The sequence below is a fragment of the Echinococcus granulosus genome (genome assembly GCF_000524195.1).
Source record: "Echinococcus granulosus chromosome Unknown EG_S00001, whole genome shotgun sequence".
In the NCBI taxonomy this organism is placed as follows: Eukaryota; Metazoa; Platyhelminthes; class Cestoda; order Cyclophyllidea; family Taeniidae; genus Echinococcus; species Echinococcus granulosus.
In genome coordinates, this window is record NW_020170381.1 from 440,424 (window position 1) to 552,675 (window position 112,252).

At 40.8% G+C, this 112,252-nt stretch overlaps 12 protein-coding genes across 12 annotated transcripts; 4 read left to right on the forward strand and 8 right to left on the reverse strand. All coding sequences in view use genetic code 11, as the record gives it.

Annotated features, from left to right (window-relative positions):
* Positions 1-1,969: 1,969 nt before the first annotated feature.
* On the reverse strand, positions 1,970-8,345 carry EGR_00048 (NCK-interacting protein with SH3 domain; the record flags this gene model as incomplete). Its single annotated transcript, XM_024489297.1, has 10 exons — positions 1,970-2,194; positions 4,395-4,867; positions 5,033-5,374; positions 6,062-6,142; positions 6,678-6,897; positions 7,398-7,574; positions 7,657-7,886; positions 7,919-8,022; positions 8,056-8,147; positions 8,178-8,345. 10 exons carry the CDS (start codon positions 8,343-8,345, stop codon positions 1,970-1,972), a joined length of 2,112 nt encoding a protein of 703 aa, XP_024355975.1.
* Positions 8,346-11,785: 3,440 nt separating this feature from the next.
* On the reverse strand, positions 11,786-12,786 carry EGR_00049 (Eukaryotic translation initiation factor 4E; the record flags this gene model as incomplete). The annotated part of the gene is made up of 3 exons (XM_024489298.1): positions 11,786-12,062; positions 12,180-12,428; positions 12,728-12,786. 3 exons carry the CDS (start codon positions 12,784-12,786, stop codon positions 11,786-11,788), a joined length of 585 nt encoding a protein of 194 aa, XP_024355976.1.
* Positions 12,787-14,330: 1,544 nt separating this feature from the next.
* EGR_00050 (Lipoma HMGIC fusion partner-like 2 protein) lies at positions 14,331-18,944 on the reverse strand (the record flags this gene model as incomplete). Its single annotated transcript, XM_024489299.1, has 4 exons — positions 14,331-14,456; positions 14,586-14,713; positions 18,318-18,813; positions 18,849-18,944. 4 exons carry the CDS (start codon positions 18,942-18,944, stop codon positions 14,331-14,333), a joined length of 846 nt encoding a protein of 281 aa, XP_024355977.1.
* Positions 18,945-25,965: 7,021 nt separating this feature from the next.
* Positions 25,966-31,000, reverse strand: EGR_00051 (Homeobox protein cut-like protein; the record flags this gene model as incomplete). The annotated part of the gene is made up of 6 exons (XM_024489300.1): positions 25,966-25,991; positions 26,379-26,516; positions 26,628-27,003; positions 28,885-29,252; positions 30,398-30,637; positions 30,916-31,000. 6 exons carry the CDS (start codon positions 30,998-31,000, stop codon positions 25,966-25,968), a joined length of 1,233 nt encoding a protein of 410 aa, XP_024355978.1.
* Positions 31,001-39,242: 8,242 nt separating this feature from the next.
* EGR_00052 (Cdc42) lies at positions 39,243-40,563 on the reverse strand (the record flags this gene model as incomplete). The annotated part of the gene is made up of 4 exons (XM_024489301.1): positions 39,243-39,329; positions 39,845-40,042; positions 40,234-40,416; positions 40,447-40,563. 4 exons carry the CDS (start codon positions 40,561-40,563, stop codon positions 39,243-39,245), a joined length of 585 nt encoding a protein of 194 aa, XP_024355979.1.
* An 872-nt stretch (positions 40,564-41,435) lies between these two features.
* Positions 41,436-43,664, forward strand: EGR_00053 (Ubiquitin-conjugating enzyme E2; the record flags this gene model as incomplete). Its single annotated transcript, XM_024489302.1, has 3 exons — positions 41,436-41,465; positions 42,028-42,111; positions 42,528-43,664. 3 exons carry the CDS (start codon positions 41,436-41,438, stop codon positions 43,662-43,664), a joined length of 1,251 nt encoding a protein of 416 aa, XP_024355980.1.
* Positions 43,665-44,848: 1,184 nt separating this feature from the next.
* EGR_00054 (Dynein intermediate chain 2, ciliary) lies at positions 44,849-59,909 on the reverse strand (the record flags this gene model as incomplete). The annotated part of the gene is made up of 30 exons (XM_024489303.1): positions 44,849-44,929; positions 45,130-45,181; positions 45,705-45,938; positions 46,315-46,543; positions 47,190-47,277; positions 48,110-48,447; positions 48,583-48,829; positions 48,863-48,946; positions 48,981-49,082; positions 49,114-49,227; positions 49,272-49,439; positions 49,474-49,554; positions 49,585-49,692; positions 50,185-50,271; positions 50,918-51,177; positions 51,865-52,047; positions 52,473-52,563; positions 52,635-52,857; positions 52,935-53,225; positions 53,561-53,787; positions 54,029-54,208; positions 54,260-54,399; positions 54,985-55,061; positions 55,409-55,561; positions 56,394-56,531; positions 56,622-56,730; positions 57,251-57,422; positions 58,013-58,387; positions 58,806-59,209; positions 59,846-59,909. 30 exons carry the CDS (start codon positions 59,907-59,909, stop codon positions 44,849-44,851), a joined length of 5,100 nt encoding a protein of 1,699 aa, XP_024355981.1.
* Positions 59,910-64,546: 4,637 nt separating this feature from the next.
* EGR_00055 (Calcium/calmodulin-dependent protein kinase type 1D) lies at positions 64,547-72,400 on the reverse strand (the record flags this gene model as incomplete). Its single annotated transcript, XM_024489304.1, has 10 exons — positions 64,547-64,642; positions 64,867-65,036; positions 65,276-65,388; positions 65,971-66,058; positions 67,338-67,464; positions 68,548-68,693; positions 68,799-68,968; positions 72,023-72,097; positions 72,134-72,310; positions 72,345-72,400. 10 exons carry the CDS (start codon positions 72,398-72,400, stop codon positions 64,547-64,549), a joined length of 1,218 nt encoding a protein of 405 aa, XP_024355982.1.
* A 1,248-nt stretch (positions 72,401-73,648) lies between these two features.
* EGR_00056 (RNA-binding protein) lies at positions 73,649-75,661 on the forward strand (the record flags this gene model as incomplete). The annotated part of the gene is made up of 3 exons (XM_024489305.1): positions 73,649-74,218; positions 74,485-74,652; positions 74,723-75,661. 3 exons carry the CDS (start codon positions 73,649-73,651, stop codon positions 75,659-75,661), a joined length of 1,677 nt encoding a protein of 558 aa, XP_024355983.1.
* A 540-nt stretch (positions 75,662-76,201) lies between these two features.
* On the reverse strand, positions 76,202-79,309 carry EGR_00057 (Pre-mRNA-processing factor A; the record flags this gene model as incomplete). The annotated part of the gene is made up of 6 exons (XM_024489306.1): positions 76,202-76,712; positions 76,905-77,011; positions 77,086-77,325; positions 77,609-77,786; positions 77,821-78,060; positions 78,249-79,309. The coding sequence occupies 6 exons, from the start codon at positions 79,307-79,309 to the stop codon at positions 76,202-76,204; spliced, it is 2,337 nt and encodes a 778-aa protein (XP_024355984.1).
* Positions 79,310-80,322: 1,013 nt separating this feature from the next.
* Positions 80,323-84,111, forward strand: EGR_00058 (hypothetical protein; the record flags this gene model as incomplete). The annotated part of the gene is made up of 8 exons (XM_024489307.1): positions 80,323-80,492; positions 80,826-80,936; positions 81,198-81,366; positions 81,494-81,554; positions 81,698-81,914; positions 82,773-82,977; positions 83,244-83,387; positions 84,061-84,111. The coding sequence occupies 8 exons, from the start codon at positions 80,323-80,325 to the stop codon at positions 84,109-84,111; spliced, it is 1,128 nt and encodes a 375-aa protein (XP_024355985.1).
* Positions 84,112-89,115: 5,004 nt separating this feature from the next.
* On the forward strand, positions 89,116-105,679 carry EGR_00059 (Homeobox protein ceh-10; the record flags this gene model as incomplete). Its single annotated transcript, XM_024489308.1, has 4 exons — positions 89,116-89,206; positions 97,727-98,352; positions 101,573-102,598; positions 105,554-105,679. The coding sequence occupies 4 exons, from the start codon at positions 89,116-89,118 to the stop codon at positions 105,677-105,679; spliced, it is 1,869 nt and encodes a 622-aa protein (XP_024355986.1).
* Between the last annotated feature and the right edge of the window lie 6,573 nt (positions 105,680-112,252).

Genomic DNA, 112,252 nt, shown 5'->3' on the forward strand with positions numbered 1-112,252 from the left:
ATCCAAATGCTGCGGAGATCCGTCTGGACCACATGATTTGAAAAGTCTGGAGAATGGGAGCTAAGCGTAAATTGTCCTGCTTATGCTACAATTGGACGTCTTTGGATCGCAGAAGCACGCGTTCACACACATCCAGGCAAAGTCACGCTTTCGATTGGTCCCATAAGCACAACATTCATTCCTCCCTATTAATAAAAGGATCGTTTTGATACAATACCAATTCCCATACCGAACGTATGCGACTACGGTCATGCTATGTCGTATTTTGACATCACCTTTCTAAGGTACTGCACTGGAATCCAGTCTAGGACATATCTTGTGAGCATCTTTGCTTGCGACTCTAGCATTGCGGTCGAACCTATACATAGTTCAATTTCAGTAATCTTCGGTAAAATTTTAATTTCCTTATTTCTTCGTCTTCTACAATTTGTCACGTATCACCCAAGCACTAAGCAACCATCCGATTTTATATGAAGGTGCACTCCCAGATTCAAAATTCTTAATTTAAATGGGCTTAGCGTTTCATCCACATCGCCCTAGTTAGGATAATTTCTAATCCTTTTAAAGCGTTAAAGTTTCTCTTGACACCTCGAAGAAACAATCCTTTTCGAAGGTGAATATTTATTGCAATTCGTAGTAGCAGAATATACCAAAGTCAACTTACGGATAAATAAATAACTTATGTGTCTGAGCAACGTTTACCAAACTTTTATTACTCTGGTTGGTATTGTACAGTTATCAGAGCATTAGAAATAATGCTTTTTAGTCTTATCGAATGGGATACCTTGTATGGTGCATCTGCTAGCATTTGCAGCGAAGAATCAGTACTCTTTGCCAATATTCAAAGAGGGAGTGTTTTGGAGGTTCAAATAAGTTAAAAACGAAACAAAAATGACGCTCACAGTTCACTGACGCGTTACCGATAATGGAGCTATGAATATAAACGAGGTGCGGTTATAAATTCCCAAGTACTTTAAAAATGTAATCTGCAAGGCGATGATGTGGTGAAATTGTATAAGACCGCTTCAATTCGTAGCTATTATTGGAGAAATTTGGCTTAAGCAACCCAAGGCTTACCATCATCATTAAAATGGTCGAATATCTACTCCAAAAGCACCAAACCTTTAACTGCGACTTTAGATTGCGATGATACCGGGGGTAGAAAACGACCAACATACATTACTAGATGCTCATGCTTGATCTTTTCTACTGTTTGATTCAACGAAACAATTTGAGTTACACAAGAATTCATTATTGGCTGAAGTAGTACGCAAGCAATTGGGATAGACAACGAGATTACCCATTGTCAAGCAAAACAAAAACATACAAGGATGATGTGCTATCACTTAAGTTCTTAAAGGTTTGGATACTACAGACGAATAAACCTTGATTCAAAAAACGTTGCACCCTGAGGCTTTTCTGCAGCACCGGCAAATCCCGGCAGGGATCGCACACACACTCTGCGACGAAAATCCAAACGTTGGTTGGCACTTGTGAAATAATGCATTTCGGTGTCGATTTCCCAATTCAATGAGGTGAGTGCAGATAAAGGACAACTTCACATTTGATAACACAAAGAAAAGATCAACAAGTTCAATGAAATCCATGATAACAGAATGAAAGATTCAGGGACTGTGTGACAGCATCAAACTTGATCCAGAATCCATCACCGTTTTCTTAACTGGTGACATGAGTATAACCACACGAGAATTCTGTTCACTGATAAACAGATGTACGGGGGCTTCAACAGACAAATTGGATTAACAGCCAACTTGAAAAACGCTTTTATAAATACACAGACAAGGCAACGACGCATTTATTGGTCGCAGAAAATCCTCGGGCAAATAACACAACAAAGTTGAAGAAGCAAACGTTAGGAAAAGAGAAGGTCTAAGTAAGGATAATAAACATTGCTGAGGAATGGAATGAGTAAGTTGATGACCAAACGAATGGAAGCTCAAGCAATGCATTAATGGGTCGTTGCACTGAGCAGAGTGAGCAAGTCATTAGTTAGACGCAGAGATCGTGAGGTGGTAAAATCACGCGAATTTAAAGCACTGGAAGTGTTGGCGCTGAACTCAACTCCATGGAGAGCCTCAAGAAGATCCTCCAGGCGGTAGGGACCGCCAGAGCGTGACATGTAATCGGTGTTGCGAATCACCTTGTCCATGCAAAACAAGAACTCAGCCAAATTCTAAAAACAAAAATGAAGTTTCGCATCGAGAAACACAAGAAAGTTTTCAAAGTTATTTATGAAAAATCCAACTCCTAAAATCACTAGCTTTCAAGTGGACCTAGCAATTTTAAGCAGAAAAATGCTGGTGTTAAATGATCCACTAGAAATTAAGATCTGTTCCAGTCAGAAACTACTTGAAAGCAGTAAAAATATCGGCATTTTTCGTTTGACTGTAGCCACATTTGAGCACAGCCATGGAGTGAACGTTAGATTTCAGAGCAGAAGATAGCTTATGAGCGGTGCCTAGAGTAGGGACTAATTAGCAACATAATAACTGAAATAAACTGCAACGTTCGCAGAGTACGAGACACAACCCCAGAATCAGTTGAACACCATGGTACCAGGGCCTTAGTGCGGCAAATATCAATTTTTCACCAGCACAATTAGTAAACTGACAGTAATACGACAAAATAAGGGTGATGAAAGCAATAAGGCATCGTGGTAATCACCACTTCCGCCCCGGTTTGCAAAAGATTCAGGGGTTTTGCAGTCATGTCGTTGCTTTGCTTGGAAGTTCTGTTGCTACAGTGCATCAGTAGTTATCTTCCACAGCAAGTGGCCGCACCATAGGTAATTTGACCAATATGTCTCCGGTGAAGATTTACTAGGATTGAGATGAGACAGCCAGAAGTTGTCAGGTCAGGAGCCGCCAGTATCCAGCAAAACCTCACGCAGAAATGTCAAAGGATCTGACGTCTATAGCAGTTTTTAGGTATTTAGGGAAAACAAGAGGTACGAAGAATTCAACGGTACCAATTAATGTTCACACGCATTGTTGAAAACAGTCAGAACCTGAAATTTCTTCTTCAGCACGTGTTTGAACTGTGGTAAAAGGACTGAAATCACCTTATTTTATCAGTATCGATTACGCCTAACGTTGCAAAGTTAACGGGTCAAACGACTGCTTCAAACGGCATCTCCTACGGTTGTTACATCAATTTGTTGTAATGGATCTGCTTTCTTGTTGTCTCCAGGTGCTGTATAACTTAATTACACCTTTGAGCTCCCAATTCTGTTGGCGTCCCAACCTTTTCAGAGCTGTCGTACAGAATCGTGGGTTCAACTGACACGAGACCCTTCACATTCTGATACTGTTTACGCAGAGATAAGACAAACTGAAAATTGGAACTCGGAATTAACAAGAGCTTTTGTTGCAGATCTGGTGCATTTACTTCAGTAATTACTGAGCCACAGAGTTGAGTGCAATTGGTTACCGAAGTTGAAATTAGTACCATGAAACTGAATTTGAAATATAAAGCTCATTTAGACGCCTCAAAGTTCACAAACTGCATGAGCCAGTAAAATTTTCTTTGGGTTTGCACACGGAAACGAAACTAGAGGGTCTGGGAATGATAATCAGCCCATAAGCATAATTTCCCATCACTGCGGAGAACTGAGCAGTCTGCCATTTCGCCTTCAGGTGCTTACTAGTTAGACACCAAATTTCAAAACGTTCAAGATAGTCTTCAATCTCTCTTGAGGAAGCATGAATGCTCCAAACTTTGAATTGATAGCAACTCACTTTGAAACCTCAAACTTTGCGAAGCCATTTGTGGTAGCGGGACCTTAGAGAGACCGAAACAGAACCGCATTCAGAACAATAATGCATGACGGTGATACGACAAACAATGGGCAATGAAGGAAATCAGGCACCGTGACAACCACCACACGAAAACACCGTAATTTGTGAAGGTCTAGGTGTTTTACAATGGCCTTAGTGTTATGCTTCTGGACCGGTGATTGTAGAAAGTACATATGAGGGTATACCAAGTGTGACCAGTGATACACATGATTAGGCGACCCGATTGAACCACAATGCGCACAATTCTTTGTCGCACTTTAGTTTACAATAAAACAGGGATGATCAAACTACTAATACCAAAACCACAACGATTTTTCAAGGTGCACCTTTAATCAAGAAGATTAATCTAGAGAATAAAACACTACAACATTAAAAAATACAATTTACATGTAAGTCCATGAATAATTGAATATAATGGAATTTTCCAGGAATTAAACATGAAGCTTGACTATCAATGACAAATAAAACAAAGAAGAGAACATCTGAGCTGACTTCGACTAACGCTTGCGACTGAATAGTTTGCAATTTAATGCGCTCAGACAGGAGCGACGAGAATAGCTGCGAGAAGCAACCCACCGGTGAGTTAGCCGGTAGATCGCAGATCTGCCGAATGATGACATCGATCACAACCTTGACATCGTTACGGTAGATGAGGTTAGCCGTATCACGGTTCGAAAAGATGTCAGCGACGAGTTTACGAGCTGCGTTGCGTGGAGTGTCGGGAGCCAGACGGAGTGTGGCATCTGTTAGGCCTGTACGATGATGCGAACTCTTTCCTGAACCACTTACATGCACACCACTCTCCCCTGCACTGTTAACATGCTCACCGCTCCCGCTAACCTCGCCAGCACCAGCTCCGTTTTCAGATGCGCTACTTTGAGTGGACGAAAGGCGACGAGATTTAGCAAACAGACCCATACCCGACTCATTGTTTGGATCCTCATAAAGCAAGAAACCACTGTAGAGTTGCGATGAGATGTCAAAGCCCTCATGAAGAGCACCGCGAAGCTTTCGTACGAATAAAACACCATCCAGGTTTAGAGGATCAACTAAAAACGGGAAATAATGACCTCATGAAAAAAGTTGAGCATTTGACTATAATCGACAACATTCACACTAAGCTAAAACCTTTAGGCAGAACAATAAGTACATTAATTAGATTCCCGTCGCATAATGCCAGACCGAGTTTACTTGGTATAGGCCTTAAAACCCACCATCACGGTTGAAAATATAGAGAAGGCGCTCTATTAGGTCCCTGGTAGCAGCATGATTGTTGAGCATCGTATTCATGATGGGTGTGAGAGGAGTTGAGTGAGAAGTGCAAAAGTGACGGTTGGCGGCGCACACGAATTGAACGAAAGTGTCAAGAAGAAGAATCGAGGACGTAGTTTTAGCAATGCCATCACCCTGGGTCTGTGGTAACTTTGTGTCAGAAACGTAGAGTCTTCGCATAGCGTCGGTGACGGGAGACTTATCATTGATGGAATTCTCCTCGTCCGTCACAGATCGAGATATTCTTCCGAAAACGCAGTCAAAGAAAGACTCGTTAAGTTCATCTAAAAATATAAATTGAATAGCTTAGAAGCTGTAGTGATAGATCCTTCCATCGAGCATATTACAATTTGTTCAACGAGAAGTTAAATAGCATTCCATTAAGTATGCAAAACTGGTTCACTTGATGAACGGAGTTAAATTGTCGATGGTAGTTACTATAACGCATGTACACACAAAGATGCATAGATGAAGAGATATTTTGTTGAAAATGTTATCTTCCAGCCAAATGATCACACAAATGCGGCCATGATTATTAAAGAAAATCTACACAGTTCATTGAGGTTAGTTTAGAGAAAAGATGAGTAGAAGCTGTTTCACGAAAAACGGAACGTTGAACCTGACATTGCGTAATATTCGGAAAAACTCGCGATTAGTTATGTAAAAAGCGTAATTTATCTGGGATTTACAGCCAAAACTCAAAATGACTTTTTGAAAAACGCGCAAAGAATGCTGCAAAATCAGAACCGTTTAATAAACCTAGCGCAACATATTTGAAAAAGGTATTCGATGTGGATTGATAGCTATTTGCGTTGATACCAGTTATCCAGGCACGATTAGGTGCATAAAATCACAAGTAAGGTTTAAGGAACTACCAGAAACACGGTTTAACAAAATACGACCACACACTAAATAAGGTTTTGAATCAAAATTAGCACCGAATGTTCAAACAAAGCATTTAAAAATCTTACTCTGAAGATTTACTGGGAGACGGTTGCTTTTGGTGAGCAGAACCGTTAGTACACGAAGATCGAGAATGAAATCTAAAAAGCCTAGAAATGGTAAGGTTTATGATAGCCCTTAAATCCACATATTAAGTTCCCCTGCACTCAAACTATGTTTATTTCAAATAGCTAGGGAATAGAGCGTATGAAAGAGGCTCAAAATAAATGTGCCTCTTCGTACGGCACTTTTCAACAGTAAATTTATATGAAAATACAAATATGCCATTGTGAGATCAAAAGTGATAACTAGCAAAATTCATAAAAGCCTTTGATCTAAACTTATGAAGTGCACAGTGATACCACTGGCATAAGATGTACGTAAGTCAGTCCAACGGACTACGATAGTAAGGTCATGTGAGCGGTAACTAAATAGTGGCAAAGGTGGTGTCACACTTGCTCGAAAATGCTCCAAGAGAATTAGGTATGTGGGACGCGTGGTTACGTTTAGAACTTCACTCTGAGCAAAACTATTAAAAAAACAACGAGAAATGGTGAGTATTATAGGGGAAAACTTCAGCAAGGGGTGAACGAAGAAGGGGAGTAAATGATGCTTTATGTTGGAGCTAATAAAAAATATACTTACCAACATCAGAAAACTTGATTTCGCGTATTATTTCCATCGGTAGACCCGAGTCAAGATAGACGGGCCAGACGGCAGGCTGTATGTGACAGGTCGCCACAGTAACCAAGAGGTAGAATCGTCGCACGAGAGCCCTCTTCTCCCTCTGATAAAGGTAGCTCAATGCCAAAGGAAGTCGGTCGTTGGACAGGCATGTGCATACCATATCTGGGTCCGCATTACACTAAATTCAAACAGAAGAAAAATATTCACGATTGCACGCGTTGAATCTGACTGATCAAAAGCTTTTTCAATAAGAAAAAACTACTTAAATTGGAAGACGAGTCAACTAGGAATCGCAATGTTGAAATGTAGAGGAGATGTGAAATGCTGCTAAAAGATCCTTTTATGGAAACAACATTAAAATCCTGTGATAACCAGAAATGTTATCTAAACTTCCTCCCGAGTCCAAACTTGAAAATAGAACTAATGAAGAGTAGAATACGAAAAAAAATAGGATGCAGCAAGCGTTCATAAGATGCTGAAATACTGTATACAAATGATGGTTAGTCTTCACTTTGACTATAGGTGCAAGGACGTGCAAGCGCAAACATTACAGATAGTAGACTAGTACCAAAACAAGTTAAAAAATTTCCCAATCAAGAATTTAGGAGTGATATATGTGTTTTGAAGGTCAGACAAATAGCAGAACCGTTGTAAACTACAAATAGCAACACAGCCTACAAGAAGTTCAACAAATGCGTCCAAGTCACTTATGACTGTCGTATCGTCTTCGACCAAAGGCCAACTGCATTCTTGCTGATCCTTTACCCGCCGCTCCAAATGAGCTATGTGTTCTTGCAGACCTTTCCAATCTTCAGTTCGAACGTAAATAGATCTTCTTACGGTTGGATTTGGATCCTATGTCGTTTTAAAGAGGACTCGTTTAACGGCATTTACGACATAAAAATCAAGAACAGCGGTGAGCAGAAGAATGCCTTACAAGCAATTCTGATACAAGTTCACTAGAAAGCGTGGTGAGCTGCGGGTCTGCATCTGACAGGACCTTCAGCATTTTCACGAATCCGTTAACGCATCGACCGAAGCTGGCAAGGGTGGAGTTTCTTAGCTTATCGAGCATTAAAAAGCTAACGCCAGGCGCCCGCACCGTAACATTCTTGGTTTCCTCCCTGCTAACGCTAATCTTCTTCGCCGTTGTACTAGAATGAGTGTCTGAAATATGCTATGCACAGTATATCACAAACCGATCGGTTTTATAGATTGCCGTGTTTTATTACGAACAGGCAAACTAGGTAAATTGACGTTTGAGCAGTCGGAGACAAGACTTCTTCTTAATTCCCTAAGGTAGCTAAAGTGACTAAGCGATAAACCATAACCTCACCTAAGAATCTTTTCTTTTTCATAAATTTCTTGGTTACTCATTGCAGCGACTGCAGACTCAACTATTTTACACATATCTTCAGGGCTTTTAAACTGAAAGGGTAAAGGAAAAATGATAAATACGTTTGATTCTTCAACATAATTAGTAGGAACCGCACCCAGCCTCCCATCCTCGTGAAATACGTATAGCCAGTGATCATTCTCCTTTCGAAGGCCAAGAAAGTAATCACCAGCCGAAAAGGAAATAGATTGGGGAAACCTCGCTGTAAACGGGAATCGAGACACAAACATTCAGTACAATAAATCCTAGAAATTGGTTGCTGCCAGGAGACAAGAGTAGTGCTCAATGCCAAGACTTTGCCAACGTGATTGGTCAGTTTTATGTCAGTTAAGTTTGCCTCAAAGATCCTCGCCTTGGTTAAGTTAATGTCATTAGTTCATTTCGCATATGTAAGCTAGACAAATGTCTTTCTAAAATAGACCTTTTTATACGCCGTAATTTTGTAAGATTGCTTTTATGGCGTTTTTTTTGAGAGCTCACTTTGGCTACAAAATGCATTACCTCGGTACTTACTACACAACTAGTTATATTTAAAGCATAACTACTTCTTTTTCAATTTTTAAACACTAACTTTACAACTTTTAATCAAAATTATAGTTAATTTTGGTATTCCTTTAGCCGTAATGTTGAAGGTCACAGGCATTTAAAAACGTCAGCCCACAGAGTGTCATTTTGGTGCTAACGTATGGATTTGTTCTATATGAGCATAGGCAGCTCCAAATAGTTTATATTTACCTATTTCCTACCATTTTGCAGGTCAATCACCGTCCTAATTCGCCAATTTCCTGAGACAAGAGCCTCAAGTACACTGTAATGCGATGGTTGTCTATCCCTCGGTATTGGCGAGGAACCACTTTCGAATTGGCCTTTTTTGTACCACGCCGGGTGAGCCGGCCTTTGGGCCATGCCAGTAGCCCAAACACCCTCTCTGCGATGAATACACATGTCCTAGTATTATGTCTTCTTTTGTCTTCAAGGAAGCCTCGGGGCGCTACAGTACTGTCACGAAGCGTGCCGTCGCAGCCGGATGTCAAAAGGTTTATAGTGTCTCGGGTCTTGGCTAAAGTCGTAATAAGCCAGGGTTGTGTAGAAGAACACATAACTGAGTTGCAAGGGAGCCAAGCTACTGTTAACATGACCCTCGGGGCCATCCTGCAAAACAGAAGTACAGCCTGCCAAGTCTCAGGCACTCGTGCAGTTAAGTACACAGTTAAACAAAGCACTGAACTGCTACAGTCAATGAAAACTGCCTATGGATAAAGGTGAGAGCTGATCTTGCGTTGCCACAAAGTGGTATTTGAAGTTGTAGATCCCCGGGCCTCCCCTTAAGTCATAATGAGACGCAAATAGGTGTAAAGGGGTGTGAACATGTCTAAACGGTTACATCACCGAGGTGGAAAGAAGCGCAGACGCTGAAGGTCACATACAGTTCAGTGTACTGTTTAAGTGTCTAATGAAAGTCGGGCGGACCTAGTTTATCCACATATTTTAGGTTATACTAATAATGTATATTTGATGTTTCAGAGACGAAAATGGCTACTATATCCAACATTACTAGCTATTCTTCTTGTGGCATCAAATGAACCAAATTGAGCGATTTTTAACTTTGAGGAACAATAGTCGGAGGTCCCCTAACAACAATTTGGAGATATAATCAAGTGAGTACTTAAATTTGGTGTCTTGAAAACTCAACAGTTTAAACAAATTAACACAACTGGTTTGGCGGAAACAAATAAATTATAGTTATCGAGATGGGAAATGTAGGCAGTAGCATATTCATTCGCGTAAGACTCCCGGAGGGATGCACACAATTTCGCTTAATACTTAATGGATGCATTAAACTCAGTTTGATCAGATCCACTGCTCTAGTTACGTTCGTGCTCATAAAGGAAGTCGGAACCCATGGTACGCATATTTCCGTTTGGTACATGGAATTCAATCACGGACCATCCATTAACGCACACGTGACTGAGTCCAGACGCAACCACCTATTTCATGTTAATCCGCCACTAAAGAACTTGGCACCTGACTTTTTATATAGTAGAAGCGTAAAAAGTCGACATTTGGTCAACTGTATGTTAAGCTACTCTGGATTTCTGGTCTCTGTAATTCAGACTACCGCCTGGCAGCACGACTTCCCGGGCATACTCACAGCCTCCCGGCACCTATGAGGTGTTAACAGATTTTATTACGTACTGAGATGGCTTATTATGCCATCAGAGAAGACTTGGGACGACACCCATAGTTCTGCAGAATAATAATAATAGTTACACCCGTTAACGGTGTGGAGGAAAATGAGTAATTTAACCACTACTAACAACTGCATACTGTTAGTAATTTTGCACTCGGTAAATTACTTCCAACGACGATAATTGCCTGACGGATTAGTTGAAGCAGATAAAAATCTTTATACCCCATTCCCCACCCTGTACAAGCCAGTAATTCGCATGCTATTCGGGCTTACGGGCTTACTGGAAAACACCCATAGAGCATAACCCCTCGCTTAGTAACCTAGGCTACGTGCTTTTCCTTGGCGTTGGAATGTGAGAATAAGCCCGAGACTACGGGCAACTTAGATCAGGATACGAACCACGCAAACTGTAAGGTTGCAAAACTCTGTCCTCGACTCGTGGGAAGTTAAGGTCTCCGTCACCCACTAACACGTGAGATAGCCGAGGACGCGACGTAGCAGGGACACCCGCTCGCGCTCCAGGACTCGCAGCTGCAGGCGCCTGTCCGGACGCCACCATCAAACTGCGCGACCCACCAGCTTCACAAATGTGATCGTATTCGCACACCAACGGTGCGAGGCAACCCACCAAAGGCAGAACCCAAGGGCCGCAAAATGCCGCTCAGAGGCAGACCCCCGATAGAGCGCTTACAATTTACCAACTGCGAAAACTGAGATCGCTTGCGCATTTTTATCCTCGCATATCCCCGCCCCTCACGTCATACCTAGCCACCGAAATGCACTAGAGGCCTGGGGACTGGACAACAAAAGAGACCCCAGCCCTTTCATTCGGAGTATACCGTATATGACTCAACTATCCAGTTGTTTTTCCAACTACGCTCACCCCCACAAAGGGTGGAGCCAACTGGATAACGATAACCACTACCAAAAAACGGCGACTACAAGGGGAACCAAACCTTGGTAACCAAGATAGTAGGAAACGCAAAGAGCTACATTGATTTGAAAATTATACTTAAACGATGAGAGTCACCACGATGATGAAGCACCAGTTGGTTAAACGTGGAAAACGTAAACCAACAAGTTAACTGTAAAAGAGTATAAGAAACATGCAACCTGAAGGACACCTACTAACGGCAGAAAACAAACCAATTATGGAAACTCAGACCGAACACCCCACCATAAAAGATTTTTTAGCTTCAATGCCGCGGAAGCATTGGCCTCGGTTTTGAGATTCTGAATGTAACAGGACGAAGACACGAAAAAAGAAATATGGATACCATTCATGAAAAACCTAAACTGATGGGGCAGTAATTCCAGGACTCGGAACTATAATTTCTCTTCAAAACACAGAAACACAACAGCCTGGCACGGCCACACTGGAAACTAAATAAACGAAAAGTAGCCAATGTTATAGAGCATCAGTAATAATAATCCACCCGTGCCCATATTCAATATACATTAAGCACAGGGACAGAGGAATTACAGAGAATATATGCCACCAGCAACGTCTTGACCTTTGGGGAGATTCTTCTGTTCTTCTACGGTCTGGTAAAAAAGGCGATCTGGATACTCAAGAACCTCCTTTATCCGACGACCGATCCGCATAATACTCTCCTTATTTTGCCAGTTCGATGTCCAGAGACTGAGCCTAACACCCCGAGTGCGTGGCTGAAAAACTGCACCACAAATCTCCTCGGATTCCTCCTCCGTCTCCCAAGCGTTGCCAACGATCAGCATCAGAAGTTCCTCCCAATACCTTAGCAAGTTTAAAGCCAAATCATAAAGTGGTGATAATATCGTCACTCCACGCAGCAACACACAAGGTAGACAAATACATTTCAGAACCGGAAAAAAAAACAAATAAAAAAGATACCGATTGACTTCGTTAAGGCTAGGCACATTAATTAGCCACCGACCGCCATTCTCATTTTTCGGGTCCTCCCACATGGGTTGGATGCCATCTTTGAAAACATATAAATCTGTGCCATTTGCAATATCCGACGGTGGCAGAGTATGCAGCATCATGCTCCAGAACCTCTCCACCGTATTGAAGGTGGTGACCTTCTGCATCCGCTGTTCCCATTCGAGGCCAAGAGAGTAATTGAAGACAAAGAAATTCCAACTAACGGAATGGAAGAGATTTCACGCGTTAAAGCTAACACTTGCGAAAAACTGAAGATAATCATTAAAAACGGACAAAATATTAGGCCCAAGTCAATATGTGTAAGTCAAAGAGTGGCTGAAACATACTTGTGAGTGTAAAAGACGAAGTGCTTTATTTGCAACATCAGAAAAAACTGGGCCAAACGACAAAGCATTGACTTAAATGCTCCCACACTTTAAAATAGTAAATTATCCTTTTGTAGTGCACACCAGAATATAAGATGGGTGAGTACAACTAATCAACATGTAAGCACTCACGAATACTGAAGATAATGACCGTCAGGCTCCCCCAACTCGCCCCTCTCCACTACAGCCATTTTAGTACTAGTAGTCGCAATGGCACGACAAAACGTGCGGAATTTTGGGCAGTGTAGTAAAACTAAGGTATATGTTTTAAATTGATGCAGAAATAGGAATTTTAACTAAAAAGCGTAAAAAACACAATCACTTTTGTAGACTTGTATAATGCAACCCCACCTGCGATAATGTGTAGTGTTCATTTGTCATTCTGTTGTGGCGCAGAACCGACGAGACATGCTCAAAACTAATGCAACAGCGCTTTTGCAAAACTACTCAGTCAGGCTGCATCTTGCATGCTTCTCTTCCCTACAAATTTTCACATGCAGACGTAGCTTGGAACATTCAAATAAAACATGCAGTACTGTAATACGACAGTGGTTTATCCCTCGGCACTGGTGAGGCGCCACTTTTGTACTTCGAATAATCCCCCTTTTATCTCGTTGGGTGGGCCGGCCTTTTGGGCCATGCCAATAGCCCAGACACCTACTCTGCGCTGAATACATATTCTGCCCGAGTATTATGTCTTCTTTCGTCTTCAGGGAGTCCCGGGACACTACAGTACTATACCCTCAAAACTGTTGGACAGCTTCTAATAAACACTAATTTACGCAATCGAGCCAGTAGTTTGCCATTAATTTCCCATTTATTTTAACTTTAGCAAGGCGCTTGCCTTCAATCACCAGTGATTAGGCTTTATTTGTGAGTAAAATTATACATTGTCAAATAAAACGCAGAGGATCAAACAGTAGCTACATTTGACAACTGGCAGGGCTACAGAGAAAGCCTCGCTAATTTGAGCATCTTTGTTTTAATGCTTATGGAATTGTATTAGGTGGCCCTAGCGACGAAACCCATAATTTTGTGGACCGATTGAACTAAAGGCGCAACGAATAGTAAGCGTAATGTTTTCACGATTTGAAAAATATCTAGTAGGGGAGGTGTAATATGTGCATTATCATAATTGCATAAATTCGCGAAAAGTATGCAAAATTCCATCGATATATATGCATGTGGTGGTTGGATGCCTTTTTTATATTTGCTTTCAATTGCGCGGCCGCTTCAGTCGCCGGAGGTTATAATACCACTCGGCGGCAAGTGCAACATCCCGAGTCTTCTCTGAAGGCGTAGGAAGTCATAGTGATATTTCAGAAAGCGTATTACTGACGCGCCGAAGAGCTGAGGCTGCTAGCATGGCCCGGAGGCCATTCGGCAGAGCAGAAGTACCGATACGGAATTATACAAGTAAAGTATTGCATCTTGACCTTCGGACTACAGTACTCCGGCATGTTACGACTTTATGGAAGAACGGGGGAGCTATACATACATGTAGTATGTGCTGTCCAAAACCTTAATTATCCAAAGCGTCCAACTTACTTTGTAATTAGCTTGTTCAAAATGCACAGTCCCTATATGGCAAGTTTCACCAGGGTGATAAGGCGACTCCCTTTGAAACCCCTGATTGATCTGGAAATGATATGGGGTAATTTTAGTGCGGAAGTGATAAATAAGAATGTCTGGCAGTGCAAACTACTTTGATTTATTCGAGGTGAAAATATTAGGATCACAGAGAGGAGGCAGTGTCTCGAAGCCTTGTTAAACAAATATGACGGGTTTGTCCGTAATCAACATCCGACGCATCGCTGAAGGCTGCATTATCGATCGGTCGGCGAACGTCGCTAGGAGGGCGCTAACAAATAGTAGGCAGACTCCAACGAAGTTAAAAATGGGACATTGCGCTAAAATGCACATAAATGCAGGATCAGATAATGATTATAAGACAACACCCTCTACCGTTTAATGGCTAAACCGAAAGTACTTCGAGGCACTCACTCCACTCACAGTTCCCTTTCTGGTAGGGCGCTGTCGAAGCTCCGCAGACCTCCTGCACGGGAATGGAGGCCCAGCCCGCGGGCCACGCAAACAGCCCGGCGAGGAGTAGAAGGTCTGAAGAAAAGGTCACAGTACCGTCAACATGCACTCCAGCTTACCCATCACCTACTTCTTCAAATGTGCATGCAAACATGCCTATGCAGGCGTCTTCCGAAACTACATTTCCCACCATAACCTTATGTGAATAAGATGTAGACGAAACAGCATTTCTTTAAATAGGACAGTGATAGTAACTTTTGTCAAGTAGAACAGTAGGCGAATTAATTCAATTCACGCATTTGTGTGAGGTCATTGGTTTTGGAAACAAGGCCATAGTAAATCAAATTCGTATTATTCTCTTATTTGTCTTAATCTTTTATATCACATAGAGTATAATTTTCACTCAACACCCATTTAATAGACTAATCTTCATTTACAATTCGTTTGTATTAGTTTTGTGTCTCGAGCATGTTTTAAAACTGCCTTTCTCTTATACTCAGTGAAGCAATTAGGTAGTATCGGAAGAACTAAAGTGGGACATCGGAAAGAGCAAGCTAGGACGGAATTGTAAGATTCAGTTTAACTTAAACACCTTATAGCAAACGGATTTCAGCACTACCTTGCCCCAACTTATAGCTAGTCCTGCATTGTGAAGATTGGAATTTCACAGAAACAAACTTTTAACACTTGCCAGTTGTTTATTTTTCCTTTTATGGGTTCTGGAAGAAGTCGGCATTTTGATGCTTACAAAATAATACTGAGTATAAACAGACTGAATGCGGAATAAAGACATTTGGTCAGGTAATAAAAGAATTCGGTGTGCCAATGAGTTGTACATCAGGTTAATACCTATCTATACTGCACAATGTAGCTGCTGCGGTTGCTTTGTGGAGCCTAATGTGACAAACTCCTATCAATCGACTAAAGGTAGATTTCTAGCATTGCTCTGTATTATCTACTTCAAATAATGAAATGTAAACAGCGGATCCCCACGGAAGTCGCAAATGATCCACCCAGAAAGATCATCATATTGAACAGTTTTTTTACAGAAAAGCTAACATTGAAGGCATTTGGCAAGCATTATATGTATGAGATTTGGCTAATTAAAAAAAAATCTTTGTGAGAAAGGTGCTAGATGAAACGGTGGATACGTCTATAGTCTTAAAATAAACTGCAACAGGCACGTTAAGGTCGGATTTAGCTTCAGATTCGGAGACCGCACCTGAGGAACTCGTTATATTTTGCATAAATCCTCCTTCGGTAGGTGGGTGGGTAGGGTTGTGTCTTCGAGGTCCGTGCGTAAGACGCGCGTGCCTGCATGCCACATGACGCTACACTTAGTTTTAGTCGCACTTGCGAGCATAAAAAGGCGTGTTCAGGGAGCGTTCCAACCGTTACGGTGGCAGCCGGCATTGAACTACACTAAGGTTTTACCTTCCCTATCTTGCCATTTCTAAAATGGACATGAAAGATCATGAATTAACACATGGAATTATGGGCGTTTGAAACATTATTTTGTCTACAAATTCTTGCATTAGGTGCGTTTAAATTTCAAAAAGGTATCATTTAACCGCGTTTCACAAGAGAAACTCAAACTAAGCAAGAGTCTCAAACATTAATTACTTGTGTTCATCCAATGTTCATTCACATCGAAAAAAGCTATTTAAATCTGAGCTCCAAGGTAGTCTTTTAACACTCAAAATCCACGAATTTCGAGTTAGCAATGAACAGGCAGAGGTCAGAGGCATTAATGACCAAAGTGTATTGATGTGCCGCTGGGCTCCATCCACGGATTTCAAAGGCAGATTTTTTTTTCGCGCTAAGTGTTTAAAAAAACACGGGGAAGTAAAAATTTGTTAAGATGTAACGCATTCCCCGATTTATATCAGCTTTGAGTTCAAACCCTAAATGCAGAGACTAAAGTTCTTCAATTCCTAAAGCGGCATTAAATAACTTAAAAGACAAAAAGAAGTTAGACGGGAGTATAAAAGAAATTATTTGTGTTTAAACACAGATAAATGCATGGTGATTTTCCTAGGGGAAATCAGAAGAAAAGCCAAAATATAGTAAATAGCCAAAAGCAAGGTCTTCATTTCATAAAATACCTAAAAATAAATATGGAGAAGTTGATCGAGTGCTATAGTTTATAGTGAATGAAACCCTTTCAAAGTCGCAAACTCACAAATTCAAATATGGATTTACAGGACCAACTTACTTGCTGTGTCTAGCATCATTTTAATAGGAGGACATAAACTGAAACTACTTAAGGAAAGGTTGACAGACAAGACAGGTTGATTTGGGAATTGCTACAGGGTTACTGCACACTGAACACATGGTCTTCCCACTGGAGTATCGAGTCTTGTGCGAAGCACAAGGGGTGGTGGGCAATTTGTCAAAACACCTTACGATAAAGGGGACGCGGTCACCACGGCCAACATGAGCTGCCATCATGAAATGGAATAAACAGCGCAAGGTCTGCAGTTCCACAACACCATTGGTTCAGGTTTCATCTAATGTTCCATGTGTCACAGCCTGATAAGCAAAATTTTGAGCCGAAATGAAAATATCGTTTTCCACTAATATGCTGAAGAGCCTGTCTGACCCCTTTGTTCCAGCTAATTTGGCGGAGTGAAAAAAATTAACTCCAGGGCCTTAGTTTTAAACCGTGCCCAAAAGCAGCTCAGGCAGAGGGGAGGTGTGTAAGCTGCACCGTATTTAATTTCGTACACGCCACACATTGGGAATTAAATGCACACGCTCCGACCGTCATCAGCTCATCAGGAGTAGTTTCTGTCGTCTTTCGAAGGAACTTTATGATAAGTGAATAATTAAGAGGTTTGTTTATATGTATTGATTATTCGGGCTTCTGTAACGCCTTTATTGAAACAGACACCGACGAATAAACCTCACCCTTTTCATCATGGTATTTTCGATTCTGTACTCTCCATGTCTAATTTGTTTTCATAAGACTGGAATCCCCTCTTGAGTTGAATTTGGAAGCAATGTATTGATAGTAACTACCATATCCAGCATTTTACGCAGTTTCCAAACAACCCTCTCCTAAGGCAGCAAATTCGTTTCAAAGTACTAGAATCGCTACTTTACATTTATCATGAAGTTAGCGAGAAATACCTTTTCATCACTCGGATGAAGGTGGCTCATCAACTGTTTATTTTAATTGTAAGTTTGCATGAGGTTGCTTTTCCCATTTCTCCAGCCTTTTAAATCATGAAGAGGACAACATAAACCTTAATGAATAGCTTCAATGCTGTTTAATAAGTGTATCCTATCAATAACTTTTCTGAAAGTGGTCATCATTTGGCTTCCGGTGAACGAGATTAATGAAAAATAACACAGCAAAAATGCACTTACAGCATTATATTGCAAACTGTAACGGACATAAGGAAAGGGATTAATGCTTGATATCAGCAAAAATTGCATAAATTGAGTGAAAAACTGCAAGTTGATCATTTTGCACGATTCTCAGACTTTATTGAGCACTAAAACAAGAGGAAATTCAACCAGTGTCCTAAAAGATCTTTATACAAAACAGTTTCCAAATTCCTCACAAGTGTACATATTTTAAACAATGGCAATTGTCGGAGGAAGAAGTTAAAAAGAAAATAAGTGTTCTCCGCATTACCAGACGATGCGGTAAGGTAAAGAAATTGTAACCCACCGGCAACGCATTGGAGGAGTCCAGTGACCTGGAAGACGCTGCGACCACAGAGCTCGCGTTTACAAAGGGAGAGACAGAGGAGGAAGTGGGCGAGCAGCAGTATGCCAGCGCCACTGAGGAGGAGCAGACTACCTGTCCATGCGGCGGCGTTCGAGACCGCAGGCTTCTGGCCGCCACCCCACAGCGAGAGGCGGCAGTAAACGCGCGCCCCGGAGTTCCACATCCACCGCAACGAGCGGGCGGGTCTGTGGCCTGGACAGGCGGTCTCACAACTGAACACTGGTCCAAGGGAAGGGGATGCGTAGTGCAGCGTCTCCAACGCCGCAGGGCTAGTTGGGTGCAAGATGGTCTGGCAGTTAGTTTCCCAGATGGAGCTGTCAATTTCCACGCGTTGCAGCCATCCGTTGCTGAAGAGACTGATAAGGATAAAGGCCAGGGAAGAGGTGGAGAATAGCATCCATACTAGTGAAACGACACTGACTACTATCCTCTTCATCTCAGCCGGAGAGGAATTGGCAGAATGGCACACACCTCGACGCTACTTAGCGATGCAGGCACATTGCCTCGCACGCGTTGCCGCGTGCGTCCATCCGATTGGTCAACTCGAGGTCCAATTTCTTTAGCCATTATGCTGCCCGTTTGAAACACAAACACAAGTTTTGATTTTTTTTAATATGAATTTTGCGCCATGATTATTTTTTACTGGCTTATGAATAATCCAACGTCTACCGATTCAGGTGTGTAGCAAAGTGCTTGAACACATGAAGAGACATTTACATTGCGACAGATTCCATCTCCTGTATGCTCATTGAGGAAAGCATAAAACTGCTGGATCTCTATTGGAAGTTCCAGAGGTAGGTAAAAAATACTGCTTAATGTTAGGAACCCTGCGAAACATACCTTTATTTACGACGTGAATGATTCGCGAGTTGGCCAAAGCCCCACTTCCGTTTAAGGGACATGGTAACTTAGAGTAAGTTAAGTGATAGATAGATGAATTAGATATGATCTCTTTGTTGTGCCATTGGGAAAACATTGGGTATCAGCAGCGCATAGAGTACAGCGAGAACAGTGTCAAGCCTGGCATAACGCAGACAACATATTACCAAATAAACAGTAACTAAAACATGGTAGTTTAAACTCATAAGCGGCTAATATTTTCTACAGTTTAAAAGGAAATAACTGTTTTAAAACAACAGATAAATGCTTTATATTGTATCTTCCCTCATTAGATACTCTCGACATTTTGTCAAAATGTGTTAATTAGGTCTCTCTGGGTTCGCTATGGTCGGTGATGCATCTTTATCTGACAATCATTTTTGCCAATCCTTATTTTTGCATTAAAGGAATATTGCTTTGTTCGAAAATGACTTTCAATATTAAGGATAACTGGGAAGTTTCCGGACACTACTTCGAGTGCTATCGCCTAGCTGGTACCCATGATTGATAAAAAATATGGCGCCAAGACTATCATACGTTCAATGGCATCAACACTTGAATGATAAACCTCTTACGATATTAAAAATCCGCAGGATTTGTACTACCCTCCTGTGGATTCTTTCATAGGTGTTAACTTTTAGGAAAATGATGGTGGTTTAAAGCTTACCGCAGATGATTGACGTCTGCACAAAAGTCACCACGACGAAAAATAAATTTGATCACCAATAGTCCCCCATTTCAAAGTCGCAAGTCGAGCACTAAATACGCATACCTACGCATCTCCCCCACTCCTAGTGGTCCAACTGCGACGCGGTGGCATGCTGGGAAGTTACCCACCCTAGTGCCGGATTTGCTTAACAACAAACACGTTAGCAGCAGTCTACCTCTAAGCAGAGTCCAATGACATAACTCTGACTGGCGATTCATCCAAGGGATCCAACCCAACTTCCTTCTTATGCATAATGAAGTCACGGCTATTAAGCTTCAGCAGGTGCCACTAATGCTAGATGTCCTCCTCCATGTTGTAGGCACCCAAAATGATTCCTCAGGGACGTGAGCTACGCCATCTTCATGGTAGACACTAGATCACAATGAAGGGGCTGAGCGTCTTACATGCATACCGTTTAATGAATGGGTAAAACATGTGGAAGTAATCATGCAACCTCTGAAGAGGAAGAAGCAATGCCATTCCAAAAAATCCAAAAAAAAAGTTTCAGCACAGGTGATTTTGGCAAGGACATATTGCGTACTCCTGTTAAAAGGTTAATAAGTGATTAATCTCGCTATTTTAGATACAATTTGACACAACATTTACTGTCACCCGTTGTCATGACGCCCGCTCGAAATACATCAAAATATACCAAATCCTATGACCAACTAATAAAATGGAAAGGAAGTTTTGTTTTGTGCAAAAAAAGTATGGCAAGAAGGCATAATAGGGAGTTTGGTCAGTCTAGTTATTTTTTATCCCAAAATGTACTCATATGATCGGAATCCAACATGCTACACTCAAGCAGTGAATCCAAATAAGCACCAGTCGAAAATGTAATCTTTGAAATTCAAGAAGACGGCCTTATGACTTGTGTTTAGTGACCAAAATTTTGTGAAAGATTTAATGTGCGCCACCTAATCGTATTAAAATTGGGAGGTGGGGGGGGGGGGTGGTAGATCTGAAAGCTTAGATTAACAATAGCAAATAAACACATTATTATACCGAGCCCAACGACGCAAGATATCGTGCGAGCCTACAAGCATAGCTACACATGTTCTCGAACGAAATTGTAAGAGCGTACCCTTGCATAAATCTCACAGAACTACAGCCTATAGAACGTTAACACGATGTTACGTAATTCCAACACTTTAACCTATCCATGATTGAGAAACGCGTTGTCGTCACACAATAAACAGGCGACAGAGGTCATTCATAATCCACGGCCTCTAAATCTCTATCAATAATGAATCAAAATTAGAACGATATGAACCCATTTAAAGAACGTCGGATAGCAAAAGGCAAGCCTCGTCATCCATCGTTGTTAATCTGTGATCACTGGAACGAAAAGGCGTATAACACAGAGTAAAACCATATAAATATACAGACATTATTGCTGTGAAGAGCTAGAAGCTGAAAAAACAACAATGAAACAGGATTAAATGCTCAGACACACACACACCCACGAGAATGTGTGAGTCTGCAAGAAGAGACAAATGCAACAAGTGGAAATGTGAACTAGGAGGTTGTAGATGAGGTCGGTGCGTGTAAGGGCATGGGATAGCTGGAATGTGGCTAAGGGGTGGAAGGGGGCGAAACTGCCGACTCGGAGGGAGATTCCATGGAAGAGGGCAAGATGCGAGTGGGCACTGTTTTCTTCCGGCGATTAAGTGACGCTGTCGAAATTGGAGACTGATTATTTTGAGGTGTTGGCGAGCTATCTTTACCAATGGTGTTTTGAAGGTGATCCTCCTTCATTATCGAAGAAGAAGTTGATATTTTTCCACCCAGCCTACGCGTTTCAAACCAGCCATTGACCTAGAAGGCAGAAAAAAGCATCATTGTCAGATGCATGACGGCATTTAAACAAAAAATGGGTTATTTTATGACAAAAAATCGAATGCCAACAAAATAAGTCATCAATATATTAGCCAAAATTATCCATTCATTAGTAAATTAGCTTCGGTGAGCGTAATGCACCTGAAAATTGGCAAGTATGCCAAGAATTCCGAAAAGCCCGTATGCCATGTTAAATATCGAAGTAAGGTGAGAGACAACGAACATAACAGCAGAAAAATGAGATTGAAAGCCCGACTTGAAGAATGCAGGAGCAGGGGATACTCAGCTCTACCACTAAACCAAATACCGTAATTAATGAATTAAAATTATGCTTTTCCTTTTGTTTGAGATCCCAGGACATGGTTATTAAACGTGGTTAATCTGGGAATCAGTGTACGACCCCCTCGATAGACAAAAAAGACGTGATTCGTAGTCTGCCGAAAGCTTTTGCCTATTCGCCACATAAAGGAGCGACCTGGAACAGGCAAAAAATGCGGTCAAAATTATGCTCGAAAGCCTGCCATTCATTAGACAGTGCTAAGCGTTTGAAGGAAAACCCCCTCCTCAGCCAGATTCTGCCACCCCCATCAATCACCGTCAGGCAAATTTCAAACCCATTCATTCGCGTGTTGCTTCCTCACGAAGCAGGCACGAAAACTACGGACAACCATTTTGAGTTTCCTTGAGTACCACTCTCCGGGTCATGAACAGATTCCTTAAATTGTTTGGCAAACAATAATTACTTTAATAGAGTATGGGCATAAAATGTTATCGGAATAATGCTTACATCTTCAAGAGAACAGCAAATTTGCTTCGCAAGTTCACTGATATCATTGGGATCGGGCTGAGGGCACTGGTCAAAAAAGTTGACGAGGACGTCTAACTGTTGATTAGTTAGTTGCTTTGATTCCGTGTCTACTACAGCGGAAGATCCACTTTCCGTACGTTGGCGCTTTGACTTCCGCTCCGCGACATTTTCACTGGCGTCTGACGGAAAAAGATAAATTATGCAGTGCTCCAGGTAATAATTGACAAAATTCTATAGAATTTCCTTAGCATATGGCACAATGGTTGTTTATCTAGTTTTCTGCATACCACAGCGTCACAGTGAATGCCACGAATTAGTTGTACCATTGCTGTACCGTCTTATGGGAGGGAATAAAAGATAAATTCCGCATTCAAAAGCAAATAACAAAATAAGCAACACGGTTCACTCATTTATTGCCACTCAGCAAACCAAAAAGAATTCATGTTAAGGTTGTGAAAGTTCTTTTAATGTGCAAAAGAAAAATAAGCCAAAGGGGCAAAACTCACCATCATTAAGTCCAGAAGCCAAACGTACTGAATCCACCCAGAGTTTGAGTCGCACATAGGACTCTCTGGGTTTGTTGCCGGAAATCTGATCCCACGGTCGGCATTTGCAAAGAAGATCAGAGACAGAGGCTTGACTTAGCCCCAAAATTGTGTTCCCCAGAGCACGTTGGGTCATTGAAGTGGTGTTAAGAAGCTGAAAGGCATTCAATACCACTTAGTGGATTCAAATTTCATCTTCCAACTACGTCAATTACATGTAAAAACAAATAATGCCATTTGAAATATTTCAGCAAAAAGCAAAATTACAAGATAAGAAAAAGTACAAGCTTGGCATCGGCCACTGTTTTCATAACATCAAAGCCCTCCTTAAGAAGACGTTGGGCTTCGGAAGATCGGATACTAATGGACGACCGACTGCAATTGTCTGATTTGCAGGAGAGGGAGGCGGCGGCCATGGGAGTGGCTGTTATGTTGACTCGGGGTGGTGTGGAGACGGAGTCCATAACGCTCGTCGATTTAAATGAATCTGCGGTGTCACCAGGAAGCGAATCTTGTTGAGATTTTGGCGAGACATCCTCAGATTTCTCATGTTTTACCGCCAGCGCACCCTCCTTCCCCGCCGATATGTCTTCACACCGTAAAACGAAATATTAGGATAAAGAAAGTTTGGATAGTGTTCCATTTACACAGCTTAGACACTAGTATCTAGATTATAACTAAGTGCATAAGGAATCGGGATTACTAGATCGCTCAGTTTAAGCGTAAACCACAATTCTTATGTCATAGTTACCGACGCACTCAGTCCATGGCTACCCAGTTAATCACAAAAAAGTGAAACAGAGCAAACACTGCTGGCAAAAAATAGTTGTTTATACAATATTCCATTAAGCATGAACTAGCAAAACGTTTGGGGAAGCCCTCTGTTGAAAACAGTCGCTTTTCTGTTGTTTTCATACTTCTCTGTCAATCTAAAACGCAAGTGTTCTAGCAGAGTTTGATGGTTTACTTAATTGATTACAACCGCACACTAATCACACTAGTTCGCATTCGTATCTAAAAATTAACAAAGACGAAGGTTTTAGGAGAGAAATAGATAAGGAGAGAGCCGTTCAAAAGGGAAAATGAACGCATATCACAGAACCAAAAAACCTATTTTTGTCGAAAGATATTGTATTTGTCGCTTGACGATTCCAACGTGACAGCCGCGTAACAGCAAAGTTCATAAGAATTACACCCGCTTATGTAATATTTTCTCCTACCGCATGGAATTTTAACACCGCGTAAACACTTTTAGGCTATTTATCGACAGATAAATCTGACGAGAGAATTCGATCGGCCTAGTTGATTAGCATGTTGAAGAAAGCAGTGTAGTTTACTCCTGTAAATGTTTGACTAGTGCTACTTTTCAAGAACATGAGTCATTCAGTAAACTAGTGCCTAATGGACGCTGATTCCCGTCATTTTGGTTGCTTTCAAGACTTACCGGAATTCCCATATGCCGCTAATAGTAAGGCCTTCGTCGCTAAGAGTAACTGTTTCGCTTAACATAAATATATTCCGATTGAGAAAATAGTCAAAAACGAAAAATTCCTCCAAAGAGATGTAAATTATGGAAGTACAATTCAAGCAGGTTGAGAAAACATGACAGCTTGCATAAACATGTGCCAAGTAATACGGATGGAGACGGAAGGTACAATCGCAGAGAATCACAGGGAAGCATAGACATAAACCTTTCCTAAAACATGTGACAAAGCCAAACTACACATAAATTTCGTCGGCAGATTTCAGTGAACACTCGAAGTCATCCTAGCTTCCACGTGTATTCGGTTTCAAACGGTGCAATCAAAGCGGCACCATGTCTGGTCCTCGCAACACCGTTGTGTGGCATAAGTCCTTTATAAACTCAAAAGGCAAACTATTTAAACTGAAATCGAGAATGCTCTGCTAAATATTCGCAAACAGATGAGCCTTTTTTTATAACGTTGCTGGCATTTCGTAATGCTTAAAACATCATGCGACTAAATAAAATCCGAAAAAAGGTGGGGGATCTCGAGCTACTGTGAGGATCAAACAGCGAATAGACTTGGTTATAATAAGGGATCGGTACGCTCAATAAATAAGTTTTGTAACCAAGGTCGATATTAATCTGGTAGCAATACTATCAGAAGGTATGAATTTCACAAGAGTTTTGACGTCATTGATACCCATGAATCATGCAAAAGAATTGTTATAGCAGAAGAGTGAGATAAAACTGGCTCGATTTTCAACACTTATGAGCAGTTATAGTAATATGAACAAAGCTGTGAAATACACACGTTTAGCATTCATAGCCAATCAGATGCAGCAAATGAAAAGTTGGAAGAGTATTCAACGCTATTTATGCAATTCAGGCCATGCAATGAAAAACGTCCCCAGAAAGTCGATGATGATGGAAACTCCAGCTCCACTTAATAAAAAATACGGATGTACATAGGCGGCTGTTCTGTCCATGCTAGGAACGCAGCTGATTTGAGTGCCTATTTCCCACGTACACCAACACCGACACCCACACCTTCACAACCGCTACATCTACGCCTGTTGCGTCGTCCAACCTACTGTTCAGATCTGTCTTGCTTACCCCAGATTGCCAAGCCCAACTCGTGTGCCTGTTTCTAACCAAAATCGGATAACTGAGGTATCACTTCTTTACAATTAAGTTGTTCTATAGTGTTTTGGGACGAATGAGTTTGAAATGCCTAGGGCTTAATTTGTGCAGTTATAACAGTGAAAATGTAAAAAACCTAAGCTAACATCTGCCACATGAAAAGCGTAAGAATTTTAGGACTGTATACCTGCCCAGAGTTATCGTCATGGTAGTTGGTAGCATAACTCTCCTAAAAATATAGGTTTTAGGACTGAATGCTTCTATTAAAGGAAAAAAATACGTCACGGTCTAACGGTGCTTTTCAGGTTTCACGTTTAGTTGAAAGCAAATGGCAGTATTGACTGACATTAAGCTAAACCGTGAATAGCGAAAGTAACAACCCCACTGATACTTTAAAAGCCCGTTACTGTTGACTACTGAGGGCGGTAAACAAATGACTTAATTGACATTTACAATACGGAGCCAAGAACTTCAAAATGGTTAAAAAAGCATAGCGCGCATATTTTAAGAATGATAGAAGTCAAATTTCTCAATTGTTATAGCTCCAAAGTTTAAAAAGCACGTTAGAGAAGCATAGTAAAAGGAAGGCAGTTGAACAATGAACAATCGAACTCACTGTACTCAAAGCCATTCAAAGAGCGTGGATTTTCCAAAAAAAGTTTCATACGAATGAACGGTTCCCGGCCCTTGTTGGTAAGCATTGACCAAGGTTTCGGCCTAGTTAGGAGATCTGACACACTTCCTTGCGAGAGACCTAAAAATCCACGGATGAAAATAATGGTATAATTGAATAAAATTTCAGTAAACAGTACATGTGAGCAGAGGTGAAAATTGTGGGGAGGCAACTTGCCAAGCACATTCTGACCGAAAGAGCGCTGACTGATGGCGCACTTGAGTAGCATGTCCTTGGTCTGGCGGGCAATCTCTGAGGTGTCGAGAAGCATGGGCCGGCGATACTTGGCCGGGATGGGCGGTAGCTGTGGGAGCGTTGAAGGGGAGGCGGAGGAAGCCGACGGCGTTCTCTCTCCCGTCACGGCTGACTTGCGGGGACTCTCACGGTTTCCCAACGTCGATACCACCATTCCCTCATCGACACCCGCTCCCAACGCCATTGGAAGTTTGCCCACTTCTCTTCCTCCTCCTCCTCCTCCTCCGTTTGTGGCGCTCAAGAGTGGTAGGATGGGCGGCAGCGCTGCAGCCTCATCTTGAACACCCAGCAGGCAACTGGACAAGTTGGGCTGCTTAAGTACGCAAACACCAATCGTCTAGTTTATAACCATACGCCTTGCGGCGAAACATATGTTCAGGAAGTGATCTATGCTATTAAATTAACTAAACAGGCGAAGCCGTAAGATGGACGTGATCATTCGCAGCGATAAGAAATTCATCGTTTTCTGGAACAAGAAGAATCCATCTCAGTTCGGATGTAGTACTTTTGTACATGCCAAAAAAAAATCACCAAATAGCTAGCCAGAAACTGCCTCATAAGCTTCTAGGGAGGAAGTAACAAAAAAAGAATATGAGAAGGAGCAGAAAGAACTTAAAAAAACACTTTACTATTTGACATTACATGCCCGGATAAATGTGCAACTGGAAAAAGACTGAGTTAGCAGCGTTCTTGGAAGTCAAGTTTACAGCTCCAGTATTTGCTCTAAGTGATCCGTTAATCAACTCAATTAACCATGGACCCCTGGTGCTCAATTTGATAGCTGTTATATTCTTAACTTTGTAGTGGTCTTCTCTGCGTCAGAAAACTGAAGCTGGGAATGTTCAAAGCATCGTTGAGTCAAATAACTACGAAATTGTATTGCTAGCAGCAAAATATGTGAATACAAATGAGGCGTAGATAAGAAAGTTGTGGAAAGCCTGATAGACAAATTACAGTCTCATCTGGAACTGTTTACTCACGGTATTTGTGGTATTTAATAAGGCAAGGGGAAACAGACAACTTACCTGTTCAGTGCGTTTAGCTAGGAAGGGTTGCAATGCACACAATGGTTAGAAAAAAAAGAACACCGTAAATATAATTGAATATGTCGTGGACTCACAAATGTAAAGTGTAATGTATCCATTTGTGTATTGCATTCATATTCGACAGTCATCACACCTAACCCACCCAAACCAGGGAATTTCATACTTGCATCGTGCTAAAGAAAGCGATTTTTGATGCTGCGGAAACACTACCTCACCGTAAAATATGATTTCCTAGAATATTTATTAACACTTTTCCGACAAAGAATCACCAGGATCCTAAAAACAACCCTTCCGTGCCTAACATCGCCGCTTAAAGACCTAATGGACTTACGTTCACTCGACTATTTCACAGCCCAAACAGCGAAATCACTGGGTCTACCAATTTTGCAAACCAAATCACCCAACGGCGCATGCACCTCTCTTAAAGTGACTCAGACGTCCAGGCGACAAACCTTTTCGCCCCAAAATGCATCATCGCCGTTTTTCATGAGCGGTATGAATGCAAACTTCCTCGGATGTAAAGGTGGGTGGGTGATTTGAAAAATAGCGCCTGTTTAAATTCGACTAGCGATAGCAGTTGCCACGTCGTTCCGGGGGGGGGGGGGGGAATTACGCGAGTGGAGGTCCCGCAATAACTTTCAATTTAGACCCCAAGAATGCAAACTGCTAATAGCCAAACGTCAAAACAGCGTTTGGAGGAGACAGCTGCGTGGCCGAATGTAGAATACAAAAAAAGTGGAACCAAAACCTACTGGCGAAATTATTGGTGTAGGATGTCAAGGAAGATAATTTGGGCCTACACTACTTCTTCTGGTCGGAACGCCTATTCGAAGTTTGGGCATAAAATATTGGGAAAACAAAAACCCAAGATAGAAAACAATGACATCGCTAGCTACATGTACTCAGTTTCAACAAGGTTTACTATTTCATAAAATTTCTATAGTTTTTGGCAAGTAGCGACACTGGAGTTGATATCACTAAAAGATGAGTTTAGTACGCTTCTCCCTTATTTTAAATGATGCGACACAGAATTAGTCAAAGCCTCACATTCCGGTTGGATAGGACAGATAAGAGGTAACGCAAGGAACCGGATTCCCCAAACGGTATTGGTATTAGAAGTAATAGCCTAATTCGGATAAGCCGCCAACCTGATCGATTGATTGAATAGATTTTGCATCCTCACTGGACGAGGCCGAACCAGATGCCTGAACTTCGAGACGTTCCTTCTCCTCTGCAGCCATTTCAAGTCGCGCGTTCATGAGGAGCTTGGCGATTTTGGCCTTCGTCACAGGCGCGGTTTGCTCACCACCGAAGCCTCCATTAGCGACGAAACGGCGAGATCTGCGAGCTGGTACGGCACCAGGTGTGGAGGCGGGGGGTGGTGGGGGAAGAGCGGGCAGGGTCAGAGTACAATTAGTTTTCCCTTCATCCTGTTGCAGCTTTTCTGCTGCCAAGCGACAGGCTAGACGTCTGCTGGCCCAAAATCGTGAACTATTCAGCGCAAAGGAGTGTTTACCTGTCAGTCAAATTTAAAAAATTCTATTTAGACACCAATCATAGATAGGATACGTGCATGCTTTAGTCGTACCAACTTACTAGATGATTGGATAAAGTAATAAAATTAGAAATTTTAACTTTTTCGCTTTTTTTGGGGAGTAGGGTTTTCGAACAAATATGCAAACTTGAGTTAATGAAGATCAAATTATGTGGACATGATCAGTAGACATTGGAAAATGTAGACGCCTGTCTGTAGATGACTTATTTTTACATCTGACAAGTGCTAAATCAACTAATACAATTAGCGTTCGGCTGATAATGGATGATCATACTGTCTTTTATGAAATAATTTAAAAATGTCTGGAAGACAAGCGCCAGTGCGTCAAATCGACATTTTGAATGGGGCTGACGATTTATATCCAGCTACAAAAAGGCGAGGAGGAGTGAAAACGAGACACTGATGGAACAACAATGTCAGACAAGGCACAAGACTAGAACGCTACTTCAATCAGCATGACAAGAGAATGTGGTAACAAGGGGTATCAAACCGAAGAAAAACACACTTCACGAAACTTCTCATTAAAATCATATTAGATACCTATTTATTCTTTTCTTAGGATTAAGCTGTCCTATGGTAAAGCATACACACACACTAGATCCTCCCTATTAGCCCTTGGAAATTCAATCTAGGCTTCCTAACTGTGGAGGGCATGGTGATTGTGGTATTGAAATATGACTATTCACCAAATTGCTTTCGCAAACGAATTACTACACACCACATTTCAGTAACACCCTTTTACCCTTAAATAGTAGGATTTTTGGCAAATTGGTCGTTCTACCGAAACAAAGCAGCATCACGAGAATTTGACAAACACACAAGCACACAGATGTTCAAGTGACCCTAAATGCTATCCTACTGGCTGTATGGTTGTATTTAACTGAATCAAGTCGGATGACCCCCGCACCAGCCAAAAGACGAGATGTTAGTTAGTTTAAGGACCATAGAAGTTTAGACAACAGACCAAAGTCCACAAACAACAAGAAGTTTGTTTCATGTTTAGTGAGAATGTCAGGGCGAGTTAGCTGATCAGTTCTATGAAACTAGAGGGAGTTAAACAGTGGGCAAATATTATGCTGAATCTGAGAGAGGTCAAAATGACTTACTACGCGAAGGGAAGCATGATTTTTCGCCGCTCCCAGCTTTGGGAGGCTCTGCAGCGGACAGAAGTGTATCGTCACCATAGACTGCGGTGAATCTGGCTTCCAGAGAGGTTATCTTCGACTGGACAGAGGTCAACTTGACCTTCATTTCATCCAAAGTGACTGCAATCTTTTTAACCTGAGCATAAAAGCACAAAAGCAGCAAGTGCACGGGTGTGGCTAGATGTTTCAGCTCAATAAACACTAAAGTGGGATTAATAAAATGTATTCTCACGACAGTATACTTCCTCAGCAGTAAGTAGTGCCAATCAACTTTAATAACAAGATAAAGGTCATGATCTTGGAGTCGAAGTAACTTGAATGAGTAAGCAAACTAAAACTGCCACCGAAGGCAGGTAAGCTTACAGTATCGGCAAAGGCATCTGGCTGTAGCGTTGAAACTTCCGTTTGACTGCTATAGGCAAAAACAACCGTAAGCCTGGTATAATTAATTGAAAAGACATATACGTGGCATGCTTTACCTTTTGTGTCGAAAGCGGTTATAATTCTGACAAGGGAATGCTGTGGTTTCCTGGGCAGAGTTGCAAAACCGTCGACGGGGCACATTCGGACTGACAGGTTTAGCGAGAATGGGTATGGGGATGTTGTGACCTCGTGATGGCGAATTGAAAATAGGACCAGCGGAGAGTTTATCCAAAGGTTTAGAGGCTCTGATAAAGGGATTGAGATAGCACTTCTAATGGACCATAGGCTTTGGGTGCATATATGTACCAGGATCCCAATCGTTGAAAACATCACACCGTCAATCAAAAGTCGAGTCAAGATCATACCAAAATGGAGTGGGATTTCAGTGCTTCGCGACAGAGCCGACCTCTGATATAGCATTTAGAGCCTTAAGGCGGTATATCGCTTAAGAAATGCATTAAGCTTCGTTAGATTGACGAAATTAAATTACTTTAATCGTCAGCGAAAAATAGTGAGTTTAACCTCATCAAATCCGCCTATTTCAAGAAGCGATGCTCAAGGTAGCTATACCCAAGGCGTTAGCGTGGTTCTCATCGTGAGGCACGAGATGCCTAGGCTGCGCCTTGTGATTCCCAACGAAAAAATCATATCACTGTATTCAGCTAACCTAACAACAAGTGATGGGGGAGGATAATAGGTAAGAGGGTTTAGCTGAGATATAAACGGTGGAAACTAGAGAAGAGGGCGAAAGGAGGAGAGAAGAGCATTCGTAATGCGGCTGTCTTTACGGGCGCGCGGAACGTACGCACGGATGCACGTGTGCACGCACACGCACAAAGCAGGCGATCCCTACTGGTCGGTTTGATGACTGATAGACCGATATCGATAGTACAAGAGTGCGTGCGTGAGTGCCCTCGGGAGTTTGTGATTGGATTGTTTGCTGGTAATTAGCCTCAGTAAATGTCGGAACTGGCGGCAAGCGCTGATGCACGAATCTGATTTGGGAACTATCAGAAATAACATGTTTATTTAATAGATAGTATACTCAGCTTATCATCAATATCTCGTTAACAAAAAGGGGTTGGGTAACGTGCCATGATTACCAAAGGCTCTGTGATCTCAAGATTCCATCCAGAATAAATAGCAGAAATCGATATAAGGAAACCGATCTCGCAGAGTAAGCCTATTTTTCAAGTTTGGGTGGACGAACCTCCATGCAATCATGAGAAAAATCCTTTCGCATAACGTCTTCATAATCCCAACAACGTACATGTCTCCACCGCCCTAACGAACTAAAAAAAGCATTCTGGGAGTTTCAATAAATTGTTCCAAACGAAGATGTGGAATGCTCTGAGTATATCTGTCAGTGGTTGTCCAGAACGCGATGCAAGAGTTAGGGTGAGAATAAATATGGTTGACTAGATAATAAAATGGGCGCGTCGGTCATCCAACTGACAAGCATGCATAAAATTAATTAGCAAAGCAAATGAATGAAGAACTGAAACCCATACACCGACATCATAATAGCATTCATGGAAGGCAAAAATGACAAATTGGGAACTTATCAACTACCCGAAATCCCAAAGGTAAACCTTACTACAAGGAAATTAGCATTTGATAAGCTGTTCATAACAGTATCAAAGCATCTTCGCCCTGTTTTCGACACTGGAGTGGTACACAGATCTTATCTCAGTTAAAATTGCACCGTATTAACATTTTACTAATGAGGAAGCTGGTTGGTTCAAATAAACTGTAATGAGCTATAAAATATGCACTACAGTACAAGTTTTCATCGATGAGTGATGAAACCAGAAGCTATTTGTGCGTGCAAGGCTTAATGACTAAATTCTCAAATGTATCCGATTTCACATTTAGTGAAATGCATTTCCTAGTGGTGTCGTCAAACCAGTTGGGTAACGAATGAACACGATTTTGGCAGTGGTAGTGCCATCAACATGTCTTTGACCAAAGTTGATTAAAACTCCTCTGAGATCTACCAAGCGTAACTTTAATACCAGACCACTCGTCGCTCAGCTCAAGATCACCTCAACACGACACGAAGTAGGCGTGCATTTCAAAATGTAAACGCTTGAATACGAGCCACGTGCACTCATAGCCAATATAGCAGTCTAAATGAGCAGAAAACTGCAAGTTAACAAGCCTCGTACAGAAGGAAGAAAGTAGGAAATGCTTTGAGGGCGAGGATTGCCATCTGGATGCGAAAGCGCACAGACCACACGCGTTAATATGGCAACGCGATTGGACAGCCAGTCAACCGATAGGCCGATATCGATATAGTACGAGTGCACACGTGCGGGCTACATTATGACTCTGATTGGCTCTGTTAACCAACGCACGCCTAGTCAGTCTATCTGCTTTTCGCCCCAACTCAAATCGCGGCTGTGGGAATGAAAATGGCCACTTTTAAGGTTACACACGCAGTCTGAATGCAGAATAAAATAACATGAGGGTAAAGAAGCCGGGCTAATAGAGGTAATGCAAAGTAAAATAATACCAAATTAGAAAAACAAGAAGGCTCTAGTAGCTATAATCACAGGGCTACAGCTTAAATTGCATCATAACAAAAATTTGCCCAAAAAAGAGAACAGTATTCGAAAACGACGCACCTATTTCATTTCCAGGTGAGATGAAATTCACACAGGGCGATAAGAGTCATGACTACTGTGTGGATTTTACCAATTCAAAAAATAAACTTAATTCAGTCTGAGCATATGGATTTTTTATTGTTAAAACATTTACTAGATATATTGACATCCCTAAGCGAATTAATGCGTGCAATCTATAACAGAACCATAAAAATTCGCGCATTATAGGCAAGTAATATTCACGTGTCAATCCCAACAATCAGTAATTTAAGCAGAAGCTTATTTCATCACAAGGACCAAGCATATAGCAGTATTGTAATTCTCGCAAAATCAACCAAATGCAATACTTTGATGGGGACTAGATACAAATTACAGAGATCATCACAAATAATATTAATTTCAGCAAAACAAAGCCATATCGGGTCAAGCAACGTACATGAGATTATTTTGATGCAAAGCGCCCTCTCTAAAGGCCGTTCCATAAATAATAACAATGAAGGCAAACCTACACATTATTAAGCTGCACCGTGATTAGCTGCGCAGTGGGAACCAAGCCCATTGATAGGGGAGCCGCAGAATTAATAACGATATCTTTTTTCATTGCTTCAGAACCGCAAATTGGTGGTTGATTTAGAGCACGCTTTGCTACATTTACAGCCTCTTCATTCACAACCTTCGGGTAGTTTGATTGCTCCTGCTTCATGGTTGCAAAAACATTGTTCTAAAATGAGGTAAGCGAAAAGTAAATTGTATTTGTTAGCATGTGTCCGTGAACCGTCTCTATTGCTGGCGCTAATATATACACAGGGAGGTACAAAAAAGGTAATGATGTACTACTGTGATGTGCATGATTGTGGTCTAATTTGAAATCAAAAGAGATGACGCCACAATGAATCGATGGATCAAATTGTTAGGCGCACATGAAAACCGATCGATACCTCCCAATACATATGGACCCGCGTTTTGTTGAGAGTGAAGACACTGGACCTGCCACTAAATAGCATTTGATAGGAATATTATCGAATACTTGAATGACTAGCGAAATTATTCAGAGCTACTTGCATATCAAAGTATTGATGAGACTATGGGATTCCCACTTATTCAGCTATGCACAAAAGTATAACAAACATGGTTCATAATTACGCTACGACTGAGAAAATGATAAACAGAGTGGTGGCTGAGTGAGCAAATGCGGCAGCAGACGAATAGCTAAATAAAATTTTAGACAAAGTTATACAGCAATTTCGGGAACACCGAAAACGGCACTAGTCACCCATTTGTTCATGTATCAGAAAATGACTTTAGACGCATGTTAAATGTCAGTATCACAACAGCTGAAAATGAAAAAGTGTGTGAGTTTTGTGCACAGAGAACAGTATAAAAGGATGATTTTGGAATTCACAAACAGCAAGTTTACCTATTTTATAATTAACGAACGTAGGGTTCCTCCAGACTACTGACTAAAAAAAAGACTGTACAACAATCTAGCTAATGGTATTATGCTACATTTTTCGCATATAAATAGTTGTCTCATCGGAAACTGTTTAAAGTTTTGCATGAAAGGAATCAAAGTGGAAGGTACCAGGCACAATGGGTCCAATAATTCTGCAGCGGAAGAATAACAAAGAGCTAAATGGTTTTACAGGTACGGGTGTCGGATTCCCCTGGTTACTTATGGAACAGATTTGTCGGGGGCTTTAGCATGAATAATTCATAGTGGTACACAATTGCGTGAGTGGCATTTTGGACGATTAGTAATCGAAGCAGACTGAGTGGTGATGAGATTTAGCAATGGTTTAGATTGCAGCCACTTGAAAATTTGCAACGATAAACAACTAATAGAGTAGATGGAAAAAAGAATGCCTTAGCGGATTGCAATCACTATCAAGGAAGAAGTACGCATAATGAGTAGTAACATTATCCAGGCAAATTTGCGTGCTTCTTGTGGAAAGTCTCTGTAAGCAAGTGCCTAACCCTCAAAGGCCTATGAAAATGTTGTATAGTTTCACAGAAAATGTACCGAAACTAGATAAGTACTAAATAGCTACTTCGAGACATAAATTTCCAAAATAAGTTAACACACCGCGTTTGCCCTCAAACTGCTTGTATCGGCGTTCATTGATTAGGATTGTTTGGATATTTGGCATTCTCCACTAAAAGTGTGGGACGTAAAACATGTTATTAAAATATGTTTAACAATTAAGAATGTGCGGGCGTCAGAATACTTAGAATGTGTTATTATTCATAGTGAAAAATGTAAAAAGCATGTGTAACACACTACCATTAAACACTTATATATAGCGTAAAATTTTGGGGCGGTAATACCAGGCATCATACTTCTATAATCTTAGATCACTTTTGCTGAATTTACCTACCAAAAATGACTAATGCATCCGTTAAAAGGGGTATTATAACGTTGACTTTACCCAAGACGAAGCAAAATTGATCTCAAAGATTCCGATGTATTGCATAAAATAATCCTAAGTAAAGCAAAACTCGGGCATACCACTAGACAACACCACCGCCGAAATCACCGGATAACTTATAGACTGCACATCAAAAAGTTTAAAAAGTTCAAGGTCAAATGAGTTCTGCAAAAGTTTATAAAATGCAACTTAAAATTAATTACAATCCAGTAAATCCTACTCATTAATTATATGATGATTTTAATGGTCTTGCAATAAGTCACCCTTTTTTATGCTAATGCATGTAGCTGAATTTGTCAACTCAATATTTGTACAATATATTCCTTTTTAAAGCACCAAATAGGACGTTTTAACGACTTTTTGAATAGTCTTTACGTCTGGTAGGTTAGTAGAAAAATTGTCAGTGATTTACGATTTTAATATTCTGCGAATAGGTCCCGACCAGTATACAACCTTTTAGCATGAATTAAAATTTGGGACTATCACGTGACTACGCAGTTAAACTCTTGATTCCATATGATAAATGAAATTTAAACGCTCTGTCTGAAGCAGTAGAGCCCTAATATACTACACTGTTTTGATCCTAATAACGCGAAATCTGGTCCTAAATTTGCCTGTAATATTTAACCTTTTTTACTGAATCTTCCCTAAATGCTCTACCAATGATTCATGCGGCTCAAATATCAAAACATCTAACCTAATTCTACCATATAACTACCACATTATTTGTACTAGTGACTGATTAATTCGCAGTCGGTTATATGCCTTACTGGGTTTTACTACACTGATTTCACACTTCTCGGCACTTTATTTATGTGCATTTACTTGTTAGGAACGCAAATGCCTCGCCTTTACCGTTTGAACTTGATAAACATGTAAATGATAAGCCAATTCCCTGTATTCGCTTCCATGTTACGAAGACTTGTCCTTTTTGTAAGTCTGTGTTGCGTCAAGTTTAAAATACACCAATTTGTAATGGATTCTCCGTAATCATAGAACAGCCACACCATTGGGATGCAGAGAGTTCGAGTGCCGACATCAGCGAATCATGAGCCCCGGTTAGAGCCGATTTGCACAAAGAAGGAGGGTGAGGAGCGCACCCATTTAATCGCCCCGTTGTTGCGTACGTGCACGTGAGGCCTGCTCGTGCGCACCGCCGTCGCGTGACGCATGCACAGACACGTTCAACGCGAATGCGTGCTTGTGCGTGCGGATGCAGTTGTGATAAGCGCGCAGATCAATACGCACATGCATAATGCTTGCGCCTACCTCCGCGTGCACACGCATGTTCATGTGATTCATGCAATCTTCGATCCACTCCACTTGTTGCGCACGACGCACGCATCCCAAGCACACTCCAAATACTCACCTTTGCTTTTGCATAACGCCGCAGGAAAGAGAACTTGCTGCCTGCAGCCGCACTGAACCGGCAGCACGGACCCAAGCCAATTACTAGCAATATTTGTAGCGCAGCATATAGAGGGCCCTTAACTTCTCGGCCTACCTCCTTAATGCCGATACAGAAGAGTCGCATCGACTCACATCGTCGCCTATGTCAGAAGGCAAACCAAACCCGACAGCCTTTTGGCACAGCATCTCTCCGCTGTGAATCTGCTGTCAGCTTTATGGTTACTTTCAGCTCTGTGCCAAACGATTGAACCTTTCAAAGCAAAAATAACTACAGCGTGGTGGAATGTCAAAAACAAACGTTGTGAAGGGGCACTGTGCCAGTGGGCTATAGCGTGAGGTAGACAGAACATTCTAAAACTGAGGAACCGATCAACTTACAAATGCAGGGGCTGGTTGTGACACCACGATGGCGACTACATCACATACACTGCGTCACAGAGACAATTTCAAGCAATAATAATGTACGAAGCATCGGACTTAAGAACCAAATCAATTTTCTGCAGAAGATGCACGATGTCAGAAGAAGAACTGTCAGGTGAAGTCACGTAGTAAAACGCTCATCTGATGGGAGAAAACTCACGGGTCGTACCCCCGACCACAACAGGGTGACGTTTAAGTGCTTCCTGACGCAAAGCTGACTAAAGATACAAGGCTTTCTTGCTTTAAAAATAACTAACGCCGAACCGAAGAAAAATCTGAATAAAAGACCACTGATGTCATTCACCTCAGCAGTGGCGGGTCGAAATCAAATCAGCCGGCCGGCGCCACATCAACGAAGACGAAAACGTACGACGTGCAAAACAGATTAGCAAACTGCTTAACACTAAGTGTAGGCTCTCATTCCTTGGGTGTAAAACTGATGGGCAAATTCGCGATACTCCCACATCCTAACAAAGTAGACACCCCTATGGCATCGATAGGCACGCGACTAACCGGCATGGATGATCAATCGCACCAACTTCGTGCAGGCGACAATCTAATCAGTAGCAAAGATGATCCTAAACTCGAAGGTAGATTTCCCAGATTAAACTATCCAGACTTTACCAGAGGACGTTAACTTATACGTGGCACCCTCGTGTGAACACACCAAATTTCAAAACCTACAGCCACAAAGTGAGCATGGGATGTACATCTATCCAAAAGCGGAGAGCAGGTTAGCCACATTATCAGATTGCAGTTCCCTTTGAAGTTCGCATATTTACAGAGAAATAATACATCAGAAGCTGATTGAGATGATCAAGGCGACTTAGATAGATTACAAGTAACAGTAACAATTCAGAGCGCTGACTGAAAATTGACTTATTAAATTTGCCAGGTGTGTTTATTCAATCCAGTACACAACAATGTGAGCAGAAAGGAAGTGTACTAAAAGAATATTTCGATTCATTATAATAGTGGCAAAACACATGAAATGAAGGTGCAACTGATAAGAGGGCCCGTAGATTATATCTGCGGCAACCCGCTTATCTGTCGTTGCTGATAAGAGTAGCGGATGGCTTTAATTCATATAAATGATCGTGCAAAAGCGAGACTGAATGCAAGAGCCATGGGGGAGGAGGAGGGTAGAGTACAGACGTGGCGATCAGGGTCAAACACAGTGCGGCGTATCGGCTGACCGCATAAGAAAAAGAACATGAGACCTACCAGTCAGCAGAGGATTAAGAGTTAGGGAAAAGTAGAAAGCGTAAGGCGGCAATGCGCGTGCAGACATGATTCGAAGGTCAGTGCAAGAGAAGCTTGTTGGAAAGACGTTTGGCTGCATGGACATTTTGGACGTTAGCAACTTCTTCGATCAGATAGTATTTGTCCTGTCGTACTCCGCCTCAAGTAATCAAACTGACTCGTTCAGAACTAGTGCTTTTACAGAATACACAAAATAAAAAACGATGGAAACTGGCGAGTGAAACTGAATTGCGCGAGAAGTTGGTGTTCCTCGTTCGCTTAAAGAACTCGACATCGAGCTTTCTTGGTTTGTGGTGGCTCGAGAGTCGCCAAAATGGCCTCGTCGAAAACATTTTTTAAGCCACACTAAAAATGTAAAACCAGTAAACCAAAGTTGAGCAACTAGATTCGGTCGGTGCAAAACGAGTACAGGAGCCCAAAACCAAGCCGACAGGAGGAATATCATAGTAAGGCTTCAAGGATTGAGCAGAACTTTGAATAGACACTTTAACCTCCAAATCAGACACAAAGAAACGCAAGAACCTAGGTAACTAGTTTTACTACATTCGAGGGGAGGCAATACGACGAAGCCCAAATTATGCTTATAAGACAATTTATGGCTAAAATGATTTTTAGACGGTATGTCTGCCGGCAGAGACAAATAAAAAATAAGACCCTCTTACGCACTCCAGTTCATTAGTGCAAGAGTAGAAAAGCCCGATAACTTAAAGCAGCAAGGGAACTTTTCACTGATATATGTACACTTACACAAATGCCTTAAAATTGTCTCACATTAAAAGGGGATAAGTAACCACAATAGGAACTAGCCCGAGAAGAAATGTTGGAAGCGATATCTACAGGTAATAACCAAGTGAATTTACCTGTGTGAGTGCAGAGCACTCGACGTATTTGTAAGCCTTTATCTCCTTAGCCAATTTTTCGCCTTGTTCATAAGAAATCGGCTTTTGTCGATTACGCATCAATTTATCTAAGGTGGCAGTGTCGTCTCGAAGATCAATCTGCGTGCCAACCAAAAGATATGGCGTATTTGGCGCGTGATGTTTCACTTCGTTGAACCACTAAACCAGAAAAACGAAAGACATTTGAAATCTAACGACAAAACAGAACATGCAACATTGAGTAGGAAGTGAATGCACATTAAAAAACGTACAACCTAAGAACCTTAACCTTAAATAGGAAAATTAAACAACTCAAGCGATAGCTTTAAGCGAAAAAATTATCCCGGGTGCATTATGTATGATCCGCCAACCTTCTCTTTCACATTAGCAAAGGAGGTGGGATTGACAACTGAAAAGCACAACAAAAAAATGTCCGTCTGCGGATAACTAAGGGGACGCAGCCGATCATAATCCTCCTGACCAGCCGTATCAAAGAGAGCAAGAACCATAGGATCTCCGCCAATCATCACAGTTACGGCATAATTATCAAAGACCTAAAGGATGTACTACAAATTGAGACATACCGTAGGAACGTATTCTGACGGGAATTTATTTGTTGTATAAGATATCAAAAGGCACGTTTTACCCACCGCTCCATCTCCAACAACGACACACTTCATCGTCCGATTAGAGGTATTCATTTCCACAAGCTAAAAATTCACTCTATTTAACCAAAGAGCGCATACACAAGTGGGAGGACTAAAACAAATTTAAATATTAAGAAAAAAAACCTATGACCCTTTAAAGTGCACTGAAACTGTACTACAAAGGCTTCAAAAATAAAAATTAGTACTATAAAGAAAAATTAAGTTAAGAAGCAAACTAAGATTAAAATATATAAGAGCATCGTTTCAGCTTTGCAAAAGCAAACTACCACTGTCTAAAGTAAAGCTAAAGTGACTTTTGGCTGATCGTTAGTATGTACAGATAGCAAAAAAGCAATAATTTGGTTTCGAAACTTGACATATGCGATTTCAATATTAAACGACATTTCGCAAGTTTTTAATGACGGCAATCGTAGAGGTCTAAAAACACCTGATTGCTATTGCAGCGTTACGTTAATGCACTTTTTATTTTATCTTCTTGTGCACCAGCAATGGATGATTCACACATGAAATGATCTCTGTCTTCAGCTGTTCTTGACGCGCAGCATTGACCCCTTCAGTGAAGAAATAGCCGCACACCGGTTAATGCACCTATTACCGCGCAATATAATTAGACAGATATGTTGAGGACTGCTTTAAGTTAGAATTACGACCACTGCACTCATTCTGTTGAGGCACATCTAGTGTGTCGTAATAGCAACAGTTCACCCGTTATCACTTATTGTGAATAACACAATTTGGTCTGGGTTTGCGAATATGACTGTGGGGCTGCGAGAGCCTTAGTTTTGCTAATCTACAGGAGGGTGTTTGAAATTGTAGCGTCCCGAGACTCCCTGAAGACGAAAGAAGACACAATACTCTGGCAGGATGTACATATTCAGCACGGAGAAGGTGTCTAGGCTATTGGCATGGCCCAAAAGGCCGGCCCACCCAGCGAGGTACAAGGGGCCTAATTCAAAGTACAAAAGTGGCGCCTCACCAGAACTGAGGGGTAAACCACTATCGTATTACAAAAGAGCTTGTGCACATTGGAGGTGTTCCATCTAAAGGTAGTAATTCGCGACACGATCTTACTTTTAATAAATTGTTTAAATATTTGATTACTTGCATGATCTCTTTCAAATCTTACAAAATATCAATTTAAATAAACTATCAAAATATTATAATATTTCCTGCGTGGAAAAGGAGTACACTGGCTCTTGCACCCGTTTGTATTTAGTTTTTTATATCTTTTCCTTCTTTACTACTGTTAATTTTCTAAACTACTAAGACGTACTATTAGTAGAGTATTTACTGTAATATTCCCGACATTAAATTGCTTTTTGTGTAACTTACTTTTGCCTTTCTGGTGCTTTTTCTGTAGCGTTTTCAAGTAGCCTACTGATTATTAAACCTAGTTCGTGCTTAAAGCATTCTGTTTGTCCTAATTTTTTGAATTTAATAACTTAGATTAATAATCAATCGACTGTCTGATAGCCAATCCCCAGCCTTGATTGGTAGGCTTTCTTCCCCGAAGCGTGGTATTTGTCTTTGCCGTCTGCGCTTTTCGTGATTTGTCGCCTCGTGATGGGTTTTGCCAATGATGTAAACTTGTGCTTTCAGTTGCTCTAGTTTAAGGCTGACAGTGCAATAACTAACTCCGGATTATGTTTGATAGCTTGGGATTCTCATCCTGATTGCTTAATAGATATGTAATGAGGGTTACTATGCGCCTTTCATAGCTTTTATTATTGGTATACGCATGTTGAAAGGAAGCGTGTAATTAGCACTTCTAGTTACTCGAATAGTATACAAGGTCTTTTAGTTGCCTGTGTACCCAGTATGTTTACTCAACCATATCGGGAAAAACCCAGTTCTATATGTGTATGATTGGGGGCTATCAAGTTGCCTGTAAGTCACTTGCGTATTTCATGATTACTTAGTGTATGCTTGAGTGCATCCCATATTTACAAACTTTGCATTTGGCAATATAAACAGATGCGCCTTACTTTTATTTGCAGACTGCTTCCAGATGTCGGTTCTGCAACGAACAGTTCGATTGTTGGGGCGAGCAGCCAGTGTGCCGTATATGCCATGCTTTCCTCTACGACTACGCCACTAGTGATATTCTCAGTGATATTAAGTCTTCGGATGAGAAGGAGGCGTCTAATGACAGCGGGACGGAGGAGCTAGAATCGGAGACAGACCAAAGGAGGGACTCACACACCTCGTCCTTCCGATGCAACACTGCATCTAACTCTTCGCACAGTGTTTGTCCATTTCAGCGGCACATGGTACCTCCTTCGTGGCTGAACAAACGGTTTCCTTGCATGCCTACTACGTCCAATTCACCACCCAATTATACCCTAGAAAAATTGCCCAAAGAGATTCTTATCCGTTTGTTTGACTACCTCGATGACTTTTCCATTTGGGGTCTTCGCCTTGCTTCCTCCCGACTTCGTGCAATCATTGACAGTGAAATAACCGAAGCCAGATGGGCCTCATTTGTAGCTCATCGATGGCCAATATTTGTACCTCGTCATCGGATCTCTTCCTGGCGCCTCCTCTACCTCAATATGATGGATAGCGTCACGTGCAGTTTGTGCTTGTCCCGCATTCACTTTCCCACCATTTTCCCAATAGATATTCCAGGAGTGCGGTTCCGTCGTATAATTTCCGAAATACGCAGTCTCTGTGCGGACCCGCCATACGGGATTAAGGCGCTGGCTCTCGATACGGACACCTACGCTCACTGTCTAGCCGGCATTGCTGGTCCTCCTGCATCTCCCTACGAGGGAGGCCTTTTCTATGTCCATATCTTAATTCCTGATAGCCACCCAATGCGCCCACCCGTAGTCAGATTCCTCACACGCATTCTGCACCCAAACATCAGTTTCCATGGCGATATTGGTTTGGATTGCATTCGACACAATTGGAGTTTGGCACTTACTCTAGACAAAGTCCTCTTGAGTATTCAATCATTGCTTACCGAGCCTTATACAAAAGTTTGCATGGAACCGGCAATTGGTCGGCTATACAACCAAAGTCGAGATAAGTTTGAGAAGCTTGCCAAGTTGTGGACGTGGAAGTATGCTTGTCACGATTATCTCTCAACCGACTTTGTCTCCCAACTTCCAATCCCTGACTGCATTGTCTAAGCATATTCTCTGGCAAGGCACTTTTGCGCAAATTCTTTTTTTTTTTGAACTACCGACCTCTGTGTTTCAATGTGCTTTTGGTGTGTAGCATATGGCTATGCATCGTTGTATGATAAAATCTATTCCGCTTGGATGATGACCGCTGCAAGTTAATGTGGTGCGAAACAAATGTGCCAAGTTTTTTGTGTACCTTGATGGGCATTTGTATGTTTCGTGACTTACTGCTGGGAGGATTTGTAGTCGTGCCTGCACCTAGGCAACGTGAATGGTTTATCCATCGATAGCTAGTAACTAGCAAGTGCAAAGCTACTTCAGGTGATCAGGCGACAAAGTACTCTGTTATTTTCCCCTTTTTAGTAAAAATCGGGGCGTAAGTAAGCAGTAGAGTTTTTTGCTGGCTGGTTAGACCTCAATCCGCGGTAGTGATCGCAGTTGATTCCCGTTTGAGGCGGCCGACTAAATGCGCTCCTTAAACCGCCTGAATGGTTAATCAGCAAAACACTGATGTGAATGATCGCTTGATTCTCCGTATATTTGCAAAAAAGATATTTGAACGATGCTTTCGACTCTTCAAACACCGAATAATAGGGCCACAAATTTGTTTTAATTGTGTGGGACATTATATGCGCCAAAAGCGTTAGATTTTCAGTCACTATAAAGCCTTTGGAACTATCTCTTATCGAGCATAATACTTTCGGTCAAATTTACGACTAATAGTACTGTAATTTGTGAATTAAATCCGACGCAAAATACAGCCACCATTGAAGTAAGGGCACAGCTATTGGCAGATGGGAATTTGTGGAATCGCGCCGAGTGCTTTAAACCAATAAATGATAAATTCCAATGTAATATTTGATGCGCCGACGGGGCGTTGGTTAGAGATTTTCCAATTTGGAAGTGCGCGATGGGACTCACAATAGGTGAATATTCCAATTACAAACAAAAGCAGGGTGTGGAGGTAGGAATGCGAATCGTTTATTTGGTCAAAACGTATACGGTTGCCGCACATAATTACCGGCGATTTTACTAGTACATTGTCCTGTTTTGTGAACGCGTACACTACTTATCCTTTCACTGCAAATCATAGGCTTTGATTGTTTAAACCGACAAACGAAACAGGAAAAGCAATGGGTAATAAGCGGACAAATCTTTTCATTGCACAATTTGCCGTTGAGGCTTCTAAATCAAGTGAGGAGTGATAGCAGTTTTTCCATCTTCTCGATTTCTACTTTTATTGGGTCAGGCTTTTCTAAACCCTTCTTCTCCTACAAGTGAGAGGTTAAACATGTTTCGTGGAGCACAGGAATCACAAACAGGTTTTTCTGTAAAGAGGTGCATTTTAAAGTGAAATTGTGACAGACGCGAAAATTCTAAAGTGTGGAGAATAAATTCTTTAAATCTCCTGGTTCCACCCATGAGATACTTCATTCTTGACCCTAGTAATTTTGCACGAATATCAACGTACCTTTGGTTTCTTTCTCAGATTCGGAGAGAGCTTCAATGACATAACTTGACCTCTAAAAACATTAGAAGGCAAAAAAGCATCTTATCATGTAAGTTTTTTTCTTTAGCCAAAATATTTCAACATTATTGTGCCATGTGGTTTGTATTTTCCGATGAAATAGTAAACATAGTAAGAAATCCTCATTTCAGAATAATATATTTGCTCAAAAAATGCAAGATCTAGTGCACCTTACATTGCTAATGCCATAATTTACACCGCAAATAATAAGCATTTTGGAAACCAGTTAGCGATTAGTTGGATTCCGGCCTACATACGCCTTGTCATGAAGAATGTTGGTCAGATGTGATTCTTCCCGACAAGTAAAAAACCATTAATTCAAACGAAACAAAAACGGTAAAATTGGCTACAAAACATAAAATCAACAAGAACCTGGGCGGTTTTGTAATTCAGTCCAAATGACGATTCCTTTTATATTGGTCGACACAAAAAATTGATCTCAAGAGTAGCTACATGAACCCATATTTCTATTCCGTACGGTATATAGCTAATTCCATACAAAAACCGTGATTTTTAACCTGTCGTCGCCGCAGATGATGATGGGATGGACTGGGTTGAAGGCCACATGAGTCAACTTGGTGTGCTTCTTCTGAGCGACCATTTGGAGACAGAGGGGTTCGTACTTATTGACGTTGAGGTCGTAAATGCGGACATTTCCATCAGAGGTGACAGCAGCAAAAACCGTTGACGAGTAGGGTGCCCATGCGACATCCCCGACGGGCGCGCCCAAATCGAAGACGAACAGCGGATCCCTGCATACACAATGCCGAAAACTGAAAGGCCCTCGGCCTCTATGCGATTATGCCTATGGTATGCTCATAGGTTCCGGCTTTTATTTATGAATCAAGTGTAAAAATCAGCAAATTGTATCAAATTCATAGAGGTTTTGAGTGCAAATTAGCATGAGCCACTATTTGTTAACAAAAAGCGTTAACTTTAGCTAAGTCTGCTTTGGCGGCAGTAAGATTGATGCTGATATAAATTATAGCAATATTCAACATTATTTTGCAGACTTGTCACACAGATCAAAACTCACTAACTTCAGGGTGCCGTAAAAAAAACAAAATTGTTCGCCTTCAGTGCTTTTAACAATTCTGCATGCGGATGAAAGGTGATGAGAGCACTCACTCTTTGTATTGATGCCATATCTTGACGGTCCAATCAGCCGAACAAGTGATGAAGATATCATCGTGGAAGTAGTTCCAGTTCAGTCTGTACACGGCCATATTATGCGCCTTCAGGGTCAACAAATACTCCGAGCCATAGGTCCGGCTGCATTTATGAATCATCCCCTCCTCCGTGGCGATTAAGAAGATTTGCGAATCCTTTCTGTGGAACTCCAGTGCTGTCCCACTCTCTATATATTTACGCAAAGATATGAGAATAGATGTAAATTAGCTAATATATTCTATCGGGGCAGTTTATACGTAGGCACTTCCCTCAACATGGTCTTTGTAGTCAGAGCTTTGATTATTTGACAAATCATTCAGTGCTGGATCCAATTGTTGGTAAGCCAGACTCTTGAAATGGAGGTATTGTCGTGATTGACAACAGCATACACGATGCTCTATGGCTTACGCACAATGTTTCTGTTCGGCATTAAATTAAATTCAGCATGCCCAAGATTAAACAAAGTAGCCTTACCTTTGGCATTTTAGGAAAAATGCATGTATTATTCAGACCTAAAAAGCATTCAACTCTGGGAATTTTCTTCAAACTAGTAGAAATGTAGTTCTCGACGAGTGTTGTTTGATAAGTTATTGAAAACCTAGGGTTACGCTTTTTGACTTGAAGCATGTGTGGTTTCCATGAAGTGAGGAAAACACTGCCTCTAATAAATTCAAATATTTCAGAATCACAAACCTAAAGCAGAAGTTTTATGGAAGAGTGAATGAAATTGATGGGGTTTTATAAGCGATGCGATGAGCTAGTTTCCTGTTAGTTTATCTATGCTTTACTTGAGATTTGTGATCCCCATATGACAGATCAAAGACTGTTCTTACCATGCGAAGACACCTGCAGAGACCCTGGATCATCATTTGCTTCCTTTGGCAGCTGCATAAGTAGGATATCGTAGCACGTGATATCATCCTTGAAATAGTAACATAGACGCCAATTAGGTGGTTCACTTTTTCACTTGATAGCACCGGGGTCGAACAGAGCGATTAACTGCAAGTTTTACTGGAACATCAGAACATGGGACGATCGTCCACTCGCGTAAAACACATTTAACAGCAGAGGAAAGGAAAACCAAACATCCTTTTAAGGTAAATAATCGCTTTAAAATTTGCTGCAAATCTCTTTAGAAGTATAGGGAAGAAAAACATCCAATTTTTGTTGGAAATTATCGGTAATAAAGCTAACATTGTGCAAGCATATGCGGAAAACTAGTCACTTGGGCGATCACTAAATGTACTAAAACTGAGTGAACACAAAACGGTTTAATTAGTCGGTTTCCTAGACTTAAAATTATGGAATTCAAGATGAGAAGGATATATCTATTGAAAGAATAGATCCACTACTATCTATTCTGTTTAAGTACATCATAGAGTTTGTAATTACGGTGTAGCTGAAAGTCATTATGCGCATATTTGCCATACGCCACAAATCCGCGCTTAAGCAAATCGGAAAATAACAATTTTGGTAAGCACCAGAGAATGTTTTTATTATAAGGAACATAACATAACGAACTGCATATAAACATTCAGACAGGGTAGAAATTCCCCAAAACTCACGGGACATTCATGAAAAGCGCCGACACCGGACTTAAAAAAAACATTTGGCGAGAGAATCATAAACGTGCGTGCTCTAAGTCACTGCAACAATCACCATGTGGCTCAAGTAAATATGTGTATGTAAGCTTACTTAATTTTACCATCACATAAGGAAATAAGCTGTTTGGATATACAAGCTTCAAGCACACCTTAAGAATGCTCCAACTGGAAACACGACCATCTGAACTGATGGAGTAAAATACTCTATTTGGTTGTTCATCGTGAGGGAGCCAGCGGACCTGCCAAACGGGATCAGTATTTTTATTTGAATATGCCGTGCTGATGTAAAGGGGTCCGACCTTTTCCTGATTTAGTTTGTACACGCCAACCGAACCATCATAAAAACCAACGCAAATCAAAGAGTGATATTCGGGGTGTATATCAAGACAGAGCACACCCGATTCTGTTCGAAAAGTATATTCAGGATATCCAGGGTTTTTAATTGAATAAAAGCATATCATTCCACCACCTTGCTTCAAAAAATCATCTGGAAAAGCCAATGTAGAAAACAAACATATTTACCATAAATCGTGAATTTCTAGTTCAATTAAAAAAACTAGGCTCATTAATTAAGGCAATACAAAGCTCATGATTTTTGACAACGGAACAATTAAGGCCTTACGAGAACCAAGTCCAACAGCAAATAAGTCGTTATAACGTATAGACCAACAGAGCGCAGTTACAACCATTTTTCTAGACTTCTCATAAGTGAATTTCCACAAAGGCAATAAAGTTCCCAAAGAATCTCGGAATTCATCGGAAATATCTTCATAAAAAGCGAAATCTTGTAGTACATCATCAAATGTGTTTTGATTAATCATTCTTTCAACAATTTTAATGGGCTTAAGAAAGGCTGTGAGACCGTCAACCTAGAGATCCATTACATAAATAACACAACAAACACTTGAATCGGATGTCTGCCGTTTGTTGAAAGACTTGGTTTTGTTCGGCCGTACCAATGAGTGTTTTATATCTGCCGAAATTCCCTGTTTTTAAATTTAGATATAAGAGTATTAAGACCTTGTTGGCCGTTCCCGACTGATAAAAATCGTAGACACCCCACTGAGTAATATTTCCAGAAAAATTACTTCTAGCTGGTGGTTCAGTTTGGTTACCAAAGTCCTATTTAATGCAAAGCAAAAATTTTGAGTACCTTTGAGGCATTGTTGTACGTTTGACTCGCGTGTTCGCAAAAATTAAATTGGTTGACCAGCTTTATGACGGACGGTTCAGCAGAGCGCTGAACTAAGGCAGGTGCTTGCGAACCCTTTTAAGATAAAATGGTGTGAAACGAATCAAAATTTTACGCACCTCTTGTTCTTCTTCAACTTCATCTATCTTGTCCTCAGTAATAAAGGTAGGGTCTAGTAAGCCTAATTGGATTTTTGCCTCTTCTGAATCCACATGTATTATATTTCCATCTAGTTGGAAGTGTATAGCCATTTGATCAACACGTGGAATTTGTTTATATTGATTCTCCTTTTCTAAAGTTCGATGAAAAAATAAAGGGAACCTTAAAGTTAAATCGAACGATATTATCAGGACCATGTGGATCAGCCGCTGTTAGTACACGCGTTATCTCTTCTTTTAATTCCTTTTAAGTAAATAAGGGTATAAGTTTCACCTCTTCGCTTAATTGCAGTTGATCATTTGGGTGTACAGGCGCATCCTCGGAAAATGGGTCTGACACATCCTCAACCTTAACACTCTTTCTCTGCGTTTTAAAGTTTGCCTAGTACCAATAGTTTTAGTCATATGTAGAACCTTCTTTCTATTCATGAAAAATTTCAACGATTGTCAAACCAAACTTTAAATTAATGCAAATAAACCAGCTGTGTATTGATATGACGACGTCCACATTTAATGGATTCAAACACGACACATAAAAAACGAAGCCAGTAAAAAATGTGTGGAAAACTAATGAGCCTCCCACACATTTTGCACTTTGATCTTAGTGTTACATTTTTGATAGAGCAAATATTTCCGTTCATTTTTAAAGCAAGCAAGCTAATTTCGACCCTATTAACGAGACGGTAGAATTTATTTTTTGAATCAAGGGTGTGGTTTAAGTATTCATTTCCAAAAAGATAAATTTCTACGTTAGATAAAGTGACACGAACTCACGTTGGTCCATCTTCTGCATTAGAAAGAAAAAAACTGGATTCCTTGAATAATTCGTAATACTTTTTTGTTTGTTTAATTGTCGGTTCCGGTAAAGACCTACTTTGTGTCTTGACCAGTGTATCTCGCCGGGTAGGCTGGCTCCCGGGCCAAGCCGGTACCCCCTACCAATGTAGTCCACTGAGACTTCCTTGAAGACAAAAGAATACAGTAATGGAGCAGAACACTTGCGTACATTTAATCGGCAGAAGGGATAGAAGATACTAAAGTGGCCCGGACGCCAGCTCACCAGACGAGGTGCACTAGTCTCTCACCATAATCTACAATTAAACACAGCCAACGCATTACAGAGTAATGTCGCCAGCGACAGTTGCGAGCTCGTGAACACTTAAATGCTAAATCAACCAATTTATAACGTCCTTATTGCATTTCTGCATCTTCAACCACATACCTAACTCTAATGCAACACCCGGACCACCTCAGATTTTAGTGAATTTGGGCTGTTACTTCTAATAGTGAATTCAATCTAAGCAGAACTTTTGCTACCCCGTCTTCCGATGAAACCCCGCGCGTTCTATACAGACTGAGTGGGAGACCTCGTCTCGCCAATTTTAGTAAGTTTAGACCCAAGGCGTGATGGAGCGTCTCGAATCTGTTAACGAAGTTGTCATTTTATCTGCGTACCTCAGTCACACCTAAAGCTCCACACTGCAGTATTTCGGCTGTTCGGCCTTTGAGGTTGCATCCTAGCAGAATGCATTTTACATTTTTGTGAAGACTATTTTAACTTAGTAATTATTTCTCTTAATTGTCGACTAGAAGCGATTATGACAGACACTTGTCGACGACAGCGGTTTGGCATCTGCCTGGCGCCTGAAATTAGAAAGTTCAGGGGGATCACTATCACATGCATCCATGGCAAGCAGAGTTCTGTAAAATTCCCTGGGTTCAATACAAGTCAGAAGGCGATCTTCGATTTCCTTCGAAACCTCCAGCTCCTTCATAGCGCAAGCGTCCTCCACCTTTCCCGCAATCGGCGCCAGTCCTAGAAGCACCGCCAACGCTTCAACCAGTTCATCATGACGGATAGGCTCACCTATGAAGGCAAATGCAGATATCATATGTTAAAGACTCTGTTGCTATAAATAAGGAATATCAAAACAGCATATCTTCGCAAAAGCACATTTTAACAAAAGGACAATTTATTTCACCGAAACACTTCAATTCACTGAACGACAAGATTGCTTATTTTTGACACATCCTAAAAACACGAACTCACAGATGAATAGTAGTGGCAAAGTGCATTAAAGTTTGGCCTACTATTACCAAACTTCTTGGATGGAGTGCCAGTGCCTGACTGAGCGTTACCACTTACTGCGAAGATTTCAAGAGTTGGGAATCCAATAAGTGCACAAAGTAAACTTATTTAAATTATAGCTCCGCCTGACGAAGAAACTACAATTAATGAACGCCTACTTTAAACAAAGAGGACCAATCACTTGAAAGCAACAGGAGAGCGCGTTACTTAATAACAGTAATGAGAACCTTGCCGAAGCACAAATGACGCAATTGTTAAAAGTTTAAAGAGATAGAACACTCAACCACTTGCTGAAGTTACCTCAGTAAAAGTTGACCATTTAGTTTTCATTAAAAAAGTCAAGTAACTAGTTGTTTCAGGAGTCTCTCAATATGTAAAATGACTTAATTTCGGATTTAAATCCTGAAGTTAGGAGTTAAACCATTTTTTGCATTTAAGGGCTCCGTGGAGCAATAGAGGGCCCACCGACTGTTTGTAGCAACCTCAGAAGACTTGTTTGCTGCAGTTTTGGCTCTGGATACTCTCCACAGAGTTCATAGAATGGGCAATGCGGTTCATGCGGTTTTGCTGCCTCCACTATGGCCATGAATGCCGCCTGGATATCGCTTAGAGAAACACCATCATACGGTACCCGATAGTTCACAAAAACTAAAAATACACCAAATAAGCATATTATGTGAGTAGCTTTTGCTCGATATCCGTATTGCAAGAGTGTCTTTGTGTAGAAAAAACATGGTTTTGGAGGAAACCAAATTTATTTGCAAAATCCCGTAGGTATGGCGAACTCAATCGTCTATTTCACTCAAACAAATAAGACACTATTGAGCTTTTAAGCATAAGACGCGTACTATAGACAATGTAGCCACCAATATAACGTGCGAGAAGTATTAAATCAGCAACTAGTTGTAAAATTAGCTTTTAAGCGATAGTCCGACAAACCTAGACTTATACTTAATTTTAAAAATGAATCAAAATGGGTTCTGCTTTTCCATGCAGAATAACTGGAACAAGAGATGCCTTGTAGTTATGAGAATAGTAGAAGTTTTTTGAAGGAGAAGTGTAAGTGAACTTACGTTTAACAAATGTATCAAAGTCAAACTCAGTGACGTAACGTCCTGTGGAGCCAAACCTTGAATATTTTATTTCATTCATCATGTTTTCTATCTAGAATGAATAGAAGTCGACATTCCAGTAAGTCAGTTAACATGAAAGCTATCATTATTTCAAATCCCTACGTCAGCATCAGCCACGAAAAGACCCATTGCTCTCGTGAGGTAGGGTATCTCGGTGATAGGAATCGTGTATGATGTTAGCCTTGTGTGGGTACAGGAGATCCCTTGAACTCGCAGCAGAGACAAATAAAAGTAATCCTTCATATCATTTAATTCTTCCGCTGTGAGCATATCATAGAATGGTTGCATTGGATTGCAATACAGATACGTTTGGGAAACGAGAACCCTAAAGCAATACTGATTGTACAGGGCTCACAAATGTGAGAAAAAACAGCGAAAGTGGACTGCGAAGCGAAAGCTCACCCCGGATCAGCTCTCCACATGTGCATTGCGTTGGCTGGGCCACCAGCAGTAAAGATAAACCGGAAGTCCCGAGAGACTGCAAGGTCGGAGGTGTACCCGGTGCCGTGCTCTTTACAGGGGTGGGCGACTATATTTGCAGCCTTGTAGGGATCACCATCCAGTGGAACCAAAACCAGCCCCAGTTGTTCATTCGTAAGAAAGACCAAACAGCTCTTGTTAGACGGCTTTTCCACAACGGTTGGTGTGCATGGAGGAGAAGGAAAATCATCCTTCTCTGGCAAAGTTGCTAAGCTATAAGAAAAAGAAAAAAAAAGTGGACCCAAAAGTAGTCGGTGCGTTTGACGGTATGCATAAGATCGCTTCTGTTACCTCGTCTCTTTAAAAGTTGGCCTATATCACAATAGTATTAATGGAATTATTCTTGAGCAAGACTATGAATTTGGATATTTCAAACATTCTTGAGACTCAGAACAATTGTAAACTAAGAATCGGTGGAATGCTTATAACCGCCGAGTTCCACAAGACTGCAAGGAAACACATGAAGAGAACGCTAGTTATGGAAAATTAAACGGTGTCTACCTTGCTGAATTGCTATCACACTTAACGATCCGCGAGAAGTCACTCACCGCACGAAAGGAGCACCCTTCACGGGGGCCATTACAGTTTTTCGAATAGCCAACGCATCGACATCGAAGAGTCGGAATTTCGAATCGGAATTGGCATAGCAGATGAAATTCTCAGAGTAAAAATCCCCCATTGAGGTGAAGCACTGGGGCTTTGCAATGTGCTCAACTTGGATACGTCTCTTTAGTGGAAGAACGTTGTGCTTTGCACTCAGTACATCGTACTCTATCTAAGGTTTTTCACAAAAGGTGGCAATTAAGCGTTGTCCCATATGAAATGGATCAGGGTCTTATCCTTTTTTCCATCAGTGTGCCATGAAAGAGAATAAACTAATCCCAAAAATATATCTTAATTAGATAGAATCTCACAGTCTTACACACCAGATTTATTGGAGCTTCTGTTTATGTGTTCGCCCAATCTGCAATGTTTTAATGGATTCGTGAAGAAGGGACGAAGTGCTTTTAACATACCAACATTCGGTCTTCGCCCAGTGTAAAGAGCCTAGGGGTGGCATTGTTGTCGCACGTTTTGAAGAGTATGTCCACAATATTGTCGCCGTGCGCACGGTATCGACCGGAGAAGACCCATCCGCGATCCAGAGAGTTGCAGGTGCTCTTCCTCCGCAGAAGCGTGGTTGAGTGCTGTGTGTCCTATTGACGAGCATGAAAGATATTTTGCGGACACTAATAGGGGGCACTTACAATGTAGGCACAGTAGGTGCTATCGGAACTAAAGGCGATCTTCTTCACAATCCCTTTAGCGTAATCGAAAGGAGGTTGCTTGGTGTCATCCAAGGTGATGGCATCAAGGAATATAACACGACCGGAAGTGCAACCCACGGCTAAAATAGGTGACAGAAAATTTTATCAGTAACAGAAGGTGAAATGAATTTGAAATTTCTAATCGAACCCAAAAATTGGACATTTCATCTTAAAGTCGCATTTCTACTGGCAATTTAAACTATGATCACGCAAGCAATGATTAAGTTTAAGGTTGACGAAATCATTTAATGCAAAGCATTTAACTGGAGAACCGTTCAGGCGCTTGTATGGTAAAAGTGACTTTGGGAATAGGGAATCTATCATCATTACATATGAGCGAACTGGATACGCGAAACGTGGACACTGTCTAAGCTGCAGAAGACTTCTTCATAGTAGCATTCTCGTTCAATGCCCAAGTGGCTAACTTAAGAGGCATGTGGGAGATCCAAAGTAAATGGATTGGTGGAATTTATTAGTATGAAGTAAAGTGAAACAACGCGGTACATCTCACCCAGTACAGTGGTTTAAATATCGTAACAAAAAGTGATGTTGATGAGGAAAGCGGTAACAAAGAATATTGCTTAATTTTAATGCACCAGTAAGTTGCATAATTGAAAGGATTGTCGTTGAATGATTGAAAGATCACAGATTGCAAAAATGCATACCGAGAAAGCCCCCGTAGGGATCAAAAGCGCAAGAATTCAGCTGCTGATTCTCAAGCATTCGCGTGCGGACGGGTACTCTAGGGAGGGACAATGGAGGTGTAAGCTATTCAATCTCCACAGTAAAATAGGACTAAATAAAAACAAATTTATATCGAAAAGAAGGGTAGTACTTACAACCACTTATAATTCCAAGTCTTTATCATACCGCTATGACCAACTGTGGTAATTAAATCCCTAAAAAGCAAATCAAAAACAGAGTTGAATCAAAGGTGTGAGGCAGGGGGTCATATACCTTTGCAGGAGGATTACCGAAATGGATGAGAAGAAATACCGTTGATTGTAGCACACTGGTCTCTTTCAAGAAGCTGACAAGTTTGAGAATGAAAGAGTTAAACAAAGCAGGAATGAAAACGGAAAAAAAAACATTGCGGAACTAGCCTTAACAACTTTCCCCTCAATTTGGAGACTCAGTATAATGGCCTGGGATGTACTGATGAGGAAATCCTCGGTAGCAAAAGTAACTCTCGGATCCAGAGTGTCTATATGACTATTTTGGGCACTGGATTCCTCCAAACCACTATATCAAATACAACAACACATTATTACGCGCTTCCGATCGAAGACGTTCTCTTGGTAGAACAACACATTATATTGGTTAAAATGAATTTCTTTTGCAATCAGTTAAGAAAAAAAACAGAAAAAGTGCTTAAACCGGCGAAATATGTTTCATTTGTGACACTCTTTCTTTAAGTTACCAAAGTAAAGTGACCTGAAATAAGAAGGCCTGCTTAGTAGTCAGGGAATTTCCAAAATGTAGAAAAAAGTTGCTACAAGTGTAGAAGATTTCAGGAGTAAATGACAGGCCTTAGTGAGATGGCATATCACAGCTGAATTTACGTGACTATTCACACGTTAGAAATGTGATAATACCGAAAAAATCGGCTTAGTAACCATAAACATGCTAATGCTGGTTTCCTTCATGAGACCCGCAACGATGGATTAAGGTTGGATTATGCCTCCCTTCATCACTTTCCCTCCCAGTTTATTCAAACACTTGGCAAGCGAATTGTTGAATGTTTAGTGAAAAATCAAGCACCACCGAGTAATACGAATGAGGTAACTTACAATTTTTCAAAGACACTGCACCTATAACCAAAATAAAGCAGGAAGAAGTGAATCCACTAATCATGACTTATTTCTGGAATCACTATCCACAATAGATCCATTGTCATATGAGATTGAGCTGCAAAAGAATACTTAGTACCTGTTTCAATGACATGTAAACTTGATCACTTTACGGCATTTTCGCTGCGTCAAAGTTTATTTGCTGTTACTTTTATTATTTGCGAAAAGTTCCCATCTCTCGGTGACCATAAATGGGTGATCAAATTACAATAAACAAAACTAACTCATTAAAGAGTCCTGTCTCAGCAAAACTGACTGACGAAATCGGGCCGGATTTGAGATCATGATGCCAATGAAGAAGGTTAAAGTCCGAGTCGGAGAATCGAATCTGACCACTTTCATCGCCTGTAACGATTGCTATCCTGGACGAAACACTATGCAAGTATTTGTAGAGAAGATGAACTCAGTCGGAAAGGTACACTCAGATAGGCTACAAAATAAACTTAAATTACCAAGAAGTTATGGTAAGGAAGGTGATTCCTATCTGATGCAAGGGAATCAGCTTCGTTGCAGCTCTAAAGCAAGGTGATTTCTTCAGGTCTAAATAATTGATAAACTCAGCTAAAATAAGTGAGAAATTGTTAATGTAAACAGAAATCCAAAGCAATTGCACTTTCATTTGCTTTAGTGGAGAAATGAAAAGGAAGTGGCATTTGAGCGCAATTAATTGACCTAGAATTGAGTAGTTTTTGTGTGCAATAAGCCAAAATTGTCTGTTTATGTGGCATCCATAAAACAAGGTGCTAACATTCAACATTTCATTATAACAAATTTGAAAAAGACTAAACGGGATCAAAATGTGGATGTAAGGCTTACTAACGCTTGGAGTTGATGAACATTACAATAAGTAAGTTAACAATTTACTCGCGATAAACAAAGGCGCAATGTCTATACGTCTTAGTTCTAATGTTGTCTATAATGCCTACGCAAAATGGACCTTCATGCATCATTTTGGCGCAGGATGATAAATCAAGAGGGCCGTGAGCTCTGGTGACTGTATGGAATTCGCGAACATGCAGTGGGCATGAGTAAGCACTCTAAAATACCAGGCGGCTAGAAAACAGTGTCCCTATGGTCTCACCCTTTTTAGTCCACCGACTCTTTTCCCAAACAACGATGTAGCCCCTGTTAGTTGCCGTTATTGCCATATCGGTGTCCGGAACGTAAGCAGACATAACGAACTTGCCGTAGTTTGTCCGGAAAGTTGACGAACATAGAGGGGGTGAGTGGGAGGTCATGCATCCCCCTAATGTCTTCGTCAAAATGTCCAGTAATTTTATTAGTTCTTTATTTGAAATAGTATATGGTAAATAATATAAGAACCATACATCATAAGTGAAGTGTCTACATACACATTACGAAGAAACCTGCCAATATTCATTGTTTGGAAAAACTAGGCAGGACATGTGCGTCGGTTTGATGGTTTATTAGTATATTTAAAACTGCTTTGTTTGTCGCATCTGTATGCTGGTTGGTTTTAAGAGTAAGTCAAATTCTAAATAATAAGGTGTCGGTATTTAACAGCGAGAATTGTGTCAAATAAGTACTAATCACCTAGTTAGCTTTAAAACAGTCTCTTAGCTTATCAAACCCCCAAAACTGGTATCTGACTGTTCCCGTATTTTAAATTAGCTTCTTGTAAGAGTTTTACCTAGTCCAAAAAGAAGGCTATGCATAATCGGCTCGCGAATGAAAATGTATCAATAGACTCACAACTGCATTATTTACCAAAAATTAAGTTAGTTAATATTAAGCCCTCTGTTATGAGACAGGATTCCAAACAAAATTCAGGATTCATATGGATATATTGAAATAAAAAAAACAATAAAAAGGGCAGTCTTACCCAATCATAGAACACGACATGAGTTTCGCTATTGGACATGGCCTGGAAGTAATTATCTGACCTGAAGGCGATGTGCGCCTGAACACCAAGTTTGTCGCTTTCGAGTTGAGTAAAGCAGAGGGGGTGCTCAGCAGAACTGGTCCAGTCCCACACAGCAAGGACCTGGTGCGTAGGATCCGCGCTCAGAGTGGCCAAATAGCGCGCGTCGGGTGAAAGGCGGACAGCCATTACGCCGTCACGGTGAATCGTAAAGAGGCAGCGAACCGGCGTGCGGCTGCGCGCGTCCCACACAATCACCGCACTATCCGGTCCTCGATCCCCTGTGCTCAACCAGCGACGGTCCTTGCTCGCGCAGGCGCACACTATCGTGTTCACCTACCCTTACACATAAATGTAAAAAAAAGACGACTCAGGAAAGCAGTAATCTAAGTAGGATTATTCCACCTGATAGTAATACTGGTTACTGCAACACACTTCAACCAGTCTTCAGTAATGCCATTTTCCAGACCATCTGCGGAACCGTTAAAGGTTAAAAACACCTTCAGCATCGTCATTATCTTAAAGGAATTAGAGTCGATCGTTTGAATCGGTAAGGAGTCTTCTCAATATTTATGATAGGCCCAAATGCGATTCCATATTTACCCGTGGTTTTACATCAACATTGCTTTATTACCAACATTAACACAGGTAAAAGTTGAAATTATAAAATATGTTTCTGAATAAAAAGATTAATATTAAGTAGTTTTAGAGGCAAGAACAAGTTAATTTGGAAAACTAATGCAGAAAATCATACGTGTCCACGTAGAATATGTTGCGCGTTTTTCTTTACGTCATAAATCACAGCAAGGTGACCAGATACGAAAAAGAGGCAAAAATTCATGCCGTCGCTCAAATTTATCACGGGAACGTGATGATTGAAGCTGAAAACTCGAACAGGTTTTAGGGCTTCTCGGGCACAGGACAACACCGATAGTTCGCGTTTCTGTTCCTTTTCTTTGGCAGGCAACTCGGTAGACATTGATGCAGACTGATACTCCTTGTCAGGGGGACCACCGTCTAAATAATCATCAGGCCCCCACGTATCTTTTACAAGCATCTGAAAGCAGAGGGAGATCCCCATATCTTCTGTCGAGATGTCAACAGTTGCCGAGCGTGACACCGCGTTTTCATCGGATGCTAAATACAGGTTTTTTAGTCCTAAAGGTGGTAGAAGCAATTAATTCGATTTTGCTTTTAATTCCAAAGGTTAAAGGCCAACTTCGAGACAGGTAAAATGAAACAGCACAGTAATATTTTTTAAAGTTGGCAATCTGCTTAACAGTGCAAGGATCAAAATCAGGTACAAAAGTAAAAAAAATGAGATAAGCGGCTTAAAAAGAAGTTAGGCACCTCAAAACAAATCAAGATATCGGCGTTTTCTCAAAAATACAGTTGGAGCCTATTTTAAGTGTTTGAATCTGTACATCCTTAAAGTGGCGTAGGCTATTGTGCAAGTCAAGAGCAAGCATACTTAGATAAAATCCACCACTAGACAAACCTGAATTCTTACTAAAGTCACATGTAACTCAAAAAATTTCGAGGAAAGACTTTGTCCCAGAATTTTGGTTTTTAGCAGAAGTGTGCATCAATAGGCGAAAATCAGTGGAATTTTCCAGTCATACTCTCAGTAAATATGTGCAGTTAACATACAACCCATACTTATTGAGAAAATCTGCTTAGTACAGAAATTACCCACTAGAGTTACCAAGGCCAGTGTACTGCATACTTATGTCAGTTACAGCATGTATTTTCATTCTGAAGTTCAAACTCGAAGAACAAAACCGCGCAACTTACCCCCTTCTTTTGGTGGCAGATATTTGCGTTTAGCAAAATTGTGGCCTCCACCTTGACCCCGCATTTTGTGTCAACACATTTGAAGGGATGCAATTCTGAATGGAATTACAAGGTCAAACGAGTACCTTAAAACATTTTTGTTTTAGTTTTCCGTTAATTACATCTCTCCTTACGGAACATTCGACGGTATGATCCGTGGTAATAATAACGCAACCGAGAGTAGTATCCAAAAGCCGAATCAATATACCATCTCTTTGAGGTCTGACCAGCCTGAGGATTTGTGGTGTATCGAGGTAAAATGAATGACAAAGAGAGGTGGTATATTGATGCCGGTTACCTAAAATCCCTACTTATGCCTAAGAAAAAGCCGGTTTTCACCTAGAATAATACAGAAACCCATAGTATGTAAAGTACAACAATACCACGCATTGTAATTACGCAAATCTGAGTACGTTGGTGCAGTTATTAGAATGTTACAGTGCTATCGAAGCTTTACTGCTCGCTTCCATTTAGGTAATGTCATTAGGTCCTTATAAAATCAGGTGTTGATGTTCCTCTTTTAATGCATGCAAAATATCGGTTGTGAAATTACATTAAATCACTGAGTTGTGTCTCAAAGACACAAAAAGACGTTCAGTCTACCAATTAGGCAGGTTAAACGGTTTTACCTCAGTAATTTTAGCCCTAATCTATAATGACAAGTCATTTTCCTCTTAGCATTTGATTTGTTTCATTTACCGTTATTAACTTTATGTTTTGTTCAACCGCGCATTTAACTACGCAAGAATTCCACTAATCTGCTATTAACTCAGGTCTTACGTGTCAGCAAAGCACGTTGTTTCAGACTACTTCAACTTGTTATGCCTTTAAGGATGGTTTAGGACCTAAATATCGACACAAGAAATAAACGTAAATTTTTACTCGACGTTCAGCACACTGAAGTCGGTGTTTCCTTAGTAAAGCTATAGGTCGGGTTTGTTAAAATTGATTTACTGCCTTTTTTTACTTCTTGAGGATGCCATAGAGAAAGCAGATTAGACGCACCTCATAACGCATGGTTATTTTCGAATGACTAGGCTTTAGCGATTAGGTAAACTCAGGATTTAGCAGATCATTTGTGTCGGGCACTGCAGCGTCCGTGGGACCCCATTCTCCACGTATCTTCAATGCATGCTTCTGCTATATATATTAGTGCTGCACAAACCTGATTCGTTTACCGTGTGGCTCTCATATCCACTGTGCTAACCGCATCAAACTAGTTTTCTTTTTCTCGTATTTTACCGCTACAACCTTATTAATTTGCTTACTTGATTGTTCGTGCATCTAGAATTTCGCAGCAGAATTTCGACCTAGATTTTTCACTTAAGTTTGTCAGGAACGATTCAATACTCTGTCGTTCTGCTTCATCAGAATTTCCAAAACCAATTCTTTGAGCAGAACTATGTGTTACTTTATCGGTAGTGCATTGTTTTCCTGATCAAGCACCTTTGTGCTCGATTCGTACCTGCTAGAATTATGTCTGTACGACTAATTTCCAGGAAAAGGCTACGAGAGCTCCACACGTGGCTTATTTGTTATCTTATGTTTCCTGCTTTGTGAATCCTCAATCGGATACTATTCTTGTTATACGGATTTGTTAGTTTTCAGTGGATCGTTTTAAAAGGTAAAATATTTTTAGAAGTCAATATTTTGAGCTTTACGAAAGTGGTTTGAGGCTTGCTATGAGCTCTTTAGGCAATTCCCGAACATCGACGAATTGCCTTGTCATCTCTCATGCAATTGCTTCGTAGTGTTGATTTTAGCCTAAAAATTGTTTTAAATCCATTTATGTTTTTGGATTCCGTTCACAACAGTGTAAAAATAAGTGACTAGGCTTTGAAGACCGTCGTCTAACGCGTGGGGGCATTCTAGTTAAAATAAGCACCAATGGGAAAGCCTCAATCAACAGCAGATTCTATCAACTAAATTTACTGAAAACTACAAGTTTCAAAGGACCAGTGCGCCTTTCTTCACATTTCTAAACTCATCAGATTTAAGTGAACCTGATAGAGCACCCATAATTTCAACAAAGAACAAGATGTTTTTTGACAAAACATGCGACTGTAGAACGCTGACCTACTTCATATTGATCATGCTTCGACAAAATAAATGGGGAGTAGTGAATTATTTTTGATATTTTCGCACGTAGGAATGTATGTCTCAATCGACTGAAAATGCGCCTTTAACCAGCCTTGTGTTTGAGATGGTCGTCGTCATCACTTTCTCCCTCTTATCAATGGCAGATAGGTGTACGCTAGTATCAGGCTATAACCGCTGGTAAAAAGGTCGCATTTACTTCTGTGGCGCAGCTGCTGCACCTGATGACCAGTTGGGTGCACATAGCGCATGCATTTCGTGTCTGCAAAAATGTGTCGCCTCGTGTCCGCCTTGTGCTGTAGATGGATAAATGTTGGCATGTATTTTCCCTCCAGTCGTTCATACTTGAGAAGCATGAACGATTTGCTTTTGTGACTTGCAGGGAAATGCTTGCCCTGGTAACTTAAGGACTCTGGGGCAGTGGAATAATCTCCGGGGTGCTCAGTCTCTAAATGGCCTAAAGGATCGAAGAGCTGGCCACATTGGTCGAAGCTGATTGGAGGAAGTGTCCCACTGGTAGTAAAGGTTGGTGGATTTTATGGGCGGTAGAGGGAGAGGCAGAGAGGCATTCCTAGTGACATTCTCACATATCTGAACGCTGATATGGCCTCGCCAAACCACGTTTCCATAATAAATTATTCAGGTAGTTATCCACTCAGTGCCTGTTCAGTGATGACCATTAAGGCTAGGTTTCAAATAAACCACTGTCGATAATTTAGGTAACAGAAAATTGTGGGTTACAAATAAAGTTACCCCTACACGAAGGTGATGTTTACAGACTATTTCATTCCAAATTTGATTATGCTGCTAATAAGTTAGAAGCAGAAAAGACATTGGTTTGAAAAACCACAGCATCCAAATTCAATGTCAATGGAAATTTAGCCTCAATCAGTTTGTCATTTTTAGAAAAATTTTAATTTTGTGGTAGTAACTTTAATTTCTTTAAATGGACCATCGTTTCGGATGCCGAGAAGTTTGAGAAAAATTATAAAGAAATGAAACTGAACCTCGCGTCGCTATCTATTCCTTCCCATTCATTGTCACGTGTAGATTAAAATAAAATGGCAGGTTTCGAGCACTTAAACGTGGAACATTATTCTTGGATTAAGTTGTTTAGCAGGAACAGACTTTGTTAACCGTTGGAAATTGGGTTACACTTAGCGACCTACAAGCAAATGGTAGAGCCCAGTGTGGTCATCGCAGGCGACCATAAGCTATAGCAGCTGTGGGACCCTTCAGAAGTAAAATCTTACTATTTTTTGGATTTCGGGCCTATAACTTATTTTTGAGATTCCAATGTGTTGGAAGTTCGCTGGAGAACTTTGGCGTTATCACCTGAATGTATTTTGCGTTATTAGTAAGGATGCAGGATGAATCTTGCATTAGTTCAGATAAACGGCTTAATCGCCTCGGCATCAGTGCCACCTCCTTTGATGATTATCTGCATGCTTTCTTACCTCAGAATCCAGCGAACATGTATTTTAGCGGAAAATCTTAACATGATCAGTCCTTCTTCCGCCACCTATTTCCCTTTTATTACGTTTTGTCATTATTCCTGCTTCTCAACATTATCCTCTTCATTTTTCATTTGTTATTGCGATCAATTCCCCTGGCATATGCTTACTACGTCGAACTCTTATTATTTTTAATTGAAATTCTTATCCACTTGGGGTCTACAAATTCGTCCTTCGCTTCTTTGATGCGCATTTTAGCAAGCCAATGTTCAGGCCAGCACCCAGAAATGTTGTAAAATATTTTGCAATGAAACTAAAAGTTAGTATTTCACGATAAGTGAGGGCGCACACATTTGGTGAGGCGTATCAGAGTGGTCGCTGTTTGGAAATTTGGACTACGTTCTTCATTAGAAGCAGGAGCAAGTCATCTAAACGATGACTTATAAATAAAAGACTCTTTTCGTCATTCAGTAGTATGTCCAATCGGTATGTCGGTATATTACAACTTACGGAAACAATAAGAACGAACTTTAACGCACTTTTCTAACTGAATATTCAGTGCAGAACATCACGGTCCAATAATTTTATTACATCTAGCAGAACATTTATTTGCATAAGAGAAAAAACCGATTAGCTCCTCGATCCAACAACTTTTGAACGTTTATTTTCTTAGCTTGCATGCTCAAAATGTCATTGACGTGACAGCTGCACGTATACTCACAGCAAAGGGGGTAAGGCCGCAGAGTGAAAAACCATCTTCCGTAAAATGGCTTGATGCGAAAAGACCATTCTGAGTACATACCCCAAAAGCAAAAACCTCCGTACATTGGTATTTCCAAGTGGCAAGAAACAGTCAACTATGCCAGGTTATTCTCATTGATGAAATAAAAGAACGAAGAGCGACATTGTACTTCAAGGCGTGGAACATTTACAACCGTAAGATTGATACGTTACGCGATTTATTTATATCAAAGCAACACCCAAATAGATTACTGCGAACACTAGAGAATGGAGTCAACATTTGTGACAGTAAAATATATCTGGATGCATTTTGCAGAACGCCTGCATGCTTCCTGGAATGGAGAGGCTGGCAGACGGTGTTGGTAGTCGCCTACCGAATCACTGCCTCGGGCTTGCTAGGGGTGGGACCGGATTTGATTTGCAGCTTCATAAACATCTGAAGGGCTGCTGTTGCATTGTATATTTTCTGATAATTGGTAAAATCATAGGTGTTAGATACTTCATCGTCTGTTTCTTCAAAAAGTGCATTTATAAATACGGGTTTTAAACACACTCAAAATTCCCCAAATTGAAAATGAAACATTCGCATCTTTGGAGACCTACATTACAGTGGCAAAATGGAAGGCCAGTAAAAGAGAAGACATTTGGCAAAAGGCTTTAAGGTCAAGTGTTTGTTGTGCAGGAACTCACTTTCCAGCGCTGACGGACGAGAAAGTTTTTGCGGATGTTTTCGCTCACGTGAGCATAGATGTTCACGTCGCGGGCAGCATTTTGGGCGATCCAAGGGTGTGCCAGCGCCTCCGCGCAACTCGCCCTTCGGCTAGGATCCTTCTGCAGCAGACTGCGGATGAAGCTCTTTGCTGAAAAGTCAACCATATTTTTGACTTCCCCTTGTGATTAAAGTGAATGTTCACACTCATACGCCACGTCTAAAGGTTGTTTTTTTGCATGACAGTGTCTGCGGTTTTATTATACCTGGATTTATTTCAATTAATTCAATTTAAATTCGGGCGGATTTCCATTGTAAGACAGAACTTTGATTATAGCAGTGAAAAGATGGCAAAAGTGGTTTAAATTCCTAGTTTGAAAACGGGCCTACCTGAATCAGATATTTCATCCCAGTAGGGTGAGTCGAACTCGTAACGAGCCTTTTGTATTTGTCGGAACAGTTCTTGATCACTTTCATCGTAGAAAGGAGGGTATCCACACAGCCTGTAGTCCAAACAAAACCACGATTATGTAATACTACAGTAAAAAAAGAAAGGGCACAACATAAAGCGCACGTGTTCACGTTGAAGCTTAAAAATTCTTCCCAGCCAAATGTCCATTTACAACTTTGTAAAATTGAGACAAATGCATAAATCTAATTTTTTTAAAGTTAAAAGTGAAAACATTTCGATAGAGTACATGGAATATTTACTCAGCATACCTTATGAAAATCGCGTTTTGGCCAAGACAGGTGCTAGGGCCTGGGAAAAGTACCCCCAAATTTTAAACACGAATGTTGGGCATTTGACAAAATCATTTTCCAAACGCATCGTAGTGATCAAAATAACATGCACTAGTGGTGAAATATACTCTGCAGTCTGCGAGCAGTCTTATTCGTCATGCTCTCAAATGAGCACCAGGTTACATAATCAAAGCCTATCTGAATGGGCACTTTTGTCAAATAAATGGTCCGCATAAACTTCACAACCTATAATCTTGCATGTTACGAGCAATCTTTTTAGAGGGGTATATGGGCTAGTGAAAGAGGCAATGTTCGTGCATGTGCATGGCAGGATGGATACTCACAGGATGTAGGTGATAACACCAATAGCCCAGCAGTCAACTTCCTTCCCATAGCCTTTTTTTCCCGATTGTGCAGAAAGAACTTCCGGAGCTAAACATTTAGTAAGTCTCTGTTTTTATCATATTCAAAGGCTTCTACACAAAACTCGACCTTCTATGCGGCCAATGAGGAAAATAGTTTTACGTTTTCCACTTTAGACGTCATATTTTTTGATTAAATGAAGAAAAATGTACCAAACAGACTGTGTACCTTGCGATTCTTTTCTCGGATATGGCATTACGTGGCAACGAGTCACGCCGTTGCAAAGCGTAATTGGAAATGCATGACAAAATTTTCATGCATGTTTGAGGCCTTATTTGAATGACGTATTGCAGCGGTCATTGTCAAAATGCAGACTTGAGTTTTGCAACTATCATACCTCCCAAAAAAAGCATAGGAGGGTAAAAATGACAGTAGTTTTAGTTGTGGACAAAAACATTTAGAAGGCAGATTAAGGACCTATTCCTACGCCTTCGAAGTGAAGTCGCTTTCCCTGTACTACTCATCGAGGATCCGAACAGGCAGCATGGATCAACTTAGATTTTTACTGGAAAATGCATGCCAATGTGGCATCTGGTAGCAATTTACACCAAGGAAGTCATTCAAAATGCCACTTGCCGCAAAGCACTGAGTGAATTGACTTGGTGTTGTGGTTGGAAAAGGCAGACTTTACTAAAACTTGGACCTGAGCCCCCGAAAAATTGGTCACCCCAAGTACTTTTAAATTCGTAAAAGCACCAAAGAACATTATGAACACCAAGTCCGTATGTATGAACGTAGAATAAAATTGGTGTAAATTAATAATTAAGGCTGTAGGCGCACAAAAAGACCAGACTGAATCCCATAAACATGTGTGGGTGAATTACCTGTGCTGAAACAGTAAAGACAGCACAGCTCATTAGGACTGAAGAGTCAGCATAGCACTTAAAGTAACTATGTCTCTTTACTGTCAATAAATGTCGTTGGCGAGAATTAACTGGATAGTACTTAGCAAATGAATAATCGTATCGTCGACAACTAACGTCCAAGAGGGTTCGCCAGCTACTGCCTTTAATACCTTCAAATCAAACAAGTCAATACCAGTTAGTTTGAAACCGAAGGAAACTGGTTTCCTTGGATAAATCAAATGAAAAAGATAGCATACTTTGGAACTTATCAAAGATCCTTTTCTTGCTAAATAAAGTGTTTTTCGATTTTTCAATCTAATGCTTCCCAATTTTTTAAGTAATTTTTTGATTGTGAGAAGATATAATTCTGAAAATTAAGTCCTTGATCTCAGAAATATTGCTCTAATAGATGCAAGTTTGGAAGCAAGAAAGAGAGTACATACCGACGTAACCCGGAGTGCCGCAGGCTGCAGAAAGTGGCCCCTCATTCTCGTCGATTCTTGAAAGCCCAAAATCACTAATCATGATCTTACTCGTTGGCAGTGGACTGTAGAAGAGCAGATTCTCCGGCTGTATTGCATCGACAAGCATAAAATAGCATTAACCTTATTTATTTCACTAGGCTTCCACATTTAGTGGGTACTTTTGTTTGTATCTGTGCAGAAATTGGGTTGCAGAAATGGTAATCACCCCTAACATTCGATGTGTTTCAAGTTAGACCGGTTGTTGTGTGCAGTGGTTACCGCATCATTGCTGTGTTGACTTAGAAACTTGTTGAAATCTTGTTCGTTTTTGCGTTATTCATTATGCTTTGTGTGAGCAATTGAATGGTCACACTAGGGAGAGCCGAGAGCCTATCAGAGTACAGTCGCTCTTACGAGTACATTATTTATTCAGATGGAATTAGCAGTTCTTATTAAAAAATTTGACTGAAAGATAATGTCATCGAAACTGAAGTGATTCTTTATGCATTTGTTGAATAGCATCAAATTTTAAGGAGTCTTGTGGAGTAGCAATAAGATCCCACAAGACTTTAGTAAGGTATGTACTATTCTCCAGCATTTAAAGTTATTTCGTCTACTTACCACCAATCAACCGATATAAAACAAAAAAAAGTACGAAGGCGCACCCTTTAGCAAGTTGTCTACCCCCACGTAATGGTCAACTGCAGAAAAGTCCTAAGTGAAGCAAAAAAACGCCTAACAATTTTGATCTAATCCCACCCAAAGATAGTTTTACTAATCACTGAGGTGAGTAAACGCGGCAGGGCATAGCAAGTGTGAGACATGGTATCACAAACTGGAAATTTTACGTAAAGGAAAAAACAGTGGCCAAATTGGGGAGTGCAGTACTTTTACTGCTTATTTTGAAATAAGCGGGTCTTGAGGAAAAATAATTTACCTCGTTTATCAATTAGTTGCTGATCCTTCTCCTCGAAGTGCTTATTTAAGAATTGAAATTTCATGAGTTTGTGCAAATTCACAGCTTTTCTCATACCCATTTATTATTTTCGGTAACTTTTCGTTTTAACTACCATTAATTGATCGTTTGTGCAATTATTTGAATATTTTACCACTTGCCAAAGTACTCGAGAGGGCACAACCACAGGTAAGTAAGGTAAGCTACACCATAGATTCCGAATGCATATTTGACCTTACGTGGAGTACGAGTATTGCCTCCATTTCTGTGCTCGCAGCGAACGACAATATAAATCCTTCCATTCGTTATGTAACAGTGGGTAATTACAACAATAGCAATGTTGTAAGTATGCCGGCCCATGGCTTCTAACTCATCAGAAGCTTTGGCGCGGTACGAACGCATTCAGCATTAAGTGCGCCTACAGGCAAGCGTGTAGATTTTACGCCGAAGAGCTCCTTTTCACTTCGGCAATGGGGCGGACGTACTTGTGATTGGGAAAAACCAAAGAACGCTTGCCTTCAAGTCTCTATGAACCACTTCGCGACTGTGCATATATTCGGTGGCCAGAAGGACCTGTCGTATTAGATCACTAGCATCCTTCTCTGTGAAACTGCCTTTGTCAACAATGCGATCGAAGAGTTCACCGCCTGTCACCCTAAATAAATAAAGAATATTTATTGAAGAGTTGTGTCTTGTTTTGCCCAATTTTTTTCTAAGTTTGTTAGGAGTTAGCAAGTTATAATGATTCATAAAAAGCCATACTGAATCAAAGCATACTTTTTCACATCCAGGCATGGCAAACCATTTTTATACAATTACGTTTAAAAGTTTAGTGCTCTACCGCTTTTTAACCAAATAACTTTAGTTAAATTAACCACAGTCACTTTTCAGCCGCCACAATCATTTCGTTTCTTTCACTTTCCCTTCGGTGCAAGGCTGCTGAAATGGCAAAATTAATGCATGGGCTTAAATGATCTGTGTAGTCCTTTTTTAGGGGGAGGAGAGGGGTGAAGCACGAGCAGCTTGAAGCATTTAAGGCATCAAAATAAAAAGTGGACTTTTTATTAAATGTATTCCTTTGAAACGAGTCCTCACCACACCCCACAAGTAAACAGTTTTTAAGCTTGGACCACTTGGGAACTGGGGAAGAATTCTCATCGGCAGTCACGTAGACGTGGTCACTAAGCCTATATTATATGAAACCATTCTTTATTCCTTCGACGTATTTCCTTTGGGTTCCCGTACTCCAAAATGTGTAGGAAAGACAGGTGTAAGAACTGCATGTTATTAAAAATCATCCATTGAGTAAAGTAACACAATGATTTGGTTTTTGATCGTGTCTGAGCATTCATTAAAGGGATGTTGTAATACGTCTCCACAGGAAGAGTCAACATTATTTTTAGACTAAGTGGATTAGATTTTTGCAACTGATTGGTTACATTGAGTGATGCTGGATTACTATTACAATTTGTATCTCAATCACCGTGGTAAGAGAGAAAAATTGCCTTCGGAAGGCAAATATGTATATAAATTGAAATTCATTTGAATTTTTAGTAGGTTTATTTTCGAAGCGAATGCTAGCCCGTTCGCCGTTCTTAACAAATTATCAACCCAATCTCTTTACAGTTCGTGAAAAACTATAGAAAGCAATAACAGAATGATGTAGTGGTTTCAATCAGTTAAGATTTTATCTCACATTGAAATAATCAGGTAGTAGGATGCAGGACCACCGTATTTTGCTATGTGTGCTTATCATCACCGGAGAGAGTTTCATAAAAGCAAACTGCCACAAATTCTATTTAAAGTTTGAAATATTCAAGCTCTGTGCGTACTACTAAGATTCTCACCAGAAATAAAAGATTTTGAATAAGGTAGAACGATAAGGCTTAATAGCAAAGGTGACAATTTTGCTATTATCACTGCATCATCTTCCTCAATTAAAAGCTAGGTAGTAGGAAAAAACTGCCTTATTCATCTACGAGCGTTTAAAAAGACAAAATTGATAAGGACATGGAAAACAGAAAATTCAAACGAAGATGGTTTTAAAATAGCATTATATTGAATGCATACATATCACTATCATGTAAAAAATTTCTTCCACTGCTTTTGTGAATAACGCTTTTAATGAGGGAAATCTGCAAAAGAGTGAAAAAAGATTATGTTCCACTTCAGTAGCAGTCGTGTTTAGGACACTTCCAAGCTGACAAATATCTGTCTGACGATGTGAAGTCAGCGTCTACCAATACGACTCGAATGCGGACCAAAAACGCAAAAAAGAGGCCACCAAATTCATGAAAAATAAATCACATAATTTTGAACCTAAATCTTGAAAATTCATGGGTATGTAGCATTTTTCATAATCTACACTAAAAGGCATTGCGATGTCTGCGAATTTTGCTTTTTAAACCACACTCACATAAAGAATACTCTGCATTAGACTGATCATCAAGGTTGAGGTAGTTTGATGCAAACTTCGATTAAATGTTGAGAATATAATGTAATAATACAATAAAACATGCAAGTTTCGTGTAGCACATGGTTTTTTCAAAAGATGGTGTATGGTTTTTTGCAGAAACTGCAAATTGCATTGCCGAAAGAACCGTTATAAATATGCAAGAACACTGGCGTAACCAATTTTGCTTGTATCTGCCTAATGTGATGCACTCTTGGAAGTAATGAAGAGTATGACAAAAACTAGCTCTCAATCCAGTACGTACGTTAAATATACGGTACTCTTGCGCTCACAAATGACATTTATTCACTGCACAATGGTCCGGGAGGGATACATGGAATCCCAACAAGGGCTTCACTTAGGACTCACACAGTCAAGGTGTTTATACGTGCAACGCATTTCCAAAATGCATACCACAGAATAACTTTAGGAATTATGCCCGATAAAAGTTCTTATATACGGGTGAAATCATTGGCAATTTAGTGCAATTCAAACCAAATTAGAGACAGGAGCTAAAATTACCCAATACCAGTAAAACCAAAAGACGGTTGTGTAACTTAAATCTACTACTGAGGGCAGGATAAATTACATGATCAAGGTGTCATGTGGTAAGGCTCAGTCGCGATACAAACACCGTATTCGATGCCGAGTTAAGTAATGGGAATAGAGGTCGATATGAATGCCTTAAACTTAACTAAGTAGAAGGATTCAAACTTTCAAAATCTTTTAATACAAACAGCACCTAAGCCCATATGAGCAAGTTTGTGTTCTTTTAAAACTTGTTTTTCACGATACATTAATTAAATGTAAAGAACGCTAAAATTTTCACTTAATAGAGCTCTGAGACCTAAGCACCAAGCGGAAGATTGCACAACAAGCACAAAAAACACCTCATCAAAAAAGCAACATATAGCTAAGTTGTGTATCTTCGAAATTCATTTGTTCATAAATCAAACAGGAGTTTTTCTCGAAAAGTGAGAGGCATGAAAAGACATCGTTCCTAAGTTAAGAAGAAGTTATAAAGGTTTTCGTATATTGCTGTAGATGGTTAAAGTAACACTGTGTGAGTGTTTCCACAAAAAAAAGATAAAAGGTGTCGTATTATGCTAGATCTGCAAAAAAATCAATAGGGTAACAAACTAAAAAAACACGAGTAAGACGGTAGAACGAGAAATTCGCGATAGAAAAAAGTAAAATCCAACAGAAAAAAACCTTTGCAGATGCATAAAAACCAACGATTTAAATGAGCTAGCTTACAGCTCCATTATTAGGTAGTACGAATCTTCATCCTCAAACGCATCAATTAACTGCACAATATTTGGATGACTGAGCCTGCAAAATAACTTAATACAATGTTTGAAAACGCACCTCCGCAAAACAGAGATTTCATTTTTTAAAGAAGCTTCTCGTGACTTAAAGTCATCCTCATTAGGAGCATCTTCTTCGCTTTGCTTTTGATGACTACGTTTTCTTATACATTTTATCGCACAAAAAGTGCCGGGATTCAATTTATCTTCAGCCAAACGCACCTCCGAAAAGGCACCACTAAAACTGTTATGATACTAAACTGAGGTCCTACGTTCCAAGCAGTTCCTTCATGCAGAATCTATCAATTGACTTCGGGTTAGCCGTCATCTACGCAGGATTCAAACAGTCGAAATAAAGTTGACTTTGACCCAAATAATGAGTTCCGAACAGTTAAAGCAATGAAAAAATTGCAGTTGCACCACAAAGTGCTATTTTAAAAAATTTTTGGCATTTTTTCGTTTATAACACTTTTAATCTCGTTAAAGTGAGATACTTTTGCAATTAACCTAAATTTTAGCTAAAATAAAGAGGCTTATACTGCTATACATTATCTAAATATGCACGCACAAGTCACTTGTCATTATTAACTGTGCAAAACTGCTTTTGGGTCTTTGAATTTACTAGGTTGTATCGTATGACAGGGCTCGTTTTTCTCCTTATCCCGGCCCTTCACTACTTTAGATGGTATAACCTGATTTCATTCTCACATGTTTATTGCTTAGAGCATATAAGGATTTGTAAAGGTTTAAGAGGATTTGAATAAGGGAATTTCTTCTAGCTTAAGAGATGATGAGTGCTACTCATTGACGAGGTTGAATTCATCTAGTTGCCTCCTCTCTAAAAGGAGTATTTAAGCAGCATTGGAGTTATGGTATAGACTTTTTGCAGGGCCCCACTTCAAATTTTATATATTTTGTCGGTTAATAGCCCAATTTTTGATGGGAAAATGTAGACCTGCTAGAGCCTCCTCCCCAGTATCCTTTTGGCTTTTTGAATAGTTTTCTTTGCGTTTTTTTTCGTCTTCAGCACTGCCATTGGTTACTACTTTGACATTTCTTGTAGGAGGCAGTCGCTAATGTTGGCAGTGCGTTGTCTTATTAGCTAGTTTACTTTGCTTCCAGCTAGTTTTTATAGCAAATACATACATATAATTTTTTAATGCCTTTTCATGCTTTAAAGCCTGATCCTTACGATGGACATCGCCTTTTAATTTTGTTTTTTGTCTAGTGTGGCACCTTTTTGTTGTTTTTTTAATATTTGTTTTTTGTATCAAATTACCTTTTTTAGTGGGAAGATCGTAATTTCTTGTCTGATAAAAAATACTTTTTGTTTGAAGCTTCTGATTCATCATGTTCATTGTATATTTCCCCACCCAGTTAACAGTTTAGTGTGCGTGAGTACAGTCTTTTCGTTGCTTATTCTAGGGTCATATTCCATACTTTGTATTCCACTTCAACAAGCTTTGCAATATTATTTGTCTGGGTTATTTGCTACCGTTATTTGATCGCTTCGTTGCATAAAGTACAGCTAGACATTATTTGCAGTAATTTGTGCTATATTTTCACAGTATTCGCAATGTCACTGAATCGCCGCCGACCGCCACCTCGGGAACCCAATGACGAGGAAAAGAATGTAATCGTGGCTGTGCGACACTGTGCTCGTGAATTGGATGATATGCTTCAGGGTGCGAGACGAAAGGCCCAGGTTGACGCGAAACTATTCGCAGCGAAGACCGCTCCCTCACTTTTTCGAGCCGTGGAATTCTACACCGATATGTATGCGAAATTGAGGATGAAGTCTCGCATGGCTCTCACACGACTCTTCCAGCGATCTCGCGACCTTGATGAGATGGTCGATGCTCAGGAGGCCATCGACGAAACAGAAGAGTGTTGGAAAGGCTTCCTGGTTAATCTTGACACTGATATGAAAAGTACTACTTCTCAGCGCCCATTGTCCTCTTCCGTAAAAGGGGTTGGTGATTATATAGAGCTTCTGGATCCGCGTTTAATCGATTGCAGCAATTTTGAGGAGTGCAGCCTGCATCAAGCCCTTTCCAGGTTTACAAGTTCGCTTTTAATATTTCATCCGGCTTATTTGCCAGATGTTGCTGTGCGGAGCAGATCTTCGGAAATCTCCAAGGTTGCGGTAGGCTACATACTTTTAGTATCACGCTTATGCTATATGGTTCCATGCTTTTTGACCGATAGAGTGTCCCGTGAGTTAGTCTATTCTTACGTTGTTACATTGGTTTTGATTGTTATTGTAGAATCCCGAATTAATGTAGAGTTCTCTTATTTTTTGCTCAGCTTATCTAGAATTTTATTTGTGTTTTGCTTTTGAAGCAGTACCTCTATGTAACCTGTTTCACTAGTATTGCTCCTACGAAGAATGCTGTTTTTTAAACCATTTAGGCAGATTTTTATCAGTTGAACGTCGGTTTCGTTGTTATAACGTGGGGTCCTGAGTCTGCGGTGCGAGTGTGGAGCAAGCATTTGCTGAAGCATCTCAAGTGGCCTGTGCTGTGGGATCGTGACAATTTCTTCACTTCTTTCCTTTCTTTCAAACGAGGTTGTGCATCTGTGAGTTGAATGCGTTCATGCATTTTGTTCGTTATTTTCTTTCGTGTTGGATTCATGCTCTCCCCTTTAGCTATGGGCTTCCCAAATGCTTGACTTTTGTGCTTACCAAAGTACCACCTACAAGCGCTCCGTTCAGCCTCTGCCAACCGACATTGATTGGAGCACCTGGAACTGGGTAGGTGGTGAAGTTGTGATCGCGTCCCCCGCCGTCAGCCGTATGCTTTACAAACGAGAGTTAGACGCGCGCTCACAGCATGCCTCCGAAGAGAAGTCAGACTTATCCTTTTTGCCAAAACTTCCTGATACGGGATCAAGTTCCCGGATTTGCTTCATTCATCGCGCTGATAACTTAGCTGATATGGCGCCTCCAGGTAGCATTTACCAGGCTTCCTTGGTCTGCTATGCAATTTCACAAAATAAGAGCGAATCTGAGGTGGTAGAGGAGATTCGCACTCACCGACGCCTGGCCACACCACCGGAGTCGGGTCGGCTGCAGTACGAAGATGCGACGGGCCTTTACTACGATCCTGAGACGGAGTTACACTATGACTCGCGTACGGGCTACTTTTATGATGCTGCACGGCGTACCTACTATTACTGGTCGGCGGAGTCGCACCGCTACGTCCCGGCAAATGAATTGGTTCGCGTACAGCAAGCGGAGGCTCATAGACTGCGACTGGAGGCAGCGCAACAAGCGGCACTCCGTGCAGTACGTGAGCAGGAAGCGGCGCGGGCTGCAGGCGCGCGAGTGGCCGCCCAACTGGCCGCGCTGCGTGCCGAGAAAGACGAGTACGCTAGCTATGCTTACGCTACTTGCCTTTTTGAACCTGCTGACGATCCCATCGCTGCTGTGCACTCCTCCTCCAGTGCTAACATCCAAGAGTCTCTACGTCTTCTCGGCGGTGGCACAGCAAGCAACAGCGTCTCTGTTGCTGCCACTGGGGCCCCATCGACAATCCACGATAACTCTCCCTACCCGCCCGGCTGTCCTCCACCCCCTGGCGTCTGACCTTACGTTTACATATACACAGATTTGCGCCACCTCTCTGCTTTTCCGTGCATTTACATGGCAGCCTATGCAGCTCTATTTGTGATCATTAGTTTATACCCTTTTCGAAATGTCATTGTTTGAAGCATGAGAATGGACTTATCATTTGTGTGTAGTTAATCAGTGACGCGTGACCCGTGAGCCTTCGAGAGGCCACACATCCATTTTCATTGCCTATGACCAGTTTCCTTTTGAACTGCTAATTAAAGAAGCTCCTCAACGTTGAGCATTAGTAAACACTGACGCGAAAAGGAAATCGCGCTTGGGGTCGCCGATCGGCCGAGCCATTCAAATGCACCTAACTCTCGGAGGCCTACGCTTCTACCTTTACTAGGCTCGCCTTCTATGATTCAGCAAATTTGATGCCGATGCGACGTTTGAATTTAAGGATAACTCCACATGGCCAATTGTCGACGAGTTTAACCGAAACAATACCAGCGCATAGCAAAATACACCAAGAGTGAAAAAGGTAGGTGAAATGGAGTGTACAGAGGGCTCGGCTCAATATGCGTGGTCGTCGCGCGCGCCTGCGTCGTCGCTGCTGGCACTCGAACTCTCTGCCTCCCCATCCTCACGAGTTGCCTGACGCCTACGACGACGCGCCGACGCTGCATCGTCTGGAGTCTCAATTGTCCCTTCACCTCTCGCCACCGCGGCACGCTTCGCCGGGGACCTCTCGTCCCCATCACTATCTTCTTGGTCATCGTCGCCGCCGGAGACACTGGCACTGCGTTTGCCACGCCCGTTTCCGCCGTGTTTAGAGGTCTTATGACCACTATTCGCACCGTCTCCCCCATGCCGATTGCTTCTGGATTTCTTCGACTTTTTGTGCTTCTTGCGCGAACCTGAGTCTGAATCACGATGGTGCTTACGCTTGCGATGCCGCCGGGATGACCGTTTTCCTGACTCCAGTTTGTGGTGTTCATCCCCTTCACCCTGTTGCTCGTTCCTTCCCTCTTCCTCTTCGCTGCCACCACCGCCGTCTGCCCTCTTCGTCTCATGGGACCGCGATCTACAAACCAACATTACCCATCCTATCCTGGATTGGCTTCAAATTCGTTATTAGAGTAGATAAAGGCCTTAGTTTAGTGGTGAGATAATAACAAAGTAAGCCTATATTAAAATTCCTCTAACTGGACAATATTGGCCTTCAGTCGAAGCAATTAACACGAAATACTAGTGGGTAAGAGCAGTCTTTACAAACCTGACGTTATGAGACTTGCTAGACTTTGAATCGTGGCCACTGAATGCATCTCGTTGAATCAAGTAGTCCTTGAATAGACGAAGCCTTTCAGATTGAAGGGTGATTGCCTGTAGCAATTAAAATTGTTGCTTAAGACAGACAAAAATAGTGAATGTGCGGGAAGTGATTGAAGGGGCGTCACATTAAAAGAGACGTGAGAGGAGAATCGCTCGGACACTTCCTCCCAAGTGGTGGTAGCCTCCACAGGAGGATCAGCCTGCCGGAGCATCTCAAAGAAGGCCTGTTCGAGTTTGTGCATACGGCGCGCCTCCTCGCGCTGACGCTCGCGTTCCCGATTACGTGCCTTCTCCATCAGACCGTCAAAGATAATACGCACGTTACCCAAATCCAAAAGCCTACCTCTCTCATCCGACGCCACCATCTGCAAGGATAAAGGAGACCCGTTTACATGTATCAAGCAGAGGAGATGACCCACTGCTAAAAACCTAAGCTAGAGACGGATGGATGGGTGGAAATAATCATAGAAACCAATTCCCTGGGTGATGGCCAATTAATGATTCCCAAAACAATGTTCGCCGAGATGTGAGCGTATTGTTCGAAATGTTTCGATCATGGGTTTTGCAAGTGAGAATAAAGGGACTTATCAGCTATCCTAGTACAATCATGTAGAAGACTTAACGACTTCATAAAAATGATGCCGTTACTTTCTTGAAATCCTCGAAATCCGAAGAAACTTCGACTGTGTGGTTTTTTTCTTTAAGAATCTCCTTCATAATCTTTTTATCCGATGGTAAGCGGCACTTCAATTTCTCAACGTAAAATTTGAACAAGTCAAGAGGTGTAGACCCGCGCTGGGCCAGCATAGCGTGAAATCGTTCATCTCTAAAGGCACAATCACATAAGAGTAATAACCTACCGCCTGATAATATAAAAAAGATCTTTCCAAAGTGAAATAGAAGTTAGAAATTGGTGCTCCCTTAGCTCATCAAGAAGAACAGTAAAAGCTTCGCGATTTTTTCTTTGAATTCGCTTCTGCTTTCGCTTTTCCCGCTCTTTTTCCTCATCATGCTCCCTTTCAAGCATTCGTATATGCTCTTCAAACCGGATCAGCGCATCCTCCTTATCCAAACTCTGCAATTCCTTGTCGTCAGTAAACCTTGCAAACCAAACGGTATAAAATGAAGCATATGTAGTTATCAAAGGCTAGCACTCAATCTAGTAGTTCTGTAATAGTAGTAGCAGCACATTATGCACACTTACATGGCAGAGCAATTTCTAAACCTTAAAAGTGCGGTTTTGTTGTGCACGCGACCACAAATATCGCATACGAAACAGGTACATTACCTGGGGTCGTCTAGGAGCATTTGCTGTGCCTCGCTCCAAGTTGTTCTGTAAGTCAAGTTTTGCATGTTGCTTAGGATATCATTGAAAACCCTTATATTTCTTTTTCTGAGAGACTTAGAGTCCTCTTTTTCACGTTTAGCGATCTCCTGCATTGCATCAGAGAGCAAAATGCGACGATCATGTTCTGGGACACTATTCCACTCAGGCACATCTGACAGAACTTGATCGACCTTCCTATATGACATAGTTGAGTGAATCTCTTTAGTTTGAAGCAGATATTTCTCCAAGTTTTCCTTCGCCTGCTTCATAAGCATACGCTGTTCCTCTCGCTCCTCCTTTTGACGTTGTGACTTGTAGACATTAAAAATCTGTTTCTTTTCAACAAAGTTCTTAAGAACACTGTACCGTGGATCATCACCTATAAGTTTCAGAGCTTGTTCCCATGTAGCATTGCCAGGCACCTTCTTCTCTCGAAAAAGCCGGCGCAATCCCTCTGCCATTTCTCCTCGAGTTTTGTATTCAGGAACGGTCACCGCTTCTACAGAACTTTGCTCACAGGGTGGAAGGGGAATTAGAGTTGATTCTGGAGCCTCATTGCCAAAAGATTCCAGCGTAGCTTTCATTGCTCTTTCCAGTTCAGAGGGCTCACTGGGCTTTAGCTCCTCGGCAGGAGTGGATGGTGTAATAGGTGTGCCGGATACAACAGTATTTGATAAAACTGGCAATGCGTTTGGTTTTGTTGACGCTGCTAAAGCACGCTGCTCCGCATCGATAAGGTCCAGTGGCTTCGTCCAAACAGACTCCTTGGTTTCAGAGTTATAGTAGTACGCTTTACCCGAATCCGACTTAAACTCCTTCCATGGACAGACAGCTAGAAGCTTTTCCGATGCAGACTTTAGCTCGTCAGGTTTCTCCCATGTGGTAACTTTGGTTAAATTGTTAAAGTAATATTTCCTGCCATCGTGAGATGTGTGTTCGCTCCACGTTGTTTGAGCTGCCGAAGCAGAAGCCACAGGAGGGACATACCCAGCAGCGTAGTATGGATGCGAAACATAGTGCATAGCAGGAACACCGTATGGGGGAGGGTAACCAGCCATAACTACTTAAGAATGGCTAAATTGACACAAATCGTTCAGCCAACCATTGTGATTAGAGAGCAGAGAATTAATTACCCTCCAATAAATGGGATGTTACGGTGAACCGCAAGTTCGGGGGTAAACATAACTTATTTAAAAAAATAATTCTTTCAAAGTTAATGAGCTTGGAGGCAAAGCAATGAATATTTTGACTTTAAGGGAGAACTGCAAAAAAACACATTTCCCCCAAACTCTCCAATACGGTCTTCTCAAAAGTACAGCAGAAAAATGTCTCAAAGAAACAACAGTGGTGCGCAACTTTCGCCATTACACAGGGTTGTTATTTTTTCAGCACCGCAAACGCAGCTATGCCTGAATATCTAAACACTTCCACCACATGGGTATTCTCTGACGAATGCATATAAGGCTTCATCTACAACTTGTTCCTGTTACTCTTTCTGCTGCAAGGTGAAAGTCTTTATCGTTCAAACACTACTACTTACGCTTCATACCGCCTCTCTGCGTTTATTTGACCGTAGCCGTTTCTCATTATTAAGAAATACTATCTGTCACCCTTTGCTTTCTTGTGTAATTTCAAAATTTTTGCCTATTGGCAACACTTTGTTACAGTTTGTCTAACTTGCCTTCCATTAATATTGAAATAACTAGTTTTTAAATTTTCTTCCTTGTAATGTATGTACACTCATGCATAAAAAGCGTGTACACATGCGATATTAGAATTTCCGTAAGATGTCTAGGTCTGTTTTGCCAGAATGCCAGAATGCCATTGTGCTTTGAATTTAGTTGAATTCTTACATGGGTCAAGTTGCATTTTGGCATTATTTTTGTAGATTTGGGCAAAGAATATTTTGCGTTATTGCGACATTGCATCCTTTGGCATTTATCGTTCATTTCTATACTGATTTTTTTTGCAGAATATTATAACCCATGTTTTTGTTATCTGATTTACCGCCTCCGTTTCCAAGTCATATACTGGTATGTCAGTCAATGTTGGGCGCTTTTCAGTGCGGGGCAGTGTTTTATGGCGAAGACTTGGACCTATTCGATTAGGAAGTGTGCATTGTCAAAATATAAAGCAATTTGTTCCTCTTCTCCTTCATATCATACCCCTTATGAACTCACCAACTTACTCATCAAGTGAGACTTCGTAGTTGTCCTCTTTTAGTGACCCCCCTCCCCCCTCCCAAAAAAAAATATCGCCTTTCTCTGACTTTTAAATGTCGCTACAAACTTACCACCTCTCTGACACAAAAATTTTTGTATTTTATGTAGTCTCTGTTCACTTCTCCTCGGGTCCCCTCACGCGAGTAGTATTTGCAGTCATTCCCTTATAGGGTTCCAAATATCGTCAATTCTTTTGCGCAGTTTACATCCGTTTTATCACTTACGTCTTAAAATTACCAACTCATTCGGCTCATTCACTTGTGGATTGATTTCGCAGGGGAGTTGCATAATTCTGTGAATACTTTGCACCTTTTAGAATTTGCAATGTTACAACAACAGTTAGCACTGATCGCTACTTCCCTCTCTCCAAATTATTTTTGCCTGCTGGAACTGAAAGGGGGTTATCCTTCAAGCGTATCACTTCCATGTATGCTTTGCTAACCGGAGTTGAATTAATGGTCTTCAAACCCTTGAGGACCGTATAGTTAACTTGTCCTCACTTTGTTCCGATTATTGGTAGCTTAAAGCGAGTTGTGTTTATCAGTCATGAATTTTGTTACGTTTAATAGTTGTCGGTGTTCTGCTGACGCTGTTAAACTTATCGTCAAGTTTACGTAAAAGTCGATGTGTACACCCAATGTTTCTTGATTCACATATTAGTGTAATGTATCTCATTAACATTATTTAGGCGTTTACCGAAAGCGAAGAAATCCAAGTCCTCATTGCGGTATCTCAAACGGCGTTGCATCGATGTTAAGTTCTACTTTGTCGCGATGCGTCGTTATCGTGGCCAGAGAAGGGTCTCCTGCTCCCCTCGAAGATCGGTGCCATTGGCTAATGAGATCGGTGCTTCCATGGTAAGTGCCTTAACTTTTGTTAAGGTTCTGGTGAGTCTTATGAGCTTATTAGCGTAGTCTTATTCAAAATTTTTACGAAGAATCGGGTCTTGTGGGTCGCGGTTCATATTTGATTATTCCCTTTCAGGACTCTGCAAACAACCCACAATTCGAGGGTGTTCCGCATGTCGCTTACTCAATAGGTCTTTGTAAGTTACTTCAATTGCTGGTTTGTGATGCGAATTTACACGTATACTAGTTACAACGCTTGAGATCAGCAATAAGTTGGGCGTTTTTTATTAACGGCACATTTAGTGAATTAAGAAACCTACGTACTTTCCGGCCACTACAGGTCCATATTTGCCCGGGATTAACGTACAGCATCGAACAACCCCACGCGAGTGGCATTGCATCAACGAATTCGCTGATTCCTTGTCCCGCATTATCTTGCGAGACCTTCACCTCCCTCCACCTTCAGCCGACTTCAAGTCTGCGACCACAAAACTGTTACATAATAACCATATTCATAATTGTCAGCAACAGCTCATCGCACCCCAATCAACTCTCATGTAAGCCTTTGTTCTCCTCTTCTAACCGGTTTCGTGCCATCAAAATTACCAACTATCGTGCGTATTTCCCAAGCAAAATTACATTTTGTTAGTGGCGAGAAACACCTCGCAAAATGACTTCATCCACCATCTATTTGTAGTTAGTCTAGTGATTCCTATTACTCATTCTCCAATATTATTTGGTATTTTTGTGGCGTCGAAGATTATTCCTTTGCAATATGTAACTTCCTCAATTTGGGGTATGGTTTGTAGATTAGGATTTGGGCGGGCACTTTTGTTGGAGACTCACTGAGTAAATCAGGAACGCGGAAAGCGAATTGTTTGCCTGTTTCAACTTCGCATAACTATGCACAAAGTACTGTTATCAAGGTTTGTATAAAGTAGAACGCTTAAGTTTAGTTATTGGAATACGTTTTGAATGATTTGAGACTAGCGTCTTCACACTACCATGTACACTACAATTCATCTGACTTTCGAAACATGCCTTATGGCTATCATCGTTTCGTGATTTTAGGACTCGGGGCAAACGTTTGTTTTTTAAAGCGTGTAAAACATCATTTTTATCATGTCACATATGAAAGTCCAACGTAAATGCTGAAAATTTTACAGAATATCTCTCTGGAATGTTTTGAAACCATTTGAAAGGCGCGTTGGTAATAGGTTACATTTTGGAAATTCACTGCCGTGTTGATTAAAATATTTGATATGCGCCCTGTATTGATGCCCCACACTTCCGATATCTTGTTCTCAATGCTTACGTCAACTTAAATCACAATGTTGGTGTCCTAAGATGGATGTGTAGCACTCTATCGAGTGATAGAGTGAATCTGTGACCACAGTGGTTGTGAATTCCAGCAGTCAATCGGCTCTTGGCCATAACAGCATCGCCTCGCTGCTCGAGGCTACCGCCTCTCGCCTCGAGCAGGTCATAATGGGCGAGGCTCTTTGTTCCATCCTCCCACGACCTAAATCACCACCACCGCCGCTGTCTTCGCGCCCTTCTTCCCCACGGTACACGCTTGTCCGCTTTGCCGAGGATGTAACCTCCCAGGTCATGAAAAAGGTAAGTGCGTGATAGTATTCACACTTTCACGAATCATTGTAGTTTATTTGGCAAGGCAGCTGGTTTTATCTACTGCCGCCTTACTTCTACTGTAACTTTAGTGGTCGAACGGCCCTTTTGTCAAAGTTTTTAAGACCAGAAGGGATGATGGCCTGGACTGCGAGATCAAAAACAGATTATTATCCCCCAATTTGCCATAGTGGATGCAAAGTGCATCGGGTTCTTTCCTTGAAGCGCCCTTTTATTTATTGACTTTGGGTCGTTAGGCTTGCCAGTCTGCAAAGAGGCGCATGCGCGCCATTCAATGGGTTGCTGACTCGGTGCTGTGCTCCCCGGTAATCATGACATCTTCGGATTCTCATTCTGCATTGGCAAACGTCGCACCAACGCTTTTGGATGATGAGGAATCAGTACGCCTAGACACTTTTATTTTTATGACCACGTTTTTTCCCTTTTGTACAAAGTTATATTGGAATCAACAGCTGCGCTAACACCTTCAGACAACTCTTGGTTGTGGCGATCGTATGTAGAAAATGGGAATATGCTCTTGCTCAACATTTCACGTCACACCCATTCACGTAATATGTCTAACATATACTTTTTTTTCATTGAAAGCAAATGCGATCAATGTGGGTTACAGTATGTGTTCTGGGCGTTTCGCAGGTCGACTGACCTCTCGGCGCCTGTCAGAGGCGTTGAGAGGTCTGGCCCATCAGCCTTTTGTCCTAGGTTCCTTTATCAACCTCACTCCTAATGCACTTTGTAGACTTGCTTTAGCTCTCGCAGGTTTTGTAGAGGCCTCTTTGTTGTTAAAATAAGACTGTTTTTTGTCGGTAGTAGTATAGCTAGCAGATTCAGTTGTGCGACTGCTTGAAGAAGTATTATCAAAAGTCGATATGTAGTCAATAAGTACTTTCGATTCCTGTTGGCAAATTCTTTCTCTGTAATGTAGTTTCACACGAATTCGCTAAGCCTAGTTCTTATTCAGTTTTGTTTCAGGTATTTCACTTTTTTACTTTGGTGGCATTAGTGCTCCTTAACCATTCTACTTATTCGTTTCACAGTAATGTTTCTTGTTTTTAGTTTCATCACCTATTTGGAAACGAGACGGAAATGGTCAACCTGCTTCAGTGAGCTATAAGAAGCGCTTGACCTCTTTCTTCTTTGTCCTCTACTCAAGCCATTTTTTTTTCTTATCATTCATCGGCAGTCAAACTCTATTTGTACAGGCCCACAATGTTCGTAACTTCTACCTTTCTGCGTCGCTTCATGAATAAATGTACTTAATACGTTAGGTAGTTTGTATTATGATGCAATGGTGCCGAAATACTTAAATCTCGTTGCGGTATGGATGTGCATGCATAAATAGGTCCTTAAAGAGAAACATAATCATTCATGAGGCATATAACACATTTGGCACCATAGCGGGTTACCCGTTGGAATGCTTGTAGCGGCGGCATTAGTGTTTGATAATTTTATGTTTACAAGAGCATTGAATGCGGTTGTTATTGTGACTTAGCTATTACCGTTACAATGTTCTCCGAGTATCTGAAGGTTATTCTGTTATGGGGTTCCTCCTTGAGGGCCCCTCATTGCTTTACCAGAATAAGACTTGTCCATACCCTGACTCTCATTTCGGGTAACACACCTTGTTGGCTACGGAGTCGGTCACGTGTTGAAATGTGCCATCCTGACCCGAGTCGTATAGAGCTATTGGTTGTTGTACCAGTAGCTATTGGGAGAATGCAGTGTTGGCTCTCATTAATTGCAGCATTTATGTAGGACTCATCACATAACTGGGAGCTTCAAGCATGTTATATTCATTGACCTGATCTAAATATATTTCAAGTATAATCACAGTTGTTTAGATGAAGTAATCAGCTTATTTCAACAATTTCTGCACGTGCTTCACGTGTGTTAATGTCAGAACTACCTCTTGTTTAGGGAATCTCTCATGCATAGTAAAGCGAATAACAGTTCGTAGTTAACTTGTTACTGTACAATGATTGCTATTGTCTATTTGGTGCCTCAGGAATTCATTTACTTGGCTGTGGTGTGTCAGCCTCACCCACTGCAACGCATGCTTACTTGGGCTGAGCGAGTAGTGCTACCACCAGGGGCATTAGTCATCCATCACCACACCATGTCCGACCGCCTAATCATCCGGTGGCCGATGCACGGCACCGTCTGCACCACCACCACCGCCCACACTGACCGGACGTCGGCTTGTGCTCTCAGGTGCGCGGGAGTAGCGATTAGGCGGGGAACTGCGCTAACCCCGAGGCTACACCCTCATCCTTCTCATCCTAAGTGCCCTCAAGGGCAATTTAATTTCCCTATCACGTGGAGTTCCCTAAACGTAAAAACGGACCCTCCCACTAGGAGTTACTAATGCTGCTTAACTACGATTAGACACAACAGAACCATTCCTTTAGATAACCGCTATCCACCCCTTAAAGGCTCCAATGCGGTCTTGCAGTTACATCAGGAATTATGTGTTATATTTTGCTAATATTTTATGGGACTCTAATTATTTCTTTAGCATAATTTGCATCGCCATTTGATTTACCCATGTTGCTATTGATGCCACCGTCTTGTACGCGGCAGACAGAATCTTTTCAGATATCTATAAGCCTGTGTCTTCATCACTTAACGTAAACAAAGTGGTTTTCAATTTGAGTTTTCTAAAGGAGAAGTTTGTTTTTTTTGTTTTTGAAAACGCTAACTGTACCTACTTTATTCCACCCAGTGGTAAGGTAATTTATGGGATCGCATCAAATCTCATTCAATCTACTTCAAGTGCTGCAGCAAAGGTGTGAAATAGTTTCAATGTCTTCAATCTGGATACACCACAAAAGCTACACGTGGCAACAGGAAAACAGGTGGTCATTATTGCTTTCCGTTGAGTCCCTGTGGGATTATCGTAAAACGTACCCCGAATTGGCATAACGAATAGGAATTTTATTTGCGGGACATTTTGTCTTCACGAGGGGTGGAGTGGTCCATCACTAAGATAATTGAATTTGGTCATTATTGCCTGTGAATTAGGTAGAGAGTTTGTTATTCTTGTAGAATGCTTCAAGAGAGGTGTTCTCTACCCCCCAGCGTGAATAAATCCCACCTGTGATAAGTGGATAAATTCAATTATTCGAATCGCTTTCCGCCAAGCAGTGCTCCCTGATGCCGTGATTTAGTGCTGGAGGGTAGCGAAAACACAGCTAAAATAAACTGGTAAACACTCGTGAACTAGCCTTCAAAGCTTTCCCATTGATGTTCCGAATTCAAGTATTACTATGGTTTAATTACTTGATATAAGCACTATGTTCGGGAAAACAGAGAATTTTGCCAAAAATCAAGTGTTACAAAGCGATGCACACAAACTTCTGTTGGTAAAGCTGGGTTCGATTTAGAGGCCATGCTAATGGCGAGCTTGCTGAATTCGCTTATGGACGCGACTAGGAGCTAAAAATATTTTGGCCCTACTTGGCGTCACGACTCGCAAATGTGCCGAATTACGTTGTGTTAGATCAATGCAATTCATTTCAAACCAAGAAAGTGTTAAACGCAGATTTTTTACGGATTTTAGGCACTACAGTTGGAGTTCTTGAGTAAAACTAGGACTAAGGTGATTTTATTTAATCCTGACCCACCCTAAAGCAAACTGTTTCATGAATATAATCAGGTGGCTCTGAATACATTACTAGAAACGTATTTCGTAAAAACGACTAAGGGACAGAAATTTTCAGAGCAATTTTTTTAACATTTGCTAAAAGCGAATTTCAAATCAAATAGTTTTGTACAATACATTTCTGCTGAAAAGCATTTTTCTCAAAGTCACTCACTCCATTTCGCTATTTTTTCCTAAAATGAATGTTGTGGAAGCGACTTCGTTTACGAATTGGCACTTTTCTAAACAAGTTAATTAATGCGATCAAAAATAAACCCAAAAGCTCCACTGAGTGTTTTTGCGGTCTAAATTTGCGATAAAAAATTTTGTTTATTACCTTACAAAGTAGTGGCTAACTTGATACCCTACGGTGGTAAACCGTAGAGGAACAATTCGTTTCAAATTCGAAATCGATTTAAATGTGACAGAAGTGGTTTGGAGAAATTCGCCTTATGCACCAATAGAATGACATTTCATTCTAGCGCACAGAACTCTTTACTGCTTCGCTAAGTTTATGCAACCACCTTATTGCAAGTGAATTCTAGTATTTTTGATAAGGCGCTAACCCACCTCAATGTAGCACCCTTTATGCTCTCTAGAAAGGTAGTTTTACCATTGAAAGTGGCAACTGACCAATAGGAACACAAAAAGAAAGTCTCCCCACCATGTCCTCTTTTTACCCCTGTCCCTTTCTTTTGTCCATTGGACGGCTCTCGAGCAGAGCGATATCCGCTTTTCTTACTATTGGCTCGCTCAAGTTGCCGTGATGGTGTGACCGATACCACCTCGTCACTCTGATGAGACTCACTTATTTGGCTTTCCTTCTCAACACCGGCAACAACGGATAAAGTCATGTTTTGGTACGTTTGAATGCTCGTTAAATCATATTATTAAGACTGATTATTTCCCCTATGTTCTTAATATCACTACTGCTGGTCCGATTGTGCATAGATTTAGACTCTGCATTTAGTGGCATATGCGTGCTTTCACCATACTTTATGCTTTCTGATCAATCCTAATCATCTAAGACGCATTAATTTTATGCAGAACCTTCATATTCGATTCCATCTGCGAACTCTCGGTAGTATCAAAGAGTTGTATGGCCTTTCTCACAGCATTCGCCTAAAAATCTAAGCCTACATTTTATTACACTTTTTAAGTTTTGATTTTGAACGTAGCCTGAAGCTGTTGAGACACCTTTTTGAACTTAAAGGCGCATGTTGATTTTGAGATATCTACTCCTTTCTTCTTTACTACATGATGTTCGTAAGTTTCCACCGCCGTTTACCAAGTGATTGCTACACCGAATCGGTCCAAAGAATGCTTGTTTACCTATCTGCCGAAACTGCGTAAACAAATCAAACCATCTACGCGGTCGCCTGATTGTTATCCCCGCATCCATTAATATTTGCGCCCTCCAATACGTGTAAATCCGTGCACCCACCTGTTTGACTTGCAATGGTGTTCTATTGCCATTAGGCAAAGCTACAAGTTCTGATCCGAAGGTAGGGAATGCCAATGGACACAAGGGCGTTGGTGGTACCACCAATGTACTGAAAAGGCATTAGAGGACAAAGCGCTGTAGTGAATTGGGCCTCTAAGTTGGTACTAAAACGGTTTGGGCAGGCGAACAGGTCATCTTCTCGTGGTAACATAAATCAAAAATTCATCTCTGTTATCTTCTCTTCTGCTCTATTCTCCTGTTCTCTCGGCGTTTCTTTGCCCCCTCACGCTCATCAGTTTGAATCGTTTTAAAGACCTTTAGTGCATGCGTCAAAAAACGCTGATCAAAAGGTATGCTATGATCAAACACAATCCTTATATTGTGTTAGGCTTACAGAAAGGGCTGTCATCTTTATGATCTATGGAAACCACCTTTTAAACACCGTCGAGGGTGGCGTTGTCGAAATTATTTCAATGCACCAAAGCATTGACTTTCTACTTAACGTCAAGCAGTAGATGGACCGACTATCGGGAAAAGTGGTTGCACGGATTTCTACAAAAAAATAGTTACTGGTTTTGGTAAAAGTAGTTATTTTTAAGTTTTTTCAAAGGGGCCTTAACCCAAATCGTATTTTATACATTATCAGAAACAGTCTAAGTGAGTTTAACTTATTTTATTAGAAGAAGTGCTCTACATATAATCTATACGACAGAATAGACCTAACTAACTGGCATTAGCCAAAGTTGAAACCGGCAGCACTAATCAAGAACATTTTCCACGATTGCATCTTACTCACTATTAAAATATTCATTATCTAATTTAAACCGATGTTTAAAATGTTTCCTTATTATTTATTCCACGTGAGCACTCATTGCCTTTGAACCATGATTTGAAGGTATGGAAGAAGAAATAAGGTGATCAGAGCTCCTCCGATTTCTTTTAAAGCTGTCAATCCACATAGTAGGGCATTCAAAAGCCTTTCAAGGCCTAATTACTTCAAAGGATGTGAGAAGGGGGTGCTGAGTACATGGAGAAGACTAGGCGGGACCTTGGACACACCGCTGCACGTACCCTTGAACTAGAAACTCCCATTGAGGAGGTACCGGAGGGAACTGGTGGTACCATGTGTGTGCGCACGTGCACATGTATGTGCGTGTGCGAACTCATGCTAAAACCCAACACCAGCAGAAGAGAAAAGGTGAAGAAAGGCGGTGGCTGACTAAACCGGCGTGCAGCGTGAATGGGGCGTGTTACGCAATTAGGTGGTGTTGTGACGCAAGCACTTGATAAGCTATTAGACATGAATTGTAACGAGAGAGCCCTTTGATAGCATTTAATCTTCATTAGACGAGACATTGCTTGTTGCATGTTATTATAGACGCACAGCACATTTAATGACTGGAATTATAATGTGTTTAGCCATCCTAATAGGGTACTTTTTGATTGGCAGTCATTTAATCATACAATGTCAAAATGTCGAGGCATGGATGGGTCCAATGAGACTGCAGAAGCATTGCTGAATGTTCCCCTTACCTATACTCAAATGCTGCTGTGCCTGGTTTAAGATTTATTGGTTATTTCCTAGTAGGCGTAAGGAATACACAGATTAAGATTAATCTACAAACGGTCTATCGAAGGATTTATGTTTTAATACAGTTATGCACTAAATGGTGGCGAAAACGGCTCATTCACAGCTAGTGATGATAATTGTAAGTCGTGTGTTTAGGCGTTACTTATGAAGACCCAAATAAGTATTTATGGTTTTGTTCAATGTTTTTATATTTGGATTAATTTGATGAACTCATTGTACATAATCCATTACTTCATGTGAATAGTAACCGAACGATATGTTCAACAGGGAAATTATAAACGAGTCGCCATAATACAATTGCATAAAACTTGTAATGCTTCCGACGTAAATAAATGACTTTGTTTCCAATCCATGTTGATAAAATAATTCCACGGAGAGTTGCTAAGCTTAAAGTCATTCTTAACTTGTTTAGCAAGCCTGCAAGTAAAGATAATAATCAAAAAATGCATACCGATGTTTTGCAGTTAACACCGCCGTGTCGTTTCAACCATCCATTCCAGAGGCGTTTGTCATGTTACGCAATAGACGCCTTTGTCAGATTTTCAAATGTGGATGTCGAAGACAAAGTGAAAGATTGACAATGTAAAGCCACAGACAAATGCAGAGTCTGGTTTTTACTTTTTGAAAAACCGTTGGTGACATACATTGCTTCAATAGTACTCCTTCCTCCTTTCTATTAGAGTATGAAGTTAGTTAAAAATTCCTTTTATGCATTCGGAGTCGCTTATTGTTTTACATCTTTTTGAAAGGCAATAGGAAACTCCCCAGACTCAGATATTTTCTGAGCAGATTTGTTTTTGCCAACTTAAAAGACTAGGTAATGATTAGATCCTAAACACTAAAGTATTCCTCGATATTACCCTATCGTTGGAAAATTTAATAAAACGACTACATCCTGTAGATGAAAGAAAATTAGCTGTAATAAATACAGCAAAGGATGTGATGCATTCTTTCCCCTTTACCTTTAGATAAAAATTATTTTTCTGGATGGCTATCTGGGTTGATGGCCAATTCAGATAACTCTTTTGCAAATTGTACTCCATGAGAGAGTTTACATGCCCTGAAGTCATATCGAATGTGGATGGGTGGTTGGGTTGGCATCAACGGTATGAAAATAGGCATCGTATGATTGGTAGTGTACAGACCTTGGGAGGATATTTGGAACTGATGTATGCAATTTTAGCCTTCCGTAATATTGTTTAATATCACTAGGTCTGGGAACCCACTACAGGACTCTGAAGATGAGTTCTTTGAGAAATCTGATTTTTGCCGGCAGTCAGCTAGGTGAAGTATGTCAAAGAGTGCGGCTCTTGACTCAATAGTGCTCAACAAGAATTTAAAGGCCAACTCTTTTCATTGTATTTTTTATGTACTTGGTAGAATAATACTCTCTGAATGAAAATGCACTTTTGTAGCCCAGATGAACCTATTTTAGTAAAATCTACACGCATCAATGAACGATACAATACATTTGTGTTCTGAATCCCATAAACTTCCTTCGCATGCATTTCAAAAAGTTACTTAGACCTGTTGTATTCATTCCAGTATATTTTGGAGCATGATATACGGTAGAAGCGGAAAGATGCAGCTCATAGTTGGCACCTCACTTTTGTAAGTTTGGAAAGACTGCACCTAGGCTTTACAACCATGCACAATCGATGCTATCAAATATGTAAAACAAATGAAGACAATCTTTTTTGGCATTAAAACAAGATATGTCTTAACACTTAAACGGCATGCTTTTATTAGTATAATGACCACAGTTCAAGTTTTCACGATATATTACAAACAGAACTGGGACAGGTTGTCATGCTGGTGTCATTGCGCGTTTTATGTATTCATTACATCCCAAAAGTCTACCAAAACTTTGTTCCCTTTTCGATGAGCATTTTCCATGCGTATACACACTCAATGAATTGCATCGACTGTTAAAGCTAATGTTAAAAAAAATACTTGTTAAAAGTGCTGTGATAAAAGAGGTGTTTGCATCCTTTTAACGCCAACCGAAATTTCATCTACTCAAATCTTACTTAATGATGTGGAAGGAGGGTTTATACTGAGGTTAACTTCACTTCGAAAAGGTCCTCTATAAAGAGTTCTTGGCAGGAACTAAACCATCGTGCCCTCTGATGGCTATGGAGTTAATCAAATTACGTTGGGTAAAAGCTAGGCAATGTGCCCTCCCTTCCTAGGGTGCTTTTCACACTCCTACATCTAGTCATTGGTTTACTCAATTTGCTTCTCGCAGTGATAAACACGCCTCTCCGAGTGTTTGTGAGCACAGACGGTGGAACGTTGTTAAAAACCCTGGTTCTGATATTATTCTTTATTAAAAATTTCCAAGTTATTGCTTACTCGGTTGTGTAGTGGCTACATATAACCCTGGTTAGCTCTTGCACATTTAGGGCACTTCGCAAACGAGACGTAATTAACTTGAAAAAGTGAAAATGGTGCTATAATGTGGGACGCTAAATTTCCACGCATTTATACTACACATCTGGTTTCTAAGGCAAGCAAAATGGAGCAACAACATTCACATCTGTCCATCAAGTGAAAAAGTCGAGTACGAGAACCGAAGTGAATCTTCGTTGAGCATTGAAAACTCATCGATGATGTGAGTCTTCTCTCACAAAGAAATCCAGGGGCAACTATATTTGATGACAAAAGGCCCTGATTTCAGACCTGAAATTGGACACTCAGAAATTCAGTAAAAACACTCGAAATGGCTCATAAAATAAACGATAGTTCGCAGAAGCAGTAGAACTTATCATTAATCGCCTTATTTTTACTAAAATTTTATCTCGACAGCTGCTTTGACGGCTTATACAAAGTGATTCACAGATGACATGCAAAAGTATATGAAACAAATGGAAGGAATGAAAGCATTCGTGATTTTGCTTAATTGTGGGTCATATTGCTATTGGAGTGAATAATTTTGAGGCACATATTAAGCCATTAAATTGTTACCATGCTCTCTTGCCTCCACACGTTGTAGTGTAAGAAAATGTTATGCATTTTTGGTGTTGAAGAAGGGGATCTTGAGCTAGTGTTAGATTGTAAGATGATAAAATTAACAGAAATCGTTGCGTTAATTAATGAACAAGAATGCCCTATGCAATAAACGATACCTATATAAAGTGTTCCAAAAGTACCTAACACCTCTCTCAACGTTAGAATTGATGTTGGTGCTTCTAAATCACTGCATGTCATCATTTCTGGTGACTAACCCCCATAGTAGCATACCTGACACCTCTATTTTGATGACGTTCTCAGTTGGCTTTATTGCAAAATGCGCCACAGTGAGAATGAAATTAAAGCTACTGAAAGCCACAACTGCTGGCCTTTGTGGCAAAACAAGCACTACGTCCCGTTCTCTTTGCCTTTGCCGGTCGATGATGCGGATGCGTCATCGATGAGTATCGATTTTTGTGCAACAATTGTCTCATGGCGAATTACTGTCAGGTGTTTTGCAGGGTAGAACGGCTGAAAAAAGCGCCTCCTGTCAGCTGTGTGATCGCCTTAGACATACGAGTGACGCACTTTACAACTTTCTCAACAGGTTGATTCGACAGCGATTGCCGCTGCCCCCACCCCCCCACTTTTTAACCACTGACACGTTCAGTCAACTGGCATACGCTCGCCTCTTTCATTTGACAATTCAGTAAATTGCACGGCTTTCATTTTAAACCAGAATGCGAATCCTAGCGTTTTTTGCTAAACAGCATGGGGCATTCCATCAATCTAAATAAAGTGATCTGAGACATTCAAGCACTACTCGGCTCTACTCAAGAATGCCCAATGAAATCGGAAGAATTTTCGATAATTCCAGGCGGACTGCAATCGGTATATGCAACTTCCTACTGAATACCTAATGCAACTGCACCTAGAATTTTGTAGCATCATAACATGGGGCTCTCAATCTCCTTCACTGCTTACATTTCATGTCAGTTTGTCTCAGCAGAAGTGGTAGGAAGCTACTAGTGGGTCTGCACCATCGTGCATGTATACGATCGAAAATTACTAAGCTGCTCCTTCCGCAGCCTGTCACCTTGCAAAAAAGTAATTAAAATCATGCAACTTTACACGCAAGCATTAAGTCAAGCGTTCAGAGAAGCCATTATTGTGAAGTTTTTACTTTCGGAAGGCAAATGTTTCTATTGGATGCATAACGTAATAGCTTCTGCAGTCAATGACACCTCACCTCATCTCTGCAAGTCTAGGACTGAATACTTGATGAATGTTTCAATTTTAATTATTTTAACTAAAATGGACCAGGAACCTACTTCATCTTTGTTTAAAGTTTTGGGCTGAGCAGCATTGCTTCCTTTAAAACACGAGACTTTTATGTGAAGCATTAATATGAATACAAAAGTAGATATCAGCAACTTGTTCATTTATGAGCTTGAAAGCAATATATTTTTATAGTTCTGTAAATAGTGTTTTCTCAAATCATCAAAACCATTTCAAAACATGTTTTTGTCATCGAAAATCTTCAAAATATATAAAATGTTACTTAAGGCATAAATAGGTGTTTCATTTCAGTCAATATGCCAAACCCATTTCTTGTTTTTTTTAAAGAGAGGTAAGTCTATATCTGCTTAACTTGAGGTTCTTTAAACGGCATGTTTTGAAACCTACAATGAGCGCTGATATCAATTTTTGTTAGTTGGAAGATTGGTCTGTGAAATCAATTAAAGCAACTTGGGAGCAACGGAATGAATTAACACTTACTCATTTCCTGTCGCTCACGAAGAGCACCTCTGACCGTGTTTGATACTCTTCTCCTTTAATTCATTCACGAGTTGTGGGTTCGCACAAGTTAAAGCGGATTACTAATTATCGAAGGCATTCCTGAAAAGAAATGGTTAAAAGATCTGTCTGTTATGAGAGTAAAATCAGCCACTAAATTGCATTCAGCAAAGTAGCCTCTAAGGCAGTTTGAGTGATTCATTGTGGGCCAAGTGAACGAAAAAGTATAAGTTAACAACAATGGGGTTCTTACTGGGTATTAACCAACTTGTATGGGCTGTAAAGGAGCAGGCAATTATTATTCGCCATTGCCATTTCCTTTTTGTCAAATTTATAGGTAATTTTAGCATGTGCCACAAGTACGAATAGAAACTTTTTGCAAATCAGTGACCCGAAAGGTACACAACTCTACTCGTGTCGTGCTCGGCATTAAGGTTGGAACACTTTTCCAAATGGACAAGATAAAATTATGCAGACGAATTTTCGAAATAGCTCATATATTTGCTTGTTCACATATTCACGCGCATTATGCGAACCGAGGTACCAGTATCCAGCGTTAAGCTGCCTTTAAATAAAATTACATTCAATACGCTTAGATTGTTTACGATTGTCCGCATATTTACTCTGATTGACTAAGTTCATGCTCTATGCAAGGTGACACCAAACCATCGTTGGTAATTCATCTATGAGACTCAAGTGATTCCAGTATCTTGATTATGCAAATATTTTCTACTATGGATGGTAATGGAGAAAGTGATACTTGCGATTTGATGCAATGATATCGGAAGTTATTTTTTTACATCTCTTTAGCCGAAAAAAAAATTATGATTTCTGCACACGAGCATCTAACTTCGTATGTCATTCGCCTAAGGTAAATTCGTGGGTAGACCAATCAACACCCAAGCGTTGGCGATAAGCCTATCGATCGGCAGCTGAGCACGCGTTTATGGGGCAGCCAATAGAATGTGACCTGTGCGGACCAATAAACATCTTATTTTTGGGGTAGCCCCAAATTTGAACCTTGCCGATGGTATGAGCGGAATTTAGATCGCACAGTTATTTCCAGACTTGGCGTGACGTGTGAAGGGCAATCGATCTAGCTCTAACAGTGCGCTCAGATCACAAATGAATCGAGCAATGTCCTTGGCTGACACTACCACGGGGGAGTTATTAGCAGTTTCGAATATGTATCAAAACATTAATCATTTTGAACCTGGCAAAGTAACTCCAGTCGCGGAAGTCCCATCAACAACGGGTGCATTGCATTTCACTTCACCCGAACCTTTAATATCTGCGAGCACTCAATTTCCCAACATTGAAAATGAGAATCAAACCAATTATTCACCTGTGCTTTCTGCACAACTTAGTTCAAAGGATATTGGCACCAACTCTCTGAGGAGAAATTCGACACCAGGCAAGTTAGAAAACCATTTTTCATTTTATAAGCAGCGGTGAATTATATGGACAAAGCTATACCCATCTAACCTAAGTCGTTTTTTTAAATCACATGTAGGTACCGATATTTAGTTTCAAACCAATTCTAAAACCTTTATTCTAAGCACAACATATAAAATGGTTAGTTGATCTTTATCAACTTTGCAAAAAAATGTTTTTTTAAACACATTTTCTGCATGTATGAAATAAAGCTGTGTATTTACTTCATACTGCATGTAGATAAAGCAAAAGTTTGTTTCTGCCTGGTGTTAATGAACAGCAATGCTGACTCTGAAAAAGGATTACTTTGCTTCCATTAACATTGGATTTCCAATAACAATGGGAAGGATGGAAATCCCAGAGGAATCGAAATTACTCTGAACTGAAGCTTGCCTTCGGCCGCGTCTAAATGACGGCTTCTCACTAGCACTATTTGTGAAAGGCCTTTCATTCTTCCATTAGAAATGTTAACTGGCAGGCTAAAAATACGTCCTCTAATTAGTCACCATGAGATGAAGGAATAAGACCTTTGCAAGTATTTTATAAGCAATCATGAAAGTTATCAAAGGTTAACTCACAGTGCATGCACAAGAGCTAGCTTTTTCTTAACCACATGACCACCGCATAGACTAGATGGACCTACATTTATGCCGAATGAAGGGCACCTTGGTAGCAGTTGTTACCTGAAAGTGGTGTTCCGCTCATTAGATGCGCGTGTTCGAACTTGACCTGTAGCCATAATGGAGGAGACGAAGAGGCCGGCTCCGGCTTCGTTGCCTGCAATTCTCTCACCAGCCTGCGTGCATGTGCACGTATGGTGAGCTCAATCTATGATTCCTTGTTACTTCAGCCTCAATTATGCACTCCTAGCTCAATTCCCTACTACCCTAGATAACCAGAGGCTCATATCTTTGTCGTACATTACTAATGCACAGACATAATTCCTTTTTAAGTATTTTATTAAAAGTTCTTTTACTAACTCAACCGATAAATTGTTCTAAAATTTAGCCATGAAGGCAGTGTTCCATTCAGGCCTTATTCATTGTTAGGAGTCTTTAATAAAAGGGATCCGTTTCCGGTACGGTAATGTTTAGCAGGAGGAATTGAAATTCAAGGATAAATTAACTTAGTGAAAACCATTGTCTCATACGGCAGTTTGGGGAAAGGAGGTGGAGTGGACTGCGCAGACAGTCCTATGGCCAATTTGTGCGCTTTTGTTGCATGCATGCCTAAGGGTGTACACGTGCACCCACCTCATGACGCAAAGGTGGTGGGAGGAGGTAGTGCGCGTTCTGGTTGACAGGCTTAGAAGTTCCTATAACACTTCTCGCTCCATCCACGGCAGGTGTTCTTTAAAACTACGGCTCGCGAATAAGTAACCTACATTGGGATTTCCAATCAGAATTTGCACTTAATATATTGATCAAAGCTTCACTTAGCATATAGTGTGTAATGACATTTTGTGATAGCTTCCTGTTTTGTATGATCTATTATTTATGTGGCTCTTGTTATACAATTCCGTAGGCTGTTTGTGACAGCTACCTGATCATCTCAAAGAATAAGATTGTAGCTCTGCAAGTGATGTGCCTCGGAGAGAAAAAACGCAAGTTTAAAGCACAAGTAATTTGATAAAATTACTTTAAATTTGATGAAAATACCGACAGATCCTATTGTCATAAGCTCGTTTTGTTCAACAGCATAACTGGTATCCAATGGAGCTTGCACACGATAGAAGTATATCAGTATCGATTTATCCAACCATAAGTAGGGGTTGATTAAAAATCAATACTTAAAGTAGAGGTCGACAGCTACGTTCATTGCAATTGCGCAAAATTCCATGAAAACTTCAACGTTGATTGAACAGAGGAAAAAGTTCCCCTCATCCCGATTATTCGGCAAACCTCACCGGCTGACAAGACCACTACACCGGTGAGCCTTCGGCAGGCACAAAAGACGTCAACCTCTTCCGCATCCATTGGTAAAATTTCCACTGCTCCAGTCAATTTTGCCGCACCCACCATAGCCGCAACTGCAACAGTTGCCTCACCCGGAATCAAGTCCACCAGCGCCGCCAACGCCGCAACTTCCTCTTTGGTGTTCTCCTCGGGCAGTCTCCCAACCCCCACGCGATCGGAGAGTTGTCTCAACCCCTCCCAGTCAGGAGGCTCCAACTCCTCAACCTCCATCACTTCGCCTACAGTGCCGACAAAATCTACTCTAGTCGATACTCACCAGACACCAACTCCACCTCAGCCTTCACCGCCACCAACACAAACCACGACTACGATGCAGCAATTCCCACAAACCTCCAGTGCTGCTGCAGCCACGTCGATCATCTGTTCCACCCCAACACGTAGGAGGCATAGGACAACATTTAGCCAGGAACAACTGGATGAATTGGAATCGGCCTTTCGTAGATCGCACTACCCGGATATTTACTGTCGTGAAGATCTTGCAAAAACAACGAAACTCCAAGAGGCTCGAATTCAGGTATACTTATGTTCAACTAAGATTTAAGGCGCTCCTTATTTTTGGCAAGATAACATCACAGATAAGGTGAAAACCGAATAAATAAGATAAAAATGAAATCGAGGAATTGTTATCAGTAACAAAATGTTTGATGTTTTATCTTTGGAAAAAAGTGACTGACCCTGTATGGTGCTTTTGTGAAAGGGTTTTCAATTTACAATTTTTTCGAGATAACGAAACCTAAGTAAAAATACTTTGTTAGCTAAAAGGAATTGTTTGCAAAAAGAAATTACAAGAGTAGAGGTAGATATTATTAAAAATTTTGGAAATGAACACTTTGTGAGTTTTGAAACTGTCACAATTCAGATTCGAGGTGATCAAACCAAATCATTTATGGAAAACATTAAAGGCATTTATAATAATAAATTATGCATTATTTACCATCATAAATTACGTTGATCAAAGTTCCTTGGCAGTCATTACTATTTCAGGAAGAGGTTCCACTATTGTCAGAAAGAATCTGCTTGCTTGTTTAGACTCATCTTTTGATGACTCACGTAGTTACGAGAGGCTGCATCGACGAATTATTGGGTTCCAATGAACTTGTTCATTTTAATTTTATTACACCGAAAAACCAGCCTTTTTCAGCCTTCTATTTTAAGCTAGCACAACATCCTTACTTCTTTGGATGCCGACATCTCGATTAAAACCCTTTTCTAAGAGGAAATATTAGGGTTTGTGAAGTTAACTGTTTAGGTCAGTTTGAAAATATGAATGTTTTATCTTCACATTACAAAATCAGTTGATTGGAATGTAATAAATTTTGTCAACCTTTTTATCGTATCATCAGTGAAAACAATTATTTAGAAAGTTGCAGAAAGTCATAAGATGTAGTTTTTCTTGAGACCTCACTAAAATCTACACAACCTCCGCAATCATTCCGTTTCAGCGCCTTGGATTCTATAACATTTAATTGGTGAAGTTTACGCCTAAAATATTTGAAGTCTTTATGCCAAACGTCAGGTGTTATGTGAATTTGCTTGCAATAAACATAAAGCCTTTGCCATTAAAAGAGAACAAAAAAATGTGGTTCTTGATAGAGCAACAAGGCGCTTTAAACCTCTGGTAAAAAGTATTTACGGCAAGGCGCTGGAACACTTGATCAGATAATGATATGCCGAAATCGGTCGGTAGTAAGGTATCTATGGAATGTTTCCACATTAAACTGCTTCTTCATCTTTGTTGAATTCTCACACAAAGTCATCAAGTAACAATTAAAGTTGTGACGATGCATTGGGAAGCAACAAGTCGATAAAAGTTGGCGAGATGATAAAACCCTAGCATCGTCGAGCATTCCCACCAGTTAGGTGTCTTTATAACCTTCCTGAGTTATTAAAGCCTCGTTGGAGATTGGCATCGCTCTGATCGACGTATTGTAACCGCAACCATCCCGTTATCCGCAATTATAGTATCTGGGGCGCCTTGTATTCCGCAACTGCAACATTTCGTTAAGCGGCATCGAGTGGACAAACAGAAATGCCATAGTAAAGACGTTCACAATATTTCTGTGAGAAGGTGTGAATCGTACCTTATGCAATTGAACTATTCATTCAATGTAAACATGACACATACTAAATATTAGCAGCAACTCGGTTTTCCCATCATTATTGGGAAAGTTTAAAAATATCATTTGATTGCAAGACTGCGGCGGCTAAAAATACGCATTTTACCAGAAGTTTTAATGTTCTAAAAGGGTAGTCCTTGGAGGAATTACGAAGGAGTTGTACATTATTATCTCGATGTTAACATAAAAGTACTTTCCCCCTAGCGTTTACATCAATGGCTATTTCAATATTTACAAAGATAAGATTCCTTTAGTCACTGGCTATTTCCTTCTGTGCGCGGTTAAGTTAAACGAAATCCCCACAAATCGTATTAGAAGACATCGACGCTTTCTTCCAAAGATGCCTAAAATGAGCCTGTGGATAAAAGTTTAGTCTACTAGTTAACTGATAATTGTGGTCCCAAAGGTTTCGCCAATTAAGGGAGTCTTCTTCACATTTGACTGAGAATATATGCTTAATTCTCTCTGAGGAATAAAACGGAAAATTAGATTCGACAGGTGGCATCCCCTTAGAGTTCACCTTCACGTTCATTGAATGGAAAAGTTCCAACACAAAACCAGTCCCCTCTGTTGGTAGCTATTCAGACGCATGCATAATTGAAACTTGAATGGTACTCGGTTTGTAGCTTCCTCCACAGTGCGAATCGGGTTTTAACAATTTTGCACCACTTAACAGTCTAGTATATAGGAACTACCGACTTACACGATTATTTACTTAATATAGGCAAATTCTTATGTATTAAGTGCGCCAGGAATAAAAATGATGTCGGTAAATTAAGCTATGCACTTACATTGGATGCATTTGTTTGCTGATTAAGGAGCCAGCTACAGGACGATTTGAGGGAAAGGAAATACAGATTGTCAAGGCTGAAAGGGAATTCTGTAAAGGCTAGTCGAGATGTTTATTTGTCTAGGTACCATTTTTGAATGAAACTAAGATGATGGCTGGAATCAGAGGTCAGGTGGCGAGTAAATGAGCAAAACCTGCCATTCACAAAGTGCTAGGTGCTATCCAGCTGGTAGTAGTCTTACTAGCGTGCCGGTTGCAACCCGTTAAGAGAGATGGTAATAGCATCACGTTTTCTTATTAGCCTTCTCGCTCTCCCTCTCGCAAGCCGTGCTTGAGGCTGTTGCTTGAGAAAACTGTCACATATAAGCTGCAGCAGTGATATGAAAAATAACTCTAGCCTCATCGCGTAGTACCGGTACTTCATCGCCACCTAACTGGAAGAGAGGTCACTTCGAGCTGAAAGTCTTAGATCGACACTTTAACATCCATGGTATCACTTGGGAGCGCATTATGCTTTGCTCTCGTAAAGCAGTTATCAGCCTTTCTTGTACTGCCAAGGTGCATAGAGGCATCATGAAATTTTAGTATGCATTTCTTTATTGTTAATCTTCGGCGTAATTTGCGGTTATCAATGAATAAACAAGCAATAAGTGTGAATATATAACAAAACACTGGTAAGGATAAATTCCTTAGCACCTTCAAATGTCAATCACTCTTGCTGTAAAGGATATAAACCTGTAATTACGGCAGAATGTGTGAAATTTTAACGGTAGACCACCCTTTTCTACCGATCGAAAGATCACTAACCCATGTGTATTGTTTTAAAGGTGTGGTTCCAGAACCGTCGCGCAAAGCATCGCAAACAGGAGAAGCAGCAACGCGCTCAGCAACAGCAGCAACAACAGGCCAATGCCCTGGCAATCCAGCAGCAGCAACATCACAACCACCAACATCACCACCAGCAACAGCAACAGGCCATTCAGCACTCGTTTTCTACGCCCAGCTACCACCAACTCGGAGCAGTGTTGGAGACACAGGTGGGCATGTACCGCTCCACCGCGACGACATACACCACACCAACCCCCTCAGCCATCTATCCTTTTACGTATACTCAGACTGCAGGCTTCGTTGAGTCTCTTCCCGCTGCCTCACTTTTTGGCAATCTTAATAGAAAGTTAGAGAGCGTCGAGGAGGGCAATGGGAAACGCGAACCACCCTCGGCGGCACCTGGAGAGCAACAGACGTCCTCGCCGAAAGAAGAAATGGTCATCAAGAAGGAAAGCATTCTTCTGGAAAGCGGCCCTGTTAGTCAGCTGGACGCTGAGGAGGAGGAAGATGGTGATGCAAGGGGTGGGAGTGAGGAAGAGGAGGAGGAGGAGGAAGATGAGGACGAGGAGGATAATGAAGAGGGTGAGCCTACCTCGCCGAAGGTGGTCAGGCTGGAGAGCTGGTCACCCATAGACGATAAGACAGACAGCGACATGGGGGAGGTAAAACCCGTGACCACTCCTCTGCCTCCGCAATCTGAGATCCCCAATTACATGCCACCACCACAGTGTTTCCCGTCGAGTACCCTCACTGAGATTCCCGCAGCTCAAATGATATCCTACCAAATTTACGGGCAATTTCCTCCCCATTACCATTCACATGTGGCACCGCCGCCACCGCCATCCTCTCATGGACCCGGCCACCACTCGATCTACACTTCGCTGGCTACTGACACCAACGAGATAGTTAACGATGTCAGTAGTACCGCCGCCATTCAATTTCCACCTCCTCCCAGTATTGAGAACCCAATCAGTTCCGTAAAGGGCCAGACCATTTCGGCTATGGCAAGTCAATGGCAAAATGTGGTAAGTTCTTTTACCTAAACCATGCTGTTAGCTGAGTAAGTTGATATAAGCATGTGGGAATCTAAACAGATAGTCCCAGTACAAGATTTATCCCTGGCTCCTAAATCTAAGTATATTGAAAGATAATGGCCTCTCTACAGCAGTCCTTGCGGTAGGCCTGCGTTATCATGTATTAGTAAAGGGCAACACCAGATTCTAGCTTAGCTCGCCATCGAAGGAAATGACTATCTCTGGACAAAATTGCTCCTTATCAAAATAAACATTCCCCGGTTACTTTTAACTGTTGGAATAGTGGATTGAGATTTACATATCTATTTACTAGTTGTACCATCCAACTAGTATGTTTGCGCTCACATACACAATTCAGCCTGGAGTTAGCTGAAGACAAAACTTGAGAATCAATTATGTTAGTTGGGAATGCAGATTTGCCGGAGACCACCTGTAATGATTCACATAACCTTTCAGATCACCTATGCTTTCATTAAAGGTTCATTCGCATTTAAAAAATACCCTCGCAGTAAAAGAGCCAAAAGTTAAAATTGCTTATCGAATACTAAAGTAACCGGTGAAGGAAATAAACACTCTCATGATTGATTACCAGCTTTGAATGCGATGTGAGAGCAGTTGTGTTAATGACGGAAGCATGTTCTTTCAGTTGGGTTGGCGATCTGAACAAGAGCACTTAAGATCTCGTCAAGATGAAGGTGATTTTGAGGTGAGTTCAAGGACACGAAATTATAAATTTTGTTTTTTGATGTGTGTTTGTGCATTCACTGTCTCATTACATCTTGCCATGTATTGCATCAGCAAGTCGTACTTTGTGATTCCTCTTGACACCTTCCTTTTCAGTGACAGTCGCTTTTAATGTGTGTTTAATTCACTCCAAAATTTTGCACTTTAGTCTATTCCCTTCTTACTTGCAAGCACATTGAATGAACCACACATTACGCACGCAATGCTCATACTAAACAGAGCTTGGGTCAGAGTGGAGTTTCGAATCTAGAATTTGTTACGTGATTTAGCTACCTCCGTTAAACTTACAAGATCCAGCTTAGCATTCCAATAGTGGTCGCTCCTTTAAAAAGAACCAATTGAGTGGAAATGAATGTATGTGTTTAGTTGTATTTTAAGTGTTGTCTTTATTCGTTAGCTGTTTTCGTGTGAGCATGGAAATTTTTAAAAGACTACATTCCCCATAAGTGCATGAATTTTAATCGAATGTATAAGGATGCATACTTCTTCCTGTCACTTTCATCCACTGATTTGTAAAAAAAGTAGAAGCTGTCAGACAGAAGGCAGGAAGTTAAATATTGCATCTCAATTAGCTTCTTGGGGATAGCTAAATCCAGGCACGATCTTACTACGACCAATAAAATACCCACTGGTTAATTCATTCCTAACTTATCATTCATTCGTTCATTAATTCACTTACTCACTTCTTCGCTCATTCGTTTACTTAACCATATTTGTGTCTGATTAAAAGCGAACAGAAATTATCCATTATTAGACATGAAATATCATACTTGAAAAGTAACGTTTACGAAGGCTTTTAAAAGTGACTAATGAGTAAACTTTGAGAAGGTATGATCTTAAAGCAATTGTAATAGAAATCTTTTTTGCTAATTTGCCCATTTTTTAAATAGTATCTCAAATCGACCTTTGCTGTAAATGGCTACTGCCTTTGAATATTTCTAACATTCGAATATAAAAAAGCTTATACACTCCTCTACTACCTGAAATTTAGTAAACAATGATTTTACCCATTGTCCGTAAGGTTGGACATTGTTTAAAAATTTTTGATATTCCCCTGCTTACGATAAGCACAAGAAGGACCCAAAAACTGTCAGGTTGGGTATTACTGAAGATTCGATTGAAAGCACGAACTGTATTTCATCACGGCCTCCAGACTAGCGTTTCGCCCTTTCAAAAGGCATGATTTGCATGTTCTTTTTTGCTCAATATGCACCTCGCGTTACGACGACCCCAATGAATCTCCACCACGTCTTACAATACTACTTTATTCAAAGTTAACGGTAGGCCTTTCAAAATTTCGCTATCAGTTTCAGAATAAGCAATAAGAAAATTTTATATTAAAGTTTTGTTTCACGCCTTGTGGTCTTTATTAAGTTTGCTTTGGCGATGATTTTTACCTTGGAAGAATACAAGACAAATAAATATAGTGCTCCATGGTTCTGAACGCCCCATTTGCCCCAAACGTCAAAGGGAAATGAGGACACATAAGCTGCCATACAATGGAACAAAATTTGGTATCTATCAGCACTGAAGTTGCCACCAGAGGGAGAACCAAAGTAGCCTACTAGATCCTATGAATGATGAAATTAATATTAGCATTCTGTAGGCTTGGCAAAGGATACATGAGGTGAATGTTGAAAAAACCTGATTTGTGGTTAGTTTTCCCACACTCTGTGACATAAATGACACTTGAATCCTCGTCACCGTCAACAGAGTCCTGCTCTCATTGTTCTTTGAGCATTAACTCACTGTCATTCCCTAATTTCCAGTTATACCTGCCGAGCCAAGCATGCCATGTGACAGCTCCGCACTGTTTCCCAAATTATACTTCTATAGAGCTCTTTTTTCACACACTGCATAAATTTGAGTCTCCTCATACCATGGAGTACGCATTCACTGAGGTAAACTTACCTTAAATCTCTCCGGCTCTCTAATTTCAGTCGCAGAAGTTACTGTTGATTGAGTAGTCACTGTTGATAGTAATTTTACAAGTGCAGATATTTACAGTAAATAACCTTACACCAGACCATGGCTATGAGGTAACAGAGGCCTTGCCATCTCAGTTGAATATGAATTACATGAAACAATATTCGCAAAAAGCCTAAAGATGATATTCCTTAACATGCTGAGCAATTACGTAGCGACCAATAGAGCGCCCATAGTAATGCAACAACATGGTAAACATGCTTCTCCTACCTTCAGCAGACGACAGCCGATCCGTCTGAGTGGTTTCTACATGCCAACGGGACAGCGATGCCTATCCAGACAGCTGCAGCAGTGGCCTACGGTACGCCTATGGGCAATGCGTTTCTACATCCTCACATTTGAAGGCCTGCAGCGAAGTGAAGGAGACAGGCGATGAAGTATGCCTCAAGCAATGCTGCATCCACCGCTCTCGTTCTCGTCACCAGTTTGTCCCAAGTCGTCCTCCACACACCTCCTCTCTTCCTCTTTCCTCCATTTTCTCCACTTCCTTACCTTCCCTTCCACCCAGGAGGTAGGAGCACACTTGTGGGGCGGTTTCCATTTTATTTTTGTACTGTGTTCGCACTACCTCGCTATAAGAAGCTAACAATCATGTGACGAAGCCCTACCTCTATCTCCCTCTGTGTTTCTCTGTCTCCTCCCTCTCCTACCACCATTGTCCGTTTTTTTCTAATCCAATTATTCTTAACGTAAATAATATTGGCAAGGTAACCAAGAGAAATTTCGGGTTTATAAATGAAAGAGTAGCAATTTTTAAAAGTATTGCTTTCGGGTGTGGGAAGATAAGAAGTCTTACACCTATTCTTTAGGTTCCTCATATGAATTAAGAGGTGTGTGCTTTAAGTCACCAAGGCAGAAAAACCTTATCTGATTTAATGTGGACGGAGAAAGTTAAACACGGCAAAAGGTATACCACTAATGGTTTGCATTAAAATAAACCAGGTAAGATTAGGGAGGGGAAGGTACTTTATCCCGAAAATGCGAAACAATAAAGTGATATTACGGAAAATGTCCCTTAGTTAAATCCCACTTTTGGCATTCCTTAACCGCATTTATGTTAAAACAGGCACTTATGCAGACGAGACTCGCGAATTCCTAGAGTTAACCTCTTGTAATAAGAGCTAAGGCTATGCGAATACAGACGGTAATGAACACATTATTTATAGATGGTGATTTGACCTATTCCATCGTTCTGTAATGACGCATGGGATGAATAGAATGAGACACTTATACGATGAGGGTCGCACCCAGTAAATCATGTGCGTCATTGATCATTCAGTGGCATAGGCCAGATCTCTAGCTTGAAAAAGTCGCATTAGAACGAGCATCTTATCACAACATCAGGGGCAGCACTGGTAGAGGACCTTGCTGACTGGTGACTGCGTGATTTGTGGGATATGGCTTTTGTCGAAAATAAAGTTGGTCCAAAAGAAAGATGCTTTATACCGGTCATTCTTGGATAAGGAAAAAATTCTGTAAATGATGTCTTTACTTAAATATTAAAGAGCACCTAATAACTTACAAGTCTGCCAACTTCTTGTACTGAGGATCAGATGCATTCAGAGTTAGAATACTTGAATGAGGGTCTGTAAGTCAACCCCAAAGTCAATGCAGTACCGAGAGTAATGGTCTCGTATCTCTCAAATCAGTTCATTCCAATTGAAGAAACGTAAAACCTGAATTCTATTGTAGTCTTTTGTAAATTGATAAACTTTTGAATTATGTAATGTCATTCATCCGTAGACTTCAACACCAGCTCAGCTGGGAAAGTCTCCTGATTACTGGCCAAAACAAGAGCCATGAAGCACAACGATGGACTGCTCCCGATGCAAGCTAAGAATTAAGAAGGAACTGTAAACTAAAGCGGCCGTTTTGATATTAAGACAAACATTTGTCTTTTCGTCTGTTTCGGTTGATAAGGCACTTGTGAAGGTATTTGTCTCGGTTAGCACATTAGCCACCGCTAACTAAGTTATTACTATTTCTATCAGTTCATATCAAAGTTCGCAACGGGAGGTGACCTTTCTCTATCATATTACGTTATTTTCTGCTGTATTTAAAAACCAGACAGGAATAGGACCAGTTGTTTAACCCACAACATTCGTTCATGTGACAAAGAAAAAACAACCCCAATTCAATGGATGAATAGCACTTTACGTAACTTTCACTTCTATGTCAAAGGTTGCAAAACATCATTTGCCAATGTCAAATGTCGTTGCAGCTTTTACACGTGAGCATTTTGCGTATCAACAAAACATGCCAAATTGATGTGTGGGGCAAATATAGTGGAGATCCTTTAAACTAGCTTAGACTACTCTACAAACCTAAGAGCAGAATCGCATAAATAAATTAGATGCACTAGCATTTGCAAAAAGTGGAGTACCTCTCAAAGATCCTTGCAAGGAAAACCTTATAAAAGGTGCATACCTTGTAGCAAACTTTTTGGGAATTTCGCTTGCTCTAAAAACCTAATTTGGACGTCACCTACTGAAGGCGATTTACGCACACGTTACATTTTCGGTGAGGCACACTTCGGGTTGATATCCGCCCAAAGCCAGGATTATTCCCTTTGGAACGCAACGGAAAGCCTTCACTCGCACCTTGGAAGTGCGAGTCAATCAAGCCCCAGCATTGTCAAGGTCTTGGCACAATTCTCCTTCGTTGTAGGCAGTCTTTGTTTCTGAACGTACACTGATGAGCCTGATGTGATCACTGAAATTGTATAATTGGTTTGGTTAATGCCCAAAATCAATTTCACATCGCATTACCAGGTAAACGCACTGCATCCCTTGACTGCTTTTCCATCAGGTCACACATTCACGTACTTTTTAATGGATGCGTGAAAGAGGGACTCGGTGAAAAAGGAATGGTCCGTTGGGAAAAGAATGCTTTTGGGGTGTGTGCCTCCTCCCGTAAAATAAAAGAACACTTAGCAAATGTTTGCAGATGACGGTAGCTTACCCATTATCACTCAAGGTGCTTTAGAAATAAAGACAACAAACAACATCAATGAGTGAAACGGTTTTCACCCTTAATTATTAGGGACGATTTGTGGAAGGAAAATCATGATTTTGCATAGTTTAATGGATGCTCATTCCATTAAATAGGATATTGAGTTTTTTAATACTATTTTTGAGCTCAATTTACTGCCTATGAACTAATGGCAACTTCGAATCGTTTGTTAGTATGGGGACGTGTACCGTAAAGTGCTTTTGTGGTAACAGTTAGTGCATATCTTTATAAAAGCAAAGGGCTATTCCTAAGTCTGTTATTGGGAGCACTAAAACTTAAGTATTGCACATAATCCCAGCATGTCCTCTGGATAGCAAGAAAACCTCTGCACTTCCATGGAAAATTTGGAAGGGCTATGGCTTACAGCTTCCCTGTAAGCTGAATTATGGGTCTGTCTAATGTTATTAGAATTTATTTCTCTTGATGTTCCAAAAACTTATGAAAATTGAGATTTCTCGTAATTTCCAGAAAGCATGAATGATTTGCTCAAAACTGTCTCCAACACGGATGATCACAGATAGCAGTCTTCAAGTCCTCTTTGCTTGAAGATGGAATGGCAGGGGTGATTCCAGCAAATAGCACTTAAAAAGAATTGCGCTTAGCTCTGATGCTCTGAGATGCCAATTTTACTGTCATGCGATGTGAAAGCTGTAATTACAGAGTAAGGGTATTGGCGCATTCCCGAAGTATTTGAGTATCCGCAGTGTAAACGTTAGATTTTGTTCCTCAAAGCTTCCGCGCCCGATTTAATGCATGACTTGAAGCGTGCCATTGGGGCTGATTAAATTGTCATGACTCTGAGGGCAGACGACACGAACACCTTGCACATGACCCGAGCGTCAAATCCGTCGGCTAACCCAGAACGGGCACTGTGCAAGCACCAGCATCACAGTGATACATTCCTGAGCTGAAATACAAGCCGTCTGTGCAATATCAAGCGCCTGATTTTAAATATTAGTAAAAAACTAGCAAATTGCAATAATCAGTGGTCGATAGCTTTGTCGAATCCCTGGACATAATTAGTGACCTTAGGCACATGAGTTGGTGAGTAACAACCTCATTAGGCAGGATAAATGAACTGTGAGTGCTTGGTGGGGCAGGCATTACCATCATCCTCCGGAAGGTAGGCATGGGGAGTTGGACTGGGCTGTCAATCAGAATTTCCCTACCGTTTGAGTTCCGTTAAGTGTCATTCACTTCTGTGTACATATCGGTGACCCCCATTCATCCATTGGTTGTTCGTTTGTTTGCAAAAGAAATGCACACCTTTTCTTACTGATTCGTGAATAAAAAATCACCACCAGCCCTGTTCATTGTACAAAAAGACTGAGCGCCTGGACATGCTGGTTGCGCTTAACATCAGTGTAACAAATGAGATAGATTTTTATGCGTCACAATAGGCATCAATCCAACTAGCTAGTAATTGCAACGCGAAATAAGAGAGGTCACTTATCACCGACACAACAACTTCTAAAAATTTATACGGGATTTATAGATGGAATTGGAATAGTAGATCGTGGTAGTAACTTTTAAGGCCTGCTTTAACGGAAGTGATAAATAATGGGGAAAATATGGATGGACATATTTCCCACAATAAAATTTAAACAAAACTTTTTCGAATTTAACCCATAAAATGATCAGCAACTTTTACATGCATAGTTACTTTTGTGGATAGAAAAATAAAGTCATTTAACTATTCAGCCATACACCATCTTTTGATTAAACACTTAAATACAACTGTCCTTATCCATTTTAAATCCACCAAAGCTACAATAACAATTGCAAACTTTGTCGGTTAATGCTTAATGCATCTTAATCACAAAACCCAATGAAAGTGAGTTAGAAATGCCTTTCAGGAGTTGTGCCATGCATAGCAAAGACCCACGAACTTATGAGCTATTGTTAGTGGCAGTTAGAGACAAAGTTGTAAATTTTCGTGCTATTAAGGGTTATCTCTAATCTGTGCGGTCGCTCCATTTACTGACCTTCGAAATGTCAGCCTCTTTGCTATACTGGAATTATAAAGTCATGCAAAGTGACCATGAGAGTGTAAGGGATCCATCTCGTTAATTTTAGCATCACCTGCCGATCATGTGGAATGCGGTAAAGTTCTTTTTAATGACTCAGCACTTTAAATTGGACGAGGAACCGATGTGCGCGCCAAAGTGAAGAATGAAAATGTTATAGCAGAAGTGCCAAAAGGGCCACAGAAAGTCCACGCAAAGTGCATACTAGAAGTTGGGTGAAGACGTAATTTGGAAAAAATACAAATTCGTGTAGTATTCTCTGTTTACATTGTGGGTATTTTTCATCTACAAGACTAAAATCGCTTTTGGCCAATATGACTGTAGTATGCATGGTCTGATAGACCATACAGCCGTATGGAAGGCGGGCATTTCCCTTGGACTTTTAATTGCAGAAAAGATAATAAAGAAAAAAATACATTGAGTCATTATATTTAATGCTAGCTCCACGTCGTGGCATGGTATTTGATTCTTACCAGTGGCTAACCGAGGGGCTTCATACCTTTAAAGGTCTACGACCGTAGTGGCATTGAGGTAAAAGTGTAGGAAAAGCAAAGGTGCAAGAAAATAGCCTGTAACTGGAACACTGAAACCATGCTCTGGGTGAATGGCATATCAATCACTGAAAATATTTAGCAGAACCGCCAGGCGAGTAACAATATTTGCATAGGTTGATTTTTTCTTGGCAAGCATTCAAAGTCAATTTCTGTCCACTATATTGAACAAAAGCCAAATTATGCGTAAAATGAACAACACCAGTTTAAATCCTCTAAAATCACGTTGATTTGCGAGGATCCCACAGAATATTTTTATTTTAAAATTGGCGGAGGGCGTTTAAACAACGTGTATCTACCTACGTGATCAGAACCTCATAACGCATGTGATGTGACCCAGATGTCAATTCCTATGCATGCTGTACTGTGTGTTGCTGCTCCTGAGATCGAGTTCGTTTGCATCCAAAAGAATGGTGGCCGCCTGTGCAAAAATACCCCTCGAGGAAGACATGGCAGTGGATGCACGATCTGCGCGCAAATTGACTCAGCAATCATTTGTTCATTTTTAAAACACAAGATGACGTTAGGAATGCACAAATCATCGCATGTTATGTCCCGTATTCCATAGTACTAGCCTCTAAATTATTGGCCTTTATTCAATGCTTTGATCTAACGGCTAAAGTACTGGACAATTCATTTGCAATCAACCCAATCAAGGATCTACGGCTTATCAGGATTTTGCGCCAAATTACTTAGATCTATGTTAGACATTTTTGCAGTAGATTTTGGCGTTTATTTCGTTCTTCAATCATCAATCACCCATTCTGTGTTGATGGTCAAATTTTGACGAGTATCAAGCTGTTCTGAAAAGTAAATTGGGTCGATTCATTCGTGCACTTATTCAATTATTTAACTATTTTTCTCAAGGATGACTGTACTTTTTGCCGGACATAAGCAATATACAAATAAAAGAGGCGGCTTAAAGTTACATCAAAATTAAGGCCTTCAAGAAAGCAACTACTTATGGAACTCAGCACTTTTTATGCAAAATCCTTTCATCCTTTTTCTGTTTAGCAATTAAAACGAGAATAAAAGTCCTGAATGCAAAATACTCAGTATCAAATTTTTTTATCTTGTTGTTAAATTAGCACGCCAATCTCGGAAAAAATGAATCGTTTAAGGGCTTAAACATGGCATTATTTATGTGGCACCAAAACGGAAGCATTTACGAATGACAAAAAATTATTTTTCATGCAAAATGTTTGTCAAGAAATGCCTAGCGCGGAGACGAGAGACGTGAAGCGAGTTGCGTGGTGTCCAAACTTCCATCGATTGCCTGCCTTAGTGACGCATGTCGTGCGTGCGTGCGTGCGTGTATGTAAGCA